This window comes from Syngnathoides biaculeatus, chromosome 9 (genome assembly GCF_019802595.1).
Source record: "Syngnathoides biaculeatus isolate LvHL_M chromosome 9, ASM1980259v1, whole genome shotgun sequence".
NCBI lineage: Eukaryota > Metazoa > Chordata > Actinopteri > Syngnathiformes > Syngnathidae > Syngnathoides > Syngnathoides biaculeatus.
This window is the reverse complement of record NC_084648.1, coordinates 336439-461024: the sequence shown is the minus strand read 5'-3', so window position 1 is coordinate 461024 and position 124586 is coordinate 336439. Positions and strand designations below refer to the sequence as shown.

At 40.8% G+C, this 124586-nt stretch overlaps 3 protein-coding genes across 7 annotated transcripts in view; all 3 read left to right on the top strand.

The window, feature by feature from the left end:
• Positions 1 to 59051: 59051 nt before the first annotated feature.
• On the top strand, positions 59052 to 64842 carry dusp5 (dual specificity phosphatase 5). The gene is made up of 4 exons (XM_061830918.1): positions 59052 to 59909; positions 60629 to 60762; positions 62153 to 62372; positions 64101 to 64842. Exons 1-4 carry the CDS (start codon positions 59546 to 59548, stop codon positions 64505 to 64507), a joined length of 1125 nt encoding a protein of 374 aa, XP_061686902.1. The 5' UTR covers positions 59052 to 59545; the 3' UTR covers positions 64508 to 64842.
• Positions 64843 to 66847: 2005 nt separating this feature from the next.
• On the top strand, positions 66848 to 113257 carry smc3 (structural maintenance of chromosomes 3). Of its 2 annotated transcripts, XM_061829692.1 has the most exons (29): positions 66848 to 67026; positions 67416 to 67491; positions 67844 to 67882; positions 67980 to 68047; positions 68140 to 68211; positions 77273 to 77352; positions 77443 to 77521; positions 79513 to 79630; positions 82331 to 82506; positions 82712 to 82792; positions 85647 to 85811; positions 88250 to 88371; positions 90095 to 90308; positions 90471 to 90574; positions 93415 to 93514; positions 94419 to 94579; positions 94876 to 95017; positions 97423 to 97573; positions 97679 to 97831; positions 99393 to 99544; positions 100769 to 100927; positions 102727 to 102834; positions 104356 to 104464; positions 106223 to 106470; positions 109957 to 110169; positions 110255 to 110443; positions 111639 to 111816; positions 111912 to 112018; positions 112755 to 113257. In XM_061829692.1, exons 1-29 carry the CDS (start codon positions 67012 to 67014, stop codon positions 112824 to 112826), a joined length of 3651 nt encoding a protein of 1216 aa, XP_061685676.1. In that variant the 5' UTR covers positions 66848 to 67011; the 3' UTR covers positions 112827 to 113257. The 2 variants fall into 2 exon arrangements, with proteins under 2 accessions (XP_061685676.1, XP_061685677.1); XM_061829693.1 differs by lacking the exons at positions 66848 to 67026; positions 67416 to 67491; positions 67844 to 67882; positions 67980 to 68047; positions 68140 to 68211 and adding an exon at positions 68605 to 68730.
• A 9040-nt stretch (positions 113258 to 122297) lies between these two features.
• Positions 122298 to 124586, top strand: part of rbm20 (RNA binding motif protein 20) — a 35745-nt gene continuing 33456 nt past the window's right edge. For 2 of the 4 annotated variants that reach the window (XM_061829920.1, XM_061829918.1), the window contains exons 1-3: positions 122298 to 122350; positions 122438 to 122487; positions 122608 to 122669. In XM_061829920.1, coding sequence (XP_061685904.1) covers positions 122332 to 122350; positions 122438 to 122487; positions 122608 to 122669 — 131 coding nt within the window. In that variant the 5' untranslated portion in view covers positions 122298 to 122331. Of the gene's footprint in view, positions 122351 to 122437; positions 122503 to 122607; positions 122670 to 124586 lie in introns of those variants that run through there. The other 2 variants (XM_061829919.1, XM_061829921.1) reach the window with 2 other exon arrangements.

Genomic DNA, 124586 nt, shown 5'->3' with positions numbered 1-124586 from the left:
TAACATGCTTATTGTTGCATTGTCTGTCTGTATGTATTGTATTGTCTCTGTATGTTACCAGTACTTTGTTTTACCTGCTGCATTTATTGTGGATTTATGTTTACCAATCCATTGCCCGTAGGCGCGAATGGTTATTTGTATGTGCCATGTGATTGGCTGGCGACCAGTTCAGGGGGTAACCTGCCTCACGCCTGAAGACAGCTGGCATTGGCTCCGGCCTATGACCCCATTGAGGATAAGCAGTTTGAAAAATCAATGAACGTTGAGCTTCAGCGCGTGCTTTTCTCAATACTTGGGTAAAAGTGACAGATCTCAAGTCAATGGACTCGAGTCCGAGTCATCAAATTTGCGACTCATCCAAGTCATGCGACTGGTTACCAGTCTTTTGTCAGTGCACCGCATGGCCCGAGAAGCTACTGAAGCGCACAGGACGTTTATGGCCTCTGCACAAGAACAGTGGTGACCTTTTTATTTCTTCCTTAACTAACCCTGGGCAGGTGCAGCACAATACGTAAAGGTTTTCTCGAGTATTTCCAGCCTTTGAAAAGTGCTTTGAAAAATGTCACTGTGACAGTGCAGGGGAGAGCGTCTTCCTTCCAAGATGATTGGCAGTGTCAACAAGTTCCTTGCGTGAATCCACGTTGGAGTGCAACTGCAAAAGGTGACTTTAAGCCTCCAATGACGTCCAATAAAAGCTAGTGTGCGATGAAATGTAAAACATCCCACTGAGAGCTGTTTCTTTTTTTTATTATTTTTTTTTAACTCTCCCTTGTTGCTTCTGGGATGATACAATTAATCCAGTCTATACCGTGCAGATGCAAAGTTGATATTATAACTTTGTAATTTGATGCAGCTAATACAGCACAGACATACACGCGATTCCAGACCGGTTCCGATCGGCTTACGTCAGCACCGTTGGAACGGATCTCAGTCGAAAATGGAGGACCCGCTGTACGTAGTCCTTACTTGATTAGATTTTCCCACCACCACCATTTGTCGGGGGGACTGGGACTGGACCTGTCTGGTCTCCGACTGGATGCGCAGTCGCGCTCTTCAACGCAGTCTGCATCGCGCATCCTAAACGGTAACGTAGCGTCATCTCGTGGACTAAAAGACCCATTACGCCTTATTCATGTGCTTGCCTCCACTTAGAGCCTGGAATCGCCCGCGAACCCACATCAAGAAGGCTCCTGTTTTTGTTTTTGTTTTTGTTTTTGTTTTTTAATAATACGGCCAACAAGCTTTCACAGCAAGGCTTATAATATGTGTTGCTCTCATTCTGCTTTGTTTTCGTGGTTAATTTAAATGTCATTTTTTTCTGCCCAAATTAGCTGGGATAGGCAGGCGTCCCTGCTTAAAAAAAAAAAAAAAAAAATTCTATAGAACATTTGTAAAGAATTTCTAAAGAACTTTAGGACCCAAGTCCTCTTGAATTTCTATAGCAATTCTATTGTTATGTAGAATTTCTGTAGAAAATCACAGCCAAAGTTCTCTAGAACAAGTTGTGCTGTACGAATTCTATAGAATTCTACAGATTCCAATAGAATTTCTATAGAAATTTTTTTTAGCAGGGTTGGGTTAAGCAGTTAAGAAAATGTATGGGTAGACAATTAAAATTAATAAAATAAACTTATTACAATGGAATATTTAACAAACTTCTTTTAATTGTATTATTTTTAGTATATAATCTGCCCTACCTATCTGTAAAAAAATGTGGCCCTTGAGCACTAAAGTTTGCCCACCGAGTTCAAATTATTTTTCTTAGTTTTCTTTCACACGCACACGCACACGCACGCACGCACACACAAAATGGAATACATGTATCTGATTTTGGCATATGTTCAGTTCTTTAGTAAGTCAAGAGAATGTCATCCATTGACACCAAAAGCGTGTAATTCCTTATCCCTGAAGCACAAAAAAACTTTTTAATGTATGATTTGGAGCCACCTCTTACCCAAACCACAAAGTTATATCACAATTAGTAAAATAAACACTGTGGATTTAGAGATAAAACTTGTGTTCACTTCTGAGGTATGGTCCATCCATCCATCCATCCATCCATCCATCCCTTTTCTACCGTTTTTCCGGGTCAGGTTGCGGGGGAAGTAGCTTCACCAGGGATACCCAGACTTTCTTTTCCCCAGCCACTTCTTCCAGCTGTTCCTCACAAACCCCTCCACCACGATATGGTGACGGCTCGAGGAGGGGATGAGGTATAAAATATTTTTAGACTGAGGTATGGCTTAAATGGTTTAAAAATATGTATTACAACAGAAGAATGAATTAACAGTGAGAAATGGTTACTTTTATTGTGTAACTAGTCCGCTCGAGAGAGCAGCAAAGGTGATTTTCCAAATCCACAAATTTCAAATTGGAGCAAAAATGCCAATTGACCATGTACACTGCCCGAGTTTGCTCACGTATTGTATGTAGAAGTGACGATGGTCCAATACAGTATTTTTCAATACCTGTGAAAGACCAGCGCAAAGTGTGCATGCTACTGTGAAGGCATTTCCCTTTCACCTTCTTGCAGCGGAACAACTAATCGCAAAAAGGAAAAGTCCGCTGATTACTACATAAATATACGTTTAAATCTTACAATGGGAATTTTTGTGACTTGGAACGGGCAATTGTTACCAATTACATGTCAAATTCTTACAGACATTAATGTTCCCCAAGCAGGTGCTATTGTAAATAGCAAGATGCAAAAAGCATGTTGACGCCTAGCAACAATCGCCGTATTTTGAATCTGTGTTATTTACTTATGTCTTTGTTTATTTGTTTTTTTAGTTTTTTTTTATTCGTTTTTGTCCATCGTTGTTGTCGTTTATGATCCCAGTCATACCCCAAAACGCCACTAGGAGGCAAACTCGATCTGCCTGCAAACAGATGGCCTTTTAAATAGATCAGGGGCGTCCAAACGTTTTTCTTCCAAGGACGCCGTGCAGAAAAATTGAAGGAGGCGGGTGCCACTTTCACATATGTGAATTTAGTAAGCACACTAAAACATCTTACCAGAGATTACATATAAATCTTTTAATATTTGCTGCACAATCTCGCTGTTTTTATTTTTAAACATACACGAGGCCTATCTCTTAAAAAGAAAAGAAAAAATGTAAAGCTTTGCCGACCCTGATAGATTTTTTTAGTGCGTTAAATAAATTCAAAGACATCAAAATAACTCTTGCTTTTCATATTTTCTGGAGTAGTATAAAGTTGGAGCGGGAAAAAAAATAAATTTACTTCACAGATATTTTTTGTTCTTGTTTCAAGTAAAAATGAGCTTGGAACACAGTTCCATTTCAAGCAATGTGTCTTATTTTAGGTGTAATCGGATTAGTTTTGAGCTCATCAAAGAGACAGCCAAGATGAGACGTTTTGGGGAAATATAGAGACACGACTCCATAGAGATGGTTTGGGGACACCAACGGGAGCTATGATATTTTTTTTAATTTTCCTGATGTGCAGCCGACTTGCATCCCATCCATTTTTCATACAGGCAGGACGCCAGTGAGCAAATAGCTATTTTCCCTATAAACGAGGCTACAAAAAGGGGAAAAAAGAAAAAGAAACTTTGTTGCCAATTGAAGACATTTCATCTGTACTTCGAGTTTGCTGGACTGAAATAAAACAGTGATGGTTGGCACGTCAGAACGTCACAAACAGGGGGAGAGGCGGGGGCTGTCCCCTGCCTTGACTCCAATCATGACTCATCCTCTGGAGCTCATCTTGTAGTTGTTTTTCCAACCCCCTCCTCTTGCCTCACCGGAGCCCAATGCCACCAATTACGGCACTGAGAGTCCTTAGTGGAGTCCAAGGGGGATTGCGAAAAGGTAAAATGACGGAGGGGCAGCAGGCCAGCGTGATAGAAAGGGGGTGTGGGGGGGGTTCCTCCAATCATGTGGGTGAGTCATTGTCCCCAAGGCGACAGACAAGTCCTTTGACCCTGGAGCTCGGTGTGACACAGTGGGGAAAACATAAAAGATATATATATATATATATTCATGTATGTTCTGTATCACTTATGATCAATACGGTCAGGGGGCCGTTAAAGCCTGAACATAAAATACGTTGTTTTTATAGTGTGCGGGACCGCTCACGCTCAGAGCAAGTGGGCACCCGGTAAGGGCGTCAAGCACTCCGGGCCTCCAACGACAGGACAGACGGGAAGTGGCATTGGGTTTCGTGCCAGGGTTCTGCCCAAAGGTTTGTTCAGCAGTTGCACTTCACAGCGTCACATTAGTTGAATGACGTAGTTGAAAAGGAAACTTTGAGGCTTTGTGTTTGAACTAAGATGGTCGTCTCGTTGGGCATTTCAATTCCAACACGTATCTTTTTTGCATGCATTCTCCAGCCCTTGTAGCTGTGATCCCGTTGATAGTATTTCATTTGTCATTTGAGCATGTTAGGAGATTTGATTCACGCAACCCAGGAACCTCTCGATCATAACCACAGCCAGAATAATGACAATTCTATGGGCCCATGACCGTAATATGCAAAATTAGCGTAGAGGGGCCCAGAGGGGTGTTTAGGGGTTTTGGTATTTTTTTTCTAGGTGGCCAAAAATCCTTCTCGTTGCCCCTGATCATAGTGATGCTATTTTTCTCTGTCTTTTCGCATTCCTGATTTAAGATAAGCACCTAATTTATAGCAATTCAGTTTATAGTGTGATCAATCATCAATTTGTTGGCTTTAGTCAGAGTGATTAATTGAGTATAGTAATTCATTCATTCCCATTAAAAAGATAAATCTGGTATCATCTATCTATGTCATATAGCGAAAGGCAAAATGGTTAAATGCTCTTCCATTCGATGTCAGAAGGTACCAGTACAATAAACCTGCATATCCATCCACCCGTTGCCATTTGTGCAAGAACCTTCCTGCAAATATAAAGTTTTATAGTTTTATCTTTATCTTAAATCGCCCCAGGTTTCACACTAAATGAGAAGTGATCATCATTGTTTTGTCCATGAAGAATTCCAGCATACAGACCAAAAGTCAGTCGTTCCATACAGTATTGCGCTGGATGTGCTCTTGTGTATGGTGAGGTCAGATATTGTTCTCTGGTATCTGCTGGAGCCATCGTCCCATCTTAGGCGTTACTGCCCCCAGGGTCACCCGATCCGTATCACTACTTGGTATTTCCCAGCCTTTTTGCAGTTGTTGCTATCGCTTGGTATTGCTGCATCTATCACAACCACTATCTACTGATGTTTATTTAGCAACACTTTGCGATACTGCTTGGCCATCACTGGTCTAGATCTGGAAGCCCCACAGGATCTTGGCCTGAATGTTTTCCACCCCTTTCAGTGCTGTCTACAGTCAAATCCATATTTGCTACCGAGCTTCCGGCACATTATTCCCGCTACTTGGTTATCCCACTCCATGGATGTCATCCTTGCCTGCCAGGATCGTACACCCTACTGCAATGTATCGATGTTTCTGGGGCTTCATTGCACAGTCTGCACCTGGGGTCCTGTCTAATGTGCGAGACCCTATTAAGCTTGTGCTTAGGCCTTGTTCTTGTTCCACCATTAGTACACCCTTGCTGGCTTTCAGTCCAGCCTTTTCCACTCACTTGTATGTTTTCTCACCACTTCTTCCCTTTGTGGGAGGAACATACCATTATAGCAGCTTGTATTTCCACGATTGTATTCCCATTCACTTAGTGGATGATTCCTGGGCGATCTGTTGGTGAGTGCCTGTGACGCTTGGTCGACCTCAGCCTCCCTCTTTCCCCTTTGTGCACAGCATCAGGACGATTTTTCTGAATTTCATATGGCTGACTCCAGGCGGGAGATTGGTCACCAGCCAATCACAGAGCATATATAAACGACCATTCATACTCCCACTCACCAAATAATTTAGAGGCCTCAATTCACTTACAATGCATGTTTCTGGAATGTGGAAGGAGACCGTAGTACCTGGGGGAAAACCACACTGGCATGGAGAGAACAGCCAAACTTCACACAGGAAGCCCGGGCTCAAACCCGGTCATTGGGTGGAAGAAATAACTATTTAATATGTCACTATTTTTCTTGGCTCCACGGTGGATCAGCTGGTAAAGTTTTGGCCTCAAAGTTCTGAGGTCCCGGCCCGCCTGTGTGGAGTTCGCATGTTCTCCCCATGCCGGCATGGGTTTCCTCCCACATTCCAAAAATATGCAACATTAACTGGACACTCTAAATTGCCCGTAGGTGTGATTGGGAGTGCGGCTGTTTTTCTCTATGTGCCCTGCGATTGACTGGTAACCAGTTCAGGGTGTACTCAGCCTCCTGCCCGTTGACAGCTGGGATAGGCTCCAGCACTCCCCGCGACCCTCGTGAGGATAAGCGGCGAAGAAGATGGATGTATGGCTGGACTATTTTTCTCATTAAATTTGGAAAAGTGTTATTGACGTAAAAAATTCACCAGATGTTGGGAACAACCCAAGTAATCCACACACAAAGAAAGTAGAACAAATAAGGCATGAAAAATGAACTCCTTCTAGGAGCTTTATTTTTTTTTTCTCTGAAACCAGTTTTCTTGGCAGAATTTTTTGGATGATTACCATGATAAAATGTCCACCCTCATTTAATTTTCCTCATCCTTGTAGATAGCAACAGATTTTTGTCAAGAATGTCTTGGTACATTTGCCCATTCATTCTTCCTTCAGTAATGTGATGTTCACCAGTAGCATTTGCTGAAAGACAGCCCCAAACCACCTTCTTCCTACCTCTGAACTTCACTGTTGGCATGGTGTTTTTAGGGTTATGTCCAGTGCCATTTTTTACTCCAAACGTGGTGTGGTTTATGGCATCCAACGGTTCAATTTTACTCTCATCCAACCAGGATATAGTCTCCCAGTATTTGGCCAAATGTTCTTTGGAAAACTTTAAAAGAGCTTGAGACATTCTTTTTCTTTTCAGCAATGAGGTCTTGCTTGGTGAGCGTGCATTCAGGCCTTGATGGCGGAGTGCATTACTCACTGTTTTCCTTGTGACAGCAGTACCTGCTAATTCTAGGTCTTTTTGGAGCTATCCACGGGTGGTTTTTGCCTCTTGGACAACTCTTGTGATTATTCTTTGTACTCCTCTGTCAGAAACCTTACAAGGAGCATCTGATAGATGCAAATTTATGATGGTATGATTGTCTTTCCCCTTATGTAGTATGGGCCCAATGTGTTGCCACAGTTACCTTGAATAATTAACTTAGCTACTCTACTGATTACTTGCACTTAAAAGTAACTTAGTTACTTTAGATTACTTAATTTAAAAAAGTAACTGAGTTAGAAAAGATTAACTCGTTCAATTAACTTGTTACATTCAGCAGCTGTCAAGTGGGAGGAATATTACTTATTCACAGTACAAAAAAAGCATTATCTTAAGCACATCCATAACTTGGTAATGTATGCCACACAAGTTACAAAACGACGCCATCAACATGAATAAATAACTTAAATAGGAGTGTAGTTGAAGGCACATTAACCCTAGAGAACCCAAGACCTCAAAATCCTCTTAAAATTGTGACCCCATGGGTTATCTGCGATTAAATGAGCAACTTCGTGCAGACTTCACATGCGAAATACCCAACTAAATATATGTATACAAGCACACCATTCTTAGTACACTTCTTTCAAGACTCTTGACTAATAGAGGCACAGACTGTAGCAACTCTGCTGATTGTGTGGGGGTCCGTGAAGGTAACGTGTGTGCGTGTGTGTGTTTGCGCGTGGGCACATGCACGCATTGTGTAAAACCAATCTTAGTATTGTTCTCTTTAGAGAAACTCAAAGTAGATACAGTATGAACTATATTTCAAGTTGAAGTATGCCAATCCCTCATCACGAGCATTGAGTTTGTGCCACTGGCTGCCTGGGCACACACGAATTTACTGACCATGTGCAGAAACGGTCATAAATATTTTGACTGTTTTTCATTACTGTAGTTAGCCATTTTGTTATATATATATGTGTGTTTCGACAAAGGCTGAAATTGAGCCTAAACTTACGACACTCAAACTGAATAAATCAAGTGTCTTGGTGGTTGACTTGCCTCATTTTCCCAAGTGCTGTAGTTTGTTGATGTGAATTATTTTTTTGCCTAAGCACAAATAACATTATAAGATAAAATGCATATTAAGATCTGGTAATCACAAAATCTAAATTGATTATTGGCAGATAAATCTAAGTAACTGTAATCTGAATTTGAAGGGATGAATTGAGTACTGAATTCAAATCTATGAACAACATTTTCAGACACTGTAGGTGTTCTTATTGTCCAGATGAGAAAGATCTGAATGAAGTGTTGTGGAGCTGCACAAGTCCCAATTGATAATGCTCTTAGAGACTTTTCAAAGCTAGATTCTTTAACCACAAAGCCAGTGGGATGGCCTCTCCCTAACAGCACATGCTAATAAATGACTTGAATACAAAACTAGACTTAGAAAACAAGCAGCAAGTTAAGGTGGCTTCAGTGATGGCTCATTGTGTGGAGCAATCCACCGCCTACACTGCCTTCCTGTGTGCTATGCATTGTGACAGCTGGCGAGTCATGCGTGGTTCACTAACAAGGTCTCAGTCTGCTTCATACACTTAGCCCCCTGTTTTGCCGTCCTTCAGCGGGGTTGTTGCCGAATGGGAAGTGGCACTTTGCTGATGGAGTGATCTGTCATTTCCCTCTCACGCAGTCACACACACACACACACACACACATGTACACGCGCACACACACGCACATACCACAGAGTGAAGCAAAGGTGACAAAGAAACATATCACATCACTGAGCTGATTCAGTCGCCATGTCACATGCTGACCATGTTAAAGATTCAAGGTGAATGTTCTGTAAAGCTTTGCTCTTCTTCTCCGCGATATCATTTGACCATCGTTGGCTCTTTCTCACTCGTTACTCGCCGTGTCTTAGCAGTGTGACAAACTGAGGCCGGTTGGCAGCCTCTGAAGAGGTGACGACAACTCAGCTGTGAGGGCCTACGGCACCCTTCATTCACACGGCTGCCTTTACCCTCAAATATGTCTTCATTTGCACTCGTTGCCCCTGCATCGTTCTGTCAGTTAAGCATGACTCATTTTTGCGCATAACCGTTCCAATGGGTCTCCACCTTAAGTGTTGAAGTAACACAACTATCTACGGGATTAATGGACTGTTCCACACGTGGGTTTATTGGTACCTTGAACAGCAGAACCTCTGATTTCTTTGTAATCTAATTTTGCTCCAGAAGATATTGGAGGTTCTTGGGTCAAAGTTCATAAAACCATTAGTACAGACTCCAAAGGGTGCATGTAACACAGTTTGCGAATGACTGGCTTGATCTACGACAGGATAAGATGATGACAGTAATTTTGAGTTTATGTGTGACATTTTCCTAGTTTGAATTTTGAGGTTCTGCAGTATAATAATTCCCCATGCTTGATTGATCTTTAATTTGTGTATCTTGGATCTTTTCGATGTGCTCAAATGATGTATTTGACTTCCCATTTTTCTCCTTTTAGAGCTTGCACGTTTTGCTTTCTGAGAATGGTGTCAGTCCAGAAAAAAAAAAAGAAGTGAAGTATGGGCACGGCCATTGCAGCAGCTGCCCTGGTGATGCCTCAGATGATACTCATGTTGTTGACTCATATTTGCAGGCTGTGGCAGGTGATGTGCGCTGCTGCAAGATGAGCACACTCTGTCAAAGACTACGATCACAGCATGACTGTTGGCATGCAGAAAGATGTCAATTAAAAACAAATCAAGAATCATTTCGAAGAAGAAATAAGAGATCACAAGGGTATGATTGATAGATGTAGAGTTTGTTTTATATTTTGGAGCAGTTGTCTCATTGCATTTGCGTTTACACCATGTGGGTGTGTAGGCAGGATGGTGGTAGTCGCGTCACATATGTTAAAACAGGTTACGCACACGCCAACAATCTGGAAAAAGTTGAGCAATTTTCCTCGCTTGCGATGCAACTATAAAATAACGTCGCAGATAGATTATCCTGTGTGAGGTGTTTTTTTTTTCTCAGTAAGAAACACTTTTTAAAGTAGTGCTGAAAGACTGTTCTTTGTCCCTCATTGCCAGGAAATGTAAGGGTATTGTAGAAGATCGCTTTGAGGAAAGTAACGCTAACATTTTATGTGACACGCCTTAACCAGGCTGATGGACATTAGTGTAGCTCATGGGGTAACAGTAAAGTAATAAACAACTGCTACTTTAATGCACATACAGAGCAGCAACACAGACAAATTCAACACTACTCACAAGAATACAGCATATTCTGTGGTGTGAACGTTGAAGCAAGCTATAGCGGCAGTCCACTGTATTTTATTTATCTTTTGGATAAACCGGCGCTGCTGGAATCTTTTAAATCTATGCTGCGGACACCTCACACCTGGTTAAATTCAAGTTGATTCACTGTGCAAGGAATAGCATTGTCTGTTTTTATGAATATAACTGCGTGTCTGTGATAGAATGGTGGCATGACCACAACGAGGTCAAATGTGTCAGTGATGAGACGTGGGTGCATCACGGAGCAAATCAACCACAAGTATGTGATTTTAGGCTGTCTTTGTAAAGACGAGTCTGTCAGAGCGTACTTCACTGGAATCCCTGATGGTACCTCGGATAAAACAGATGTATGTTAAAAGGAGCACAAGTACAAATGTGGAAATGTATTTGTGGTGAGAAAGGAGAGGTGGGGGTGGCTGATGAGTCACCCCTGTTACTGGTGTGTATGTCACAAGACGCAGCATCAGACTCGGTGTTTCTACAGACCATCGCCGCATGAGGATGTGCACACGAAAAGAAAAAAAAAATATTTTGCTTAATACTGGCCGGTTTGAGTACAAGCAGAACAAAGCTCACGTGGGTCCCATCAGAAACCACAAAGTTGAGACTCGCAAAGTTTTAACAGAATGGGTTGATGTTTGCAGAAGTAGTTAGGATGTTACTGAATGTTAAGTCAGTTTATGACGCAGCCAGTGTCTGCATGTATGGGTGAGAGCATGGCGGGTAGACAGTGGGGTAATTAATAACTAGATACAATGAACCAGCACTCTTAAGTCATACAACAAGAAAAGCATCAACCAAAATCCGTCCGTCCATCAATTTTCAACATTGTTTCTCCTGTTCAGGGTCACAGAGGGGTGGATCCTCCCCCAGCAGACACATAGAGACAGTCAACCTTCACACTTGCATTCACAATGAACCAGAATCGAAACATGAAAACTAAGGAAAGCAATATTGTCATTCCAAAACTGTTCATTTAAGGATTCAGTGAATAACCAAGGATAAAAGATCAAAATAATTTCAGCTCTGAAAAGGTCTTATCAGCAGCTTTATGACAATAAGTGCTTTTGTGCCCAATGATTTTACTTATTTTTTTCCTCGTTTTATTCCATCCTGTTCCCCAGGCCAGAGTGGTTGGGTTGTGTAAGGAAGGCCATCTGGTGTAAAAACAGCGCCAAACAGATCGCGAGTGACTCACAGTGGCGACCCCTGGTGGGACAAACTGAAAGTCGCAACTACAACTGGTGATCTTTGACTTTGGGGCCTAACAGGTTGAGATCAATTGCCACCAAAAATGAATCACTAGCTGTACCGTTCCTTTGTGTGCACCTACATCGGAACAGATCAAATGAACTGCGTTTAAAGAGAATGTGTTGGATCTGTTTAACCTCAAATATGTATTTCCTTTGGCCTGCGAGGTCTCTGACCCTCCATTGTCCAAGCCATGTCCACCCAAGCCCTTGTGGATTGATGTTGTGCCGCTGCCCACGAATGGGGCTCTTGCACAAATCCCACATCAAGCTAGCTCCAGCCTGAGTGCTGAGTTTCTCAGAGCAAACAGCAGACGTAATAGAGGCAACACTGGGACACGGAAAACAACTGATGTTTTCTTCTGTGCACTTAAGCCTCTAGGAAAAAAAGTTGATGGGATAGACAAAAGGTGAGATCGGTTTTTGATGGCGCACCCAAACATGAGCTGTCAGCTGTCAGACCTATAACTACGTCAACGCCACCGGGAGCTCACTGTCCCTTCTCTAGAGTGGAGAATGTGAGTGAAATTCGAATGCTCACAGTGAATGCGTGTGTGTGCATTCCTAATACCGTTGGGAGTGCGTGTGTACACCCTAGCTAGTCCTTTGTGTGAGGGAGTCTCTCAGACATTCCTTTTTTGTGTCATGCTTCCTTGTCTCCAGGCAGTCTTCAAGAAGTCGCGGTACCCTCAACCACAACAATAACATAACTTGAGTTCGCAGCAGCCCAATTAGACATGCGACTGCGGTAATGTGAGATCTGGTTCGCTCGACGCGTGACGTTGTTCACACCTAATCCTGCCGTCGTACAGCCGGTAATGAGCGCTCCGTGGTGTGACAGTGACATGTCGTTTCGAGAGTCAGGTTGTCTGTGTATGTAACGCGGATCTACACTGGTCTGCTGTGTCCCTCTTCCATGCTTATAGGGTCCAAAGGAAATGACGCTGGTTGAATCACGCCACAAGCATCCTATTAATGCCTTTTCTAAGTGGCCATTGTTACTTCTTCAACAATGACTGCAGAGAACCCAGACTTGTACAGTGGAACAGAATACAACTTGAAACACACACACACACACACATACACCTCTCATTTTGATGCAGTACCAGCATATTATTCCAGTGATTCTTCTCTGACAGTGTCACCCAAAAACAAGCACTTTTGTAGAGGCAGCATATTTCATACAGATTTTGTCAAGGATATTATTAGACTCTATGTGTGTGTGTGTGCGGGTGTGCGTGTGTGTGTGTGTGTGTGTGTGTGTGTGTTGTGTGTGTGTGTGTGTGTGCGTGTGTGCGGGTGTGTGTGTGTGTCTGTACGGAATAGTGAAATTGACTTGCAAATTGGAATGTCACCTACACCCTCAAGTGAAAAAAAAAAACCTCAATCACAATTATCAGCATCCACTGCTTTGGCTACAACTGGACGAAAGATCTCAAGAAGGTTGGAGTCACACTACATGGTTCCGAGTGACGCAATTCATATATTTTGCTCACAATTCATATAATTTCGGTATGCGTCATGATGGCATCGTGGGGCGGAAAAAAATCCAAATGTGGATCGTAATCTGACATCTGCCAATGTGGCTGCCACGACAATTGGATTTAACATCAGATGAATTTGACCATCAGGAATCAACATTGTAAATGTCTGCAATGTCTGTCTCACTATATCTAATTACATAGTGAATAGTTCAAATTTTCCTTTAAGTAATCAATGTTTGTAATTGTGACTAGTCGTGACAACATGTACCTGTCATTCAAGTTTTCCTTCCATAGACTTTACCCAAGTTTTGAGAAGTCAAAACTGAAGTACAAATATGTGCAACACAATTTTGCCAAGAGGAAAAGTGGCGTCACTTTTGCCTTTCATGTGAGTCAGGTTTCTCATAACTGATGTGTTCAATTCAGTTGCAGATATCTATATTGCAGGACCGCATTATAGATATCTGCAACTGCATTGTACAAATCTGTAATTCCCATTTCTGATATCAACATCATTTTGACTTCACTCTAATCATGATTCCAGTGACAGATGTCTACAACATCTTCGGTCAAAATTCAATTTTAGATATATGGAAAGGGCCATGGACGGTAGAGATCTTGAACTGTGGTCAATATTAGTCAATACGCTATTTAATGATGAATAATGATAATGCTAATAATAATTATTTAACATTTGACAGGACAGCAGCTGACTAGCTAGTACATCTACCTCACATTTCTGGGACCCAAACACACACACACACACACCCCAAAGTGTGGAGGTTTGCATGTTCTCCTTGTGCCTGTGTGGGTTTTTTCCCAGTACTCCGGCTACCTCCCACATCCCCTAAATCATGCATAGTAGGTTAATTGAAGTCATTAAATTGTCTGGAAGTAGAAATGTGAGTGTGAATGGTTGTGTGTTTATATGTGCCCTGTGATTACCTTGCAACCAGGTCATGGTGTACCCTGCCTCTTGGCCGAAGAGGGCTGGGATATGCTCTAATACACCTGCGACACTAGCAAGGATAAGCAGAATGGAAGATGAAAGAATGAATTCGTGCATTTCACATTTTATTTTTGGTGGTTTTCAAGAAACCCAAGGGCACTGAACAATATAATGGTAAAATCACGAAGCGAAAAAAATGAAATCAGATAATGTCAAATTCCACGAATAAAGAAGTTATTCAAAATACGTAGTTGTGTAAATGCAGGTTCGGAAAGGGAGTAGAAAGTCTTGAATGATGGGTGTTGAGTCTGAGTTTGAAGAGAGGAAAAGAGTCAATGTTGCGGATTAACTTGAATGTGACATCATTTGTTTTCGGTGAAATAGGGTTACAGATATCTGCAATGTTAACTGGTTTGCAGGAGGAATGTAGCTTGTCGTAGACTTTACCGTTAATGCACCATTCATTGCCAGAACCACCCACTTGAGAAATATGGAAGTTACGCTCATGTATATTTGACATTAGTTGGTTCAGTCCACGCCAAATATGTAACGTGTTATTTGTGCTATTTCTCTATTCTTCATTTCTTTGTGTGGTCAGTTCACTGTTGACACTTGGGTGTCATTTCCAGTCTGTGCAATTTGCACATTTGCGTATGCAGATTGTTTCCTGCGTTCCGCCAATGTAAACACTCATATCAGATACTTGGAATGTACAACCGGGCGTCTCCATTTAGGTTGTTTCTCTGTGGCATCCATAGTGATGTTTTGACAATACATATTTCATACAGATTTTGTCAAGGATATTATTAGACTCTACGTGTGTGTGTGTGTGTGTGTGTGTGTGTGTGTGTGTGCGCGGGTGTGTGTGTGTATGTACGGACCACTTGTTTACAGTATGTATAAAGGCTTGATCACCATGTGTGCTGTTTTACTTTTGGCTTGTCTTCCCCTCCTGAATTAATCACTTTGTCTTGGTCTCAGTATATGTGTGTGCCCCCAGGCCATCCAAAATTTGTAGTCTTCATGAATGTAGTACATCAGCCATGACTGTTTCAAAAAATATCACCGCTCTCCTAAAAATGATCACAGGCTGAATTTGCCCCAACGCAGAAACAATACAGTCTCATTTTGCCCTTTCTTACTATCTTCGTGCATGCAATAGTCATAAACCGTTGAAGAAATCAATCCCTCACTTAGCAGTGCGTATGGAAACAGACTCGTGGACTCGGAACACAAACGACACGCTGCCTGACGTCAGGCAATTTTGGGGGGGACACACAATTAGCGGATTAAACACCTTGAAATTGGAACTGAGAGGCTGAGTTTTTCATACATATGAGCGTGTGTTCACGTGACACCAGCATGAAGTTGGATCATTTTGCCCCCTGTGATGATGACACACATTTGTGTTTGTCAGACAGACAAGGGAAAGCAGGAAAAAAAAGAGAACTCAAATGTGACATGACGTCAGTTGTTTGTGAGCGTGTAGGGTTGTTTCTATACATGATATCATTGATACATTTTTAATTTAGAGTCTTCATTCAACCTACCACGCATGTTTTTTGGGATGTGGGAGGAAACATGAGTACCCAGAGGAAACTCCACACAGATGGGGCTTGGATTTGAACCCTGATCCCCAGAACTGGGAGGCAGATGTGCTAACCAGCCACACACTGTTCCATGCACTTCATTTCCTTGGTAGAGGATTTCAGTACCTGTGAGGCCTTGTTTCATGTTTGCAGTGATAAAATCATGGCTGTTAGCTTCTTTTTATGTGCTGTTAATGTTCAAATTATTCACATCCTTGCCATTTTTTCAAAAGAGAACATAGAGTACAAATGGGAATTTTTAACTGCTTGAACGCAAATAGTTGAGTGTCTGGAGGGTCCGACCAACCAGCAAGTGTGAAATTAATCAACCAAGTAAATTTTATCTGCCTGTTTCTGATGCACCTGTGAGCGGGCTGTTCTGATTGTTCTCACTTTGAAGCACCGTCCTATAAGTGTTGTAGTATTGTCATGTCATGATCCAAGCTGCTTATCCTCACAAGGGTTGCAGGAAAGCTGGAGCCTATCCCAGCTAGCTTCAGGCAAAAGGTAGACTACACCCTGAACTGGTCGCCAGTCAGTCCCAGGGCAGATATTGACACCATCACTGAGTGGGAATCGATCCCACGCTGCCCGCACCAAAGGCAGGCATGTGTACCACTACACCATCAGTGACTTGAATTGTAGTATTTACAGTGTTTATGTTTTTTTTAAAGTCACTGATGACTGATCACTGAATGTATATCATTGGTTGTTCACATAAAAAAAAATGAAATTACATGTGGCAGGCAAGCCAAGCGTTACCTCATGACACCATTCAGTTCAGGAACTATCAGAAATACGCCTATTCATTTTCATTACAAGCCATGATCATTATTTCCATTTCACTCCTTTTTCTAATAAAACAAAACAGTCATTTCAAAAATAATATACAGTAGTGTATTACGTCAGTCCAATCACATCCTCCGTGTTTGTAATTGACTACAGATACGTTGGAATCATGGGATTTTGGTCGATGTCCTTTATACTTTACTGTATTTTGCAGGAGAAGCAGTGTGGCTCTCACTATGCATTGCGCAATGAAATGTTGAATTGTTGCCATAATAAAGATGTGAATTCTCAATAGTCATTAACAATCTGGATCTGGTTTGTTACCTGTACTTTGGTAAACGTGCCTTATTTAACTCTTGCATTACAGTTATGATGCTGACTGTGGTTTGTGTGCGATACAGTGCAATCGCGGTCAGTGCAGCTTTACCCTAAGTGAAGCTAAGATCGCTGTCACCTGATGACATCAACAACATTTGATACAAGCGAGAGCTTCCTTGTAATTATTCAATTTGGCCTACTTCTGCAAGCCAAGCCAGCTCTCATTGCCTTGTGTGACTCATCAGCATGACAAAAAAATGAAAACATTGATTTAAAAGGAAAGTAACTGTCAACCAAAATCTCATGGTGCAGTGCAACTAAATTTAATTACAGTATAATAATTTTGCAAATTTTTTTATTGCATGGTACATGGTAAATAACTGTAGAATTTACAGCAGTAAATGTGTGTCCTGCCAGCATACATTGTCATATTTATGGCTACAGAATGTTTAAGCATTTCAGTGTAAATGACAAGAACCGTACCTAACAAAGCAAGAGTGTTGGACCAGTATGAGTTCAATAAACCAAAGTGCATAATTTGGTGTCAAATGTGGACTGAACCTAGTTCATTTCTGCCCGATAAAAGTAATAGAGCGCTCATTCAGCTGACAAAGAATAGTTTTCGAAAGTTCAATTTCACTCAAGAGTGCCAGGTTTTGTTAGGGACTTCTAAGACAAACCCCATCTGATCACACTACATACAAGCCTTTATACTCTATGTTGGCGGATAAACACTGTATTTGGCAACCAATTCCATGCGACCATGGCTGCCATTCACATTTTTTGCTTTTTTTTTTTTTTTTTTAAATGTAGGGGGGAAGCTGCAGCTAGCTACTAGTGTTGACTGAAAGGGTGGCAACACTGGGAAAATGAAAGGCTGGTATTTTAAGGGGATTAACTTGTTCGCAACATACTGAGAAAAAAAACAATAAACTGAATGAACAGAAAAAAAAATAGAAATTTTAATTATGGACTGAACTAGTTAATTTTTAGAATGGTAAACTAAACTTGTTCATGTAGAAAATGAACTATCCCAACACTGACAAGAGACATGGAAGAAATTACGCTAATACAAGAAAAAGAATGATCATAAAGTCTATTCAGAGGTTCTGGAGTAGGGGTACAGCAGAAAATCAACTCTCAGATTCAGGAAAACGAACGGGGGTACAAATTTACCGGTAGCACGTTGCAGTTTGTCTTTTTTTGTGGAAGCACCAAACCAGAGTGTGATGGATGAACACAGGACTGCATCGATGACTGCTGTGTAGACCTGGCTCAACAGTTCCTGTGGCAGGTTGTGCTTCCTCAGAAGTCACAGGAAGTCCATCCTCTGCCCGGCCTTTTGGGGGATGGGGTTGTCAGTGATTTCCCAATTCAGGTCCTGTGACACTTTAACTCCCAGGAACTTGAATGATTTGACAGTTGACACAGCGCAGCTGGAGCACACTCTCATCAATGTTAGACTATTGTCAAAAGTTTGATTTGTTCGTCTTACAGTTGGCAACTGCCATGAAACTATTTCCCTCTTTCTTCTGCCAAGCAGGAAAGCCGTAAAACTGTAGTCCATTGTTGATTTATTTATTTTTTTCGGGTTTTGATCTGCACTCTGTATTAAGTTTCTCTGGACTTGAATTTGGCTGGCAAAATGTCAACAAGAAAAATAGAGACAGATGTTACTATGTACTTTGATACAGCATGTCTGAGTCGTAAACAAAAGTTCTAAATATGGCCAACACGTCCATGATGCATTCTGGTGTGACCACCCATTCCTCAGCCCTCTTGACAGCTAGCGTGAAGATTTAGATTGTCAACTAGTGGTAATGGACGCCTTTTAAGATGGGCACTTGTGGTTTTGTCATATCTGAGAAGAGATTTTCATATTTTGCAAGCGAGCGCACAACCAATCTCATTTTTAGGAAAATACTTTCGCAAGCTTGAGGCACAGCCACTAGTTAGCTGCACGGACGCAGCACGTATTGCTTTCAAAACACATGATTGCCAATTAATTACTTCAAGCTCATACAGTTGACAAGTCGGCTCAACCCCTGGTATACACACAGAAACACCCACTCATATACCCTCCTTTTATATCTCACCGCACACAAATACTTGATATATTTTTGTTCATGGGCACATGCGCAGGCTCTCACAGTATTGTCGTCATTCTCCAATACAGCGGCGACTATGTATGTAGACGATATGATTCAGTCTTCATCCCAACTCACACCACCAACTTGTAGCTAAAATAAACATACACCCCCATTCATTCAGTATGTAAGAGAACAAAACATCCTTCTCTTTCCGAACGCTTCATAACATCACACTTCGCCTACCCGTGAGGGTTTAAGATTATCGATGACAGACGTAACCTTGCAGCTCCGAGGGGACGAGGCTGCGTTGGAACCGATCCCTGAGGGATTTGAGTCATCTCAAGGCCCAAGGGAGAAGGCTGGTGCCTGCAGACGTCAAGGCAGGTATTCAGCCTAGCCCAAAATTGCTCCCTTAAGGAACAGGAATAGCATCAATGTGAGTGTGACTGTGTGACACGTAATGGCTGCTGTTTAGGTGGTATTCTTTGAGAGTAGTCATATGACATAGACTACTTCGGAGACACAGATTCTCTTGCTTGCTCTCATAAGAAGAATAGACAGTTATTCATCTAATATTGAAAATACGACATCACGTGTTTTAATGTTGTAGTGCTATTATCCCTTCATTTTCTATCACGCTGATCCTCGTTAAGCCTGTTGGTGAGCTGGAGGCTCTCCCGGCTGCTTTTGGGAGAGACCCAACACCCAATACCCAGAAACCTGGAGTGGTTGCCAGCCAATGACAGTATTGTACAGTTTTGTTTTGTTTTTTTTAAATACATGTATTGAATCAACTGCTATGATGTCGGTAATAGCTGAGCAGAATTGTCTTTATGGTGTACAATTGTTTCAATTTCTTTTTGTATTATTTATAGCAGGTAAATGTGGCACTATTTTTTCTCTTTTACCGAGGGCAGACAGGTTCACACTTGACAGTTGCTCACATGATCTGTCTTGACACAGTTTGATCACTCTCAAGGGAATGTCATGTGACACAGCAAATATATGCAAAACCACACAAACAGGTGATTCACACAGAAGGCATGTACATACACAACACCAGGGGCGTGTTAGTTTTTCCGTGTACAAACAGGATACATGCAAATGAAGATGAAAGTCACGTTTGATTATATTTTATTTTATATTTTTTATTTTCTACAAAGATGTGTCAACACACTAATGGTAATGCTGGAAAGATGACTGGTTTACTATTAAACAGAAGATTTTTTGTTTGAGGTTGAGTCAACTTCTGCCACGCCTGTGTTTGTAATGGCGGCGTCATCACTTCCACCCATGTAAACCTTAAAGTTGCACACTGCCACCACCTACGTCCAAAATGTAGTGAGATGAGAAGTGCCGTGACATTTATAACAGGAACTGTAGGAAATACCCTTATTTATCATCTGGAAAGCAATTAGAAAAGAGGATCGATACACATGTCTCTATTTGTGTTATTGCCCTTTATTTTTACATGAAGATAAAAGTAGTTTCAGAAAAACAATTTCACTCTCTCACTTACTGTTGTTACTAATGAAGCATTTCCATTGGCAAAAGCAGTTTCTGTCACTGTTACTTCTCTAATATAATAGGGGAATTGAACTGCACTGTATTAAGGAGAGGATGACCGCGGCCATGTATCGTGAGATTTTGGGGAACAACCTCTTTCCATCAGTCAGAGCATTGAAGATCGGTCGTGGCTGGGTCTTTCAACATGACAATCTCCCGAATTACAGAGCCAGGAAAACCACGGAATGGTTCTGTAAGAAGCATATCAAGGTTCTTGCGTGGCCTAGACAGTCTCCAGACCTAAACCCAATGGAAAATCTTTGGAGGGAGCTGAAACGCCGTGTTTCTCAGCGACAGCCGAGAAACCTGTCTGATCTAGAGAAGATCTGTGTGGACGAGTGGGCCAAAATCCCTCCTGCAGTGTGTACAAACCTTGTGAACAACTGCAGGAAACATTTGACCTCTGTAATTGAAAAAAAGGCTACTGTTCCAATTATTAACCTTGGTTTTCTCAGGTGTTCAAATACTTATTTGCAGCTGTATTACACAAATAAATCGATAAAAAAATCTTACATTGTGATTTCTGGAATTTTCTTTTTAGATTATCTCTCTCACAGTGGACATGCCCCTACGATGAAAATTTAAGACCCTTCCATGATTTATCAGTGGGAGAACTTACAATATAGCAGCCTGTTTTTCTGTCTGTTCTTATATATATGTATATATATATATATATATATATATATATATATATATATATATATATATATATATATATATATATATATGGGCATTGGCCTCACAGTTCTGAGGACCTGGGTTCAATCCTGGCCCCGCCTGTGTGGAGTTTGCATGTTCTCTCTGTGCCTGGGTGGGTTTTTTCCGGGCACTCCAGTTTCCTCCCACATCCCAAGAACATGCTACGATATTTGGACACTATAAATTGCACATATAGGTTTTATGTGAGTGCGGCTGTTTGTCTCTATGTGCCCTGCAATTGGCTGGCATGACCAGTTCAGGGTGTACCCTGCCTCCTGTCCGTTGACGGCTGGGATAGGCTTCAGGACTCCCCGCGACCCTTGTGAGGATAAGCGGCTAAGAAAATGGATGGATGGATATATATATATATTTTCATAGCAAAAAAAGATGTGGGTGTAGCATTTTATCTGCCACCACGCATGCTCAAAATGATCTTATCAGAATTGTTCACCGGGAAACAGTCAATGGTTCAGTTAATTGCCGATTCACAATCAGTGAAATGAATTCAATTCAGTCTTTAAGTTCAGTGCCGTTTTCTTTTGAAGAAAAGAACAATATCATTTCAAATGGTTGGCTTACTCCTGAAATAGTCATCACGAAACGGGGAAGAATTTTGCCCGTCACTTTCAAGGCAGCACGTACGAGAAACACACATGGCTATCTGGCTTTCCACAGGTTAGCAAACTGTTCTGTTGGCCACGGAACACACAGTCTGGACTACGATATGTTATGATGGCATAAACAACCTTCACACTTCTATGAGCAAGCACAAGTACGAGCGTGGATCTACGCACATACTTTGTGTGCTAAATCAACTCGGAATGTACACGTTTCATACGTTCAAATGGCTTGTGCGATGCCATGCCCCAACTCTACAAACTGTGTGAACTGTTCCTCACTCTGACATCCACCAATGCCTCGATGGAAAGAACATTTTCTGGACTAAAATTGATCAAAACAGCGCAATGCCGCGGTACAGCAGAGATTGTCTGGCCTTGCTATGATGTCTTTTGAACGGAGGATGCTTCAGAAGCTCAAGTCAGATGAAAGTGTCTATGAAGTCGTTGTGGAGTTTACCAAGAAGGCCCGTAGGATAGAATTCATAACGTAGGATGTTGATTTGTTATTGAGTGTGTTTGTCCTTTAATTGCCCTTATCAAACATGTCACTCTATTTATTAGTATTGGCAAATTTGTGGGCATGTGATTGTATCATTTCACTGACCACGGAGCTGGTTTAACATTATACCTACACTGTAAATTCCAACACATTATTCTTAGTATGAGCAAGTGTGAGAGCGTCTGTCAAAAATAAACTTGATATATTGGTTGAAAAAAAATCTACCATGTGTTTTTTAGTCATTAAAAACCCCAAATTTTTCAGCGAGCGCTGGCATGTATATCACTTCAGCATCAGTACTGTAAAAGTTCACTGCTCGCCAATGCTCCATAGCATTTTTTACTAGTTGCCACAGTCATAATTTTCTTATGTAAATGTGCAACTGTTTACTTTGTATGAGACAGCATGTGATGAGAAGTGATACTTCTGCAATAGAAACATGATCTGCCCACAAACGTGACTGATAAGCATGTTTTTCTTTGACAAGAGGAGAACAAAAATGGTTTTAGGTGGAACAAGAGCTACAGGGAAAAAACACAAGAGGGACAGTAATATGAATACTGTATGGAGGCGTTCTCTCTGTACGCAGATAAAGGCGCGCACACCGTTTGGGTTGAGTAGTGAACTAAGTTTTCCTCTTTGAAGCAGGGATCTAAGCCCAATATGATGACTCACAGCCAGCTTGTGTTTGAAATTCTGAGCACTGATCGTCGCTTGACTCTGATTGAACTTTAGACATTCCACCAATGTACAGTATGTTATTTTAGCTTCAATTAACGGCAGCCATGGCATGATCGTGAAGGCAAAAGAATGAATACTTTGGCAGTTAGATTGGCAATTGGAAGCAATTTAAGATGGACCATTTCTCGAACAAAATAAAAATTGGCCATTGAGCAAAGAATCAATCGCATAGCAGTTTCACGAAATTAATCAAAGTAAACCAATACATTATATTATATCTGGCCTCTGTTTGAACTAAATATACTGTATCACGGATGTCATGACACCAATTCAACAATAATACTGTTGACCTTTATGCGAATTGACTCGATTGACAATTCATTCAAGGCACACTGAAAATTTTGTTAAACAAGTTGAGTTGTATCATTAAAGCATATTCATTAAGTTCAATAGTTCAATGGTTCCGTGTGCTGTGCGGCCGCCATTCTCACTGGTTAATACTATAGAAGCCTCACACATTTAACAAAATAAAAAAAAACACACATCAACGATGAATAGGTCTTTTTGTTCACTGACTGACACATGAAGTGATTAATTTTACTTCCGGAGCGTGCCCTTACATTGACTGCCAGATAGTGCCAACAAAAAACTAACCTTGTGGCTTTGATGACTGCTGGCACCAGAAGTAAAAAAAAAAAAAATTGCCAGGAGTCCTGCCCCACCCACGAGCCCACTCGCAGCTAATACTGCTGTCCCGGTCTGTTGGGTCACTGCGTGAGACGCCCGCCAGCTCATCTCAACAATGACGATTCATCGCATCTGGAAAACTATCATATCCATTTTATGAATTCAACATATCGATATAGTAATTATCATTATAGGCCTTGTTTTGTTAAACTCTCATGCATATTAGTAAAATATGCTCTCTCTATTAAGCTCTTGTGAGTTACTGTGAAGTCATCAATGAAAGCAGCTTCAAAGTTGAAATTTTTGCAAACTTTGGATTTTGATATTCCCTGATAATTGTAGTTCAATTCAGAAGTGTGCTTGATCAAACTGCCGATGGTTACAAAGATGGCAGGCCACCGAAACAAATGATACAATGTTTTGGGGCGCAGGATGTCTTTCCGTGACAAAACTGAAAACATTCACACAGTTAAGATCACTATAAAATAGCCATAATCTGTGTAGTTGATGGAGTACTGCAAGTTTCGCTATCTCACATGTCCCCGACAAAAGCAGTACCACTTCCTGTTGAGGAAACGCATGGCTGGTCCTGTGTCCTTCTGCAGTGTGGGGACAGGAAGTGTACGACGGCCAACAGGAACCCATTTCTTTCGGCATGCCAAACATTGTGCAGCCCAGTTGTTTGCATGACCTTTCTAATCAGTTGTGGTAGTGCTGAATCTACAGTTTTGTTTACTCACGCAGGAAGTCCACAACTTGTCAAGCCTGCTTCAAGATAATAGGAGACAATCATAAATGTCACAATACATCAGAAGGGACGAATGTAAAAGACTATAAAGGGGTGAGTCAATAAATGGTTCACTTGAATCTGTAATTTAATTACCGGTACTGCACATGTATGAGTGTAATTTAAATGCAAATTGAAATTAAAGTTACCGTCAATGATGAAATGAAAATGAACAAACAGTTACAAGACTTCGAATATTCTCAAAGCAATAACCCATAATGAAATTTACACTAACTAGATTATTAGTATTTGAGCACAATGTTTAATTTAAAATCTGAGTCGAAAACATCAAATAGTCAGAATGAAATCGCTAGTGGTGTCATGGATTATATTGCAAGTTCCACTCGTGCCGTCATTACAATGTAGTAACTGTCTGGGAAAGGGCTTCCATTGCGATTGAAACAGGAAGTCTACCTTATCTGCCTTATTTATCTTCCTCATTTTCTGTGTGTCTATAACAGCATCAAATTGCTTCCTCTTTTGTGCAACATTACTAGCATTTTTTTTTTTTACTCATGTGGTAAAAGTGATGATGGTAAATGGTAACTGGAATGCACTTATGTTGCGCTTCATTGACACTATCATAGTGCCCAAAGCACTTTACAAAGCCTCACATTCACCCTTCATGTGCACATTCATACACCAATGGGCAACTGCTGCCATGCAAGGCGCTGCCAGGCCCATTGGGCGCAAATTAGGACTCCGTGTCTCGCTCGAGAACACTTCAACGTACAGACAGTCAGAGCTGAGAGTCAAACCAGTGACCCTTTTGACAGTGGATGACCTGCTCTACCAACTGAGCCACAGCTACCCTTTGTCCTTTGCTTATATGTGCCCTTCGATTGGCTGGTGACCAGTTCAGGGTGAACCCTGCCGCTCAGCCAGGGTCAGCTCTAGCATGCCTACGGCTCTAGTGGGCATAAGCAGTACAGAAAATGGATGGGTTGTTAGAACCAGTCACACAAAGTAGGCAACAAGATCTAAAAAAGAAAGGCATCATGCCAAAACCCAAAGAAATTAATGAACAAATAAAAAGCCAAGTGATTGAAATCTGCATCTGTTTGGAAAAGGTAACAAAGCCATTTCCAGCTTTGGGACTCCAGCAAACCACGACCTGAGCCAATATCCACAAATTGAAAAAATTGTGAACAAGAGGTGAACCTTCCAAAGATTGGCCAGTCAAAATTACTCCAAAAATGTAATCATGACTCATCCAGGAGGTCACAAAAGAAACCACACCGACATCCAAAGAATTGCAGGCCTCATCTCCACAGAAAATCAGACTTGTGGGAGATAAAACATGACAGCAAAGGGCAGCTTACATATGGGGGGGGGGGGGGGTTGGGGGGGGCTGTAACAATCAGCCAATATACAGAAAGTTCATGTTTTCATTAAGCACAAATACATTTTCTCTTCATTTTGAAGGATTGCCGGCAATGAGTTGGACTCGTTTCCAGTGAGAGTTGGACTCCGCCAAGGTTGCCCTTTGTCACCGATTTTGTTAAAAACTTTTATGGACAGAATTTCTAGACACAGCCGAGGCGTAGAGGGTGTCCGGTTTGGTGGCCTCAGCATCCCATCTCTGCTCTTTGCAGATGATGTGGTTCTGTTGGCTTCATCAAGTCGTGATCTCACTGGAGCGATTCCCAGTTGAGTGTGAAGCCGCTGGCATGAAAATCAGCACCTCCAAATCCGAGACTATGGTCCTCAGTAGGAAAAGGGTGGCGTGCCCTCTCCAGCTCGGGGATGAGATCCTTCCCCAAGTGGAGGAGTTCAAGTATCTTGGGGTCTTGTTCATGAATGAGGGAAGAATGGAGCGGGAGATCGACAGACGGATCGGTGCAGCGTCTGCAGTGATGCGGACTTTGTATCGGTCCGTTGTGGTAAAGAGGGAGCTAAGTCGAAAGGTGAAGCTCTCAATTTACCAGTTCCTATGTTCCTACCCTCACCTATGGGCTTGAGCTTTGGGTCGTGACCGAAAGAACACGTCCGGATACAAGCTGCCGAAAGGAGTTTCCTCTGCAGGGTGTCTGGGCTCTCCCTTAGAGATAGGGTGAGAAGCTTGGTCTTCCGGGAGGGGCTCAGTGTCGAGCCGCTACTTCTCTGCATTGAGAGGAGCCAGATGAGGTGGCTGGGGCATCTGATTCGGATGCCTCCCGGACGCCACCCTGGTGAGGTGTTCCGGGCATGTCCCACCAGAAAGAGACCCTGAGGACAACCCAGGACACGCTGGAGAGACTATGTCTCTCGGCTGGCTTGGGAACGCCTCGGGATCACTCTGGAAGAGCTGCAAGAAGTAGCTGAGGAAAGGGAAGTCTGGGTATCCCTGCTGAAGCGACTTCCCCTGCGACCCGACCCGGAAAAGTGGATGGATGGATTGATGGATGGATGGATGCATGGATAAAGGACAACCCAGATTTATACCAAGGCTCCTCTCACTTCTATAGTTTGTGTTCTTTGATTCTTTTCTGTTGTTTTTCTTCATCAAGCCATTTCTGTATTGCTTGTCCTCACGAGAGTTCACAGGTGTGCTGGATCCAATCCCAGCTATCTCCAGGCAACCAGCAGGGTACCATTTAAGGAGCAGATTACTGTTTTGGGGTTACAAATTGTAATCCTTAAATTCATGAATGTTTGGAACAAAATGGGAGAAATTGATAGGTCTATAAAATCTGCGAGGACCCTTAGTCTTGCATTTTACCATAGACTGTTCATGTTTTGAAGACACTTGTCAAAAGTAGTGGAAAAAAAAAGACGCCACATGCAGAAACACATTCTTCAACATGCTGTCAATACTTGTCATTAATTCCCTCCTTGCTAATATTCAAAGGGTCATGCTCGAAACAGAGAAATCATGTCAACGAAGACTCAACATGACCTCAACCACTGCTCCCCCCCAGGCAAAATGAATGGCATTTTAAGGGAAAATGGATTCGAGGGTGTCACGAGGTAGATAATTACTTTCATGAGTGCAGTTACTTCAGTGGATTAATAGATCCTAGTGACTGATATGAGCCTATAAAGGAGATGAGTACAAAGACACATACGGTGGGAATGACTTTGTGAGGTGAGAATACTTGTGGGTTTAGCCTGAAAGCTATTTGACTTGACATTTATCGGGTTTTCGGTGGTGGGTGAAAAAAGGTGCAAGATGGCAGCGTGAGTCAAGAGGGAAGGTAAGTGCCATTAAATGTGATTTTAAAAAAAAGCGGTTAAGATGCATTTTCTGAGTGTTGGTGGGGCAGAGGTGGTCATTCCTCTGACTCATTTTATGACTTTTTCAGCATTGTCCCTTTGGCAGCTTCTGTTTGCCACGTTTGTCACTTGATAGCAAAAATTATCCACCCAACCCACCTACAGTATAACCGTCAGGATGCCATCAATCAATATGTCAGAGTTGATTGGTGTAGTGGTAATTTATTATGAGAGCATAAATGGTCAATACACTAATTGTTGTCCTTAATGGTTAGTGTTATACTTGACGTTTTCGATGCAGTTTGTATATTTATTTGGAGTTATTCTATTAAATGGCAAGTCATTTTACAATTGTACCTCTATTTATGTATTAACAGATGAAGTCACAGTCTATAAACTCATATTGCAAGGAGTCAAGGTCCAAGAAACATGAAGTTGTGAAAAAAATGATATTTTGAAATAATAACAAATTAAAAAAAACGAAAAACGGAATGTTTTTCTGTTTTTCATATTGAAAAATTGTGATGTTTTATTTCAATGTGCAAAATAAATGAGTTTATTGTTCAGGGGAGTTACCGATAGTACGGTGGTACATTCGTCTGACTTTGGTGTGGGCAGCAAGGGCTCATTTCACACACTGTCAGGGTATGAATGTGAGTGCCAATAGTGTTCTGTGTCTGTATGTGTTCTGGAACTGACTGGAAACCAGTTCAGGATGTAGTTCTTCTTTCACCCAAAGTCAACGGGGATAGGCTCCAACAAGCCTGTGACTCTGATGAGGAGACACCATACACAAAATTGATGGATGGATGTTTGGAGGTTTAAGGCATAGAAAGTGCGTTGGTCATCATTATGCTACACTTGTTATTTTTTTATTTTTAGATATCTTTTTTCAGGACTTAGTACATAAGATCATAAAGATTTTCAATCAGCTATTTAGTCCACAACTCAATCCCCATGTCCCAAAATGGTAATGCCTTCATTATGTCGATATATTTTGGAAGGTGTAAAAACCCTTCAGTGTACTTATTTTATATCAGCATTCACAATCTGCATCCAGCACTCTGTTCCTCTCTTGGAATCCTACTGATGAACCAAATTCCTTCCTATGCGACCAACCCCACCCGTCTCCTACTCCCTGGAGGACGTCTGCCTGCCTTGTCCGCTTTCATCAGCCCAAGAAAGAGCTCATGATAACAGGCTGGAGCTGCATCACTGATTGGATTCAGGTAGAAGGCCTCATTTGGGGCCATTGATCGCTTCCTCAGTGTGGAGACGCCTCGGAGCCTTTCACATTAAGTCAAGTCCATTTTATTTATGTAGAAACAAATCAAACCTGAAGTTATCTTTGGGAAACGTTTTCTGGACTCCGGTGTTACATACGTGGCAGTAAAACTAAGATTAACAAAGATAAGAGATATCTAGGTATACGCACTAATCGGGGGAAGAATTGTTGCAAAATTAATCTATGTCACTGCCTTGCTATACAGGAGACAGGAAATTACCTCAAGTTATTTTCTTTTACCTTTTTTTAGAAGTCCAATTACGTTTTGAAAACATTCAGAAAATTGTTATTCGCCTGTCGCTAGAGGGGACATTGACGGAGCACATAAAAAAACAGCAATTACGACTAACTCAGAACAGAAAATGAGACTTGATTGATATTGCATGTACTTTGAACTGGAACTCTTGTAAGGTCAGATGTGGAAACGTTAACAAAGATGGGAAACACAAAATAAGATCTCAATAAATGAAAAAAAAATAGTCAATAATAGACAACAAATGAAAAAAATGCATGTTTCAGTTTGGTCTATGTTTTATCTCTCAATTTATTTGCAAAAAAAAAAGTGGTAAAAAAATTATTTTAAAAAATATTTGTTTTCAAATCTGTGACTGCACGTGCCTAAACGCATGTCGGGGTCCACTGGATAGTGTTAAACTGTTGATCACCATTTCATTTCATTTTTTGGCTGTGGTGAAAACAGCGCCCAGTGAAGCATTCACATTGAGGGGATGTGTCACGCCTTGCCCACAATATACAGCGGCATGAGTAAGTATTTAACCTGTGACTAGTTTTCACATGACATACATTTCCAAAGGTGCTACTGACAAGAAACATTTTTGGAACAACTCAAGTAATCCACACATACAAAGAAAGTAGAACAAATAAGATCAGAAGTGAAATTATGTGGTAATGAGGTAAAATGATGCAGAGAAAAAAGAATGAACATGCCAACTGGTACTTATTTAATACTGTATATAAAAGCCTTTGTTTGCAATGACAAGTTCAAGATGCCTCCTGTACAGTTCTATCCATTGTTCTGGTGGGAATTTGGCCCATTCCTCCACAGAAGCAGTCTTCAAATCTTGAGGTTTCCGTGAGCTTCTTTTATGGAGTTTGAGTTTCAGTTCTTCCCATAAATCTTCGATTGGATTCAAGTCAGGTGGTAGATTACAAAATAGCTTTATGTTGTAATTTATATTCCTGAGCAAGGAGGTAATGTCGCGGACAAGCTCAGCAAGCCTGTTAGCCCACGAGCTAGCAAGGTTTTACACCTTTTGGAGCACGTTATGTCCTCAGAGAACCGAGACAGTGGGTTGATTTTTTACGATCTTGAATCCACATTTTATTTACTTGGCGATTTTTCTTTTTATTATTATTATTATTCAAATTTGCCTGGGTTGTCATCAGCACTTGGCGGTCCTTCAAATTTAGAAGACATTTTATTATACTGTACTATACAAAGACTTAATAGTTAACGTGTCTGAACTTGTGGATCGTAAGGTGATGCAAGAAATAACATTATTAGCTGCTATGGAAAGTCATGTGTATCATTTTAAGAATGGAAAAACACTGAATCAATTTTTCTCATTTCTTCACCGGTTCATCTTAAATTGTCTCTTGACGTTTGATGATGGGTGTTAAAACCCTTGTCAATTCTTCATGAAAATAATATGACTAAAAGGAGATTGTTGTGGTATCATCAATGTTTGTTCACATGGACTTTCCTTTCATGGTCGTGCCTCTGTGTCGTTATTGTTTCGCTTGTGAGAGGAAGTGATCAGGCCACTGCCCTTCTTCCCCACAATGACTATTCGGTGCGTTCCCTTGAGGACTTGAGGACCTCTGTTCTGTATATATATATTTTATTTTAGCTTGACCACTAACACTAAGCTGGAGCTTTTTTTGTTGCACGGCATATCTGTTATAGGTGACTCAAGAGTGAGATTCACATTCACCCATGCTGAGTCATTGTGTGTCTTTTGAATGTCATCTCAATAACCTTAAAAAATTGCTCATGAAAAAAAACGCATATTTTCGATACTTTGAGTTTTGAAACGTAAATATCTTTTTCACTGCCAATTCAGCTTGTAATTGAATTGACATGAATTCTTTTAGCCATTCAAATTGATGAGTCTGACTCATGTCAATGGTGGGTGGCTGTGGACAAATAGTTGAAGATGCCCAGAGTGTCATTGGGATAATGTCAGGAGGGCTGAATGACAAGCAGCCTTGCAATAATAGTAGTCACTACTCATACAATATTTGGGCAAGACAACATGTCAGTCATTACAGGCAACACCACTGATAAGTCTGTTTTGTTTTCAGTTTTCCAGTTTTCACGGGCCGGGCTTCACATCTATCATTACAAGCAGCATTACTGATTAGTCAGACATGTCACTGAGCTTTCATGTAGTTATTTATGGTTAGTCTACAACAGTTTTATCGCCACTGAGTGACCTCATCTGAAGTTTAACTTTTTACAGTTTCTGCCGATATTTTAGGTGCAAGCTTTGACGAGAAATATTGACTTTTGCCTTGAATTCTGTCAACCGTGTGTACATAAGTATGACAAATAGTAAATGTAAACAGTGACTCATTCTCTTCTGCTTTCAAAACAGTCTGTCACTAACATTGGAAGGCACTCTCTACATACAGTATGTGCCACTGAGATATGCAGACGTGACCGTTTCATTGAAATCAAGTCGATTCTTGAATCTTGATCTGTCATGGAGTACACGATGCTCTGTGTCAAGGTTGCCAGAGATCGGGCTGAAGGTGGGTTCATTTGGACATTGAGCCCTGCCAGCTGTATCGCTCAAGTTTCAGTCATTCATGCTTCTGACATGTTGAGCCTGTTTCGCACTTTAGGCCATATGCGGGAAAAGCAGTTGGATATTTTCTTTTACACAATTATCCTGAATATTCTTTGAAAGTTTCCAATGTTTCACCGTGGAGTATTGTGCTTTGATAATTGTAAAAAGAAAAAGATCCTTGTAAGGAAAACACATTCGCCACCATAATTCAACAGAATGGTGTTTTTGAGTTATTGAGTCGACAACCTTTTTCAGAATGTATTCCTGGATGTAACACATACTGTGCATTTACTACATTTTGTGAGATTTCCCAGTCATTGCATTCTAAACTAAACTGTCATATTTTTTTTCGAGCATTATTTACATAATTTTTCATTCATTTAGTACCAATGTGATGAGCACATCCTCATCCTGAGTAGTAACGAACAATCAGGACTCAAGTTACGTCACGGTATTACAGGTCATTGATTAAATATGTTACAGTTTCAGAAGAAAATATGGTCATGTCTTTTCTGATAAGACAGGAGCAGAATTATTGTATATTATTCCTGATGAAACAAATTAGACTGACAGTTTTCAAAATTGCAACACATTGAAATGGAAATCCAGCATGTGTAACCATCTGACATACAAACATTGTCACAGCAGTTTGATCGAATATTGCTCCGTTCATAACTAGACTATTTTCCATTATTTTTTTTAGATTTGTGTAATTGAGCAAACACCAGGGGTTTGTGGACATTTAGTCATCCTACACGTCACAAAATAACAGCCAGGTGTACTCCTAAAGTATTGCAGCAGTGGAAGGTGAAAACACTACACATGGTTTTCACAGCTAGAATGTTCCAATGTTCATCTAACCACCAATAATGATTTTATAAAATGCCTTTTTTCATGCCTAATTCCATAGCCTTTCTTTTTTGTCATAAATCCTACTAAATCAGTGACAGTGTAACTCACCAGAACCAGTCTACCAGGTGTTCACATTTGTCTCTCATTCATCTGATTTCCCGTAAATCCATTTTGTATTTTGAAAGTCATGCTGCCACTTGATCATTAAGTTGTCCACCCCCATCACGACCCCTGCTTTGGATAGCACTACCAAAAAAAACCCACCCATTGAATTCCTTTATCAAGATGCAGCAGTTCCTTGTAATCAAGGCTGAGAGTTGAGATAAATTTAGTCTCTTGTTCCATCTGATAGAGCTGTGGGAAGAAGGAAGGCTGGGCAAGGGGAGGTAGGCTTGCTCCCAGAATAAGAAAAGTATAACCTTTCTGTCCTTTCAACCAAACAAGCCTTCCCCCCAGACTCAGCGGGTTAAAGTGGTTGCCAGGGGAGCCACAACTCAGAGGAAATTTAGAGTCAAAACCACCTACGCCCTTTACTCCTCCCCCCTCCACTAATTGAGTTGTATGCATCACCAGTTTGTCCCCCTACCTCAGGTCCTCTGAGGCACATCTTAGTAGATGGTGCAGAGAGAAGAAATGTCAAAACCCAGCCAGCCTACCACCAAAAGAGCCTTCCGTCCAGCCTTACAATTATACGCTCACATCCAGTGTGAGCTTGGAGCATGGGCCACACAAGATCCAGTCTAGCTTTTCAACTCCATACTCCCATTATTCATTTGACTTGTTTTTTTTCCTCAACTCTGGCATTGAGACTGGCACTAGAGAGATCCAGTGACTGGTGTTGAGATGCGAGGCTGGACCTGAGCCCGCGGTGACTGGATGGTAGTCAGTGATGTTTATCACTACACGAGCACCTGCTACAGATTTAAATTGGAAATCAGGTCATCATGTAGAAACACTTCAGATATACCCTCTAGCTACAGACACCTCAACCCTGTGTGACTTCATGTGCAGCAAATGTCTTGTCCATCCTATGGAAAAATTCTAAATTTACAAAGAGCCCAGCAGCGGTCATTAAACTGTGTGACCCCTCCCGGCGATTGTGCATACTGCTGGTGGGCATGATGAACATTATCTATTAAGATTGCAGTCTTTTACTCAGATACAAAACAGTGAGTGCTAAATTGTTCATTCGCTTTCACTAACTCTCACAGATAATGCATGCTGTTGTAGATGGGTATAAAAGGTGTGGAGACCACTGGATTTAAAAAGATGGTTTTGTGTTTTAGGTAGATCTGACGCTTTCGGGGGTGGAACATTTGGCAGAGCAATATAATCATAGAATGAAGAATAAAGAGGTGATGGAACTGGAAGTGTCAGTGAAAGAGTTGCACAAAAAATGTTCATCACTCCAAAAATGTTGGACATTCAGTCGTGTTTTGTTTCATGAACTTGTTTCATTGAACTTGACCCGAGTGTGCAGCAAGTGGATCTATGTTCTAATACTGCATAAAATTTAAGTTAAAACTGGGACAGGACACACCCAAACTGCTCTAGAGAACTTAGTAACAACTGCTGCCATGTGCTGAAATGACCTAGATGTACGGATATGCAGAGCTGAAAGGAGTTTTGTCACCGATGATACGGCATGAGTCCTTTTCGTGAACATCTCCAACTCCAAGCAGAATAATTTTTGTTGGGTGGCATTTCAAAATTGGTGACTTGAGCAGAAAAGCTCTCCTTGTCTCCTCTTATTTCACCTATGCTATGCTGGCAATGCATTGCATGGAGCTTTGTACCTGCCTTATAGACGCAATGTTTAAATTGCAAAATAAATCATAACAGTTCATTTTAGTCTCCCAGTCTCTACCATGCTCCAAAATTACTGGCTCCAGGCAGGGCCTGTGCCGCTGCACAATGATTGGCTGTTGTATGCCTGTAGAACACGCCCTACTGCTTTGAGACAGGAAAGTAGAATGCGTTTAAGTGTGTAAGTGTGTGTAAGTGTTAGATATGTTTCCCACTTACCCTAACCCACCCTAATCCTAACCTTAGTAGTTAAGGATAAGGCTAAACTCATCCTAAACCACATTAAACCCCAACCTGACCCCTAAATCTATCCATAACAATTGTCTTTGTTTTATTTTGTACAAATGTTATACACGTTTGGGATGGTCATCTCGTTCTATCTGCAAAGCCTGCCCTTTTCACGGCAGATGAAACAATCATGTTCCTGTGGGGCGTGTGCTGCCTGAAAACTCTGTGTGTTAAAGGAAAAGAAAAGAATGCTGCTAGAATGGCCCAGCCAATCAACAAATTTGAATGCAGCAGAATATTAATGGTAAGACCTGAAACTCAAGGTCAATTAAAGAAGCTCATGTAACCTTAAAAAATTGAAGACTCCTTGTGTAGAGGAATGGGCCAAAATCACACTAGAGCAATGCATGAGCAGTCACTCACATTTGACGAGCGCGTTCGCGTCCGCGCTCTACGGCACTCACAAATCTGCACAGTCGAGCACGAAAAATCACGTGTGTGAAATTTGTTACAAATACAAAAAATAGATATTGGAAGACATCGCTTATTTTGTGTAGTCTTGACATTAATTTACGTGTTTATTTCATAAACGTTGTTAACAAAACAAGCCTGGTCCTAAACAATCAGTATTCACCCAGAAAAAGGAAACTGTAGCGAGCATGTACGGAAGTGATGTCGTTAGTGCATGTTCCGAGCTGCTTCACGTACTGCGAGAGCATTTACGTCAAAAGTAGATGGTGTACCAAAAAAAGGCATTAGACTATCATCCACCTCGTTGCTTGATTCAGGTGTGGCCAATACGTTGAGCGCAGACACATAAAGGTGCGTTCTAGCAAGACGCCCTCCTATTTACTGCAGTTGCTTTTGGATGATATAGATAATCTACTGCTAACTTTCATCAATGGATTGACAATAGATAGCGCCATAAATTACACAAGATTATAACAATACATCATGATGTAATAAAATTATTTGATGATATGAATATTTAGTGTTGCAATTGAATGTCTACTGACTCTTTAAAGATTTCTGTCTCAGTCTGTGCAGCGTCATTAAACTGTGATTATAGTATTAGGTAACTACATACTCGAGTGTAAGAACTCTAAATTATTTTAAGGTCTTGAGATTCAATCCCTAATCACACCCGCAACTTTATATCTGCGTGCATGACTGGCCACACCCGTGCATTTTTTAAATGTGAGTGACTGCACGTGACTAGTGTCTCCATAAAGGAGGTGTCTTGAAGATGTCTTTGCACAAAAAAAAAGCTTTTGTACAAAGCATTAAATATGTAGCAGTTGGCATACTCACTGTTTGCTTAACAAACTCCTGCAGTTCAAAAGTGACCTGAAGTGTTGATATTCTTTTATTATTGCTGCTTTTAATCTATTGTATTAAAGGGAAGTTTCTGGCTGTTGTGACACATCATAAAAATATCACTGTTAAATCTTTATGGTAGGTTGTCAATTCTATATTGTTCATATGTACCGGTACTATAGTAAAGGGACATGATGTTTAGACTTAGTATAAAAAGCAACCAACCGCATCACTCATCAGGAGCTCTACCTTGTGATGCCCTCTCCTCCCCTTTTCTGTCCTCTCTCATCTTGTTCTATTGGGGATTTGATGCATGTCCTCACTAGGTGTGTCCCCATATCCACAAATAAGAACACCATTTGACTGTTATAACTGTACTTGTGATCAAATATTTAGATGTCTGATTAATCAATTATCTAACTCTTGTTCTGGTGTGGTTTGCATCCCTTTTCCCCTTGTCCATTTTGCCTTATTGTCTGTCGCCTAAAACCCTTTTTAGGACCAGATGGATTTTCAATGAACATTAGAATAATAATAATAATAAACCAACATAAAATAAGCAGAGGGAGTATTTCAAACGCCCTTGTTGCACAACAAAACTGTTCCAGCACCACGATGCGTGAGCAATTACTAGATGGGAAGAAGGTCGCCATGACTGGATACAGATATGTAACAATCTGTTTAAGAGGACAAAAATACAAATTTACAATAATACAATATACAGTGAAGAAAATAAGGATTTGAACACCCTGCTATATTGCAAGTTCTCCCACTTTAGAAATCATGGAGGGGTCTGAAATTTTGATCGCAGATGCATGTCCACTCTGAGAGAGATAATCTATAAAGAAAAATCCAGAAATCACAATGTATATTTTTTTATGATATATTTGTGTGATATAGCTGCTAGTAAGTATTTGAACACCTGAGAAAACCAATGTTAATATTTGGTACAGTAGCCTTTGTCTGCAATTGCAGAGGTCAAATGTTTCCTGTTGTTGTTCACCAGGTTTGCACACACTGCAGGAGGGATTTTGGCCCACTCCTCCACACACATCTTCTCTAGATCAGACAAGTTTCTGGGCTGTCGCTGAGAAACATGGAGTTTCAGTTCCCTCCAAAGATTTTCTATTGGGTTTTGGTCTGGAGACTGGCTAGGCCACGCTAGAACCTTGATATGCTTCTTACGGAGCCACACCTTGGTTTTCCTGGCTGTCTGCTTCGGGTCATTGTCATGTTGAAAGACCCAGCCATGACCCATCTTTGATGCTCTGACTGATGGAAAGAGGTTGTTCCCCAAAATCTCACAATACATGGCCATGGTCAACCTCCCCTTAATACATGCAGTCGTCCAGTCCAAATGCAGAAAAACACCCCAAAGCTGATGCTACCACCCCCATCCTTCACAGTAGGGATGGTGTTCTTCGGATGAAACTCATCATTCGTCTTCCTCCAAACACGGTTAGTGGAATTATGACCAAAAAGTTCCATTTTGGTCTTATCTGACCACAAAACCTTCTCCCATGACTCCTCTGTATCATCCAAATGGTCATTGGCAAATTTAAGACGGGCCGTGACATGTGCTGGTTTAAGCAGGGGAACCTTCCGTGCCATGCATGATTTCAAACCATGACGTTTTAGTGTATTACCAACAGTCACCTTGGAAACAGTGGTCCCAGCTCTTTTCAGGTCATTGACCAAGTGCTGTTGTGTAGTTCTGGGCTGATTCTTCACCTTTCTAAGGATCAGTGAGACCCCACAAGGTGATATCTTGCAGGGGGCTGTACTCCAATTGAGATTGACCGTCATGTTTAGCTTCTTCCATTTTCTAATTCTTGCTCCAACAGTGGACATTTTTTCATCAAGCTGCTTTGCAATTTCTCCATAGCCCTTTTCAGCCACGTGGAGTTGTACAATTTTGTCTGTGGTGTCTCTGGACAGCTCTTTGGTCTTCGCCATGTTCCAAGTTTGAGTCTTACTGATTGTATGGGGTGGACAGGTGTCTTTATGCAGCTAACGACCTCACACAGGTGTATCTGATTCAGGATAATACATGGAATGGAGGTGGACTTTTAAAGGCGGACTAACAGGTCTTTGAGGGTCAGAATTCTCGCTGATAGAGAGGTGTTCAAATACTTATTTGCAGTTGTATCACAAAAATAAATTGGTAAAAAAATCATACACTGTGATTTCTGGATTTTTCTTTTTAGATTATCTCTCTCACAGTAGTCATGCACTTGTGATGAAAATTTCAGATCCCTCCATGATTTCCAAGTGGGATAACTTGCAATATTGCAGGGTGTTCAAATACTTATTTTCTTCACTGTAAAGTGCTCAATGGAACACACTTAGCTCAATACAAAATAAAAAAAATGTGCTTCTCTTCATCTAACATACACACACAATGCACAAAAAATAGCCCAGACACTTGTTTTCATGTATATGAGAATCCACAACCAATTGAATTATTGTTATCTACACTTTCACAGAAGCTATAAATTTTGTAAACTATGTATATTTTGAACCATGGGATTTCACTTTTCTCAAGATTATTTTTACTTGCCAATTCAAGCGTAACCGATCTCCCAAATAAATATTCACAATCACAACTTGCTGAGTTAGCTGCTGCTAAGAAACATATTTTATTCAACTGGAAAAATAAAGAATTATGAAAATTAATCACTTGTTAAATTTGATTATATAGTATATTACATTAGAAAAAAATATCTGCAGCGCAAAAGAAAGCTGATTAAGCGCTCATCACTAGAAATGATGAGGGAGGATGCCAGGAAAGGGGAGAGGAAGGCAAAGATGGGAAGACCCGCATCTCGCTGTCCTCAACTGGCTACCATGATCCCTGTACCCACTGTGACATTGGTATGGGTGAGGTGAGATGCTCACGGTGGACAATAATGGTAAAGGTAAGGGCCTGGAAAGTGATGGACAATCGGGGGGAATGTCCTCCTGAGCCCAATCCTGGCTTCCCCCTACTAACAGTTGTATAATGCATTAAAACTGGACAATCAGCAAGCCAGAGAAGGGGGCAACCACACCGGAGACCAGCACAGATGTGCCAGTACCCGGCCAAGCGTCTCCCTCATTAAGCTTAGTGCCAGTCCCCCAGGGTACCCAGAATGAGATGGGAATGTGCATAATATGTACAGGGTGAGTAAGCGTCGAGACCCCTGTGGGCGGACTGAGCATGTAAAGAAAAGGGGTGCAGCCCATACCCACCCTACAGGTTGTACAATTGATATTGGTTGAGCATGTACTGTATATTTGGAAGAGCTATATCTTTAAAATCAGCCAATAGATGAAGATTAGGAGAAACTGGAATACGGCAGTTAAAAACTGATGAGATCTTTTTTGTTGTTGCTTTGTATAGTACAGATTTAAAATGCACTTATGGCTGTAGCACCAAACTGTATTTACTGATATTGGTTTTACTGACGATGCTAAACCACATTCTGCATGTGTTACAACAGCTTGGCTTTGTCGTAAAGGAGTGTTGGTACTAGACTGGCCTGCCTGTAGCCCAGACCTGTCTCCTACTGAAAATGTGTGCCGCATTAAGAAGCGTAAAATATAAGAATGGAGACCCCAGACTGTTGAACAGGTGAGGCTGTACATCCAGTAAGAATGGGAAAGAATTCAACCTACAAAGCTTCAACAATTAGTGTGCTCAGTTCCCAAACATTTATTGAATGTTGTTAAAAGAAAAGTTGATGTAACACAGTGGTAAACGTGACCCTGTCCCAGTTTTTGGGGGAACATGGTGGAGCCATAAATTTCTAAATTAAGGATTATTTGCTAAAAACGATCGAACTAAATGAGTTTGAACATGAAGTACCTTGTCTTTGTTGTGTATTGAATTAAATATAGGTTGAACATGATTTGCAAATCATCTTATTCTGTTTTTATTAATGTTTATCACATCCCAACATTACTGAACATGGGTTTGTATTTTATTCTTTGAATGAAAATAATGGGTTAATAATGATGTAATGTTTCAGATCCACAGCTCTCACCAGCAGGCCCGTGTGTGTTCCCAACCTAACTGTTCCTTTCTCTGACACACTAGCACCTGCTTCCAATGATAACAGTGTGTGCCTACACAGTGTGCGGTGTGGGTACTTGTGACAGTCGTGCCCACTTCCTGTGACGTGTGCTACTTCCCCCATCGCATCGCCACCCTCTCCCAGCGCTCCTATCTATTACATCTTTCCATTCCTGCCTCTGCACGTCTTTCCATCTACTGAGTGGGAGCGCTACTGTGTCATTGTGAGAACATTGTGTTAATGTTCCGCTTTGTGTGTGTGTGGTGTGTGTGTGTGTGTGTGTGTATGTGTGTGTGTGTGTTTGTGATTAAAGCAGATCAGCACAATCTGTAAAGTCCCAGTGAGTTTAATCTCAGCTGAGTGAATTGGGTTTTGTGCCACCCACACAGGTGAGGAGAGGGGAAGCCCACTGGACATCAAAGGATGAGTGAGGAGTGTGGAGGGAGACAAATGACAGGCAGGGGGGAGGTGGGGGAGGAACTGCACAATATATTTATGAATGTTGTTATGAAAACGAGAACTATTATGGCATCAATATTTGAGTAAAAGGACATGTGACATTTCCTTTCATTATCATAACGCACCCCAGTGTTTATTTATACAGTGGCTGTGTTCACAATCACTACCTTTCCACTATTTAGGATTACGTACCAAGCTTGCCATTTTGTTGTGCTGCGGGAATGTGTGATGAGTATAGGTGTCACCAACCATTCTGAAACCGAGACCTACTTTTGGGGTACTGATTGATGAGCAGGTCTACCAGTTTGATACAAACATCTGAAAAAAAAATCTCAATTTTTATTTACAGTATATTATCGTGGAAATAATTTATTATATTCATCCTTTTTATATTCCTGATCACATTCTCAAGTGTTTACATTTTCAAATGATCCCTTCAACATTTCTAGAAAATAACAACGTCCAATCGCTTGTGTGCTAATTTTAGAACAGGGGCTCCACATGTGGTCCTTCAGGCATACCTGGTGCCCGCCCACCAGGTGGTGACCCCTGACATAGATTATCCCTGACGTATGCCCTCAATGCATCCAAGAATGCATTTTGAAAAATAGTGACCAACTGATGGTCACAAGAAAGGCTAGAATGTATACAGTATCTTTTTATGCATTGTGCGGATTCAGAGAAAACGTTTTCTATTTCTGAGGTATAATTTTATTTTGTGCATGACACAAATTGTTTTAAGTTTCCTTAGTTGATAAAGGTAGAGTAACACATAACACGAATGGGTATGAAATGCTTTTATTTGTATAAATACATGTAGTGAATGATTCCAAACACAAAGAAGATGATATTTCAACATTTATTGTCAGAGTGACACTGACTTATATTACTTTACTTTTCTACCTTAGGCTTTGGAAACAATAAAATAGCATTAATTGTCACACACACATAAAACAAAAAAAGTTAACCAGCCAGTTAACTGTACGTTAACTTGCGGCATGGTGAGGCAACTGGAGAGACCATTGGCCTCACAGTTTTGATGTTTGGGGTTCAAATCCTGGCCCCGCCTGTGTGGGGTTTGCATGTTCTCCCCGTGCCTGTGTTTTTCTTGGGCACTCCGGTTTCCTCCCACGTGCCCAAAAACATGCATTAAATGGGGACTCTAAATTGGCCTTAGGTGTGATTGTGAGTCCAACTGTTGTCTGTCTCCATGTCCCCTCCAATTGGCAGGCAACCAATTCAGGGTGTACCCTGCCTCTTGCCCGTTGACAGCTGGGATAGGTTCCAGCACAGTCAACATCAGAGAACCAAGGCAAATGAGAAAAAAATTCGATGACAATATCCCCGATGCTGCTAAAGTGGCTGGTGTGACCCTGAGTCTGGCGTGAGAGTTTGCGTTTGAGTGTCTGTGTGTGTTTGCGTGTGTGCATCAACGTTTGTGGAATGTCAGAGTTCAAGTGGGCAGAGGACAGAACATGTAGATGGGGTGGAGCGAGCAGAGACTTCAGATTCCTGACAGCTTAATAAATAAAACTGGTTTAGAGTCAGCTAGCCCTGGCCTGCAGACTCTGCAGTTTCTTCCCTGATGGCAGCAGAGTGAATAGGCTGTGTGATGGATGGGTGGCAGCTCCTGCTATGCAGAGGGCTTTACTGTTGATGTTGGTAATGTAAATGTTCTGCAAGGAGGGAAGCAAGGTTCAGATGATCTTCTCATCCCCCATCAGTATGCAATGAAGAGCCTTGTGGCAGGATGTGGTCCAAGTTGCAGTTGGTCAAGATCCGTTCGATGCGCTTTGTAGAACGAGCACGTAATGGATGGTCAGAGCTCTGGCCCCTCTCAGATTACACAGGAAGTAGAGTTGCTGGTGAGCTTTCTTGCACAGTTATGGAGTATTGTTGGTCCAGGGGAGGTCCTCGGTGATATGCATTCCCAGGAACTTAGTGCTGCAAGCTCTCTCCACCATATCACCGTTGATGTTCAGGGAAGAATGCTGGGAATGCATGCTCCTGAGCAGTCAGGCAGCTCACCTCAATCTTGAAGTCTGTGTTGTCCTTGTTCCTGATAAGACCCACCACAGTTGTGTTGTCTGTAAACCTGATGAAGAGGTTGGAACTGTATGTCGGTGTACAGTCATAACTAAGTAGATCAAAGAGGAAAGGGCTCAACAGACAAACTTGAGGGGCCCCTGTGTTCAAAGTGATGGTGCTGGATTTGTGGTTACCAACGCGTACTGCCCATGATCTCCCTCTCAGAAAGTCCAGCAGCTAGTTTCACATCAAAGTGTTGGGGTTTAGTTTGTAGATCAGTCGTTTAGCGATTATGGTATTGAATGATGAGCTGACGTCTATGAAGGGCATTCTGAGATATGAGTCATTAGAGTCCAGATTTGTGAGGGCAGAGTGGAGGGTGGTGGATATGGCATCATCGGTTGACTGGTTGGACCAATATGCAAAGTGGATTTGGTCCAATGAGGGTGTGCGGGACTACTTGACGTGGTCCATGACTTGCCGGTTGAAGCACTTCATCAGGATGAGAGTGTATGTTACCAGACCGCAGGAGTGGGACAATTTCTTCAGGACTGGGACGATGTTGGTGGCTTTGAAGCACAGGAGCCCACACCCAGACTCAAGGAATTGTTGAAGATGTCCTTGAAGACATCTGTGAGTTCAGCTGCCAGCTTTGTTATCGGGTCCTGGGATTTTTCGTGTGTTAATCAAATCGAGAACTCTTTTGACGCTGTCCCAGGTCAGTGTCAGCACTTGTGGACCAGGAGCGGGCGGTGTCTTTAAGCGACGAAGGAGTGCTGTTGTGTGCCTCAAAGCAAAGAAAAGATAATTCAGCACATTTAGCACGGTGAAGGAGCTCCGGTAGTTCTGTGGTGAGGGTTTATAGTCCATAATGGTCTGAAGACCTTGCCACAGACTCATGGTGTCACTGCTGTCTCTGTAGCGGTGGGCGATCTTCATGGAGTACTCTCTTTTGGCCTCCCTGATGCCACGGGACAGATGGGCCATGGCTGTCCCCAGCCCTTCATCATCCCCAGAACTAAAAAAATGCATTGGAGACCTTCATTAGTATGTAGCCCTTCCTGGGTTCTGATTGGCACGGACATTGATGGACTTCATGGTTGTGACATCCTCCATGCACGTGCTGATGCAGGTTTTCACAGTCTCTATGTACTCCTAAAGATCTGTGATGAAGTTGTAGGTAACATCTTGTTTAAACATGGTCCAGTCTGTGGTGGCAAAACAGTTTTTAAGTGCCCCAAGGGACCCTTCTGGCCACACTCGTACCTGTTCGCTAACTGGTTGGGAAAGTTTAACCAATGGTCTGTAAACCTCCATTAGCATAACAGTGAGATGGTCTGAGTTGGGGGATGGAAAGGCCATTGTAGGCCCTTCTCAGGGAGGTATAAACTTTGTCCAGAGTTTTATTTCCCTGTGTTGGAAAGTCAGTGTTTCAGTAAAGAAAAAACAGCCTGGGGGTCAGAGATATCAAAGTCCCCAGCTAGAATGAGGAAAGCATCTGCGTGGGCCATCATATGTTCACTGATATGATGGAGTAGCTCATTTAGCACCTCACTCCTGTTATTACTGGAGTGTGGAGGAATATACAAACCCAATTCCAATCAAGTTTGGACATTGTTTTAAACAAAAACAGAATATGGTTATTTGAAAATCATCTTCAACTGGTATTTATTTGAATACACGACAAAGACAAGACATTTAATGTGAAAAGTGATAAACTTTGTTTTTTTATAGCAAATAATTACTCATTGATCTTCTGTTCCGTTTATCCTCACAAAGGTCACGGGAATGCTGGAGCCTATCCCAGCTAACTTCGAGCAGGAGACCTTTAACTGGTTGCCAACCAATTGCAGGCAAATGATTATTAACTTGGAATTTTATTGTTGCAACACATTAAAAAAAAGCTGCGACAGATGGCAACAAAGACTGACAAATTTGTGGAATGCTCATCAAAGAGCTGTTTGGAACATCCCACAGGTGAATAGGCTAATTGGGAACACGTGAGAGCCATTATTGTGTGCAAAAGGAGCTTTCCTGAATTCCATTCACATTCACAAGCAAAAATGGGGCGTGGTTCACCTCATTGTGAACAACTGCATGAGAAAATAGTCAAACAGTTTAAGGATAATGTTCCTCACTGTACAAGGGCAAGGAATTTGTGGATTTCATCATCAATGGTTCATCAAAATCTTCAGAGAATTTGGAGAAACTACTGCATGTAAGCAGCAAGGTCAAAAACCAACATTCAAAAACAACCTTCAATCCCTCACTTGGCACTGCATCAAAAATCAACATCAATGTGTAAAAGAGATCACCACATGGGCTCAGGAACACTTCAGAAAACCAGTGTCTGTAAATACAGTTTGAAGCTACATTCATAAGTGCAACTTAAAACTCTACTGTACAAAGCAAAATCCATTTATCATCAGCACCCAGAAACACCACTGGCTTCTTGGGCCCGAACTCATCTCTGATTGACTGATGCAAAGTAGAAAAGTGTTCTATGGTCCAATGACTCCACATTTCAAATTACCTGGGGAAATTGTGGACATCGTGTCCTCCGAATAAAAATCAAAATCTATTTTATTTGCCCAGTACAGTATGTCAAAAATACATGATGGATTTGTCAAGACAGCCATTCGACAAAAAATACTTTTGAGTAAGCTCTCTTCACCAACCAATTTTCACACCGCATTAATTTGTCTATTTTTTTTTTCCAATCCTCGAACCCGACACTTTCAAGTCCACATGCCATGTCCTTAACCTGCATTTCTCCTGAGCAGAGCAGGTCCTGTACAGAATGGCACGACCTCACCCAATTGTGTATGGAGTGTGTGGGGGAGGGTTGTTGCTGGAGATTTGCTTCCTGAATAAACAATGTCCAAGTCGCTGTGGCCTATGCAACAGCCATTGAGTGCACCCTGTTGTATGATCATTAAAGGTGGTGGTTCAGTTTGGGGGGGGTTGCTGGTTATGCTAATTTTGCTTTGGTTTATTTTAAAATCAGAAGTTGGAAGTGGATGGGCCATACGTGCTGACCATCAATTCCACAGCAACAGGATGGAGAGTGGAGGGAGTGGCGTTTGTGCTGCCCTACACAAAATCCCATCCTAGGCAACTGCACATGTTGCCAAAATCAGAGAGAGCCACTGCTCAAGCTGTCAAGTTCCATCCATCCATTTCCAAGCCGCTTATCCTCACAAGGGTCGCTGGAGTCATGGAGTCTATCCCAGATAACTTTGGGCGAATGGCAAACAACAGCCTAAACAGGTCGCCAGTCAGTCGCAGAGTATCTATCGACACAATTAGTGAGCGGGAATTGATCACACGCTGCCCGCACCGAAGTCAGGCGTTTGTACAGCTACACCATCAATGACCCCCTGTCAAATTCCATTCAATAAATCTTAAATGGAATTCTGTTTCTGAGGTGGACTAGTCTCTGCTATGTAAATTATGTGAGAACATATCAGTACAAGAGCACATAAACGCCAACATGTTGTATGCAGACAATTGTGGCTCGCAAGTTATTACATTTATATGCAAGGCAATACTAATTGAATATTTGGAGAATAAAACCAGTAGAATTTCCTTCTATACTTACAATGCATTACAACCATGTGGTGAGCAGACCAGACTGACTTCTTTCTCTGGCCAAGTCCTCTTTAGTGACTTATTGTAAGATACTTACTTTATCTTAGTGATTTTTAAATCATCACAATTCTATTCACTTCATTGTCTGCATGGATTACTCTCCGACAGGTTACTTGTTAAATCCCAATTTCCTGTATCCCGACTTGGGCTGGCTGTTCAGTGACTATTAATCTGTCAATAGACAAAATAGATTTCTCAGTAGCAGAACTACTGGTTATTTGCGATGTCACTCGGAGAGTGAAAATGAATGTTAATTTATGTAAATACCTAGTAAATAATTCTTCTGGACATAGGCCATAGTGATTTTTTTTTTATAGCTCACTTTGAAATATAAACCCCAAATTGTTACTTTAGCTATGAATTATTCTGGGAGCACCTTTTGAAAATTGATGCACCACTGCAGAAATACCATTTCAAGTAGAAATTTTCAGTGAAGTGTCCTCCATGTGAAGAACAGGATTAAAACCTTGCCTGGTTTATGGGCAGTTGTGACGTACTGTAGCGTTCAGTTTTGAAGGTAAGCGTGAGTGTGCAAAATGAGCATCTGTGGTCATTTTTACAGCTCTAGATACGTACATCTCATGCAGTATTAAAAAATGAGAATGAACACAAGTTCTTCAAAAGAACTCACACTATGGAATTACCTATGCAATTATAATGAACACTAATAATGTCTGCATAGAACAGTAAACAAGTGAGAGAATACAACAACAGCGCTTGGAAATCCTCAGTGTGTCACATCTGTAGGTTTTAGCTGTTTTAATCTCATTAGATTTCCCTTGGGAGTCACACTTTGTGAGACAATAGTCAAGTTCAGCCAGAAGGTGAGTTCAATTGTACTGCATTTGCTTGTATTTATTTCATTTTTCTGCCCTCATCTGTCTTGTTAAAGGATTGGCTCCTATCGAGGAGTCATATAACTGCGCAGAGTGGGCGGGATTGAGGAATGACTCAAGCCTTTGAAACATGTGTGTATGTGGCTGAGTGTGTTTGTGTGCAGAATGTGTCATATATGCCATCAGATCATGACTTGAACTCATGAATACCAAACATTCCTGTTGTTTTCTGAACCTGTCAAAACTGACTGAAACTTGATTACATTAGCGATTCTTTCTAAAATACCATTTTCAACATCCTTCTGCTAAACCGAATATGCAGTAAATCTTGCACAGCTACTTTGGCCTTCACTATGAAAATTTTTTTCAGCTATCTGAATATCTTTCCTTGCTTTTCATTTGTGAGAGAATCACAGATTTATGTACTATTATAAACACACAGTACATCTTAAGTGCTGTACATATTCTTTGGATGAGAGTACGAACATCATAAAAAGCTCATAAATCGCCAAATTACGGTGATAACTTTGTAATATGATATTATTGTATACCAATCACACAGTAGTTTTACTTCATACGTTTATTGTTGCATATTGATCATTTTGATTTTATATCCTTGTACACTCTGAGATGACACGGTGTGGCGGCCCCTAATGGGACAAGCCGAAAGGAAAAGAAGAAGACTCTGTTGCAGAGGTAACTGGTAGCAGTAACCAGATAATTGCTGCTCATCTGTGTCTGATAAAACTTTTAAAACTATCAACTTTTGAAACTTGTTTGGGCTGTAAACTGTGGTCAGGTCATGTGACAGGAGTTAGTCATACAGCCTTATTGGGGCATGTCAGCAAACCAGGAAACACCTGTACTGCTGAGGAGGGGGTGGGCCTATTGTGTTTGGGTGCTTTTTATAAGTCACATGGAAAAAAGGACTATGTGGACAGGAAGTGACATGATGCGTTCACATGCCATACAACTTGAGTCTGAAGCCAGGATTATTGTCAGTTTTGAAAATGAAAAGTCTGACAGCGTTTCCGTAAAGAACATTTGGCGAGGACCCTTTGCACCTTTCTAGCAAAAACATCCCTACTCAGGTTAACAAACTGGATTGTACACTTCGTGCAAGAGGAGAAAAAAGGGTCTGGATTGTGTCCCACCGGATTTATTGTAAATTGGTTGCATTTATTAAGAACATCCATTATTTTAGGTACACAAATCTCTTTGACAATGTTGCCACATTTACATTACCAGGAGCAAAGTTTGGACAATCGTGTCTTAGTGATCCCATTTCAAAATCAGCTACAAAAATACAGCAATATACATGCCACACCAATCGCAGACCTTGTTCATCTGTAACTATACATGGAGTATGCACATTAACTACTTGTCTGTCTAGGTCTTATCCAAATCACATTTGAACAGCGGTTGTCATAGCTGTCTAACATGTACATTATGTACTAAATATGTATGTATGTATGTACTATGTCTGTACTAAATGTTGGAAATCATACCACAAAAAATTCAATACAAATGTGATACTTAAAATGTAAGAAATTGATTTGTAACAAACATTTGTGAACCCTGAAAATAAAAGTTTCAAAGGGAAGCAAAATTTTATACAACAAAAGTCATCCATCCATTAATTTTCTTCTGATTATATAAGGTTGAGTAGCAGGGGGAGTTGCTTTGGTGGGGAAGCCCAGAATTCCCTCACCCCAGCAACTTCCTCTAGCTTTCCTGAGGTGACCCTGGGGGTTCCCAGGCAAACTGAGAAATGTCGTCTCTTCACCATGTCCTGGGTGGTCCCTGGGGTGTCCTTCCGGTGGGACATACCCGGAATACCTCACCAGGGAAGCGTCCAAGAGCCATTTTAAAAAGATGCCATAGCCACTTTATCTGGCTCCTCTCAATCCAGAGGAGCAGCGGCTCTACTGTAAACTCCTCCTAGATGACCAAGCTTCTCAACCTATCTATGAGCGAGAGCCCCGACACTGCCGCTTCGCACTGTTTTTATGGGTATAACAAAATATGCAATGACTTCTTTCCACTTTAATTACTCCTTACATCACCGTATAACGATGAGAAATTCGTGGAATAGGGAGGAAATCGTCTGAAAAGAAAATATGACATATCCTGAATGAAGTTCTTTTCGAGTATAGGAGCTCACACTGCTCAGGAGGAAACCATTTGAGAGGGAGCAAAACGGAGAAGGATTTCATGGAGGCAAGTTGAAGACATTGTGTGTCTCAAAGTTTCTCTGTTGTTATTTAGAGCTGACACCAGCAAACCCCATCATGAAATGAGGTCTCGGAAACGGATGGTGGGCCTTGGTGCACTAATTAGCTGTGATGTCACAAGCCCAGATTAGACTGGGCCATATGGCACGGTGCCTGCTGGCCCGCTAAGCCTCAGCTTCTTCCCTCACCCAACCCCAAACTAAACCTCCATAGAACAACCACACATTCACTCACTCATTCATTAATTTGAGTTTTTCAAACAGAGCCCATTGGCTGTGATGCTCCAGTGACCAGGATTTTCATCTCATTTCTATCTGGAATTGCATTTCATTTCATGACATATGTATGTCAGTGCATGCAAAACAGCAACCCACACTCAGTGGTGCACATGTACACTGGAGAATTCATTTGTGCAACAGTCCAATTACTTTTCGTTATATTTAATTTTCACTACAAGTATTTTCATTATTTTCATTTGTATTTTTCCAGCACATTATTTAAAATATACTGTATATTTGACATTTATTTCTGTTTATCACATAGACGTGTTGAAGAGAATGAGAAATGTTGGAATGGTAACTATCCCCGATCTATTTTTCAATATGTTTTATGTAACCTTGATTTAACAAGATAAGCCAATTGAGAATAGATTCTCATTTCCAAATCTGACATGGCTGCACACAACAGAGGAAAGCAAGGCAAAAATAAAAGCAAATACAAATAAATACATATACAGAAAAGTACACGGTGTGATTTGCACAAAACTGTAGACATAACAAAACTTAAAGCATGTATACAAAAGATAGAGTACTGTCATTTACGGCTTATAAGGCGTGACTTTTTCACATGCTGCGGCTTATGCAGTAAAGTTTCTTTCGGCGTCGCGTGTCATCTCAGATGAACGCACATATATGTTTGGCACAATTTTTATACCTGAAGCCCTTCCTGACGCAACTCTTCTCAGGGAGTGGAGGCCCCCAGTACGAAACCACAACCCCTGGCTTACCAAACCAGTGCTCTAACCACTGAGCTACGGGGCCTCAAGTGGCTTATGCCGTGATGTGGCTAATTTGTACATTTTTTGCTAACGGCCGCAAAGGGGCACTCAAGCGGAAAAGGTAAGAGTGAGATCGGTGGAATACATGTGTCGAGGAAGTGACTTACGGGTATGTTTTTTTTTTTTTTTAAACCGGCCCTGTTAGCGCTGTGCTAGCGTTAGCGTTGTGCATAAACAGGGCTGATTGCAAAAATTATGCACCTAAAGGCACAAAATAACAAGCGGCCCATGGCTGTACCATCCGAGTCAAGTGGCGACAAGTCCGAAAGCACAAATCTTCTCTGTTTTTATTCATAAGAATTAGTGCATGAAGGCACGAAACAAGCCCCGATACTCACCTCCAGAGCTGTGGACTTGAGTTACATGACTTGGACTCCAGTTAAATTCAAGTCATGAATTTGATTTTTGATTTGACACAAATTCAGCTCTTACTGGGGGCAAAAGTCATCACAAACTGTAGGTCAATAAATAAATGCACATAGTTGCATCAGGAAGAGCATCCATCTTAAAATGTTGTGAAACACATATGAACGGTCATCCCCAAAAATTCCATGCTGGATTGGTTGTGGTCCGTGTTAACAACGTCCACGAGTAACCTGCAGGGCACCGGTGGAGATTCAGTTACTGTGCGTCAAAAACAAACAAGAGGCAAAAAGTGTTTTTTTAGGCAGAATGGAAGAGAAGAGCACAGGGCATAGAACTGAACAGTGACAGGAAAAGCTAGCGAGTTGGTTAACATAATGATTCGGAGAAAGGTAGATGCAGAATTTTGGGTGTCCAGGAGAGCAGGTGGAAAGGCAGAAAGGTAAAAGCTTAGGGGCAGGGTTAAAAGAATTTTACCTTAGTGTAGATCAGAAGAGAAATGGAGTAGGAGTTATTTTAAAGGAAGAGTTATCTAAGAATGTCTTGGAAGTGGAAAAAAATGTCTCTGATCGAGTAGTGAGACCGAAACTTGAAACAGGGAGTATGATGTATAATTAGTCATTATGCACCACAGGTAGGGTTTGACCTGTAGGTGAAAGAGAAAATATGGAAGGAGCTAGATGAAGTAGTTCTTAGAATCCCGGACAGAAAGAAAGAGAGAGTCATGATTAGTGCAGTTTGTAATGTGAAGGAAACAGGGGTGATTAAAGGTAATTGGTTAATATGGCATCCCGGAAATGAATTTGGGGGCTCAGATGGTCAGACTTTACATCAAACTGTGTGAGATGACTCTGCTGGTGGGGAGGAATATTAGGAAGACAAAGGCAGTGCAGAGAACCGTGTAGCGGAAGCTGAGAAAGGAAAAGTGTTACGCAGCTTTTCAGAAAAAGGTGAGACAGGCTCTTGGTAGGCAGGAAGAGCTTCTAAGACTGGATCACTACATCCAAGAAACTCAGAGACACAGGCAGGAATGTACTTGGTGTATCATTTGGGTGGAAAGGGGAGGAGACATGGTTGTGGAAACTCGAAGTATGGGAAGTCATATTAGGAAAGAGGTTAGCTCAGCAGAAGAGATACACTGATATACATAAGAAGAGGAGACAAGAATACATGGAGATGAGCCATAGGGTGAAGGTGGATGTGGCAAAGGTTGAACAAGAGGTATATGATGACATGTATGCCAGGTCGGGCACGAAAGAAGGAGAGATAGAGATGAGAAAGATTTGAAGCTGTCATGTTCTCTGGTTGGATTGCTTTTGTTTCCTGTGTTCCATGTCTTGTGTGCTCAATTTATTCATCCACCTATTCACATTTACCCTCCAGCCACATGTGTCTTTTCCAGGTGTTTTTCATTGTCTCATCAATCTCTGTATATTCAACTCCTTGGTTTCTTTCAGTTCTTGTCGGTCTATTGGCTGTTGCTTTGTTGCGGATTGCCTTGCTGCCTCATTGCATTTTGCCTTGATTGATATTTTAAGTCATGTCTGTCTGTGGCCGTGCCATGATCTCTCTTTGTCACCTCTTCTGGTTAAAGTGTACTTAAAGCCCAAGTGTCATGCCTATAAACATTCTAAAATAAATATTGTAATGAAAAATACATATAACATCATTCACATCAATGTCTATATGAAAAAATAAATATGAGCGGAGAGCGCGTCATCCATGCGCAAAGTTGCGGAAGTCTCATTCGACATTCAAGTGGTAGCCATATTGGCTGCATCTTCTGTCTGTGATGTCACACTGAGACATTCGCCATTTAAAACACACTGTCCCACCTACTATGGGAGATGAACACGCCCCTTCTGACACGGAAGCTCTTTTCAAAGAAGAGAATTTCTCACAACCGAGTGAAATGACCAGGGCAATATTACCCTAGCGACGACAGCGCCACGGCCAAACCGCTTCCCTGTCTGATCCACCTCCGCGGCGGAGATGAGCCACCGCGGCCCGGCCATTCCGACCGAAGCCGTGTTGACAAGGTCGGCAGCAATCCACAAGGCCGGCTCGGCCTTGTCGACAAGGCCGGTGGCGATCCACAATGCTTGCGGAGGCTGTCCTTCAGCTGCTGCTGCATGGAAGCCTTCCGATGCACACATCGACACATTTAGCACCCCTGATTTATGGATTACGCCCCCCCCCCCTATTGTTTTTTGTAGCAGCTGTATACACAGCTACATGTCATTTGGAACCCATGAAACTCATCCTTTGCACCTATGCAATCCATTTTTCACAACGAACCAGGTCTTTTGGAAATGTATGAAGAGCGAATCCATCCTCCCGAGTGTTCGAGCAATATCAAGCGATACAACGAGCCGGCATTTTGGCTAACACGAAGGAACAACAAGCAGGTAAAACTAGTATAAACAGACGAGACCGCTTGAGTGCGCTACTGTCCTGTACGTCACTTCCTGCTTCTTCTCGAAAACAAATCCCTTGAAAAGATTTTCATGGCAGGAGTTACAAAAAGCCATATACATCAAAATCATGTTTTGTGGTGAAAAAATGGATGGGTCCATACCGGCTGCTGTTTTTTCATTAATAACATTCTAAAAATCATCCATTTCATGACAGTGGACCCTTAAGTTATACTTTGTTACTTTCAGTATTTTGGTTGTTACTTTGTTTAGTTGTCTTTGAAAATTACATATTTTTGAGAATCCTGTAATCCTGCTTTGCCTCCCTGCCTCCCTACACTTGGGTCCTCCACGCCTTAACACCCTCACCTTTCACAAGGCTCCACCATGACAGAAGCAGGTGAGGATGATTAAGGTTATCGACGGAAATGCATTTATAGGTGAAGAGAATACTTTAAGGGGATAATGATGATGAAACTGAGAAGAAAGGAATAGTAGAAGAGGAGCAAAAGTGTGGTGTACCAGGAAGTAGCAATGTTTAGTAAGGAGCAAGGTAGCGAGCAGTTAGAGGATGAAAAATTGAAAGGTAGTTGGTCCTAATGACATACCTGCGGGGGTATCTAAGACAGGTGGCTCTGGAGATTTTGACCATCTTATTGAACAGAATACTAGCAAGTGAGAAGATGTCTGAGGAATGGACGAAAACTGTGCTGTGCCCATTTTTAAGAGCAACAGTGATGTGCAGAGCTATGAGAACCATAGATGAATAAAGTTGATGAGCCACACAATGAAGTTATGGGACAGGTAGTAGACACAAGACTTGGGACAAAAGTGAGTATTTGCGAGCAACAGTATTTTTTCATGCCTAGAAAGATTAGGATACATGCATTCTTTGCCATGAGGGTATTGATGAAGTAGAGAGAAGGCCAAAAGGAGCTACATTGGGTTTTTGCAGATCTAGAGAATGCTGATGACAGAGTAACCAGAGAAAAACTGTGGTACTGCAAGCAGAAGCCCAGAGTGGCAGATTTTTTTTTTAAATAGTAAAAGACATGTACTGTATGGCCAGCAGAAGTCTTGAGGTTTCTTATAGGTGCGACAGAGGAGTTTAAGTTGGATCAGCCCTTCAAACAGAAACAGAAACAACCCTTAACGTAATAATGAGAGGCACAACATTTGCAATAAAAGTTATAGTACCAAATTTCAAGCTGTTTGATAAGTGAGTAAAGTAAGATGGTGTTTTGTTTTGGTTTTTGTTTTCTGAAAAATAGTGGCTTAGAGATGGCAGGATTCTGCCTGACAGTAACAATTATATTAATTATTCCAATGGGTTTTGTTTAGCTATGTTATACCATGTACACCTTCTCTGTATAGTTACATGAAAAAGCATTCAATATTAAAGATAAACAAGGAGTGCAGCCCTATGGGGGGCACAAACCAGTGCAATCTGTAGGCCGGTCCCAAGCCCGGATAAATGCAGAGGGTTGCGTCAGGAAGGGCATCCGGCGTAAAAAACTGTGCCAAACAAATATAAGCGTTCATCTAAAGAATCCCATACCGGATCGGTCGTGGCCCGGGTTAACAACGCCCGCCCCCGGCACTGCTAACCTGCAGGGCGTCGGTGGAAATTCAGCTACTGTGGGTCGAAGACAAAGAAGAGGAGGAAACCGGATCCAGCGTCAGAAGAAAAAGAGGAATGCACAGAGCCTACAACTGAGTGTAGGGACTTTGAATGTTGGGACTATGACAGGAAAAGCTCAGGAGTTGGTTGACATGATGATTAGGAGAAAGGTTGATATTCTGTGCATCCAAGAGAGCAGGTGGAAAGGTAGTAAGGCTAGAAGTTTGGGAGCAGGGTTTAAATTATTCTAACACGGAGTAGATGGGAAGAGAAATGGAGTAGGGGTTATTTTAAAGGAAGAGCTGGCTAAGAATGTCTTGGTGGTGAAAAGAGTATCAGATCGAGTGATGAGACTAAAATTTGAAATTGAGGGTGTTATGTATAATGTGGTTAGCGGCTATGCACCACAGGTAGGATGTGACCTAGAGTTGAAAGAGAAATTCTGGAAGGAACTAGATGAAGTAGTTCTGAGCATCCCAGACAGCGAGAGAGTTGTGATTGGTGCAGATTGTAATGGACATATTGGTAAAGGAAACAGGGGCGATGAAGAAGTGATGGGTGAGTACGGCATCCAGGAAAGGAACTTTGAAGGGCAGATGGTGGTGGACTTTGCAAAAAGGATGGAGATGGCTGTAGTGAACACTTATTTCCAGAAAAGGGAGGAACATATAGTGACCTACAAGAGCGGAGGTAGAACCACGCAGGTAGATTATATTTTGTGCAGACGATGTAATCTGAAGGAGGTTACTGACTGTAAAGTAGTGGTAGGGGAGAGTGTAGCTCGACAGCATAGGATGGTAGTATGTAAGATGATTCTGGTGGTGGGTAGGAAGATTAAGAAGACAAAGGTAGAGCAGAGAACCATGTGGTGGAAGCTGAGAAAGGAAGAATGTTGTGCGGCCTTCCGGAAAGAGGTGAGACAGGCTCTCGATGGACAACCGAAGCTCCCGGAAGACTGGATGACGACAGCCAAGGTGATCAGAGAGACAGACAGGAGAGTACTTGGTGTGTCATCTGGTAGGAAAGGGGAGAAGGAGACTTGGTGGTGGAACCCCAAAATACAGGGAGTCATACAAGGAAAGAGATTAGCGAAGAAGAAGTGGGACACTGAGAGGACTGAGGAGAGGCGAAAGGAGTACATCGAGATGCGACGTAGGGCAAAGGTAGAGGTGGCAAAGGCTAAACAAGAGGCATATGAAGACATGTACACCAGGTTGGACACGAAAGAAGGAGAAAAGGATCTCTACAGGTTGGCCAGACAGAGGGATAGAGATGGGAAGGATGTGCAAAAGGTTAGGGTGATTAAGGATAGAGATGGAAATGTGTTGACTGGTGCCGGTAGTGTGCTAAATAGATGGAAAGAATACTTTGAGAAGTTGATGAATGAAGAAAATGAGAGAGAAGGAAGAGTTGAAGAGGCAAGAGTGAAGGACCAGGAAGTGGAAATGATTACTAAGGGGAAGTCAGAAAGGCACTACAAAGTATGAAAAATGGAAAGGCAGTTGGTCCTGATGACATACCGGTAGAGGTATGGAAGCAATTTGGAGAGATGGCTGTGGAGTTTTTGACCAACTTATTCAACAGAATACTAGTGGGCGAAAAGATGCCTGAAGAATGGAGGAAAAGTGTTCTAGTTCCCATTTTTAAGAACAAAGGGGATGTTCAGAGCTGTGGGAACTATAGAGGAATAAAGTTGATGAGCCACACAATGAAGTTATGGGAAAGAGTAGTGGAGGCTAGACTCAGGACAGAAGTAAGTATCTGCGAGCAACAGTATGGTTTCATGCCTAGAAAGAGTACCACAGATGCATTATTTGCCTTGAGGATGCTCGTGGAAAAGTACAGAGAAGGTCAGAAGGAGCTACATTGTGTCTTTGTGGATCTAGAGAAAGCCTATGACAGAGTACCAAGAGAGGAACTGTGGTACTGCATGCGTAGGTCTGGTGTGGCAGAGAAGTATGTTAAAATAGTACAGGACATGTATGATGGCAGCAGAACAATGGTGAGGTGTGCCTTAGGTGTGACAGAGGAATTTAAGGTGGAGGTGGGACTGCATCAGGGATCAGCTCTGAGCCCCTTCCTGTTTGCAGTGGTAATGGATAGGCTGACAGATGAGGTTAGACTGGAATCCCCTTGGACCATGATGTTCGCAGATGGTATTGTGATATGCAGTGAAAGCAGGGAGCATGCAGAGGAACAATTAGAAACATGGAGACATGCACTGGAAAGGAGAGGAATGAAGATTAGCCGAAGTAAAACAGAATATATGTGTGTGAATGAGAAAAGTGGAGGGGGAAGAGTGAGGCTACAGGGAGAAGAGATAGCGAGGGTGGACGACTTCAAATACTTGGGGTCAACAATACAGAGCAATGGAGAGTGTGGTCAGGAAGTGAAGAAACGGGTCCAAGCAGGTTGGAACAGCTGGCGAAAGGTGTCTGGTGTGTTATGTGACAGAAGAGTGTCTGCTAGGATGAAGGGCAAAGTTTACAAAACAGTGGTGAGGCCGGCCATGATGTACGGATTAGAGACCGTGGCACTGAAGAAACAACAGGAAGCTGAACTGGAGGTGGCAGAAATGAAGATGTTGAGGTTCTCGCTCGGAGTGACCAGGTTGGATAGGATTAGAAATGAGCTCATTAGAGGGACAGCCAAAGCTGGATGTTTTGGAGACAAGATTTGAGCGAGCAGACTTCGATGGTTTGGACATGTCCAGAGGTGAGAGAGTGAGTATATTGGTAGAAGGATGCTGAGGATGGAGCTCCCAGGCAAAAGAGCGAGAGGAAGACCAAAGAGAAGGTTTATGGATGTGGTGAGGGAAGACATGAGGGCAGTTGGGGTTAGAGAGGAAGATGCAGGAGATAGGCTAAGATGGCAAAATATGACACGCTGTGGTGACCCCTAACGGGACAAGCCGAAAGGAAAAGAAGAAGAAGAAAAAGAAGGACTGTGACCTAATTGTGGAAAAGTTCAGTGGAACTTCCATACAGTGTTTAAAGTCAAACACACAGCATTTGTACAGGACCCAAACATAGGCAGCCTTGAGCCCCAGGATTGATTGCATGTCATGTGAGTACACGCAGTACAACATTTAAACCTGTTAATTCGTTTGACGACTTGGGCTCCCGAGCCAAAGGATATAAGGCAGGTTCATTCGGCTATAAATGGGACTCAGCGGAAGTTAATGTTTGCCTCTGTCAGCGTCTTGTTCAGGGTTAGGGTCAGGGTCTCGACGAAGTCTGCTACACTACAACATGGGTGATGATAAAAAATACTAGTCTTGACAGAAAATGAAATGGTTGCTTTTGTTCTGTTAAAAAAAACAAGCTGTGGGAATAGTCAATATTATTAACCAGCATATGTAAATCAGTTATTTTTTTGTATATTAACACAAGCCACAACATTATGATATCCAGTACAAGCGCTTAACCAAATATTCTGCCTTTACAGATATAATATGCTCAATTTTTCTGGTATTAATTTGTTTGACAGCATGTTTGTTGTTGTGGCAGTCATTTGCTATGATGTACAACTGAACTGCATCATACTGAGAGCTGTTTTTGGTTAACGGTACCAAGATGCCACCCATCCACGCACAGTTTTACAACCAAGGTAATGCTCATAGGCAGTAGCTTAGATGTGAATGTCTGGGCTTAGGTTTTAGTCCGGTTGTGGACACACCAAAAAAAAGTCATTCAGTTGTTGCAGAAATATGCAAGTCAACTTTCTGGCTACTGTGGATGTGCATTTGAGCAAGGCCCTAAAACACTTCGAACACACACACACACACATGTGCGCACTAAGTTCAACAGGTACTACACTCATTGCATGTGTGTGATCTGGTACTCTTTGTGGTATAAAACACAGAATTTACTGCAGGGTGTACTTTGAATTCCCTCAAGTGATTAAAACAACAAACACCTCTTCCAAACAACAAAACTCTTTTGTTTTTGAGCTCATGGGATGTTTTGTGTGCAAATCCACAGCGATGATAAGCAAAGATGTGACCCTTCTTGGTATCCCTAACCAATTAGCTTGTTGGGATTTTCACTCATTAAAACTTATAATCAAAATATAAGTGTGATGTATTTTATTGAAATGTTTGGTTTTAGTTATTTGAAGAATATTGATTCTGAAGTGCTGCGATTGCCTGCCCAACAGTTCAGAGTGGACTGAGCCTCTCGCCCGAAGTCAGCTGGGGACAGGCTCAACCTCGAACACGGCAAGGACTCCAAATAATGTACAGTAAGTGGCACACTTGCGTGCTGTTATCATATAGTATTGCCTGTAACGCAATAAAGGTAGAATTAAGAGGTGGATTAATTCTATACTGAAGGACCAGGTACGGAATGCACAGCGTATCACTAATCAGAATTCATCAGAGGCACCTTTCTACATTTGGAAATTTTGACTTTCCTGTGTCTAAAATGAGTGAAGTGCAGTGCACTGCAATGAAAAAGGTCATTTAAACAGCACAGGTTTTCCACAGTGCCATATACGTACTGTGTAAATGTCACGTCCTTTGATGTTGCACATGTACAGTATTTTGAGTATTCTACAGCAAATGACGGATAGTTTGACACCAACAGCTGGAAACTAATTCCATGTGTGTTCATGGATGCTTTTCTTAGAAATATGATTCACGTGTAAATTGTGGACGGATTGTGCTTCATTGTTTTTCTTTCAACATTGTCTATTTTGGCAAGTTAATATCACGGCAACCTTTCTCGAAAATGATAATGAAACCTGGAAATATAAGAACTTGAAGATGAGTAAGAGGTAATCAATCGCTGTGGCGCGTCACGGAGAGGGCGGGATTACGCAGCTGTCGTCATCCTTTGTGGGAGGGTCTGTGGCTTCGACCGCGCCTCACCGCTGTCCAAATATGGTCTGTGACGTCACACGCAGCCAAGTCTCATTCAGTAGAAAAAGACTCAGCCGGAATCCCCTTGGAGGCAATGTAGGCACTGAGGCGCGCTGGGCTCATCGTCCGCCCGCAGCCACTCTTTATTCAGGAATCCACACGCATTCTTTGCGCAATAAAAATAATAAACTGAAAAATGAAAGTGTCCAGCATCGACTGCCGCCACTTGCGGAGGATCATCAGGAAGGAGCGCGGGAGCTGCCTTATCGTGGACTGTCGACCTTACTTGTCATTTACGAACTCCAACATCAGAGGCTCCGTCAACGTCAATCTTAACTCGGTGGTGGTCCGGAGGTCGCGGGGAGGACCGGTGCCTCTGCAGTTCGTCATCCCGGACGAGAGAGCCCTCCTCCGGCTCCGGGAGGGAAGTGTATCGGCGGTGGTGGCTCTGGACGACCGGACGTCCCACTGGCAGAAGCTGAAGAAGGAAAGCGTAGCACAAATAGTAATCAACACCCTGACGCATGTGGCCAACGGGACCAACATTTGCTTCTTAAAAGGTAACGAAAAATATTTTCATACACATTTTTAAAAGGTAAAAAAAAAAAAAAAAAAAGAGAAGTGGAAAAATGGTTTACACATATTAGGCGACTGACGGGGAAAACACCCAGCCTTGCGATGACTTACTTATACAGTATTTTGACCAAAAATAACCCTAAATCGTAACTGTTTTCCTGTGAGGGAAAAAGTACAAAAAACACAATTAAAAAAAACAACCAAAAAAAAACAGTCATTTCAACGTGTCTTTTGTCACCTATTAAAAAAATTGACATATGACGTCCTCCACTGTAAACTCTTCATCTCTCTATAAATGTTTGTGTTGTAAGAAGACTGCATTAAGTGTGCGTCACGGGAGCCAATGAGTCAGTGCTGACAAATATGAACAAATTGTGAAACACACTTTCGGTAGCAAGAAACAAATGAAGGGTAAGGGGCAAAAAAAAAAACCAAAACTACAATGTAATCTAAATAATTGGCTGGGTTTGTGATCATGTGTTAAATCACACCAATTCAGGTCTGTCGCCTTTACATCCTGTGGAAGTGAAAAGGATTATTAGACTCCAGTAATTAATGGGGCTCTTATAATCAGGTTATAATCCAGCGCTAAATCTGTTTCATAAACTGTGGTTACACAAGGTGTGTATTCGTGTGGTATTTATTCTAAACTCAGTACACATCTTCATGCCCCCCCCCCCTTCTTCATCGTGCCTTCTCACAGGAGGATATGAGAACTTCCACTCGCAATACCCTGAACTTTGCACTGAGGTGAAAAGCATCGAGCAGAGCGGAACTGAAAGTGAGAAAAGAGCCAGCAGTGAGAAGCTTGGTCACCACAAACCACATTATGATCAGGTAAGGGCAGCCCATCGTCGTCATTCACCCAAAAACCCACATCCATCTTTTTGTAGCATGACGTAAAACACACACAAATGGTTTGTATTTGGTATAGTTACTGTACACAAACATACAATACTGTGATATTGTGTGACTTTATGGTACTATAGGGTACGAAGATCTCAACTATCAGTCAATTGTGTGATCCCAAAAGACAAGCAGTTGATTTTGTAATTTGAAAATACAAATGTGAATTGTATTCTGTAATTTACGGGTAACAAATCCAGGGTGTAACCCTGGGATATATGATGCAGTTGACCAGGAACAAGCGCTTTATAATATTAAGGGATGGATGTAGTATTTTTTTTTTTTTTTAAATAGCAGTTAAATGATTTTTTTCTTTTCTGGCGGCACGGTGGCCTCACAGTTCAATCCTGGACCCGCCTGTGTGGAGTTTGCGTGTTCTCCCTGTGCATGGCTGGTTTTTCTTCGGGCCCTCCGGTTTCCTTCCACATCCCAAGAACACGCAACATTAATTGGACAATCTAAATCGCCCCTACGTGTGATTGTGAGTGCGACGGCTGTTTGTCTCTATGGCTGTTTTGTCTCTATGTCCCTGGAATTGGCTGGGAACCAGTTCAGGGTGTACCCCGCCTCCTGCCCCTTGACACCTGGGATAGGCTCTCAGCACTTCCCACGACCCTTGAGGATAAGTGGCTAAGAAAATGGATGGACGGATGATTTTTGAATACATCCATCAATCCCTTAGCTAATTCAAACTCGGGTAAAAAATTGCAATTATTCTGCTCATACTGGTGGTGTTTTTTTTCTACATGTTATTGGAATTTTCAGCAACACAATCTTTGTGTTTTTCGCCATTTCTTTTCTGTTGTTGACATCATCACACACATACTCGTAATTATTATGGCATCCCGGTTGCATTTGATGCTAAAACAGGTTTGTGACATCATGGTATTGGGTCCTGGTGTCCCATTTTCACGAAACAACACAGTTCTTTAATTAATTCATATGCAGTCTCGCTGCTATGATGTCAGACCTACTACCATTTCCACTTGACACTCCATGCTGAAAGCCTGATTAGGATTCCCTGGACTGTAATTAGGTTACTTTGATACCACCCATATCCTACTGACTAATATACATGGTGATGCCAGTGTTCTATAGCCTTAACCCATTTCCTTATTTGATGTTCTGACTAAGATCTCCCTCCACATAGCAGTGCAGTCATTTCGATGCCAGATAAGGATAATGGTTTGCTGTCGGTTGAAAAGTTCTAAATTAGATGCAAGTGGTCATCACTTAAGGGCCAACATCACACCTTGTTGCATATTCTAGCCCCTTATCTTGACTCATCTTTTTTTCCTCTCCACCCATCTCTCACTTTCAGGGTAAACCCGTAGAGATCCTGCCTTTCCTCTACCTCGGTAGTGCCTACCACGCCTCCAGGCAGGACTATCTCACCGACCTTCACATCACTGCCTTGCTAAACGTGTCACGCAGGGACATGCACCCGGCCAAGGGCCACTACAACTACAAATGGATCCCGGTGGAGGACAGCCACATGGCAGACATCAGCTCCCACTTTCAAGAGGCAATAGAATTTATTGGTGAGTTAAACATTTTAGCTGGGTGTGCGGTATTAAATAGGTTTTCTGAGGGCTTCCACCTGGAGATTTATTTCTGGATCGTAATTCCACATTTTTTTTGTCTTGACTCCCTGCTTAAAATAGGGAACGTGTGGAGAATTTGGCAAGTGAGATATATGTAGCTTCCCCGCGATAGAGCTTTACCTAGAATAACACGACCTTCAGTGTCTGTACAGTATATTTATAGTTATAGATTGCACGTAGGAAGTCTTGGAAATATTGAATTTGGCAACACAGACAAAGACTTTCATCCATAGGTGTTTATTTTTAAAAGTCGTCTTCGTCTGCCTTTAATAAACCCGAACTGTTCTTGCCAGTGCTGTCGTTCACAAATAGAAGACTATAAGAAACCAGTGGTAATCAGTTTAACGTGATCGTCTGACTGCAGGCCTCCTCCAACGCATCGAACCGGTCCGTTCCAATCAGGATTTTGCTGAGGAGTTGACTCCCTTGTCTTAGCTTGAAAAAGCCGTTCTCATGTTGTCATCGCCTACTAGACCTAATCTCCAGTGAGTGTGGCCGTGCAGTCAATGTGACAAGTGGCTGAGCCGTAATGCGTAGCCAAAGGAGGTTGAAAGGAGTGGCGACACACTTTGACAGTGGTCGGTTGCTCACAGGTGGGCCTGAGGGCATCAGCAGCCTGTGGAGAATAGAGTGTGTGGGAGAGTGATGGTGGATCATAAAAGCATCAGCAAGTAGTGCACACAATTTGTTGGTGGTTATTTATAGACGGGCATGAGCAAGGACAAAGCTCAGCCAGGAGCTACTGGACTGACCAGTATTGTTTGGTGGCTATTGTTGCAATTATGTATTGTTTCAGGATGCAGTCTACATTTAGTCCACATTACATAAGATAACTAATTGTACCAGGAACAGGTTTAGCCTACATTTAGCCAAGAGCTCTGAAATTCATCTACTAAGCTGCTGAGTTATTTCAATTAAGTGGGGATGATTGACTGTTTAAAGCACTAATAAAACACAAAGAGAATTATGAGTAAAGCTACTCTGATTGGGTAACGTTGTTTTTTGTGGGGGCGGGCTGGAGGGGGGGTTTCGGGCATTACTAAATGTACAGAAACAATAAATGCTTATTTTTATATTTTATGAGCATCTTAGTGGGCTGTAGATCCACGACCTGACCTTTTTGACTGAAAATAGTAGGGAAAGCCCACCACGACACCATGGTCAGTAAATCATCCATCAATGCAAGGCGCTCACTTGGGGCTGATTAAAATGACCTTTTAGAACATAAAGGAATTCTGTTCAATTACATGTACAGTATATGCGTAAAAAGACAGCATGTTCTCGGAATGAACATGAACAGTAATGTCAGATGGAGTTCATGCTTCCGTGTGTCACAGAAGACAGTCACCCAAGCACCACAAGTGTGTACAAATTACATGGACTGAAAGTCATAAAAATACACAAAGCCCCTGGGTGGTGCTTCTGTAGCCGTGATATATAATTAGTGAGCAGGAGTAAATAGCAAGGTATTTCTTCAAAATGCATTCTAATGTGATTTATTATTTTCTCTATGCTGTCACAGTAATCAAACTAGCTGTCCGTTTGAATTTCACGTTGCGAATGCCCTGTTAAAGTTTTTCTTTTTAAATATTATATAACCATTTTGAAGAAAATTGCACATCCATGTCCAATGATTGACTTGTTTGCCTTTTGTCCTGGGTCCAGATCACATAAAGCAATCTGGAGGAAAGGTCCTTGTGCACTGTGAAGCGGGGATCTCTCGTTCCCCGACCATCTGTATGGCTTACATCATGAGAACCCAGCAGCTGAGACTGGATGCAGCATTCGATATCATCAAGCAACGCCGGCCTGTTATCTCACCCAACTTTAGCTTCATGGGTCAGCTGCTGCAATTTGAGTCAGAGGTCCTTTCGACAGCGCCCACTCATGCCACCACACCTGAACCCACCACTCCCAGTGTACCAGAGTCTGCTTCTTTTTTTGCCAATGACATCACCACCTCCTTCAACACCAAAAACTTTGAGCCATCTGTATTTACCCTCCCTACCTCTTGCTTGAAGTCCCCTGTCCATCATCAGTTAAAGCTGAGCCCAATAACTGCACTGCCTTAATAAAAAAAAAAAGAGAGAGAGAGAGATGTGACTGCTCGTAGTCTTACCTGAAAATGAATCAAATGTAAAAGCTCCGTGTGCCTGGCCTGCGGTTGAAACCAGCAGACCAGACCAGAGACCAGCAAGTCTGAATTGGTAGTAGTGCACATTTCATGGGATGACACTGATGCTGTTGCAGTGACAACAGCACATTGATAAACCTGCAATATACATGCCTTAGGTTGATATTGTGATTTCTGTGTTTATTCACAAATTCAGTCAGGCGTTTGAACTTAATTTATTTCAAATTGAAATCTTTTTTTCCAGTAATGTTGATATTGATGTGTTTAATAAAAGTTGGAAAAGAGTTGTTGTTGTCACTGAATAAACATCATGTGGAAGGACTCACACATTCTACTCTAGTAGAAATACAGATAAGAAAAAACACAGGTAAAAGTAGAATGACTGATTCGACTTCTTTAGGTAAAATTAAAGAATCACAAAAGACTGAAATGTAATTATAAGTACATCTATCCAAGGGTATCAAAATCGTCAATTATATACAATAACTGTTTTGATACACCCCTCCCCCCAATGCACAAAAATCTAGTGCCCTCTTTTATTAACTTCCATCCCTTTTCTGAGCCGATTATCCTCACAAGGGTCACTGGAATGCTGGAGCCTATCCCAGCTATCTTCTGGCACAAATCAGAGTACACCCTGAACTGGTTGCCAGCCAATTTCAGTGCACATGGTACTAACCATTCACACTCACACCTAAGGGAAATTTAGAGTCTTCAATTAATACACAATTTTTTGGGGATATGGGAGGAAACCAGAGTGCCCAGAGAAAACCCACGCAGGCACAGGGAGAACATGCAAACTCCACACAGGAGGGGCCGGGATTTCAGTTCTGGTTCTCAGGACTGTGAGGCAAATGCTCTTACCAGTTGCCCCACCGTGCCGACTCTTTTATTAACTTGCATAATGTTTATTAGTATTAAAAAAAAATCACTGGACACTACAAAAAGCTTCCAAAGCTTTGATAAGTTTATGAATGAAAAACACCAAATAAAATGATTACAAATGGGAAAAATGTGCATACAGCATGTGCTGGATCAAATAAATATCAATTCTATTAAATAAGGACAGGGTGGTGGAATAGCTTACGTTTTTAGATTTTTTGCATCATCATCATGAATTCTCCCTGGGTTATATTCCTCCAAGTCAATGATGTAGCTCTTTTTTTTTCTGTCTGGCTATACGTGACCTCTCTCTATCTACAGCTTGTCATGATCCATTGAGGTTGGAAAAAAAAAGTAATCCATCAATCATGACAAAGTCAGAACAAAGTACAGATCTTATTAAATATTGATTCATGTTCTTATCTATTATTGTATAATTAATTGAGATGATTCAAATTGTAAGGACTTTATCTCATTCAGGAAATGGAAGAATATCCTCCAAGTCACAGGTTTTACGTGATGATCAATGTTAATATTCCAAATATTTGTGCTACACGGATGAAGAGTGCCTCAAAGTGGTTTTGCCATGGGGCCCCAAATGGCTCATCTTCTGAATACAGGTAATAAATGAGAAATCAATACCAAATACTCAATGGTTCATTAAAATAAAAATAAAACTCTCAGGTACAGTAACAAACTATTTGTTACTTCCCACTACTGATAGACTGTACGAGTAACCGCATAAAAGTCATGTCTCCCATCATGTGGGGAAATCCACAAGGCATAGGATAATCTCTTTGTACATAAAAAGGCAACAGTGACACCTGCAGTGGCTCTGAGTTGGCCAATCAGGTTTAGATGGCAAGTGCTTTTTTTCCCCCATTACAACTTATAATACTGCAGCCTTTGTAAACGAACCCGTCACGAACATGAGATTCAGTGATTTTGTTCCAAAGACAACCCACAAGTAATGAGTTACCTATCGCTAACACAACGTGTTCGAGCGTAGGAAATTAAACATTGCATATATATTGTACTGTGTATGAAATATATATTTTAAAAAGAGAGTTACAATTTCACATTCGCACACCTCCGTCGCTAACGTTCTCTGTCACTTCTTGTTTTGGCGCCCAGAAGACAGCCTGATGGTCTGTACCAAAGTTCCAAATGGGGACGCATCGAAACCACGTAACAGTTAATATTATTTATTGGCACGGACGCAATGGCAAAGTATTAAAATGTTTATTTAAAAATTAAAAATGTATAGTTGTTGCTAGATGTGATCCAATGAGAATTGCCATTCAGCGTTACCATGTGGGTGTTTATTGGGTTACAATTGTGTTCTTTACATTGTGGTATGATCCAATTCATCCCGCCCCCGCCGCCATTTTCCGTGTTTTCCTCCACTGCTGAATTGCTCACCAGTTTTAAATGCGAACCCCCCCCCCCCCATAAAATATTCTAACAAGTGAGGGCTTTTATTATCTGCTATCTCCATTTACCTGGAGCTGATCGTTTAGCTCCTAATACAGACAAGGAGACGCCCGAAATAGACTTCAAATGTACATCAAACAGGTAAGCTAAGGATGCCAGAGTGTGTCCATGTTCCTTCCTGACGGGGCCGAGTGGGCTAGCAGAAGGGAGAGCAGAAGTCGCAGTTTTATTGCAAAACTTAATTTCGTTTGGTTTGCGCATTTCTGACAGTTCGCATTGAGCATGTTGTGAATGGGCGTCACGTTAAGGTTCACGAGAGCGCCTTAGAAAATGCTGCTTTGAATTGCCCGCCCCCTTCTGAAACTGTTAGGCTAAATCTAGCTGCAGCTTCAACCCATATAGTTTATAACCTACTCACTCGAGTAAATAAAATAGTTATTATCTGGCACATTTACACGGTCAACGCAAAGCATTTGACAGATTGGTGCCTTCTTATGAAGATACATCGACGGTCCTTTGTTCTTGTCCAGGTTATCATCCAGGGGTTCCGAAGTTACAGGGACCAGACTGTGGTAGACCCGTTTAGTCCCAAGCACAATGTGATCGGTGAGTACTGGATCACTTGAAGTGATCACTTAATCACTCCTGATACTTCATGCCGTATGTTTTGTTATTTGAATGAAGAGACCCATATTTATTTACTAGAACAGTCTCAACATTTATTGAGCCAATGCACATATTTTACTTTAGAAACATTTTGAATTGTCTCAAATACTAAATGTATTCCTCTGTGAATATTATGTGCTACTGTATCATTGGCTTAATATGTCACTGGGATAGAAGAACAAAGTTACGTTATTTGTAGGAAATGAATAATAATGCTCAGACCAATTCAATTAAGCACACCTGATTATTTCATGACAAAATGGATTACTTTATTTTTTCCTCACTTTCACAGTTGGGAGAAATGGGTCAGGAAAAAGTAACTTTTTCTATGGTAAGTGGACCGCTTCAAATAGCAACGTACATCCCTGATTTTTTTGAAGGCTAGGTAAAGGTCATTGTTTATCTATTTATTTATTTATACTCCCCAGCCATTCAGTTTGTGCTCAGTGATGAGTTTAGCCACCTTCGACCTGAGCAGCGTTTGGCCTTGCTCCACGTAAGTACACCTACAGGGTAGTATCACTTGCAAGTAAAACTTATTTTTGTCATCATGCAAACGTAATTTTTTTCCATTTATGTTTTTTTTAGGAGGGAACTGGTCCTCGTGTTATTTCTGCATTTGTGGAGATTATATTTGACAATTCTGACAACCGGCTGCCGGTAGGACTCACACGGATATTTTATTGATCACAATGTTGAACCCTCTTGATAGTTGTTACTAGACTTTATACCAATCTGATAAAATCAATTGATAATTTGGTTTTAAAGTCTAAATTTGCTGGGCTGGAAATTAAGGCATTATTGCTGAAACAATCTTGTTTGCACACAGGGTGTTGTACAGTGCAGCCACTCACATTTGAAAAATGTACGGGTGTGGTCAGTCATGCCTGCAGATATAAAGTTACGGGTGTGGTCCACCAGTAATGCCCACTGATATAAAGTTGCGAGTGTGTGTTCTGTTCGTAATTATGAGTGTACCCCTTTAAGAGCGGAGGGGGGCGGTGTCAGGTAAACTAGGAAGTATAAGTAGGCTGAGGAGCAGCTCGTTGTTAGAGACCGTGTGCTTCAGTGTGAAAAGACGTTAGGCTGTGGTTTACTGCACTGGATCGGTTTTCATGTGTGCTGAGAGTGGGCGACAAGTGTGCTATTGCGCAGTGGCGCACCTTAGAGGGAATATTGGTAAAGACAACACAAAATAAGCGACATATTTCAATACCTATGTATTTCTACTCGTAAGAAATTTTACGTGGGTGATCTTTCTTGCTCAACGGTGCAGATTCGCACCCGTCAAATCACAGTGACTGATGATGGTGTCTTGTACTGTAGATTTGAATCTGAAAGCTAGTTTATTTTTTTCCCAACCGTCACATTTTGTGAATATGTGGCTCAGTGCTTCGGGTCTTCCTATGGCAGTGGCTAGCTCACTTGCGAGACTAGACAGCGTTGCTTTTAAAATGTATCCTGAAATTCAAGCTGATGCTTCAGCTTGACTCTGAGATTGCGCATTCGAAGAGTGGTTTGAGTTTCCGAACGGTGTGGAGTGTAGCAGAGAGCGCTCAGACAATATTCTCAAACGCACTAAATGTCTTTTTGACCACCCTGAGCTAGTGTATTGAATTCTGGGTAATTTACTTATAGTTGAGATAAAACATAGCTTGTTTGTAGCGCTGTCAATGGGTCATGATCTTACATAGAAAACTACATTTTCCTGACACCTTTTAAGTTCATCCCATAGCGATTTGTTTGTAGCATTTCTTTGGCTCTGGGGAAGCCTTGTAAGGTAAGAAAAATAAGTTTTGGTATATTTCCTATATTCCCATACTTCCTTGCGTTCAAAGAAGCATGTGTCGCAGACTATGATGCAAATCTTCATTGTAGAGATGAGAATTTTCCCCGGAATTCTGACTTTTTTCAGGTGAAAATGTCATTGCTGTGAAACGTGTAGATTCGTTGAGAAAATTGTGGGGCTACGGCTTGACGCGGGGCGAGGCTGTGATCAAGACTGGCCGCCAGCATCTATTGGCAACGCTCGTCGTGAAATTTGTCACAGCTGTGATAGCGGAAAACGCCATTGCTACCTGTTTACGTCATTGCTATCTGTTTGCATTCAATTTTGTATTTATAATAATGATGACATTCTGATTTCCAGTAGCATTTTGGCAGTTTTTCATCAGTATTTTCACTCTGATGTTAACATTTCTTAGAGAAGCATTCTGTTTACTACGGCATAGATATAACTTATAGTCATACGTATGCTATGTTATCGAGCGGTCTCCACGTTTTCCAATATTACGAAAGTCTTGGAGCGAAAAGATGAAGTTTGTGCCAGGGAAATTGATAAAAGCCACGGGGTAAAAAAACTATTTCAGATGGCCATTGCTTGAAAAAAGTGTAACCGTCCAGATAGGAATGAAAATGGTATCAACATGTTTAACCGAACACATACAAAAAGTAGACATTCCCGGCAAAGTGCTGTGCACTTATCCAGGAGACTATCCAAACCAGGAACCACAAAGGTAAGTTGGACGTAAATTTCTCAAATATTATATAATTGACAACTGTTAATACAACAGTGATGAAAGTCCTCCAGATTTTCCCGGAATTCTGGAGTTTTAAATTTTCATGAAAATTGTTCCGGAAAATTGAGGGAAAATTGCCTAAAATTAATCTGGATATTAGTTGACAACATTGAACAACATGCGTTTGAGTTCGTTGTTTTGCTTTCACGAGTGTAGCCATGTTGAGGCACTAACACTAGTAACAGTACCGCCCCTCCCCTCGCATTCTCTCAAGACGTTGCTTATTTTGTGTGGTCTTGACATTAATTTACATGTTTATTTCATAAACGTTAACTAAACAAGCGTGCTCCAAAACAACCGGTATTCACCCGGAAACAGGAAGTTAAACGTATGAAGCATGTACGAAAGCGCATGTTTAGTGAAACTGCTTCACGGAATGCAAGCGCATTTAATGAGGCATGTCAAAGAAAATTTAGGTACACCAGGGGTGCTGTTTGTGTCGATAGCGAGGCCGCGTGACGGCGTGCTCCCCAAAAAAGAGACGTTAAGACTATCGTCCACCTCGTCCCTTGATTCGGGTGTGGCCAATATGTCGAGCGCATGCACAAAAGGCGCGTTCTAGCAAGCCGGCCTCCTATTTACGGCGGTCCAGTGGTGCGTGCCCCTCCCCCCCTCCCGCCACACACGCACACACACACAACAATACGTCACGATTGCCGACAGGAATGTTTGTTCACAGCTAGCTTGTTGCCACAAACGCAGTTGAAGTAGACGTAAACCTATGCTGAAGTAAACTTTCAGCATTTTCAAAACATTGTGAGTATAGACCGTTCGTGTTTATTCCTTGACAGGCCAGTGCATTTAACTTTTCTTTAGATAAAGTTTGTCAGATCAAGAATTTTTATTGATGAAAAATTTTAAATACTGTTTTATATCATGCTCTACTAATATCAGCCGAAATTGGAAATGATCATTTCTGAGTTTTAAATTTAAATTTTCCATTTTATGTATTTGTTTATTTTATTTTTAATGTACAGTTATGTTATATTAATCCAGTAAGTTATTTTAAGGCCATCCCTAATCACACCCGCAACTTTATCTGCAAGCATGACTTCCCGCACCCATCCTTTTTTTCAAATGTGTGTGTGTGTGTGTGTGTGTGTATGTATGTGTATATATATGTGTATATATATATATATGTGTATATATATATATATATGTGTATATGTATCTCAAGATATTAACGGCAACTGGTTATACTATTAGTATTACTAGATCTATATCTATGATAGTGAGCAAAGTGGTCAAGTGTATCAACACAAAGCAGCGTAATAAGTTTGAGACTTTAACGTTAATAGTAATTACTACAGATCTACTTCTTTAACCTGTTTTGCTGTACGGTGTAGAAATTCTAGAATATATTTTTGTGTATATTCTATATACTATAATATGTATAATGTGGAGGAAAAGGACAATTTTAGATGTCTTTTTACTGAATAGTTCACTTAATTCATTTGTCTTGAGATAAGATGGCATATTTTAAGCATATTTTAATGACAAATGTGATTTTGTGCTATCCAGTGATAGGGGGATGGGGGCAAAAAAAACGGGGACTTCTGCCCATTTTTTTTTTTTTTGGGTCATTTTACTTTCAATTTTTGTCTGAATTTTGTTCACAGATATCGCCAGAATTCACCACAGTCATCCATTTTTTTCAAAATTTTCCTATTTATATATATGAACAAATTACTTGTGTACTTATTTCTGAAGTATAACTTATAAGTGCAGTACCTTATTTGTTATAAATTTCACTCAGTGTACGATTTTATGTCTGAAGTTTGGCAAAATTATTGTGGTTGTTTGGACTCATATTTCAAGTTTTCAAAATATTATGATTGCCCTGTATTAATACTGTTAGAAGTTATGATGGAATAAAATGATTTGATTATATTAATATTTATTTTTGAAAATGTAATGTCTATTGACCTCTTTAAAAATGTCTGTCTCAGTGCAATGTCAATAAATTTTATGATATTAGGTAAAAACTACATACTCATGTATAACAACTCAGTAAGTTATTTTAAGGTCTTGAGATTCCATCCCTAATCATACCCGCAACTTTATCTGCGGGCATGACTGACCACACCAGTACATTTTTCAAATGTGAGTCACTGGTGTTATCAACAGTGTTCATAAAATGTTATGTCATCGAGCAATTATTTGAGTTGCTTGAGGGATTCTGTTCTGACAATTGCAGGGACCAGGTGAAGCGTGTCCTGTGGCCTGTCCCGAGATATATAGTACTGCTGCATCAGTGCATGGAAAAAGATTATTATTAATGATTGTTTTAGACTTTTTTTTTTTTAAAAAACAACACAAGTACAAACCTAGCAAAATAAAAATACAGATAACCCCTAATTTTGAGCATATGGATAGCAACAAATTGGTTTTGCGCATTGTACATGGGTAGAAGGGTTTTCCAGATTATTATTATTTTTTTTTTTTTTTAGGTCAATTTTGGGGGTGCACATTATACTTCAGGACGCATTATACTTGGGAAATTGCGGTAGTTTAGAATGTTATGTTCCAAAAAAAGATGGGACAGGTGGCAAAGAATGCTGTGAAACACAACCAGTGGATGCCATGATTGGGTATAAAAGGAGCTTCATTGAATTGCCCAGTCATTGACAAGTGTGTGAGAAAACAATTGCAAGGAATTTAGGGATTCCATCATCTACGGTCCATAATGTCTAACGTTTCAGCGAATCTGAAGAAATCACTGCATGTAAGATACAAGGCCAAAAAGCCTATATTGAATTGGGTTTGTAGACTTGACACTTGACCTTTGATTTAGCGGCTCAGATACTGGATGGATGCTACTGAGATACATGACTGAATTGTCTGCTGATTTGTGATTGAGGACTCTCATGCACTTTCTCCCTTTCCTCCTATGACCCCCATGCACCAATTCAGTTGTTTTCTTTTCAATACAATAAATACGTAATGTGAAATTGCATCATTAAAGCGACATACTGTATATTCCCCCCCCCTACAAATAACATGAAACACATTACATTTTGCAGATGTTGTTTTTGTTGTTGGGCCATTGCACACTACACTGGTAGGACTGGATGACATCTGTGGAAAGGTCGCTGCATGGAATAAGGGCACTTGGTGGTTTTATAGTGGCTGTAGCATAAACAGTGGTATCTCAGAATCAGCTTTAATGGCGAAGTGTATAGAACACACAAGGAATTTTTCTCCAGCAGTCAGTGCTGCCCTGGTATGACATACAGAACAACAGAGAACAAGGAACAATAAAGCAACAAGAACAAACAACAAGAGACATTTCTGTTTATAGGAATCATTCCTTATAAGACATGCAAGATGTGAAATCTATATAGATAAGTGTATTAACACTGTCAATTGTGCAAAGGGAGCAGTTTAAGTGATGAATCATGCGGTCTGCAAAATAAAGTAAAATAAATAAATATAAAATATATATATATTACTCATACGAATACTGATCTGGACCAGCAGGGTGTGAGTGAGTGTCCTAACCATGGCAACAACAAGGCAGAAAAATAATAGTTTCGCTGATCAAGAATTGAATTGCTTAATTGCCAGAGGGAAAAAACTGTTAGAATGCCTGCTACTTTTGACTTTTATTGATCTGTATCGCTTTCCCAATGGAAGGAGCTGGAAGAGCTGGTGGCCAGGATGTGGAGGGACAGAGAGGATCCTGCCTGCTCTGGACGTAGTTCGCGTTGTGTGCAAGTCCTCAATAATGGGTAGCGTAGTGCTGACAATCCGTTCAGCGGTTTTGATTGTCCGTTGTTGTCTGAGTTTGTCCTTTTTTGTGGTGGCTCCAAACTGATTGGATAACCGCTGTGTCGAACTGTCTCAGGAGCTCTTGTGACAGGCCATGCTTCCTCAGAAGCCATAAGAAGTACATCCTTTCCTGGGTTTTTTTGAGGATGGAGGTGATGTTGGTCTCCCACTTCAAGTCCTCTGAGACTGTAATTCCCAAGAACTTGAAGGTCTCGATGGTTGACACAAGGCAGTTGGACAGCGTCAAGGTCAGCTGTGGTGAAGGATGCCAACTGAAGTCCACAATCATCTCCACAGTCTTAAGAGTATTCAGTGCCAGGTTGTGTTGACCACACCAGGCAACAGGCATGTAGTCATTAAGACCTGAGACTGCTACTGTTTTGGGAACCGGTATAATGGTGGAGCGTTTAAAGCAGGCTGGTACTTCACACAGTTCTAGAGACCTGTTGAAGATCTTTGCAGACGGGAGGAAGTTGGTCTGTGCAGACTTTAAGGCAGGATGGGGACACGCGTTCTGGGCCTGGTGCTTTGTTGATCTTTTGTTTGTTTAAAGATCTGTAGAACGTCCCTTTAATGGATGCTAAACGGTGGAATGGAAGGTGGTGCGGCTTGGTGGTTGCATAGTGTGGAAGTGTCTATTTCAAATCTGCAGTGAAAGCAGTTTAGGTCGTCGGCTAGGTTGTTCTTGTTTTCTACCAGGGGTGAACGTCGCTTGTAGTTTGAGTGACTGTAGACCGTGCCAAACTGATTTGGAGTTATTAGCGCCGAGCTGTTTTTTAGTTTAATTGCTCTTTTTCCAGTGTTAATTTATTTAGTCAGCAGATTTCTAGTGTGATTGTAGAGGGCCCTGTCCCCACTACGATATGCTATCTCTTTAGCCTGGCTGAGTTGCCTAAGTCTGCCTGAAAACACTGGCTTGTTATTGAACATGCAAAAGGATTTTGTTGGAACACACACCACCTCACAGAAACTGAAATACTCAGTAACAATATCCGTGTGTTCATCTAGGCTGCGCACTGAATTTTCAAAGACACTCCAGTATGTACAATCAAAGCAGTTTTGAAGTTCTAACTTTGCCTCGTTGGTCCACTTTTAATTGATTTTACTACAGGCTTCGCATATTTAAGTGCTTGCCTGTATGTCGGTATTAGGTGCAGCAAACAGTGATCGAAGGAACCAATTGGTGCGCGAGGGATAGCACGATATGCATTTTTAATTGATGTGTAACAGTGATCTAGCGTGATATGTGCCCTCATTGGACATTTCACGTGCTGCTTATATTTGGGGAGTGCGTGGTTAAGTTTAGCTGTGTTAAAATCTTCTAGGATAATGAACGCTGTATCTGGGTGTCTTTTCTCAATCTCGTTTATCTGCTTGACTTTCTACCTGAACCTTCAAAATGCAATTCAACTGGCTACAATTCACTGTTTGAAATTCACCATCATCATGTCAACACTCCTGACTTCCACCAAGCCAAAGATCACTTCATTATCACTTGGACCCCGGCCATCCTGTTGGCTGGAATAGCCACAGGTTCAAATCTGTATGGACGTATTCCTCCGTCTTCCCGATCAACCGATACTGCTATTTCTTCATCAGATGAGTAAAAATCTGAGAAGTCTGCGTTGTGATTGTGTAGGATTTGATCTGTAACCACGCCTTTGTTTACGCACACGATACGTCACTTCCTGTTTTTCAAGTCATGTGACCTCGTAAAAATAGTCAAAATGGCGGCAACCGTACAAAAATGTGATTACTTCGTTAAAAGAGCGCATTAAAGCTATTTTTCACAATTTTTTTTTACTAGAATTTTTTCTAATGAATTACCAAGATAATCGGCAATTCGTCAAGGTAAGCAATGATTGGAGCATTCCTTTAAGTACCATGTATGCGCTATTGTAACAGAAGCCAGTACATGTACTTTCTTTGTCAAACTCCTTTCATTCATTACTTGTCAAATGCACCATATTACTCCCTCCCTGTCTGGCTTCTCTGGAGGGGGCTCTCGTCTGCAGAATATCTGATAGAAATTTACATTCGTTAAATGTGATATGAGAAGCGATAGTTACTGTAGTGTTCAAAATGATGGCAGTCCAACCTAAACCCCCAAACTCTGAATTCAAGCCACAGTGCACAGTGAAGATAGTGAAGCATGGTGGTGCAAGCATCATAATATGGGCATGTGTTGGGCCTATTTTTCACACACCTGGGATCATGGATCGGCTTGCATATTTCAAAATACTTTGAAGAGGTCATGTTGCCCTATGTTGAAGAGGATATGCCCCTGAAATGGGTGTTTCAACAAGAGAATGACCCCAGACACTCAGTAAACATGCAATGTTTTGGTTCCAAACCAACAAAGTTAATGTCCCCAGACCTTAATACCCATCGAGAACTTGTGGGCTGACATAAAAAATGCTGTTTCTGAAGCAAAACCAAGAAATGTGAATGAATTGTGGAATGTCGTAAAGGAATAACGGATGAAAAGGTGCCACAAGTTGGTTGACTCCATGCCAAACAGATGTGAAGCAGTGTATTATTTCAGTGTGTACTTTGTACCAAGGTGTTTTTTTTTTAAGCAAAACTGGTCATAAAACTAAATATTAGTTTAGTAATTCAAACGATTGGTAAATCCTAGAAACAAAAAAGTTTGTAAAGTCAACAGCAAATTGCTATTTTTTTAACACACCCCTTTCAACAAATTGCCCAATTGCACAGCTTTAAGACTGTGTATATCATGAATGCAGGGTCTTGTTGGTTTTCAGAGAATCTGCTGTACCTACTATTAACTTGTTTGACATGTAGCAATAAAAAGTATATTGAAGATGATTCATCTGGTTTATTCACATTGGACTGCTATTATTTTGAACAGTACTGTACATAGGGGTCTGTCACTCTGACTGTTGACTTCAGTGACTCTAAAACGGCTGTTTTTACTCCTTGTACAGACAAGGGACAGCACCTTCTGGCGTGTTTAGGTGTTGAATTGCGTGTTGTGGTAAGAGTGTTGTTTGCCCATTTTTGTGTTTTTTACAGGGGGATCCAAAATGACCCCAGACGCTACATTTAAAGAGACATTTACATGCTTTATGCTGCTTTCGCAGCCGTTGTTTGCTTTGAGTAGACATTGTTTTTGGCTTCTTTCCATACAACGCAAACCACGCACACACAGCACCTCACAGTAGCCAAGATGCGAATCGATTCAGCGGATTTACGGAATCTCATATCGAATTACGCTCAAAATAGCATTGCATTGCTGAATCGAAACCTTTCCACATTCTCCAACATACATTAAAATTGTATTGCAGTAGTCCGGCAAATTTGGCTTTTAGTCTGATCCAGCGTAAGCGTGATTTTGTGTCTCCCTCCAGATTGACAAAGAAGAAGTCTCTCTTCGTCGTGTGATCGGTGCAAAGAAGGACCAGTATTTCTTGGATAAAAAAATGGTGACGTAAGTGTTTCTGTAATTGTCATCACAGAAAATATTGGCCCTGGTGAATTAATGTGATCACACATTTCGTGGTGTTTGTGACTGGTGCAGTAAGAATGATGTCATGAACCTTCTGGAAAGTGCTGGCTTCTCCCGCTGTAACCCCTACTACATTGTCAAACAGGGCAAGGTAAGAAAGAAATGATGACACTGTCCGAAATAATAACTTTTGGAACTCATTTATTGCTTTGAAAAAGCAATAAATTGAGGTTGTTTTTCTTACAGTAATCTTTAAAATATGCATTGCATTTGTAGCGATGGTAATTGACCCCTCCGTACAGGGCACTTAACCACGCCTCCTGAATTGACGTCAGGCCACGTGCGCTGACGTAAGACAAACAATTAGTAAAAATGGCAATTACAATACAATACATTCTTAACTGAGAGAGACGCCATGCTTCTGATTTCATTCAATCATTCACACGTAGCAATGTTATGCTAGCGAAGAACATCTCATTCATTTATACGAGACGTGTATTGAAAATCAAATATAGGGCATATCTTCGTGCAAACACAGTCTGGTTAAGCTTCGGCCGCGAGCCGGCAAGAAAGCGACACGTTTGTGCAGTCCGATCATCGCTAAATATCGCTCAACAAAGAATAAGTGTGTCAATCGTTCACACGTAGCAATGTTATGCTAGTGAAGAACGTCTCATTCATTTATACGAGACGTGTATTAAAAATCAAATATAGGACATATCTTCATGCAAACACAGTCTGGTTAAGCTTCGGCCGCGAGCCAGCAAAAAAGCGACACGTTTGTGCATCCGATCATCGCTAAATATCGCTCAACAAAGAATAAGTGTGTCAATCGTTCAGACGTAGCAATGTTATGCTAGCGAAGAAAGTCTCATTCATTTATACAAGACGTGTATTAAAAATCAAATATAGGGCATATCTTCGTGCAAACACAGTCTGGTTAAGCTTCGGCCGCGAGCCGGCAAGAAAGCGACACGTTTGTGCAGTCCAATCATCACTAAATATCGCTCAACAAAGAATAAGTGTGTCAATCGTTCACACGTAGCAATGTTATGCTCGCGACGAACGTCTCATTCATTTATACGAGACGTGTATTAAAAATCAAATATAGGGCATATCTTCGTGCAAACACAGTCTGGTTAAGCTTCGGCCGCGAGCCGGCAAGAAAGCAACACGTTTGTGCAGTCCGATCATCGCTAAATATCGCTCAACAAAGAATAAGTGTGTCAATCGTTGCAATGTTATGCTAGCGAAGAACGTCTCATTCATTTATACGAGACGTGTATTGAAAATGAAATATAGGCATATGGCATATCTTCGCGCAAGCACAGTCTGGTTAAGCTTCGGCCGCGAGCCGGCAATAAAGCGACACGTTTGTGCAGTCGGATTATCACTAAATATCTCTCAACAAAGAATAAGTGTGTCAATCGTACACACGTAGCAATGTTATGCTAGCGAAGAACTTCGAATTCATTTATACGAGACATGTATTGAAAATCAAATATAAGGCATACCTTCGTGCAAACATATCTGTTCCGGTTGATATTAGATGGATTTAGTTGATGATGCGGTCTTCCACAAAGTTTGATCCATCGAAGGCATTTTTCGTACTGGGTCTTCGGTTTTGGAAAGGGTACGAATCGAACTCCACCAACTAGCATTTCAGGATACCTGTCGTCACTATTACAAAGTCCGTGACTACACCTCTTAACCACATTTTTTGTTAAATAACCCAAATACGCGATAAAACGCTAACAAAACCTATACTGGACCATGCAATGTTTTCTGAGAAAATGGTGGGAGCAAAAAGGGGCATGGTTTATGCAGATCTCTGGCCTCTGATTGGTCAGTGACAAGGATTGCGCAATATCCACAGAGGGGTCAATTGTGGAGTCCATCCCCAAATAATTTTATGTCACATTTGGCAATTATATATTTTGTCCCTGGATGCCCTGAATGCAAACTTATTCAACGCATCATTATATATATATATATGTATGTGTGTGTGTATATATATATGTATATATATATATATATATATATATATATATATATATATATATATATATATACACACACACACGTTTTTTTTTTTTTTTTTTATCGGTAGGAAAATCTTAAATACTTTAACATTTTGTGCAGATTAACCAAATGGCGACAGCACCTGACTCTCAGCGTTTGAAGCTGCTGAGGGAAGTAGCAGGAACAAGAGTGTATGATGAACGCAAAGAGGAGAGTATTTCACTGATGAAGGAAACAGGTTGGTTCTAAGCTTAAAAGCTTACAATTAATTTTCCCAATGTAGGCAGCATGTTGCACTCATGGTTAGCATGTCTGCATCACAGTTTGGAAACGCAGCTCCAGTAACTCATGAATACATAGAAAGCCCAGGTCTTCTCTTGGGGCCACACAGTGTTGTTCAATTAGGTGTGATATTTGTCACTTCAATAAAGCTGTAAGTTGGTTATGTTTTCCTAGTGGTACTGAGGCATCATTGGAGGTCAGGATCACTGTTTTCTGCAGGTCTATTTAGTGCTTGGTGTAAAACTGAATTATTGCCTGCACAACATCTTTAAGCAGTGCATGCTGACAGCTGAACGATGCTGCCAAACAGTTTTTTGGCAAATGTTATTTTCCTCCCGTATTTAAAATATAGACTGGCATTTTGTGGACTGTAATGTATGTACTTTAATCTCGGATGAGTGCATGCCAAGCTGCATTTCTAACATTACACACTGTCTCATCCTGCACTATTTGTTTGATTTTTCTTCTTTTCCTTTCGGCTTGTCCTATTAGGGGTCAACAGTGTGTCATCTCAGATGAATGCATATTTGTTTGGCACAGCCGGATGCCCTTCATGACGCAACCCCTCTCCATTGATTTTCAAAAATTCAAAAGCATAATTTTTTCCGCGCTAACTTTCTGGTATACTCGGGTACTTTGCCATGTGATTGAACTTGATGAACCGACAGCGTGGATGCATTAATGTTGATGGCTAGCAGAACATTGGCAGTGAGAATTTTAACTTGGATGTGGGTTCAATTTGTTTACCAGTGTCAGATTGTTCCTTTTCTGTCTTTGCCGCTCTACCCCAATAAGGTATCAATCCCCATTGCCATCTTACATCTATGTGCAATACCATCTGCTTTCAAATGACTCTTGTGCTGAATGTGACACTTGAGGTACTCCACACTTTTCATCTGAAAACTCTCTTGCTACTTTGGGTTCGCAACACGTTTTACAGACCAGACATTTCTCACTCGAAAAAGACAATCTCATCCAATTTCACCGCTTTCTCTTCAATTTGCACATACTCTGACAGCCCTTTCATCTTAAAAGCACAACATTTCTTTTTACTTTGGCTTAGTTTGAGGGGATGTAACTACCCCTTTGTTTCGCCATTTTATTAACAAGGGTAAACATAAGCAACCAGAGCGCTTTGCAAGCCATAACACCGGTGGTAGGTGGCGCATAAGGAGACAGTCGTTGTCAATAACATTGACGGGGTGCATAAGTACGTATGTGAATTGTGCCTGTGGCTGTAGCAGCCAGTCACCCCTGAAATTATACTTTCAGTTCAGTTTGGATTTTTATATTTTTGTGCGCAATGCAGAATGTTTGTGCACGGAGACCACATTAGTAGCTTGCAATTGCGCATGCACACAGCTTGGAGGGAATAGTGTTTTCATGAATTGTAGTATTTGTCTGGCACTGTCTGCCAAAATGTGGATATTGCAGCCCACTTATAACTTGAGAAAAAACTACGCAGTAAACTGCAGGGTATTTTTTTTTGGTGAGCTATTTACTCTGAGTAATTATTTCAGTGTGCACTTTGTACTAAGGTGTTTTTTTTTTTTAAGTACTTTAATTTACTTTTATTTGAGTCACATTTTTGTCAAGTAACAGTGCTCTTACTTGAGTACTATATTTGGCTACTCTTCCCACCTCTGGAACAGACATCGTCTGTTGCTACTCTTACGTTTTTGTACATCATGTTGTATTTGTTGGACTGTTTTTTTTTTTTTTTTGTATTTCCATGTTAAAGCGCTGTGTGTTGTGGTCCTAGCAGAACCGACATAAGGTCATGACAACAGTTGATCTGTTACTATATCTTGTAACAATTAGGAAATTAGCCTAAAATTATCAAATTATTTACGACTGTTAATGTTACATTTGGTAAGCAATGAAGCAATGTTAGGGAATTATGTCACAACACAGAATGAACTATGTTTAACTTCAGAGATTGGCAATAAAAACAAAAATATTTCACCTTATATTTTCCTGGAAGATACATTTGGGATACACTTTGAAGTTGGTAATAGTGAAAAATGAAGTAAAACAGACAACGAATTTAGTCAGTTAGTTTCCAGAATGTGTGCTTAAAGAGGAGGATGCTATTTGTGTGCACAGCTTGAAGCAGTCATCAGTTGCAGGTGGAGATGGGCCTCGCTTATTATTGAGGCCAAAACTAAATAGCAAAGAAATAAACCAAATGTAATTTAAATCAAAACTTGTACATAAAGAAATGTACTTGAGCACTTTAAGTAGTTTTTTTCTCCATGAAGAAAATGGGATTATTTTGCCTAATTGTACTTTTCTGTTTTCTACAGTAGAAAGATTAATATATGTAGAAAAAAATAATACTTCTATGTGGGGCCCTGGGAGATCACCCTCACCCCCTCCACCACACACGCACACACACACACGTTTGGTCACCTTTTTCAAACCTTTGGTGTTTTTATCTATCAGATCTGTCTATGTCAATTTTTTCAAAACTAGTCTGTCACAACCAGCCACAGAACATAACCATTAAAATACAGCATAGTCATATTTCAATAAGTTAACTTCTTTTTGACTTGATGTTCTTTTAAGATATACATTGGATACTGAACAATACAATTTCATTAATGTGTATTTAAAAACAAAATAATGTGATGATACTGATGCATTTGTTCATCAGAGGGAAAGAGGGAGAAGATCAATGAGCTGCTGAAATACATCGAGGAGCGTCTGCACACACTGGAAGATGAGAAAGAGGAGCTGGCTCAGTATCAGAAATGGGATAAAATGAGAAGAGCCCTTGAGTACACAATCTACAACCAGGAGCTCAATGAAACACGTGCCAAATTGGACGAGGTAACGCCCAAAGTTTACTGATTTTTTTTTTTTTTTTTTTTTTTTAAACCCCCACCTTTTTAGCTATATGTCAAAGGCCTTTTTACTGTTGTGTAAGTTATAGTAATTAATAAAAAATAGTAGAAATTGTAATATAAGAAAATGGAATTTACATTACACATTTCTTATTTGTGTGTGTGTGTTTTTTTTTTTTTTTTTTTTTTAGCTGTCCTCCAAGAGAGAAACATGTGGTGACAAATCCCGACAGTTACGTGATGCTCAGCAAGATGCAAGGGACAAAGTAGAGGTAAAAACTACAAACTACCTAAAACCTAGCAAAATATTACAATAAAATTGAAACATGAAAAATAAAAGTAGCTGTTTTTAGAAAAGCTACATTTGGTGTTCTGGTTCCATCTGTAGTGCTACTGTGGTTGGTACTAAAACACTAAAGTATAGTAGGCTATTTCGGTATATCGGTAACTTTTTTTTTTTTTTTTTACCAAATTAGACGAGGAAATGTGGTTGAAGCAGCTAATATTCACACTCCTACAACCGGCTGGTGACGCACTGACAACAAAGGCTTTATTGTGCTGGCTGTGTACCATGTTCTCAGTAGTTGTTCACATTACACAAAAAACAGGTACAGTGTTCCCCTGTTATGCGCGGGCCCGCGGGGGTTACATTCCTTACACCCCCGCGAATAATGGACGCAGTATTAATACACACTGGTTACACTGTCAGGATGCATGCCAGCACGTGTATTAGCGTGTATGTAGGGTACCATATGAGGCGCTCATGAGGCATTGAGGAACAATTGCATTTCACATCCGTAAGCAGAAGAAGCTTACATTGCCCCACACATTGCCTGTGTAGGCAGGTCATGACTTTCATTGTTCTACACATTCACGGTGTCACATCACAACTAAAATTATGACACCACAGTAAACAGAATAGCGTAAGTAGCAAATAATAAAACAAATGAATGACTCACGAAATAATTGATGATAATTGATTATGGAGTTGCTTAGTGTGTCACCAGCATGCCTCAAAAGATGCAAGTAGCGTTTAAAGTGAATTCACTTGGTAGCTTACATACATGCTAAAACACTTGCCAGGATGGATGCTAACAGTGTAACCAGTCTGTTTCAGTGTACTTTGTTGGACAAGTCACACATTTGTAAATGTTGGAACTCGGTGTGCACAAAAGTTGCAACACATTGTTAGGCGTCTTGTCTAATGTGGCGCGTTGTCTAGTTAGAAGAGAATTTAAGGCCTTTTGAGATCGTGAAAATACGGTAAATTAAAACAAACAAAAAAAAACCTGGAGACTAAACTCTGCGAATATGCAGGGTTGCAAATGCTGAACTGCAAATGGGCAAGGGTACACTTTACTGGTAAATGTAATTTTAAACACACACAGAAGATGGGGGAAAAAAAAGCTAAAAACTCAAGACATTTTGCTTGCCAGATATACAGTAAAGAAAATAAGGATTTGAACACCCTGCTGTAGTGCAAGTTCTCCCACTTAGAAATTATGGAGGGGTCTGAAATTTTCATCGGTCATACCCACTGTGAGAGAGATACTCTAAAAAGAAAAATCCAGAATTTACAATGTATGATTTTTTTTTCATTTTTATTTATTTTTTTTAAACAATTTATTTGTGTGATAAAGCTGCAAATAAGTATTTGAACACCTGAGAAAACCAATGTTAATATTTGGTACAGTAGCCTTTGTCTGCAATTACAAAGGTCAAACATTTCCTGCAGTTGTTCACCAGGTTTGCACACACTGCAGGAGGGATTTTGGCACACTCCTCCAACCGATCTTCTTTAGATCAGTCAGGTATCTGGGCTGTCGGTGAGAAACATGGCGTTTCAGCTCCCTCCAAAGATTTTCTATTGGATTTAGGTCTGGAGACTGGCGAGGCCACGCCAGAACCTTGATATGCTTCTTATGGAGCCACACCTTGGTTTTTGCTGGCTGTGTGCTTCGGGTCATTGTCATGTTGAAAGACCCAGCCACGACTGATCTTCAATGCTCTGACTGAGGGAAAGAGGTTGTTCCCCAAAATCTCACAATACATGGCCGTGGTCATCCTCTCCTGAATACAATACAGTTGTTCTGTCCCATGTGCAGAAAAACATCCCCAAAGCATGATGCTACCACCCCCATGCTTCACAGTAGGGATGGTGTTCTTGGGATGGAGCTCATCATTCGTCTTCCTCCAAACACGGTTAGTGGAATTATGACCAAAAAGTTCCATTTTGGTCTGATCTGACCAGAAAACCTCCACTCTATCATCCAAATGGTCATTGGCAAACTTAAGACAGGCCTTGACATGTGCAGGTTTAAGCAGGGGAACCTTCCGTGCCATGCATGATTTCAAACTCTTAAGTGTATTACCAACAGTCACCTTGGAAACAGTGGTCCCAGCTTTTTTTCAGGTCATTGACCAAGTCCTGTCGTGTAGTCCTGGGCTGATTCCTCACGTTTCTAAGGATCATTGAGACCCCACGAAGTGATATCTTGGATGGGGCTTCAATACGATTGAGATCGACCGTCATGTTTAGCTTGTTCCATTTTTTTTTTTTTTAATGATTGCCCCAACAGTGGACCTTTTTTCACCAAGCTGCTTGGCAATTTGTCCGTAGCCTTTTCTCGCCGTGTGGAGTAGTACCATTTTGTCTTTGGTGTCTTTGGACAGCTCTTTGGTCTTGGCCATGATACAAGTTTGAGTCTTACTGATTTTATGGGGTGGACAGGTGTCTTCATGCAGCTAACGACCTTATACAGGTGCATCTGATTCAGGATAATACATGGAGTAGAGGTGGACTTCTAAAGGCGGACTAACCTGTCTTTGAGGGTCAGAATTCTAGCTGATAAGACAAGTGTTCAAATACTTATTTGCAGTGCTATCACATAAATCGTTATAAAAAAATCATAGATTGTGACTTCTGGATTTTTCTTTCTAGATTATCTCTCTCACAGTGGACATGCACCAAGGATGAAAATTTCAGACCCCTCCATGATTTCTAAGTGGGAGAACATGCAATATAGCAGGGTGTTGAGATACTAATTTTCTTCACTGTATATAAACTATAGAAGTTGCACTTCTGAAAGAATCAAATCATGTTTTTTCTTTTCTGCCTTCTTGTAGGAGACAGAGCGAGTTGTACGCGAATTGAAATCCAAGATCTCTGCCATGAAGGAGGAGAGGGAGCAATTGTCGGCTGAGCGCCAGGAGCAGATTAAACAGAGGACCAAACTAGAGCTGAAGGCCAAGGACCTGCAGGATGAGTTGGCAGGCAATAGTGAACAGAGGGTATGGAAGCCTCCCATCTGCGTCACTCTGCACACCAACAACACTCCCTTCCTTTCCATCACTTTCATTTATACGATACAATCACTGCTACCACTTGCACAATGTTTATTTTCAAGTAACTCACAGAGGCTAACAGGGAAAGTGGTGGAAAGTATACCAAAGGAGTAATTACGTCTTCTTTTTAATCCTGTACATAAATAATCAACTATTTTGTTTTATTACTTATAACTATGCCTTGCAGCATCATGTATAAATCCCACTGCACATCTTCACTGGCATTGGTTTGTGTGCAGAGCTGGCATGACTCACTGTCCGTATGGCCTCATATTTGTGAGCACGTGTGTGTATGAAGATCATTATAAATAACAGCTTTAAATTGGCTCAGTCTATGTGATGGCTGTGATGTATCCCGGGCAGAATGCTGGTTGGTGGTGGCTCAATATCAGCCAAATGTTACTGGAGCAAATTGAAAAGTAATGCCTTCTGCCTGCTGGCAGTGCGGCTGTAGTATTGGCCAACTGGACAAGTGTGTTTTTGACTGTTTTACTTAGGTCTGTCTTTTTAAAATAAGGGTATTTCATTGTCTGCCACTTTGCATGCATAGCAACCTATTCTTTCATTATGCTCCTATCGGACCATATTCTCCTGTTCATGTCCAAGTCTACATGCCTGGCTTGTCCACCTTACACCTACATATATTCTCCTGTCCAGATTTAAGACACACCTACTGTGCGTAACCTGGGGCGAATCATTGAAGTCTGAGGCTAGCTATTAACATGCAACATGGACCTTACCTGAGACTTGGGAATGTCAGAACTTAAATTTCTTCAAATGTAGCACACTTTAAATGTGAAAATACTTTCCGTATCAGATTTGTCGTCACCAGTGAGACCACTCTATCTAATCTGCTGACCCTTGAAGGAGAGCATGTGATTTTAATATTCTGTATGTAATAAATCATCCATCCATCAATTTTCTTTGCCACTTATCCTCACGAGGGTCACGAGGAGTGATGGAGCCTATCCCAGCTGTCAAGGAGCAGGAGGGAGGGTATACCCTGAACTGGTTGCCAGCCAATCGCAGGGCAGATAGAGACAAACAGCTGTACTCACAATCACACAATTTAGAGTGTCCAATTAATGTCCCGAGTGAACCCACGACCTCACAACTGTGAGGCCAATTGCTTTACCAGCTGATACACCGTGCTGCCTATAATAGATCAATTAACCGATCTTCAAATTTATCAACTATTTTGATAATTGAGCAATCATTTACACTCATTGCTTGAATCCAAATTCTCTTATATCAGCCTCTCAGCAATAGTCTCTGATTCTTCTAGTCCTTAATGAAAGCAGACTGTTTTCTGTTTCAACAAAATCAGACTTTTGTAAACATATGTCTGCTTTTGCGTTGGGAAACTGATAATAATTTTCTCTTCTATTCTGACATATTACGGACCAAGCAAGTAACTAAATAATTACCAATTTATAGAAAAAAAACAATAGTCGGTTTATCTTTATGAAAATAACCCTTATCTGCAGGTGCAGTATCAATAACCTGCCAGTGACATGTAGATGAACCTGTAGCAATCTCAGATGTGAATATCAAACTAGTAGCTTTTCTCATCAGTCATTATCCAAGAAGGAACTCTGTTAAAGAAAAAAAAAAGCTGAATACATGTCCTTCTTGTGATTATTGCTTAATTGTTATTTGGAATTGTTTAGTGATTAAACAATTTCAAATAATAATAATTAGTTAGTAAAGAGTAAATGGAAAAAATATTTTGCAATAAACTTGAAGGTTTTTTTAGGCCACTATTCAATTGATAAATGGAATGAATAATCAATTCTAAAACTATTCACTAGTGATAGCCTCAGTATGGCATAACTAAATTATCATTAATAATAATAATTATATATTATATATATGTAAAACCTTTCATGGAACCCAAGGCTGCTTTGCGCAAGGTAGATGCACAAGAACAAAGGACACCAGACATCAAACAGAGTGAAGCAGGTGGTTTTTGAGTTTTTGTTTGAAAGTGTCCAGTGATGGGGTGTCCTGGATGTCCCCGCGTTACAGCAGACAAAATCTACAGTACAAAGAACCCTGTTGGCTCGATGCAGCTATATTTGCAGTCAAAGCACATTGTTAGTCTTTCGGTTTGTGAGCGGCTTGCTTTTTAAGTGGCATATCCTTGATACGAACAGATTGGGTGTTGTGAACACAGTGATACACTATGCTTAGAGGTACCATTCAGGCTTCTCTTTGTTTGGTGTGTGTAGTTTTGTTTTTTATTTATTTATTTTTTTTAAATATACTCTTGGTTAAGCCTAGTTTGCTGTGACCTAGGAAATTAGCCTAGCAAAGTTTCATTTATAACTTTTAAAATCTGAAGAAGCAATCACGGGGAATAAAAGCCTGCTTTATTCTCATAGAAACGTCTACTGAAAGAGCGTCAAAAGTTACTGGAGAAAATTGAGGAAAAGCAAAAGGAGCTCCAGGAGACAGAGCCCAAATTCAATATGGTGAAAGAAAAGGAAGAGCGAGGAATCTCGAGGTAGGGATGACTCACTCACTACTAAGTTTTCCAGAGTAACTGAAGAACAGACCTAATTTCATGAGTCAGTCATCTAATTCTTAATGTATTCCGACAGCGGCAACAGAAGGACTTTTGGTGGGTGCATACGGTTGAAGCCAGAGGTTTACATACACTGTGCAAAAACAAATTTCATTTTTGGGCTCACTCTCTGAAGCCAAATCAAATGAAACCTTTCATATTTCAGGTCAGTCAGGATCACCAAAGTTATTTAATTTTTTTTTAAATGCCACAATAATGAGAAGGATAAAATAATAAAAATATATATATACATAAATTTCCTTAGAGAGTAGCATTTCCTTTGAGGCCAAACATTTTTGGTAACTTTCCTCAAGCTTCTGACAGTACTCTGCTTGAATCCTGGTCCATTCCTCCTGAGAGAACTGGTGTAACTGAGAGGCTTGTCAATTGCCTTGCTCGCACATGCCTTTTCAGATCTGCCCACAATTTTTTCATGGGATTCAGATAGGGTGTTGTGAAGCCCACTCCAAGATATTAACTTTATCCTCAAGCAACTTTTGAACCATTTTGGAAGTATGCTTAGGCTTATTGTCCATTTTGAAGAACCAATTGCTTCCAAGTGTTAGCTTCCTGGCTGATGTCTTGAGAGGTTGCCTTTATATCTCTTTATGTTCCTCATTCATGATGCCATCTATTTTATGTCAAAACAGCACCAAGATATGATGCTGCAACCTCCATGCTTTAAAATTGTTCTGTTGTTCTCAGGTCTACAAGCTTCCCCTTTTTTCCTCCAGATGTCACATTGGTCACTATGACCAAACAAGCTCCACTTTGGTTTCATCAGACCACAGGACATGCCTCCAGAAGTTAAGACCTTTGTTATGATGTGATTTTGCAAACTAGTCTTTTTTTATCTTTAGGATTAATGTCATCATTCTCAGTAAGCGGCATTTCACCCCATGTCAGTGCTGGACTCGTTTCACTGTGGACAGTAACTCTTTCTTTCCAGGTTCCTCCAGCGTCTTCACAAGGTCTTTAATTTTGTTTTGGGGTATATTTCAGACCGAAACACATTCATCTCTGGGAGATGGAGCCCGTGTTTTTCCTGAGCAGTGTGATGGCAGTACATTACTATGATGTTTTTGCGTATATTTGGTTGAATAGATGAACGTGGCAACTTCAAGGATCCGAAAATTGCACCCAAGGATGTGCTAGTCTTGTGGAGCTTCACGATTATTTCTCTGATTTCCTGTCTGATTTCTTTTTATTTACACATGATTTTTAACAAGAAAATAAAGTGTTTGAGGTATGGCCCTAAATACATCCCCAAGTGTGTCCTCAATTTACTCACATGTTGTCAGTTAACATACCAGGAGCTTCCAAAGGCACGACATCATAATCTGGGCTTCCCCATGTTCTTTGACACCAGCAAAAAGATATTCCAGAAATTCTTTCATTATTGTAGCATTTAACAAAATTAAATAATTTTAGCGATCCTGACTGAACTGAACAGGAGGGGTTTCGTCTGATTTGACTTCACAGTGTGACCCAAAAATGTAATGTTTTTGCACAGGTTGTGCAAATTTCCGGCTCTATTTGTATGTTATAGGTATACTCTCAACAAAAATAGAAACAACTAAAATAGTGGAAATGATCTTTGAATACTTATTGAAATGTATGTGAATAGATACCTAGTGGTGGAAATTGTTTCATCTCTATTTAGACTTGCCCAGGCCACACAGGAGAGGACGGACTTGTACGCCAAGCAAGGCCGCGGAAGTCAGTTCACCTCCAAAGAGGAGAGAGACAAATGGATCAAAAAGGAGCTGAAGTCTCTGGACCAAGCCATCAACGATAAAAAGAGGCAAATTGCTGCCATCAATAAAGATTTAGAGGACACAGAGACCAATAAAGAGAAGAACCTGGAGCAGTATAATGTAAGAATCAACTTTAATACATACATGCATGCGTGGATCAGAATGGAAAATACCTTTGGTCCTATATAGCAAATATTGCCTGTGGGTTGAGGACTAATGTCAAAATGGTCCTCATAAATTAATAGAGACCTTTTTTTTAATACTTTTCATTTTTGTCCCTAGAAACTGGACCAAGATCTAAATGAGGTGAAAACCCGCGTTGAGGAGTTGGACAAAAAATACTATGAGGTGAAGAACAGGAAGGATGAGCTGCAAAGTGAAAGAAAGTAAGATTGATTTTGGGCATTTCTGTTTAGTTATAGCACTGTGAGGATTTTTCATTTGTCACTCAAGGCAAACATTAATGCAAAAGTCCATTCAAAAACACAAAATGACAAAAAGTAACATTTCTCTTTTGAGGTAAATGCATGTGGGTTTTGAAAATTTCATTCACTCAGGCTATGTCTGTTTCGCTGGAATACATTTAATTTCAGTGGGTCAAAGGCGTCATGGAAATGCTGTATTGTATTTTGTCTGTGGTAGTTCTCCACTAATAGTGTTAATCCACCTTATGTGATAATAGACCTCATTCATCCCCCCATTTTCATGTCGTTGTATTTTAACCATTTGATTATTTTGACAACGGGCGAGTCTCTCGGAGCGACCGATGACCTGCTTCATCGTCATTACCTTGTGCCTAGTATCTCAGGCATGAGGATTTCGGCAAGTATGGTAACCGATCTTTCGGTTCCGTTGATTTTTGTCGTGGGAAACGATTTTTCGGTTCCCATTGATAATGCTCATGGGAACCGGTTTTTACATGTACTTAAGAATAAAGCCTTAGCAAGCATAAGCATTTTGTCTTTTACGCTTAGCAACCGACAACAAGTAGATACAGGCATGAGCATTTCACGCAAACGATCGTTCCGTTACCGTGTCGTTACCCAGCCTGAGAAAACACTGAACCGAAAGTGCGTTTCCCATATCTCAGGGCTTACTTTTAATAAAATTCACCCATGTGTGGAATGTAAAACAAGTTCTCAACGAAATACAACAATCTGTATAAAACAAACCTACATGAACCCCTTTATTTTTAATGATTGAAACTCCCAGCTTTGTCAGTGTGGTTTACAAACAGCACCGGATTCCTCTTCTGTGCTACGCATGCGCAAGGTTGAGTTATTCATATCCGGGTCACTCAAACGCTAGTCAAACATGTCGGTTGCTAAACGTAAAAAACAAAATGCTCATGCTCATTATCAATGGGAACCAAAAAATTCGTTTCCCAGGACAAAACTCAACAGAACCGAAAGATCGGTTACCATACTTGCCGAAATCCTCATGCCTGTTAAGGTATAAGACTACCTGATTTTAGGAGTTGACTGTGGAGTTGCGGTGTGCATCATTACACATGCTAAATTACGGTCACAATGTGTATCTTGTCATTTGAGGATAATATGCACTTTCTTCGTGTGAATGTACGCTTACTCCTGGCTGTCTCTTTTCCATGTACCTACTTTTGGTGTCTTTGAGTGTCTCTGATCACATAAGTGGAAATATGTACGATGAAGAAAATAAGTATTTGAACACCCTGCTATATTGCAAGTTCTCCCACTTAGAAATCATGGAGGGGTCTGAAATTTTCATTGTAGGTGCATGTCCACTTTTAGAGAAATCTAAAAAGAAAACTTGAAAATCAGAATGTATGATTTATTTAAATGATTTGTGTGATACAGCTGCAAATAAGTATTTGAACACCTCTCTATCAGCGAGAATTCTGACCCTCAAAGACCTGTTAGTCCGCCTTTAAAAGTCCACCTCCATTCCATGTATAATCCTGAATCAGATGCACCTGTGTGAGGTCGTTAGCTGCATAAAGACACCTGTCCACCCCATACGATCACGAAGACTCAAACTTGTAACATGTCCAAGACCAAAGATCTGTCCAAAGAGACCAGAGACAAAATTGTACAAATTCACACGGTTGGAAAAGGCTACAGAGAATTTGCGAACCAGCTTGGTGGGGAAAAAAAGGTCCACTATTGAAGCAATCATTAGAAAATGGAAGAAGCTAAACATGGCAGTCAATCTCAATCGGATTGAAGCCCCATCCAAGATTTCACCTCGTGGGCTCTCAATGATCCTTAGAAAGCTGAGGAATCTGCCCAAGACTACACGACAGGACTTGGTCAATGACCTGAAAAAAGCTGTGATCACCGTTTCCAAGGTGACTATTGGTAATACACTTGAGTTTGAAATCATGCATGGCACGGAAGGTTCCCCTGCTTAAACCAGCAGATGTCAAGGCCCGTCTTAAGTTTGACCATTTGGATGATACAGAGGAGTCATGGGAGAAGGTTTTGTGGTCAGATGAGACAAAAATTGAACTTTTTGGTCATAATTCCACTAACCGTGTTTGGAAGAAGACGAATGATGAGCTCCATCCCTAGAACACCATCCCTACTGTGAAGCATGGGGGTGGTAGCATCATACTTTGGGGATGTTTTTTCTGCACATGGGACAGAAATACTGTACTGTATTCAAGAGAGGATGACCGCGGCCATGTTTTGTGAGATTTTGGGGAACAATATCTTTCCCTCAGTCAGAGCATTGAAGATGGGTCGTGGCTGGGTCTTTCAACAAGACAATGACCCGAAGCACACAGCCAGGAAAACCAAGTAGTGACTCTGTAAGAAGCATATCAAGGTTCTGGCATAGCCTAGCCAGTCTCCAGACCTAAACCCAATGGAAAATATTTGTAGCAAGGTGATCTAGAGAAGATCTGTGTGGAGGAGTTAGCCAAAATCCCTCCTGCATCGTGTGCAAACATGGTGAACAACTACAGGAAACATTTGAAGGCTACTGTACCAAATATTAACATTGGTTTTCTCAGGTGTTCAAAAACTTAATTGCAGCTGTATCACACAAATAAATCCTTAAAAAAATCATACATTGGGGTTTCTGGATTTTGCTCTTTAAATGATCTCTCTCACAGTGGACATGCACCTAACGATGAAAATTTCAGACCCCTCCATGATTTCTAAGTGGGACAACTTGCAATATAGCAGGGTGTTGAAATACTAATTTTCTTCACTGTATGTGTGTGTGTCGTGTCATGTGTGCACAGCTACCTGTGGCGTGAGGAGAATGCTGAGCAACAGGCCCTGGCGGCCAAACGTGAGGACCTGGAGAAAAAACAGCAGCTCCTCAGAGCAGCCACTGGGAAGGTCAGTAACTGACTAGTGTAACACAACTTCACAGGTTTGTGTGTATGAGTGTCTGTTAGCGAGGGAAATAGAGAATCGATGGGAACTGGTCCAAAATTCCCCAAAAAAATTCAGCTACCCTGAATACTGAGTCTCACAGTAACTTGTCACAATATCATGCATCGTTGTTTTCCTTTCGGCTTGTCCCTTTCGGGGTCGCCACAGCGTATCATCTCAGATGAACGCATATATATGTTTGGCACAATTTTTACGCCGGATGCCCTTCCTGACGCAACCCTTCTCGGGAAGTCACAATATCATGCATCAAACTTGGTATTTATCCATTGTATTACCAAATCCTCCCCACACTGGTGGGTCACAGATTTACACTGCAAACGGATCATTCAAAAGTAGTCATGGTTCAGGAGTGACGGTGGACAATAAATAGGGATCAGGAATACAGTTTTGCTATTCTTGACCCATTTTTTCCTCAGCTTTTTAAAGGCTTTGTTCTTTTTTTTTTTTTTTTTTTTTAGCAACAATGAATAACCATCCATCCATTTTCTTAGCTGCTTATCCTCACAAGGGTTGCGGGAGTGCTGGAGCCTATCCCAACTGTCAACGGGCAGAAGGCGGGGTACATCCTGAACTGGTTGCCACCCAATCACAGGGCACATAGAGACAAAAAAATCACACCTAGGCACAATTTAGAGTGTCCAATTAAGTTGCATGTTTTTGGGATGTGGGAGGAAACTGAAGTACCCGGAGAAAACCCATACAGGCACGGGGAGAATATGGAAACTACACACAGGTGGGTCTGGGATTGAACCCGGGACCTCAGAACTGTGAGGCCAACGCGTTATAGCTGATCCACCGTGCCGCCGCAATGAAGAATATATTTTGTAATTTTTTTTCTTTTCTCCAGGCAATCCTGAATGGCATTGACAGCATCAACAAAGTCCTTGAGCATTTCCGCCGCAAGGGCATAAACCAGCATGTGATCAATGGTTACCACGGCATTGTTATGAATAACTTTGAGTGTGAGCCTGCTTTTTACACCTGTGTGGAAGTGACTGCTGGTACCAGGTGTGTCTTGTTCCTTTATTTATTTATTTTTTTAAGCCATTTCCTTCTTTAATAAAAAAATAAACTTAACGCTTCACTTTGAGGTTAAAAATGGCAAATGGTTCAATCGGTAAATAAAGTTTGTGTCATGGAGCCTCTATTGTTTTGCTAGGATGTAATTTAATTAATGTGACAATTAACGACTGGAATATGATAGTGTTATCTTAAAATGGCTGATTCACTTAATTCCATTTTAGGGACTGTATATTGGAATCTGGACATCAGTGATGATTAATTTACCATGATTTCACTTCCAGACTGTTCTATCACATTGTGGAGACCGATGAAGTTAGCACCAAAATATTAATGGAGTTCAACAAGATGAATCTTCCCGGAGAAGTCACATTCCTGCCCCTCAGCAAGCTGGATGTCAGGGACACTGCCTACCCAGAGACCAACGTAAGGACTTGCGTGTATGTGGTTTATTGCACGTATACTGTTGGCTTGAATTAACCAATACAGTTGCAAAATTCAACCTAAAAATTGGGAATGTGTACACCCCCCCGCCCCAAAAAAAAAACATTTTCAACAAAGCCACTATTAGTGAGACAATGCTGATCAAGGCTATCGGCTCCTCTAACATCTTTGCTGTATTTTGCCGGTTTTAATCTTTTATATTTCTTGACAGGTGGCAACATTACCGCGCCGACGTAGTGGAAATAACATAGTGGAAGTTATATGCTTTGCAAGCGGTTGAAGGAGCTCTTGTCTCCTGTATCTTTGTTTTTAGCCAAAATAACTGTATACAAAATAAACAGTAGTTACTGCATCAAAAAAACAGATTCAAATTCATTCTTTTTAATGAGAGATGAGGAAAGAATGTCTAATCGAAGACCCTTTGGCTACCCAGCAAGGTACCTAATGTAAAATACACAGACCTTTCTACAAGATATCATAATCACAATTGCATGGGTGTTTTGATGAGAAAAACAAACAGGCAACCAAACAAAAAAAAATACATTACAGATGTTTGCTTTGAGTAAAATACACACTTTGTCCTGGGGACGCTAAAGGTGCTCACGTGCCTGAGATAAAACACATGGATATTCAGCACCGTCTAAACCAGGGGTTCTCAATGTGCAGATCAGAGACCAGTGAGACGCAGCTTGGTCGATTGCGTGTCGGCGTGCCAAAAAAACAAAACAAAACACGTCAGCCTATCATCCATCTCGTCGCCTGATTCAGGTGTGGCAGATACTTCGATTTCACGCACATAAAGACGCGTTCTAGCAAGCTGTCCTCCTATTTATGCTTTCTTTTGCTTTCTCTACGGCAGTCATCAGACAAATGTAAATACTATTCAAACAACATAAACACAATAAATACAAAATGCATTTATTAAGAGTTCAATTATTGTTAATAATTGGCAGGGGGGGATTGTCGGAGGGGATGCCCCGTGAACCTAATAACTGGGTCACCTTTAGCAGCAAAGACTGCAATGAAGCATTTGCGATAACTTGCTGTGAGTCTCTTGGAACGCTGCGGAGAATGTTGGGCTCACTCATCTTTTCAGAATTTTTGTAGTTCAGCGACATTGTAATGTCTTCGAGCACTCCTTGTTTTGTGTCAATTACTTCTTAATTCATTGTTTTATTTGCTAGTTATGCTATCCTCTTTGCTGTGGTGTGATGATTTTAGTTTGGATGTGACACTGAGTGTGTACAACATGTTGACTAATGACTTTCCTACACTGTCGGTGTGTGGGGGAATGTAAGCTTCTTCTGCTTACAAATGTAAAATTGTAAGCGTTCCTCATTGCTTCATGAGCACTTTCACACAGTAGCTTTCATGCATGCCAAAATATGCTAGCATGCATGCTAACAGTGTGATGTGCCTTTGTTAGATTGTACTTCATGGGAGTAGTCTCAGAACGTTTACAGATTTTGGAACTTGGTGTACCACAAGGCACACATTATGAGGTCCCCCGTCTATTGAGGAGAAAATTTAAGATTTTTCAGTGCAACTTATCGTTGTGAAAATATGGCACATTATCTACTTTCTTTCGGCTTGTTATGTGGGAAGAAAAAAAAACTTGGAGAGCAAAATCCGCAAATGTACGCGGTGGTGAGCGGTGAACTGCGAATGGGCAAAGGCATACTATGCCTTATTACATTTCAAATTGTCTAAACTTAAACCATGTAAATTACCTGAAACTTTGCATCGTTAAATTGCACTTTACAATTATTAATACTCTGGCATTCCCACATACCATATTAAGCTGCAGTTTATTGCTCATTTGCATCTGCTAATCAAGATGCACTATCAACAATCAAGTTGACAGTTGTATTTAAATTAATATGCATATGACAAAAAATATTATATTCTACCCGAATAGAAGACACATTTCTCATGTTTTTAATTAAAACCGTATTATTTTTAAATGGGTTTATAAATTAAAGACCATAATAAAAACAATGTGATTCAATTTCCTGTTCGCATATGTACTGTAAATCAACATTGGAAAGGGGGCACCATTTAAAAGCTCACCAGGGGCACCTTATTGAATCGGAAATTAATATGGTAATGGTGCTATTTGATTAAGGATTTTTGAAGGAGATTTGAGACAAATCGACACCTCAACTGTTGCCACCAGCAGTAGTTGAGGACATGTTCCTGATTCTTTATATTTTCCACAGCCCCAAGCTTACCCAATATCATAAAGATTGTTTTCATACTGGTAAACATTCTTGAATGAAATAATAAATATTCCCAAATCACTCATCTATTTACTCAAGTAGGGTTTGACTCCATCATGTATAGTATTTTCCATCTCTTCAAACAAGTTTGTATCATCCTTGCATCAGGATGCCATTCCGATGATCAGCAAGCTGCGCTACAGCCACAACTTTGACAAAGCCTTCAAGCACGTATTTGGGAAGACCTTGATATGTCGTAGCATGGAGGTTTCCACACAACTGGCTAGAGCTTTCACCATGGACTGTATAACTCTGGAAGGTAAAGTCAGCAGCACTACACATTCATAAAGCCATGGGAACAGTTCCATCTTGAAAGTGAACTACAGAACTTGTGAAGAGGTTTGACAACTACTTGACCTTGTAGGTGACCAGGTGAGTCACCGTGGAGCTCTGACAGGAGGCTATTATGATACTCGAAAGTCTCGTCTTGAGCTGCAGAAGGACATGAGGAAGGCTGAGGAGGAGCTTGGTGAGCTGGAGGCCAAGCTTAATGAGAACCTCCGCAGGAACATTGAACATATCCTTTACAATTTGTATTCCACTGGGGTCATGCATTTTTCAAGGTATTTTGGGAATAATAAGGGGGGCATATGTTTCCAAAAATATGAAACATGGAGAAAAAAAAGAAACAGTTCAGGGTAAACGGGCATGGCGCCCAATTTGTTAGCACATCTGGGTTACATTTATGAGGACCCAGCTTCAAATCTGGTAGTGCCTCTGTGGATTTTGCATGTTGTCCCTGTTTTTGTGTAGGTTTTCTCTCGGTACTTTATTTCTTCTCGCATTCTAAAATCGTATGTGGTAGGATGATTTAAGACTGAACTGTCTGTGGGTGTGAATATGAGTCTGACTGGGTGTTTATATGTGCCATGCTATTGGCTAGCAACCAGTTCAAGGTGTAGCCCGCCTCGCACCCAAACATAGTTGGGATAGGCTCCTGTACACTCCCAACCTGAATGAGGATAAGCAGTATGGAAAGTGGACAGAAGGATTTTAGGGTATAAGTAAAAATAAATAAATAAACTGTTTAAGATTTTTGGAAAATTGGATCACCCTGTGGTCTATACGAAAAAGACTTACATTTTATATCTGACTTTATATTTTAAAAACAGTTCCGATTATCTACTACTGTATCTCAAAGCCGGGAAGATGACTGAAGCGGGTAAAGAAGAATTGGAAAATTGCAGGTCATATTGAACCAAGCAGTAATGAGTCATTACTGTTAGAACTGGAATGCATGTCAGGATAAACTTGGGGTTAGGACTTGTGTTGATTGCTTTGTAATTTTTGATGAGATGGTCACTTTGTCATTTGATGGCATCTGTGGTGAATCAGCTGACATGTGTCTCAAGCTGCTGGTTCACAAAATGTGAAGGCAGGCGAAAGAGCCAGTGAGCATGTTACGTGACCACATCTTTCTCTACTGCAGTGGTGAGTCACACTTGACATCAATTATTTAAACTACCGTTGTTTTTTTTCTCCCCCCCATCTCAGGCGTGTCTAAGTGAGATTACACTGATTCCCCCCACCCGTCACTTATGTTTACAGTCAGTGTCTCTTTATTTTGCTGAAAAAGACAAGTAAAGTAACTCGTGGTCAAATGGCACTTTTTAGCCTGTGTTGTTGTCTTTTCTATATCTCAGAGAGTGTTCATCACATACTTAACATTCATTTCATATTCAGTGTTTTCATTGAAAGAAATCGACTTGAACCCTACATGGCCTGGACCATCATTAAATCAATTAAGTCACAAGCTTATTGATTTTGCTTCCATTAATGGAGTTCATTGAAACCTGCAAGGCCCAGTGGAGTTTCGCAGTCATGGCCACTCAATAGTGCTGAATGTTTAATTTGCTTAAAGATGAGAAGGTCCAGCCTTTCTAAAATGATATTTTAGACTCCAGAGACTTGATGTCAAAAATCCATTACACAAGTTTTCTTGGATCCAAGTCTCAACTTTTTTTATGGAATATTTTATTTTCAATTTTTCATTGGAGTAAATACTTCATTTTACCTTGTCACAAAGTTCCACCCTTGTAATTTTGATACACAGTAAAGAGACCTTAACGTGCTTTCACGCATCAACAATGAGATTGACCAGCTGATGAACCAGATGCAGCAGATTGAGACACAACAGAGGAAGTTTAAGGCCTCCCGCGACAGCATTCTGTCAGAGATGAAGATGCTGAAAGAGAAGAGGCAGCAGTCAGAGAAGACTTTCATGCCAAAGGTTACCATTTGTTTTTCAGTTGATGTTACAAAATTATCTTAAAATTGTATGTGCAGTATATCACCAGGAGCACCAAGAGTTGTGGTTAAATTTTTAAATCAAGATTTTGTTGGTTCTAAATGAAAACAAGCAGATAATTTGTAAATACAATAATCCCTTGTTTTTCTCAGTTAATGGGTACCAGAACCCCCCGCGAAATGTGAAAATCGTGAAGTAGGATCCCAACCATCCACTCCCCCCAGGAATTTTCGTGTATGCGTATGTGGGTACCAGAAATGAGTAAAATATGTGAATTATATATATTATATATATATTTTAATATATTTAAGACTACGTGCATTTACTTAAATCTTTAATTTTAAAACCTTGTACGGTAGCATTTATCATATAATAATTAACATTAACGTTGCCTTCTGAGAGGTGACGAGCCTTGTTGGTGGTGGAGGAGAGGCTCGTAGAGGCTTCAAGTTCACTCATCTGCAGCATTGCCACTCATGATGATCATCAAACGGTCCTTAAATTAGAAAGTAGTCTAAAGTATCCTCTTCCAAAAAAGGCCTGTTTCATCCATGTTAAAAACTTGATCAGGGAAATGTTCCTCCACGTAACGACGAGCAGCACCATACAGAGGCAAGCTTCTGAGGCTGTATCTTTTTTTTTTAATTTTTCAAACCAACCTTTGCTGGCTGAAAAGTCTCATCCTTGAGGGGGCAAATAATGCAACCTCCATTTTCACATTTCTCTTATCACGTGGCATTACAACCTTTTGGGTGCCGCAGAGGAAGCTTTCACAGGAGCACAACGCTTCAATGGTATTGTAACTACAGAGTCCAAAAAGTTATCACTTAAACAAAAAAAGGTATTGCAAACACAACACTACGTATGTGAGACGGTCAACAGTATGGATGAAACAAGTGAAACATGGAAATTGGTGGGACAAGGGAAGTAGCTGGGTGAGGCTTCGATGATGCGCAGCCCATCAGCTCACGGGATAAAGTCACTGGTGCTGTCATTGATCGATGTCGGGCCGGAACTAATCACGGGCCTTGTAAACGCATCTTTCTGCAATATGCCGATGGGGCTGTATTTTTTTTTTTTTTAAATGAATAAAAACCCGCGAAGCACAGAAGCAACAAAATGTGAAGTGTGAAGTGACGAGTGAGCCCTGTATATGACAATCTCTCTTTGTATCGCCGATGGATAAATCTTTTGTTTCCTCTTCAGCAACGCAGTCTTCAGAGTCTGGAGGCCAGCCTTCATGCCATGGAGTCTACAAGGGAGTCCCTAAAGGATGAGTTGGGCACAGATTTGCTTTCCCAGCTCAGCCTGGAAGACCAGAGGCGTGTGGATGACCTAAATGATGAGATCCGTCAGCTTCAGCAGGTGAGGGGGAGAAAGAGGAAAAGTTTTGGAGTTGTTTTATGAATATTTTAATCGTTATGTCAAATTTATGTAATCATTTCTGACATTTCAAAAAAAAAAAAAAAGTCTACCATACAAAATGAAACCATATACAGTGAATCAACATCACCCAGAAATTCTTCCTGCTTCTTTGGGTCTCAGCGCATTTGAGATAGACTGACTGAAAACAGAAAAGGTGTGCTTTTTTTTTTTTTAAGGATTTCTCAACCTTCCATGTCTTTTGTTGGTTCAGCGGGCATCAAATTTGACACATTTGGAAAAACAACAAATAAAAAAAGTTATTGACCACTTTGAACATTTAAACGTCTTGTCTTTGTCATGTATTGAATTGAATATCAGTTTAAAAATCATTGCAGTTGTTCTTTAACATTTTACACAATGTCACAGCTTCATTGGAATTGGCATTTGTAAAATGTCCTCCACCCCTATAACAAACATTGGATTACCAAGAAATGCCAACAATATCAGTAATTAAAAAAATATTTCTAATCACATCTGAAACTGCTCTTATTGTAGGGCATGAACTGGAAGAATGGCTCAGCATCTTTTTTGGCATATAATAGCATTACAAATACAACCAATTGGAATGGGCCAGTAATTATGACTTGAGCACTAAGCATCACGAAATCTCTTTGGCAATCACTGTTTATTCTTATTATTCTTCAAAGAAATTGCCTTTTGGGGTGGGGGGGAAACATTCTGTAATACTCACCAATTATTGCAAGTACTTATGTCCTGGTAAAAAAAATTATGAATTTAAGTGTTCCCCAACGCGCCTCACCCCCTGGAAAGTTAATAAGACATGAAGGACTTAAAACAGAATAGAACTGGAGGGTTTTTATTTTACAGCCATTGTGGGTGAATTCTAGGGCTACGTTGATGAGCTATTTCTTGAGAATTCACACAAATGAGTGCTGATTTGTAAGAGTGTACCAGACAGGCATTGTTCTTTCCTGCTTGCACCATAATTAGAATTAATTAGTTGTTGGTTAAAATACATTAACTCTTATATGCAGTTCAGAGTTGTGTAGTTGTTGCCATGATTTTGATATCGTACCTTCATTCCTTCTGCTGCTGCTACTGCATTTAAATGACTTGGGTGCGGCAAAAGGAGCAGATGGCAGCAAAAGGAGCAGACACCAGCTGTGTGTGGGAGGTTCCTGTGATCTTTTGATCTACGAACTTCTTTCAGCTCTGATGTGATCCAACTCAAGTTGTCCCCACTTGTTGCACAAATTCATCCATAGAAGACAGGGCCTCTCATGCATGTTTCTGCAGTTTTTACACTTCTACTGTGACATGTAACAAGTCATTAAAGACATTGTTACCGTGGTATTTAGGATAGCTATACATCATCACTGCTTTCTTCTGTTTATTTCTATTTTTACATATATTGATATATATTTCGAAGGAGCGATTGAGCTACTGGTTGGAGCTTTGGCCTCACAGTTCTAAGGACTGGGGTTTGAATCCCAGCCCCGGCTGTGTGGAGTTTGCATGTTCTCCTCGTGCCTGTATGGGTTTTCTCTGGGCCCTTCGGTTTCCTCCCACATCCCAAAACATGCATTAATTGGTGTGAGTGCAATTGTTGTCTGTTTCTGTTCCCTGGGATTGGCTGACAACCATCACGGTGTACCCCACCTCATGCCCGTTGATAGCTTGGATAGGCTCCAGAATTTCCACCACGCTTGTGAGGATAAGCTACTCTGAAAATGGATGAATGGATACATATTTCTGTTTTTTGTGTGTGACTCCCACAGGACAACAGACAATTGCTGAATGAGAGAATCAAATTGGAGGGCATCATGACACGAGTGGAGACATACCTCAATGAGAATTTGAGGAAGCGTCTTGATCAAGTGGAGCAGGTATTGTGTGGCTTTCAGTTGTTTCCTCATTTCCGTCTTTTTCCGGCGAATCCAGCAATGTGCGATAATTTTTTGCTGATAATCAAAAAATAAAAATGTTTCTTCCATAATGGATTTCAGATTCGAATTCAGCACAAAAAACTGTATAATATTAGCTAAATGGTGCGTTGAGGACCTTCCATAGATTTTAATTCTCTTGCTGCTGCTCTATTCTGTTCATGTTCTACTACGTGACTGATAGCCTTGAGTTTAAATTCTGCGTTGTAGGCGTGTCTCTTAATAATAGCCAATTTGGGGTCTTTAAACAAACACACAAATGGAAATGAAATGGCACGGTTCGCGCAGTCATGTATCCCAGCATGCACCCCGTACTACTTCTTCTACAGGGGAAAATAGAGTCGGCAGCTGCTTGCCGTAGTTCCGAGACCTGTTGCAGCTCAATATTGATCCATTTATAAGGCGCACCGGATTATAAGGCACACTGTCGGCTTTTGAGAAAATTATAGGCTCTAAGGTGCGCCTTACAGTGCAGAAAATACGATACCTCAATTGTGCATAGAAGAAGCGACCACAATCGTGCGCACAAATATACAACATATATATATTTAATTGAATTTAAAATCTTTCAAAAAAACTGGCTGCATGCAGGAGTGTGAAAGAATCAACCATCACCAACATATTAAAAGGCTAGAGTGCTAGATGAGGAGAACATCTCAACTACAGCAGTAACTCGAGATGAAAATGACATTAAGAGCGACTGAAATCATGTGTGATGGAGACTTTCTGAGGCTCTTCAACTCTGATACTGAAGATGACGACTTTAGTGGTTTTAATGTGAAGGAGGAGGGGAAATAAAAACAATGACATGACAATGTTATGTTTGAGCCGTTTTATTGCTGTCTTATAGTCACTAGAAATAAGGTATGTAAATACAATTTTTTTCTGTGTGAACATTAGATTCACATGCCTCCTCCTCACCTCATTTATGGAAAAAACTAACAACACTATCTAGAGCAGGCGCGGCTTATTCATGGGTGCATGCTCTCGTCCGGATATTACAGTAATTTGACCCCTGCTGAATTTTTTTTTAGCTTGGGCAAACACAAATAAATCAGGTGGTTTTATTTATATGATTATGGTAGTCCATTGGATATTTGTCAAAAACAATGTAACAGCTCTACAATAACTGTTTCATTGAATGAAATGAGTATTTTGACCCCATAATCACAGAAGGAAGGAAACTATTAACATATCACCAAGCTCAGGAGTGAATTTTGCCCTTTTTATTTGCATCCAGTATGCAAGACCAATTCAGTTCCAGTCTCAAGTGTCCACTAGAGATGTATTTAAATGCCAGGTGTTAAAACCTGTCTACAATGTGAATTCACTTTTAAACGTATCAATCCAAATCCACGCTAGTATGCGCTCTGGGCAATGACTGGAGTTCATTTGACAGTTTGTGTAATGCAGAATAGTGATTTGTATGACAACAACTGTTCTTGTTTTGATCTGAAAACAAAGGAGCTAAACGAGCTACGAGAGACTGAGGGAGGCACTGTACTCACAGCCACAACATCAGAGCTGGATGGCATCAACAAACGGGTCAAGGAAACACTGGCCCGATCAGAAGGTATGGTCGCACTGCAGACGGGAGAAGTACATAAAGCTCCTTTTATATAGAGCACCAAAATCACGTGACTAGCCATATTGCCAGTCAAACCAAGTATTGTTCAATGTTAAGTCCTTTGAGACGAAATAAAAATATGTCATGTAGCATGACGCCCAGTGTTTTGTCCAATACCGTTAAACATTTAGAAGGTCGTAATAAACGAAGGCACATGGAAAAATGAGAGACACTTGGCATAGAGGACCCATATTTAATGCCACAGTCGATGTTTTCACCAATAAGAAATTGGACTGTTGATTCGCTTCCGCTTGTCTTGGACAACTGGATATACATATGCATCTGCAGAGTAAGTCGTCGAGATTTCCACAGAAAAGTTTGAAAGCGTATAAAAGTCTGGACGCATACAAATACAAGGAGTCCTTGGTCTACGACTGAGATCCGTTCGTACACTAGTGACTTAACTCGAATTTTGACTTAAGTCGGATTCCACCATTAAAGTCAGAATTTACATCAAAATACTTTGTGTAAAAAACAAATACATTGAAATAAACAAGATGATGTACTTAGCATGACTGCTGAAAGGTGGATGGAGAAGAAAAAGGGGAGGCTGTGCTTAGCTAATACGAAGGAACCTGGTCCTCAATCCTCTCCATCTCGACATCTATCAAAGAACCTTGTTTTGTGATCATTGTGTCCAACATAGGAATGGAACCCTTCACAAGCGCTACGATACGGGCTTTGTCTTTAATAATTGTCACCACGGTCGACGGACTGAAGCCTTGGTGATGTTGGTGTCTCTCCTTTCTCCAATCTTTTAATGATCTTGAGCTTCGTTTCCATGGCAATGGATTTTCTTTTGGCTTCAGAAGCATTGCTAAAAGACATAGCTTTCTTCTTTGGGGCGATAATGTCGAAAAAGGAGGGCGAAAAATGCTAAAATACTCCCGGCGCACAAACACGGACAAGCATTAGCCAGACAAAATGGCAGATGGGGACGGGCGTTGTAAAATCGAAACGTCTTAGGTCGAGACCGTCTTAACCCGAGGACTCCCTGTACTTCGTTGGAATAAATCTGACATAGTGACGGGTTGACGGCTCGTGAATGTGAAAGCGTTTTTGGCTAGACGTTACCCTTTTCCGGAATCCATCGATCTTTTCAGGTAGTATTCAATACAAATAGCAATATTTAAATAAATGACCCCTGGTTTTACACAAACCGCATTCATTAACTATGATTGGGAGAAAAAAAAAGAGGACGGGGAGTTGGCTCTTTAAATTTGCATTGTTCTCAAATGAGTCAACTTGGCATTTTAAATACTTCATAATTTGAGATTAAGAATAATTCCTACCTGAAATGACATGATCGCTACACTGTCGTGTGTATTTGGTTGGGCAACATCTATTACATCTAATTGCCGAAATCCATTGACCTTTTCTGGCCTTTTAAGCTGGTATGCTATAGAATGATCACTTTGAATATCTGTATATTCTGTTGTGACAACCAACAGCACAACAGGTCTCGGTATTGTAAATATTCTCCTCCAGTTCAATGTCTCCCACAATGTCGAGCAGCTGTTTGACCGGCAATATGGTGCTGTGAAAATGATGACGTCATGTGCACAAGCTCAATATGCAGTTGATAAGTCTGTAATGTAATAAGTGTGTATTAGAATGACAATCAAGAAAAACAACCAAACATTTGCGTTAAACATGAACATCAATTAGCACCCAAAACTAAAAACTACTCTTATCATCCACTAGATCTGGACTCTTTGGTTGACAAGACAGAGGGGGAGATCAAGGATCATATCAAGAGCATGGATCGCTGGAAGAACATAGAGAAGGAACAAAACGATGCAATCAACCATGACACCAAGGAACTGGAGAAGATGACCAACCGGCAGGGCATGCTGCTCAAGAAAAAAGAGGAGTGCATGAAAAAGATCAGGGAGTTGGGATCACTACCTCAGGAGGCTTTTGAGAAGTACCAGACCCTCACACTCAAACAGGTATGAGAACCAGAGCTCGAGAAGCTGACCAAAATGATTGCACATGCAATACTTTTTTTTCAGTACGTAAGTAAATATTTCATGTGGTCACACTTAATTAAGTGCATGTTTCAGTGTTCTTAACACAATCTATGTAAAACATGGTGGTTGAAAGTGGCCGTCTTTTCCACTGCTTTAGTCACTCTTTCACATGCATGCTCCCCTTTCTGAAGATCGAGCGCTATCTCATTATGAATGGCGAGCAAACGGTCATGATCTGGAGAAAATCTGTACTCTCGGAGGTTCCCCTTCAATGTTGGGCGAGATGGCGTTGCTTACAAGGGTGCAGATAGCACTGGTACCCACTCAGATTTATGACATTGATCTGTCCCTTCCACATTTTTAATCACCACCTCTTGAAGACGCATCTCCTGGTTTGTTTGTTTTTTTTTTTTTTCAAAGGAGACTAATCCGGACATGGAACTCATTTCATCTACTTCTCATTTTAAACACTACATGTACAGTTAGGTTTTATTGTACTTTCTATGAGGCTGAGAAGCGCTGAGAGCACATAACTCTGTCCTGAGTTTCACAAATTCCAATTCCCGGTTAAAATGGTACACAGCGTCACTGCACAATGTCCTGAGTCTCAATACCCACACTGTAAAGCATTGTGTTTGCTTAACTGAAAACTAAGTAATAATTTATACTTATTTTTTTTTATTTATTAATCTAAATAAGTGTCATGGTATATACTCAACATCAGAGATGTGTAGAGAACCAAATGTTGGTAATAAGTAAGAGTACTGTTACTTCAGAATAATCTGACTTAAGTAAAAGTAAAAAGTAGCTCTCTAAATAACTACTTGATTGAGAAAGTACTCTTTGGTGGGGGGGAGCGACTCAAGCTCTGAGTAACTTGAACAATTTAAATCAGACATAAATCATGGACTGACTGTCAAAAAAATAACTAAAATAAATATATAAAATATGAATGCTCAACTATAAGACAATGAAAAACAAAATGTTAAATAAAAAAGTGATTGATTAAATCCTAAACAAGGCAAATTCAGCTCTAAGAAATGGTTGCATAGTGTTTTGTTCCCACTTGTTAAAGACCACAATTGGGTCAACAGCTAGAGATTACAACAACAGGAACAAGGGTACAGTGTTTTTTTTTTTTTTTTTTTTTTTTTAAGAATTTAGAGCAAAATAAATCATAACTTTTGCTACCATTAACATGGCTTGAATTTTTATCTTTTTGAGAAGGCAGGGGAAAATAAACAACTGTAATCTTGTACAGTGGTACCTCTACTGGCGAACATCTCTAGCAACAAAAACTTCAGGTTACAATACTCTTCCGGAAAAACATTATTTCACCAAAATCGAGACAGACTGCACACTGCATGACAAAGCTGTTTTTTGTTTTTTTTTGTAGCCTACAGTATAAACACAAGTCCGTTCTTTTACCTGGCCGGTTATTCCCTAAACTGGAGCAGTTCAACACTGAGCTCAAGAAGTACAGTCACGTGAATAAGAAGTTCTTGGATCAGTTCATCAACTTCTCTGAGCAAATGGAGAAATTTGGAGTCAGATTGGCTAACCTTGTGAGCTTCACTGTGGTTACCTTCAACCCCTCTGTTTGTCCTGTACGAGATTGCATTATTTAGGGTTAGGGTTAGGGTTAGAACAAACCTTTTTTTGGTAAATAGTCCAGCACCAAACCTTTCCTCCTTATCACTAGTTTTCATGTTAGAACTCTCAGAAACAAAACAAACATTTCAAAATGGATTTTGGCCAAGTAGATTTCTGCTTCACTTGAATGACTGTGTAGTTAAAAAATAAACAACTGTTGAACTCTGATGCGGACAAAGAAAGCTATAGTTCCCCTTGGGAACAAGGCCTGAGGACTTCACCCACCCACTCGACAGTGACTCAGATTCGAGTCAGCGCTCTCAGCTTGTTGCCTCTGGGGGCTCCAACTGTGACTGAGTGCACTTGGCTACAACTCCATTAATGTCTAAGCATGTACACTTCTAGTGCGTTTGCATTTGTGTGTATGTGTGCTATTTCCCATCCATGACTATACTGGGAATAGCCTCACACTTAATCAAAAGTCCACGTCATAATTATTTCTCTGTGGAAGCGTGCTTGTGGGTGGGAGGATGCCATTGATTGGAGAAGTGGCTCAGAGAGACAATAGACACTGCCTCACCTCACCATCTCTTCTGTAACTCTCAATTAATTTATACGTCAGGGTGTTTAGAGTGTTTCTTTTTTAGCCTTATGCTACTTGCTAATTTAGCAGCTAAGATCAATTTCAGATGATGATAGAATACCCTCTCAACTCAACTACATACTATATTTGGTCCACTTGCAGTCCATAGGGCTTGTTTGATTATAACAACTTTTTTATTGCGTTGCAATTTAAAGTACTGTCCTCAACTTGTATCTTACATGGAATTTGAATTCAAATGCGCATTCATTGCAGGGTTCCTCAATTAGGATCACAGCAACTACGGGCTCATAGTTACAAACAGTGCAATAAACCATTTTTTTCAATGATGTAAGACTTTTGTAAAGTCACAAAAGAAGGCTTGCTCAGATAGTATTAGTGCCACACTAATTTTTCATTCAAAATTGACAAAAAGCATTTGTCATACAAATGTTTGGTTACTAAAGCATTAGTGATGTATTTCACCACGTTCCAACTTGCATCCAAATTTGTTCTCATCATGAATAGGTACCCGTTCTTTATTCTGTCAAATCATGATTATCCTTTTTATAATAATCATATCCCAGTTAGTTGCTGCGTACATTATTCGCTTTGACATAAGTGTGCCTTAAATAGACACCTCCCTTTACCATCACGAACAAAATCGGTTAGTAACTGTAATTCACGCAATTCATAGTTATTTGTTATTGATCGTCCGTAAATGTTACTTTCTTAAAGTGTGATAAATATGACCACAAAAAAAAAATCAATGGCTTCTACCTTGATTCATTAAACTGCTTAACTGTGGTGTGCATGTGTGTTTCTTTCGGCTTGTCCCTTTCGGGGTCGCCACAGCGTGTCATTTCAGATGAACGCATATACATGTTTGGCACAATTTTTACGCCGGATGCCCTTCCTGACGCAACCCTTCTCAGGGAGTGGAGGCCCCAGTGGGATACAAACCCACAACCCCTGGTTTACCAAACCAGTGCTCTAACCACTGAGCTACAGGTCCTCAAATGGTGGCAGCTTGTTATTTCTTAAAACAACCAATGGGACAAGAGAGTAGTGTGTGTGTGTGTGTGTGTGTGTGTGTGTGTGTGTGTGTGTGTGTGTGTGTGTGTGTGTGTGTGTGTGTGTGTGTGTGTGTGTGTGCGTGTGCGTGTGCGTGCGTGCGTGCATATAGTTTTGTTTTGTTTCTGTCTTTGAAAATTCACACACCACAGTATCACATGGAGTAAATATACGCCATGATACTTCTGCATAAGTATTCTGTTCTTTCACCCGACCAGTTGTTCCGTAAACTGGAGCAGTGCAACACGGAGCTCAAGAAGTATAGTCACGTGAATAAAAAGGCCTTGGATCAGTTCGTCAACTTTTCTGAGCAAAAAGAGAAACTGATCAAGCGTCAGGATGAGCTGGATCGAGGTTACAAATCCATCATGGAGCTCATGAATGTCCTGGAACTGCGCAAGTATGAAGCCATCCAGCTCACATTCAAACAGGTCCTGTTCTCCTAAAACCTTTTCTGTGTACAATATTCCCAGTGTTATTTAGTCACCTGACCTTTGTCTCGTCTCTCACCTGCAGGTGTCAAAGAACTTCAGCGAGGTGTTCCAGAAGCTAGTGCCTGGAGGCAAAGCTACTCTGGTGATGAAGAAGGGAGATGCTGAAGGAAGTCAGTCCCAGGATGAAGAAGGCGGGGCAGACAGTGAAAGGGGTTCTGGCTCACAGAGCAGCGTACCCTCTGTGGATCAGTTTACTGGAGTTGGGATCAGGGTAAGAGCCTTCTCTTTTTGTCATTCCACCTCGCTACGTTAAACTTCAATTAATTAAATGTTAATTTTCTAATATAATGGTTGTGAAGGAGTATGATTTTTTTTTTTTCCTCCATCATGACAACCTTTTAATTGGAATGTACATCAACTGTTGCTACTTGGATATGTTGCTACAGATTCTTACAGTCACAGTATTCTCGCAGACACTGCATGCTTTAAAGCTGGTTCTACACTGGAGTGACCAACCAGAGATGAACAGCCACATTTTTTACTGTTATGGCAAAAAGCCACATCATACACATCAAAGAGCCATATCATACACATGTACATTCTTCCCTCCTCACACACAAACCTTTGCTCCGCCAGATGTAGTCAATGTCACACACCAACAAAAATCGACTCCAACTGAGTACCAAGACCACAGACGAGTAATTAAAAAAAAAATTAAATTCTGTGCTCTCACACAGTCAAACTACCGGTTCAACCAGGTCTTGTCTTCCTCCTATGTATGTGTGGTTGTTATTTAACATTGTAGACCTAGAACCCTCTCCCCAAATAAGATACACATGATTAACTCCTCACTCAATCAGTGAGTACGTACTCCAGAAACCCTTTTTTTTTTTTTTTTTTTTCCATACAAGCTATTAAGTCATTTTTTTCCATTAAATCACTCTTAAATCCCATGTTGTACACTGTGACTCCACGATTTCCACCATATAGAATCGGCTTAAAAGATTTTCTACATGTCCAACTGGCCAATGATCCTGATGACCTAATTGTAAATTATTTTGTTGTAGAGTATACTGTATTTTTGCATCATGACTTTTAATTCACAGTAGGCCATTAACTAAGGAGCATTTTCCCCAATATGTCAACTTTCTAAGGCCAGCTTGCCAGTGACAATTGCCATCATATTTGTTGAAGGACTGCTATATTTATTCCATCTAATCTGTAGGATTTTGTCACGTGACCCACCCACCCATTTAACCTTTTAGTGGTGATGCTATAAATCTAAGGAAGAACCCAGTTGCCACAATATGCCCAGGGTATAGTCACTGATACAATAAAGCATTTTTTTTTTTAGCTTTCCACGTCTTGTCATCTGTTGGATTATTTGTTGATTTAGAAAAGATTTGTAATACACTGACAGTGGAACTAAGTACGATTCTATGTCCTTTCTTGCGTGCGGTGTGTAGGTGTCATTCACTGGGAAGCAAGGTGAGATGAGAGAAATGCAGCAGCTGTCTGGAGGTCAGAAGTCTCTGGTGGCGCTGGCTCTTATCTTTGCCATCCAAAAGTGTGACCCCGCACCTTTCTACCTTTTTGATGAAATTGACCAGGCACTCGATGCACAGCACAGGAAGGCCGTCTCAGGTAATGGCCGGCAGGTTCACACAAACATATGATGCGTACGATTAATGTGGTTGAATTACTCATGTTAACACATTCCTGTTGCGTGTCCAATCAAGACATGATTGTTGAGTTGGCCGGCCACGCCCAGTTCATCACTACAACCTTCAGGCCTGAGCTGCTGGAGTCTGCTGACAAGTTTTATGGAGTCAAATTCAGAAACAAGGTGAGCAGGTTCCCGTAGATCCTTCGAAGGTTTGAATTACTTAGACCTTGCAAAATAAACAGCAGCACTGTGGATTGGTGTTTAATTTTGGGGTGCACATGATAGTGAATTTCAGTTGCCAGAAATTTGAGAGGGTCCTTTGGAAAATGTCCTTTATCAAGAGTACCTGGACACAAATGGTTTGGTACCCTGACTTTTTTTTTTTAGGTAAACTTGCAGATCTCCCTGTGAGACTTTTTTTCTGTCAAAATCTTACTTAGTGGTTGTTGGAAGATTTTTAATTTTTTTTTATCATTTTTTAATGTGACTAAGGCAACATTGCCCTCTGCTGCCAGAAGTGATTGTAACACTTCACCAGGGAGTCGCCACTATAGATGAACAGCTACTACACTTTACATGAATAGCCATTGCGTGATGAGTTATGTCGTTTTAGTTGTACTTCTTAATTCAAATAATTCTAACCAGTCGGGCCTAAAATTTCACTCATCGGACTCTAGTACAGTAAACACACAGCAATGAAATTGGGAAAAGCAAATCATCAGATGTCAGTTTGTCATCATCTTTCAGATTCTGTTGAATGAATGCTGCACACATCTCTCCAATGTTAGATCAGTTCTTGACTGTTCTGTGTTTTCATCATCTGACCTCGAACAAAAAATCTTCATCAGATTATAGACAGAAAGTCACAAATAGGTGTGAATTTTTTTCCGTTTTTTTTTTTTTTTTTTTTTTCTAGGTGAGTCATATTGATGTGATCACAGCAGAGCAGGCCAAAGACTTTGTGGAGGACGACACCACCCACGGTTAATGGTTGGCTCCACCTCAGTTTCTTCTGTATTCTTAAGGTTCAAAATACACTGTTACCTTATTAGCTGTTCACTGAGGTTCTTGATTGGCTATGACTGAATTTGTATTAAGTGAACATCTTGACGTTGAAGGACAGCAGAGAACCCTGTTTGTATAATTTATACCTGTTCCAACTCTGTTAAACAATGTTAACTTGTCCCACAATACTGTGTGGCATGAAATGTTCAAAACTTTTTGCTCTTTTCTATAGTTACCATCTTGTGGAATTTCCTGTTTTAGCATATCTACATGTTGGGGGTTAATTGAATTCTGTGATGGAAAGTTACACCATCATTTCCTCACTGAATATAATGTTGGGATTGTAATGTTTGAATTTGAAAGAACAAATTAAATGCTCCTTTTGTATGCAATAAATTGCAAAAACCTTTTAAACATTTTGTTTTTACCCTTAGATGGCGCTGCTCTACTGTTGCTCGTCAGTGGTTTACTTCCAAATTGTTGTATATGCCAAGTTGCAAGACCCATTCCAAAAGATTTCAGTATCATGGAAAATCTCATTTCTATAATTCTATTCTAATAGTTACTTTTATCGATTATAGATTCCCACAATTTAAACAATTTCTGGTGTTGATTTATTTTTATATAATTTGGGTTTCCAGCTCATAAACCCATCTAATCAGGAATTTTAAAAATGTGAATATTTTGAAGAAATCAGCCCAAATCTTGTGGACCTGTTTTGTAAATGTTTCAACATTTACACACTAATCACCTACTAAACTCAAAGCACCTGCACAGGTTTGGCCAAGTGTCCTCAAAGTGCATCAGGTTGGTCCAAATATGGCAGAATGGTAGGTGACTGATTCTCACATCTGTCTCACAGTTCTGAGGACCAGGGTTCAAATCCTGGCCAAGCCTGTGTGGAGTTTGAATGTTTTCCCCGTGCCTGCGTGGGTTTTTTCCCCCGGGAATTCTGTTTTCCTCCCATATCCCCAAAACATACATGGTAGGTTATTGAAGACTCTAATTTGCATGTACCGTATTTTCCGGACTATAAGTCGCTCCGGAGTACAAGTCACACCAGCCATAACATGTATAATAAAGAAGGAAAGAACGTATACACGTCGCACTGGAGTATAAGTTGCATTTTTACTGCATTTACTGTTTTCGGCTGCATATTTTACCACTTGCGGCTTGTAATCTGCAGAATATGATTTTCTTTTTGGTGCCATTTTTGTTAAGCCCTTTCTTGTTTTTAAAAGTTATCGCCAATGTTGAAATTATCAACACAGGCCTAGAGCGCCCTCTTGCGGTTTAGTGTGAAAATAACGTGAAATGATATACCGGTAATAATGTTAATAATCTCAGACATAAATCGGTCCAGAGTATAAGGCCCACCCCCAGCCAAAAAAAAACCGCGACTTATAGTCCAGAAAATACTGTATGTGTAAATGTGAGTGTGAATGGTTGTTTGTTTAAATGCACCTTACAATTACCTGGTGACCAGTTCAAGGTGGACCCCGCCTCCTGCCTGAAGATAGCTGGAATAGGCTCCAGCACTCCCAAAACTCTAATGAGGATAACCGGTTGTCCACTTATTCCCTCTCAAAAGGTCTCTGAAATAAAATTTCCCCTTATGAGGTAAAGTTATCCTAATTTAAACAACCAAGCTACCATATAAACTCCTCACTTTTTTAACTGTCTTGCAGATAGTCAAATAATAGACCTGGTTATGTAACAAAAAGTGTGACCATTACAAACAAAATAAAGGTTGTAAAATCAAATATGTATACAAAACAAACACTCATTCAAATAAACATTCAACATAACAGGTACACAATGCACTCATGAGCTAAGATGGGCTAAGCTAACGTAAGGGCCCAAACAAATATGAATATAGCCGGCAAAACAAAAAAAAAAAATTCAAACCCCAATGTGCCTGCAGTGTTTCAAACGGCAGGAGTGAAGAAAGTCGAGGGTTGTGTCCACTTGTCCAGCCTCATCCAAGTCCTCACAGTCCGATCAGTTGCGAAGCTTTCCTCCTCGTTGTTGTCGTCTTCCTCGTGGTCCAACACAGGCCTCGCTACCTTGCATTATCTTGTCGCAAGTGTCCTAGCAAAGTTCTATGCATCCACTTATCCTCTGTATTAGCGACTAACTCCACCACGTTGCGACGTGATGTGATTAGTCCACTCAAACGACACACGATCACAATTGAACTGTCAACAGTCCTTGTCGTACACGTTGATCAATGTTGATAAATGTCCGCCCTTAACTTTTCTTCAAACCAACCACTCGTCTTTTGCACTCCTTACCGCTTCTTACTTTCACTCTCTCCTCAACTCCTCCTCAACACGTCACTGCCTGTCCTTCTTAAACTCCGGTTACAACAATAAAAGGACAAACAAAAGTATTTATTTTCACAAATTAACACATTTAAATACAAATCCCTCCAAACAAAAATAAATTCAGCAGACACTTTAACAAATATTCCCCCACCTTGTATCAAGAAAATCAAAAACCTAATTGCTACTCTATTTATTCAAACCTCTAACTGTAGCAATTCCTTAACCAGGTTACACAGTAAAGAAAATGGATGGATGGATGGATGGCTCAATCAACTCAGTTGGGTTCAATATGGGGAAGACTGTGGACTTGACAACTGGTCAGAAGACCATCATTGATACCCGCCATAGGATGGGTAACCCACAAAAGTTCATAGCTAAGGAGGCTGGCTGTTCACAGAGACCTTTATCCAAGCATATCAATGGAAGGACAAAATGTGGCAAGAAAAGATGCACCAGCAAGAGAGATGACCATGGGCTTCTGTAGATTCTTAAATAGAAGATTCAAGAATCTAGCAGAGATCCAGAAAGAATGGAACAAGGTGGGAATCACAGTTTTAAATATCTTCACATTCAGATCCATCTGGGAGATGGGCTACAACTGCTCCAAGGGTCAAAACTCTTGACCAGTTGGAGACGTAGGAAGTTTCTCAACTGGCTCAAGGAAAACACGGATGGCCCGAATGTTTAAGAGGATGTCATGATTCCTTCTGCTGAGGATCTGTATGAAGATGCATATGTCACCTTCCAGCAGGACCTGGACCTTGTACACACAGCCAGAAGCACCAAAACCTGGTTTGATTCCTATGCCATCACTGTGCTTGATTGGCCATTAAAGTCACCGGATCTAAACCCCATTGAGAATATATAGGGTATAGTCAAGAGGAAAATGAGGGGAACCAAACCCCAAAAATAAAGAACTGACAGAATCTGGGCTTCCAATACTCTATTTGCAATGCAACAGGCTGATTTCCTCAACGCTCAGGAGTATCACAGCAGTGATTAAAGTAAAGGTCCAATCAAGTCTTCAAGATTATTATATTATTTTGAAAGTACCATATTTTAATCTGACCCTATTTTAACTTTGAATTGAGGTATGGAAATAAAGTTTTCCATGATATTACATTTTTTTTGTCAAGTGTGTACGTGCGTGTGCTTGCCATGGGATCATCTTTTAGGGACATTTGCCAATGTGTCCTTTGCTGACTTTGATCAGAAGGTTGGAGAGGAGGCTGAAATCTTGGCGTGATTTCTTGTTTATACATTGCGTGAGCAAATGTAGCCCCATAAGTTGCAGTGTGACTATGCTTTGGATTTGGAATGGTGTCACTGCACTGGGTCTCTACAGACTGGTGTGAACCACCATGACCTCAGAGGCAGTTGGTTGGAGAGCAGATGGCAGGATGTCATTGAGCTGGGTGTGATATTGACAGAACACCTCATGTCCATGTGCCCGTTACCCTTTGCCTGCCAAACATTTCCAAGCCTGTGAACTACTGTATCTGTCGCCAATTCAAATGACAGATGGCCACCATCGTGAATATCTGCGCTTCTTATCGACGTTGCCCGGCCCCGACACATTTTCAAACTCTTCTCCCAAACGTGTTCTGAGGGTTTCTTTGCCTCTCCTCCCTCCCTCCTTCGTGCCTCCCTCCATTCTCACACCATTAACGCTGGAACTTGAAGGGCCTTTCCTGGTCTCAGGTAACACAAAGTTGGAGAACATAATGAACAGATAACCATTGCGGCACAATCGAGTCACGCATCCAAAAATAATAATAAGTGAGTTGTGTGCACGAGCTGCTTTCTTACTACAGAACTGCATAGCGACTCAATGGAAGGGGGCTACGGGGGGTGTGGTGCGGGGGAGGCGGTGGGCGGGGGGGTCAAGGCCGTGTTAGGGAAGCTACTACCCACATTGACAAATTCTTGGTAATTATGTTTTTAATTGAAACGAATGGTGACATTTTCTGTACTTATTCACTCATTTTTCAAACCATTCCCGCTTGGATATTTTTCAGCTCATGACATTTTGGAACATATTTTTCAATGTTCCCCATTTCCAAGACAATTTCTAAATGCTTGTAGACGTTTTACGGATTTTACTCAAACAATCCATATTTCCAAACAGATCCAAAATCATTACATTTTCAAGTTGTTCTTCTAATTCAGAACATCTATTTTTCACATGACATAAATTCCCACATTTCAGTATTTCACATCCATCCATCCATTATTTTTGTTTTTTGAAAGTGCTGGAGCCTATCCCAGCTGTCAACAGGCAGTAGGCGGGATAAACCCTGAATCACCAATCACAAGGACATGGAGACAGACAACAGTCTCACACAAAATCACACCTCTGGGGAATTTAGAGTGTCCAATTAATGTTGCATGCTTTTGGGATGTGGAAGGAAACTGGAGTGCCCAGAGAAAACCCACGCAGGCACGGGGAGAATATGCAAACTCCACAGAGGCTTGGCCGGGATCAAACCCAGGTCCTCAGAACTGTGAGGCCAATGCTTTACCAGCTGATCTATTGTGCTGCCTCAGTATTCCACATTGTCTTAAAAAAAAAAAAAAAAAAAAAACAACTCAATGAATGAATGAAGTTTACAGTTTTTACCCATTTTTTTCCACTTTTCTGAACAGATTCAAACCATTCCATCTTTTGCTTGTTCTGCTTATTTATGATTTTCACATTTCAGTAATTTCCACTTTTTGAGAATTCCTCCACTTCACACAGAAATTCCGAAATTATTCACATCCACAACCAAATGTATTCAATCCAACATGAAATTGTCCATCTTAATCAGAACAGTCTGTTCCCATTCTCAGGCCACTCCCTTGTTACTGTAAATAGTCAGTTCCCGTACTCCATTATTTGATGCTACCCCTCCCCTGACCATTACGTGAGCGTGGCCTGCAATTGGAATTACCACGAGCCCACTATTAGCAGCAAGACCAGCAACAACATGCCTCGATAATCCCAAACTGCTACAGAAGATGGGTGCATATTTTGTATGTAATATATATTTAATATATCTCTCTGTATAATATAATAATAATAAATCATGACACACATTGTGCTTTTTCTTGAGGGGTAGCCATTTTCATGGGGCTATTTAACACGTTACCTAAACCACAAAGGCAATGTGAAGCTAACCACCGGATATATAGAGATAATTTATTTGTGTCCGTTTAACCCATTGAAATACATTCCTGAAGTTGTAAGGTATGTGGAAAGTTGTAAAATTCACAGTGAACTTTAATACTCACAGGTAAAATTTTAAATGAACAACAACGAGCAAATACTGTGGAAGTACAGAGCTCAAGTGGGAAGCTTACCAAATGTTGAATAAGCAATGCAGCCACTCGCCATGAGAACATTTCTTTACAATGCAATGGCTGTCAGGATCGAGTTGATAAAATCTAACGTGCAGGCAAAGGTTAAGCTGTTTCGGAGCGCTGGAAGTTGTCTGCATCATTTACAAGGACGGAGTCGTGGTGTTACTGTCGTTCAGTTTTATGTCTTTTTTTGGGGGAGGGGGGGTACAATGACCTTCTCTGTTTCAAACCCATAATATTGATAACATGGTTGGGCTTGGCAGTATTTTGGAGAGTAATTTCAATTTCATCTCCAGTCACAAATGTTATTTCTGAACATTGAAATTTGAAGTGTGTCCTGAGTGACTGCAGGTGTTTAAGTTTGCTCATGAAGAGACTGAATCCTTTTCCAAGTGCCAGTGTTAGTGTCCTTTTTTTTTTTACTCTCGTACATAGAGGGTACAGAAATCTTTCACTTTTAAAAACATTGGAGCCATTTGCTAAAATCATTTTTCCACATTAATGTACACACAGCACCCCATATTGACGGGGGGGAATGAATTATTGAATTTTTCGCAGATTTATTAAAAAAAACTGATATACTACACTGAATGATGCAACAGGTTTTTCACACCTGGATTTGGGGATCCTCTGTCATTCCTCCTCACAGATGCTCTCCAGTTCTGTCAGGTTGGATAGTAAACATGGGTGGGCAGCCATGTTTAGATCTTTGCCTGTTTAGATGCTCAATGGACCTTTCCAACTGGTGATCTTCAGCTTCGCCCCCCTTCGCAACAGTTGCCATCTCGCACAATCTTCCAAAATGGCGACCGAACAGAACAGGTTTGAGGTGGATTCTCTATCGCGTATTCCAGATAATATTGGGGTATGTTTTTTGCCAAATGTGTCGGGCTTGTCCAAGAGAGTTCGACAGAGAGGTCTCAACTACTTCACGCAAGGATATGTTCCCAGAATTAAGATTTTGGACAGAGCAGGACGCAATGTCGGAGCTACAGCGAAACGTTAGCGATCGATGCAAAAAAGTTTGACGCCTTACAAACTTCATATTGAAATCCAACAGGATAAAACTGTGGAATCGTCCTGGGCATCTAAAGCAGGGTGAGTACTTTTTACTTGGAAAGATCACGAGTAGTATCATTGTGGCCTTTATAAGTGAGCGGGTGTATTTATTTGACTTCGATCGTAATGGAACCCAATGCTCTGTCTTAAAAGTCCGATGTGATACAAATGGGCAAATAGACATTTCTCTTGCATGACGTGGCGCATTTATGTATCACCAACCCGACTCTTCGGCATAGAACATGACACACGTCATTCAGCAGGTCAGTGATACACTAACAAAGTGAAAGTTGTTCTCCTGCAATGTATAAAGCACTGATAACAATTCAATCAAACTCAGAGAAGATACTCCTCCCTCACTTACCTTCGACCATACAGCCTTGTGTTTGCTGATATTGTTCACACTTAGTTGTACGTGCGGTCTTCCGCGGACCATCGTAGACACTTCGTCTTTAGGCTTTGGAAAATGCCTCAAGCGGGCCCCTTGTAACCTAGCCGGATATCTTTCATCTGAATTGCATGTTCCCCAAGGGCATCTGAGGACCATTTTCTTTGTAACATTAACTTTTCAAAGCGCACACAACTGATAACCAGCATTGCTGGTGGGACATGACGACAAGAGGGGCGTGTCAAAGGGGTTAAGACAATGCGGCTATCTGAATGGTTATTATTGTACAAGTGATTGACAGGTCGGAAAGGTCCATTGGGTTTAAGCCAGGGTTCTGGCTGGGGCATTCAAGAACAGTCACTGAGGTTTTTTGGAGCCACTCCTTTATTATTGTAGCTGTTTTGTGTGTGCGCTTAGGGTGTTTGTCTTGTTGTAAGGCGAACCTTCGGCCCAGTCTGAGGTCCTGAGCACGTCAAGCGATGAGCAGAGTGAGTGACGATATTGAGTCGTGCTCCTTCCAGTACAATTTGAAGACCAAACGCCTAAACCTTCAGCAGAGGAGTCCATTGTCACCAAGGCTGAAGACAGCAAGATGGTAGAAGTTTGAAGTCATTCTATATATTCTGGGACACACTTCGTTTCTGTGAGCCTGCAGGGCTTCAAACCAAATCCATCTGAACGCTTCTAGGATCAGGTGTCTGCGCTCAAAAACAAAAAAAAAAGACAGCATGTTGAAATGGATACCTTCCCCAATGTCAGGATGTTTGACCTTGAGGATGAGCATGTGCATGTAATGATGTCACGTGTTCGTGTCGCCTTTAGGTGATCACATAGTGCCAGTGTTCAGTTAATGCCTCTTGATATTCTAATTATGAGATCCACTCTGAGGCTGGGGTGTTTTCAGATCCAAGTACTAACATGGACACACACAAAAACCAAAAAGTCCGATAGCTAGATTTGATATACCTGGGATACTCACAAATCTTTTATATAGTTTCCAGCATTTGTGATGCAAAGGAGGATGTGTTTTGGCTGATTGACGAAAACCCAAAATAATGACCTCAAATTGCCATTTTGTTTTGCCTTATGCCAACTGATGTATACTTTCCAATAAAATAGGTCACAAATTTATTAAATACACCGATTTTGAATTTTTCATTTATCATTATTATTGTCCTCTTTATTGGTCTACTGTATTCTGTGTATTCTACATACTCTAGTCTGGAGTAGTATCATTACATATCATCCAAAGCGGTTTTTTTTTTTGTTTTTTTTTTATGTTAAATTGTGAGATACAGTCACTCATATAGTGCAGTAGTACTGAACAATGATTGGGTATTCTTAATGATTTTAGCATTAAATAGTGGTATGACGGTGTTCTTTAGAAGGTTTTATCACTTGACTTTTATCACAGTGGACCCTCCATCATTCTATCTTTGCCCAGTTGATGCTGCAGTGCAGTCTGCTGTCTCCGAGCCAAAAATAGAGCGGAGCGATTGTTGTGTAGCGTTGTCACACAAATGTTTTCCTAACGGAATTCTTGGGAGAGAGCTTTTCCGCTGTGTTGTCAGCATGTATCCATCTATTTATTGAAGTCAGTGAAGCAGGCATTGTGAAGATGGAGCATGGGCCCCGTCCTTTAAATGCCGGGGGGCTGTTTTGTCATGACGTGTATTTGTGTCTCCAGTCAGTAGATGAATGGACATGGGTGAAATATTTGAAGTTGTCGACATCGGGTTTGTTGGATTACAAACATATCCCGTCTGCCATAATCTATGCGTGAAACACCCACCATATTTGAACAAAATTTGAATTTTACACATTCAGCGGACATGCCTGATACCAGTGTTTGAGAGCGGACTCAGCAGCTTGATTTTTCACCATTCTGAAAACTCAGTTTTTATACTTGAGCAGAATCCCCAAAAAATCCAGCCACAATACCTGCTTTGGCACCTGTTTGCATCTTTCATATGTGTAAGGTCCCAAACAAGGCTCACCATTAAGCTCACAGATTTCAGGCCATGGGGTGGAAAGTTATTAGGAAATGTAAATAATTTGACTACAGACTGCACCTTTTCAATGATTCAGCAGTCAAATCGTTTTTGCGACGTCACGATGGAGCCGCTCAAGTCTAATGTTGGCCCGACCGTGTGTTTGTTTGCATGCTAGAGTGTGGAGGTGCTAATCAGTCGTGGCTCGAGAGGATTTCTTGTCCCTGTTGTTGCTTTTCTGAGCTGTCCTGGCCAGGGACTGCCATTTGGCCGTTCCAACTCAACCCCCTTTTGCCTCCCCTAGAGCCCACCCCCTCCAGAGGCCCATTCACTCAACCATCCGCAGCCACTCTGACGTCCCCACTTTTGTGGCAAACTGAAATGAGTTTTGGTAAATACAGTAAGTCACTTGCAGAAAACAGGACAGGGTGAATTGGCTGCTTTGTCTGATGAGGATTTTGTTTTTTTCTCTCTTCCTACTTGGCAGCCAAAGAGCAACGGAGTTGCCAAGAGAAAGTTGCCCTTGTCACTTCGGAGGTATTAAGGCTGCAGGTGGTTCTCGGGAGGGTTTTTTTCCCCTCCCCTGCATTACGACTTCCAGCAAGCTCTGAATTAGAATAGTAGTCTGTAAAATTCAGGAAACATTTCTTTTTAAAGATGCTTGGCAAAGGACAAAGTGATGGAAGCGCCTCAGAGACGTCGAGACAAGTTTTACAAAGGTAAGAAAAGGTCCAAGTATAACCAGCCCAGCTAACGTGGTACACATGATGGCTGATTGCAATTAATAATTGTGTACATTTTGACACAGCGGTAATGACGATCATGAGTAGAACATTTTCATCAATAAATATGCTCTTATGTTACGAAAGATGAATTATACTTGCTCAGACGTGTCTGTCCGTTTTTTTTTTTTATTATAGTATTTGCTCAGGCCTGAGAAGTCATCATAAAGAAGAATATGAATAGAGTGTATACAATGTTAAATATCATTCATCAATATAAGCATAACAACTCCGCTTCCACAGCTCCATATTTATTACACTCTTTGTAAGCTTATTCTTGCCAGGTATTTTAAATGTTTAGTTCATTTGACAAAAGATTTTGGCAGTTATTACTGTCCACATTCATAGCTTCAAAATAATAATGGGGTAATTGATTAAAAAATACTGTGCATAGTTTTCACCTATACATAAGTAACTGCAATTATATTTTAGCAGGATTACCTGAACAGTACATCAATGTTTTTATTATGATGGCTAATGTGTACACAACAGCAAATGAGAACTTGTTCATATCTAATTCTAAATGCAGTTGCTCTAATGTCTTAGTTGCCGTTTCATGCATGAATGATGTTCTTCTAACGCACACGCTACAGTGACACAAAGTTGAAGAAAGGTTGTTTACTCTGGTTTGCCTTTTAAATGTTAATCTCCATCTCTGGGAGGGGGTGCCAACTGTAAATAAGGTATGCAGGATATGTCATGTCTTTGTGTGTTTAAGTGCAGTTTTGTACACGTGTACTACACTATGTAGCATACTGGATAAGTGAACCGTATGGATTTCGGACTCCAACCGTACGTTTGATTCGTTTATTTTGACAATGATGGTTCAGTAATTTGGCTTTATACTGTAAATGTGGGTGTAAAAGGGTGCTGGTACATGGATGTGTTCTGTTGCTTATTTTGAAATTATGTCTCAAAGGAGCTTTGTCCAACTTCATATTAAGCATATTGTTTAAAAAGAAAATAATGTAAAATACGTTTGTCTTGATTTTGAGGTCAAATCTCAAATATTTTCAGTGTCAATGAAGGCAGTTGGTCATTCAGTTTCAGAGTTTCCTGTCGTATCTTGTATCTTTTGTAGTAACAGTTGTTGTGTTACAAGTTGTGATTGACATAGAAATAAGTGTATCTTTTGAAATATACAGTAGGTCCATGTTCAAATCTTAAATAGTAGAAATAAAAAAGAAATACATGCAACTCTAAATCACTATGATCTCAGAAGGGAACTTTCCATCTGAAGTAATCACGAGGCCTCTAATGATCCTAAAAGAGCTCCTCAGTCTTTGTTGCACACGTTACACGTGACCACAAGCTCCGAACAGATTTTTCCTGTTTTCACTGATTGTGGTGCTCTTCAGCACGTTTCAATGATAACAATCCCACAGGAAATGTCAAACTCCATTACCCTGCATTTGATGCGCTTACTGAGCGTGACACACTTTAAAGGAGAAATCCATTGGTTTGCATTAACAATGTATCCATTAGGTCATGTAATATGTACTCTATTTTGACAATGTGATGTTAAATTCTCTCTCATTTAATAGTGTTTGTGGCCATTTTCGTGTGACGTCTTACGTGGGGTTCTAAACGCTCGATTACATGGGACACTATTATGCCCAGTGCTGATTTCTCGGCTTTATCCTCATCTGATGAAGAAATAGCAGTATCGGTTGATCGGGAAGATGGAGGAATACTTCCATACACAGCCGAGCCTTTGTTGCGTCACGTAACACGTCACACCTGCATACGTAGGTCATGTGACTCATGACAATGGCAGCGCCCCTGAAAATTCGTAATTGTCGATTTTAAAATAAATAAATAAATAAATAAATCTTCTCTAAACACTATTGAATG

Excerpts from the sequence above, each read along its gene's own strand:
- dusp5 (XM_061830918.1), top strand. The coding sequence starts at position 59,546 with ATGAAAGTGTCCAGCATCGACTGCCGCCACTTGCGGAGGATCATCAGG. Across the intron at positions 60,763-62,152 it reads ACAAACCACATTATGATCAG|GGTAAACCCGTAGAGATCCT; the intron begins GTAAGGGCAGCC and ends TCTCACTTTCAG. Across the intron at positions 62,373-64,100 it reads AGAGGCAATAGAATTTATTG|ATCACATAAAGCAATCTGGA; the intron begins GTGAGTTAAACA and ends TCCTGGGTCCAG.
- smc3 (XM_061829692.1), top strand. Across the intron at positions 88,372-90,094 it reads GAAGAGCGAGGAATCTCGAG|ACTTGCCCAGGCCACACAGG; the intron begins GTAGGGATGACT and ends ATCTCTATTTAG. Across the intron at positions 93,515-94,418 it reads TCAGAGCAGCCACTGGGAAG|GCAATCCTGAATGGCATTGA; the intron begins GTCAGTAACTGA and ends TCTTTTCTCCAG.